This window comes from Pinus tabuliformis, chromosome 6, assembly GCF_031772625.1.
Source record: "Pinus tabuliformis cultivar Carrire ecotype Pingquan chromosome 6, CPIR1, whole genome shotgun sequence".
In the NCBI taxonomy this organism is placed as follows: domain Eukaryota; kingdom Viridiplantae; phylum Streptophyta; class Pinopsida; order Pinales; family Pinaceae; genus Pinus; species Pinus tabuliformis.
The window spans coordinates 328,142,691-328,286,869 of record NC_142292.1 but is presented as its reverse complement, the minus strand read 5'-3'; positions in this window follow the sequence as shown (position 1 = coordinate 328,286,869).

The following is a 144,179-nucleotide window of genomic DNA, read 5'->3' as shown; positions in this document are numbered from 1 at the left end:
CAAATGAATGCCGTTTTTGGTTGGTCGGCAGGTAGAATATTGATTTGATTATAGCCCGAGAAACCATCCATGAAGGAAAACATTTCACTTCCGGCACAATCATCAATAATTTGATCGATATAAGGCGTAGGATAGTTGTCTTTTGGACAAGCTCGATTTATATCCCTATAGTCGATACAGATTCTTATTGTTCCTTGTTTCTTATTGACCGGAACAATATTCGATACCCAATCCGTTAACGGGATCGGATAAATGAAACCTGCTTTCAACAGCTTTTCGACTTCTGCTTTAATCGCAGCCGCTTTTCGAGGGTGAATTTGACGCAACCGTTGCCGGACGGGTTTAGCATCCGGGTAGGTCTTTATTTCATGAACAACAATGGCAGGATCAATTCCCGGCATTTCCTCGTAAGACCAGGCAAACACGTCGCGGAATTCTTGGAATAGGGCCTTGTAAGTTTGGATTTCTTCTTCAGTACATGCGGCACCTATATGAATGTTTTCCTCGATTCCGGGCTTCACTGAAATATCAATGGGAATAGTACGAGAAATATTCCCTAAATTCAACTCTGAATCAGAATGTTTCGTTGGATCCTGAGCGTCTTTGACATATTCAGCGGTAAAGATAGATGAAAAATCATTTTCAAATGCATCATCCTTAGGTAAAAACGAAGATCTGTGATGGAGATCTTCCCATGGTAGATCGTCTACACTTAGGATTTCGCGAAGTTGTTCGTCAGATGACACGACTTCGGGAAACGTTATCCGTTCTAAGGGTGAGGTGAAAAGTGACTCTTCACTGACCACATTCATTTGGTCGACTTCGGTTGAATGAAAGTCGGTAAAAGACATGAGAGCTTCATAAGCAATTTCATATGGACTCAAAGGCATAGCATCACCGAGTGAGTCTATCTCAGAGTCAGATGGGACGAACCAAGGATCATCATAAATAATGTTTTCTGATGTAATCATATGAATTGTTGCAAACGAAGGATCTGCGCTGAGTGGAGGGAGAGGAAAAGTTCCCAGTAAACCGGAATCCTTAACTAAACCTACACCAACGTCCCTATAAGGGATTGTCGTCTTACCGACATGCTGGATACTCTCTGAAGAGGCTGGGTCGGATGAAAAGTATGTCAGCTGATCAATAGTCACGATCTTACCGTTATGTGGAAACTTAATTACTCTGAAGACCGATGAAACGACCGCTGTCATAGCATATGACCAACTTCGACCCAAAAGAAGGTTGTAGTCTAGAGGGGCATCAACCACTTCCACATCCAGACTAACGGTTTTACCTTCAACCCCTATAGGCAATTCTTGTAGAATACCAAACGGACGGAACCCACGGCCATCAAAGGCCTTAAGGATGGTGGGGGATTGGTTCAACGAAGGAGAACCAAGCGATCTCCAACATTGAATCGACATAATACACGTAGAAGCTCCCTCATCAATCACAGTCCGATGAATAGGCCTGTTTTTTACTATCACTGGAATTTGGAAAGCCATTTGATGGGGGAGACGTGGTGTACTATTTTCTAGATCAAAGATCATTAGGTTCGGGTCCTGAACATCGACAGCTCCGATAGCCGACAAAAGCAATTTCCGTTGTGCTGGGCATGATTGCAGCACTTCGAGTGCCGACATTGCTGAAGGTGAAACAGCTAAGTCCTCAACAATGTTGTAATTCTGGGCTGCTCTCGCATGTGGATTGAAAGCAGACCTTCGAAGTACACCCTTGGCGGGCGGCTTAATCACTAAGTCTGGGTTAGGTTTTTCGATCTGTAGTGGATCGGAACCAGGAGCTGAGGTTGATGGGTTAGAGTGAGAAGATTCTGCTTCCTTACCATCAACAGGAGCCTTACTACCATAATCTTGCGATCGAGTCGCAATCCTCACATGAGACATCATCAAAATGGGTTCTTCACTGGCATTCGAAGAAGAACCTATCATCTTATTCTCCTGCTCTGGAAATGGATTCTTTAACACAGCAGGAGTGGGAGAACCTTTGACTATTTTCACAACCTCGGCCCGATGAGGGCAATCTCTCGTAAAATGATCCTCTTCACAAATAAGACAAGGATATCGAGGTTTGCGTTTTTCGTCATTGGTTTCCGACTTTTCAGTTTTCTCCTTTGGAGCCTTGTCTGCTTTAGCCTTCTTCTTTCCTTTCTTCTTTCCACCGTTTTTTGATTTGGCCGTAGATGACTCTACAGCGTGAATGTCGGCGGTGAGTTCAGGAGAAGACTCTCCTGTCGGAGAATCAGGCAAAGTGATAATTGGAGTAGTTGAAGCCTTGGAAGACTTCTTCTTGCTCTTCGTAGTCACGATACCAATCATACCATCAGCGGCATGAGATCCCGAAGGAGCAGCAGCGATTTGATTCGACTTTGGAAGATCCGGAATCTTCTCGTGTAACGTACCCGACTGAGTGTAAACTAAGTCAAGGTATTGTGCCTGAGCAATGACTTGCTCCTCAGTAACTACTCCGGCCTTAGCTACATCTTCAGTAATCTTCGGTAATAATGATTTGACAAACCATTCAGCTAAGATTTGGTCCGGGATAAAAACTTTCACTAATCTCCTTCGACGTCTCCACTCATGGATGTGATCAGAAATGTACGTGGACGTCGATTGTTTTAGTGAAGTTAATAACTCCGTGCCGTTATCGTATCTGACCGGCAACTGAAAGTGAGTTAAGAACGAGGTAGCTAACTGGCTAAAGTTGTAAAAAGAGGCCCGTGGTAACTCAATGTACCACTTGGCCGCGAGACCAATGAGTGTACGCTGGAAAAGACGTAAGCGGATGGAATCATCTGAGATAGAATTCGAAGCACACCAGAGGTGGTAAGTCATCACATGATTGGACGGATCCTCTCCAGACTTACCTTCGAACTTGGGTATATCGCTGGGCAACTTATTTGGCATTGGCGGCCAGAACTGAAGATATTGAATTGGATCGTTCGTTAGGCGCGTCAAGTCGGGTAAATCCAAAGTTGCAATAAACGGTAACTGCCGGTTAGGATCTCTAAAACTCTGGGTCACAATACCAGCCCCAGGAGGAGGATATCCAGGATAACTAGGAACAGGAGTCGCATTTGGGATATTATATCCTCCTGGAAAACCAGGATTAACCGGACCGTACTGGGGTTGTTGAGGTTGTTGATAAGTGTACCCAGGATACGGTTGATACTGGTAAACCGGTTGTTGGACAGCTTGCCCATGTTGGTACTGTCCCTGGTACGGAGGTTGAACAAATTGAGGTTGAGTAGTCACAACCGTACTTATACCAGGCTGACCTACAGGCATCTGGACCGTGGTTTGAATCGTAGATCCAGACAACGGTAAAGATGTCTGAGGTGTGGTAACAGGGACAGTAGAAACTGGAGCCGTCGATACTCCAGAAGTAAGTATGGTAGATGTAGCGGTAGTTGCAGCAGCCGTTTGAGATGGAGTACTAGGTGCAATTGACGGCTGAGTAACTACCGAAGCTACAGAAGTTTGAACATTTGGCTGGACAGGTTGCGGTTGCTGGGTTGGACCAGAAACTACGGGTTGTCCAGCTTGAGGAACCATCTGTACACTTGGCTGCAACACCTGTTGACCCTGTGATGGATCCCACACTAACATTCCAGGGTATTGACCCGTAACAGGTTGAGGATACTGAGATCCATAACCAGATTGAGGGTAGGATTGATAATTGTAAGGTGCAGTTCCCATACTTGGAACATATGACTGACCTTGAGGCGGTTGATAACCTTGACTTGAGTATTGACCTTGAGGTTGATAACCTTGAGGTAAATACTGATACTGGGGTTGACCTTGACCTTGAGGTTGGTACCCTTGAGGTTGATAACCTTGGGGTTGATACCCTTGAGGTTGCCATCCTTGGGGTTGCCATCCTTGAGGTTGATATTGATACTGAGGTTGACCTTGGGGTACATATTGAGGCTGAGGTTGACCTTGAGGCAAGTATTGCACCATAGGTACATACTGACTTTGAGGTTGCCCCCCAGACACGATTTGTGTACCTTGAGGTTGCCCCCCAGGCGTTAACTGCGGTTGCCCCCCAGGCGGTAATTGGCCACCTTGAGGTTGGGAAACGGGAACTGAACCTGACATCATGTAAATGTCTCCTACACCCAATGGTATATTACCACTGTTTCCAGCAAATAACCCATGATCAACGGGTTGAGGAGATGCCCCCGCAAAGGTACCAGAAAGTGACTGATACCCAGTGGGAACAGAAGGACCGCCGTGTAAAAAAGATTCAGGACTTTGTGTAAACACGGACGACTGACCAGACATATTTACAGGAGTATGAATACCTCCAGGTGGAAAAGGAGTACGAGGTGTAGAAAAACCTACTGAGTTGTCTAAAAAATTGGTTAACGCAAGGTACCAAGAAGTACTTCTAGGAGGACTGTAAAAGATGGATTCACGCTCCCTTAGATCAATAGTAAGTTGACCTTCAAGGTGAGAGACACCTATATCTTCTTCTGGAGCAAGTTCTTCTATAGCAATCAAACCAGAAGGTAGATTTTCGGTGATAATTCTTTCTATTCTCGGTGAATCAGGGACACTAGAAGTTGGAGTAACAGGTTCGGAAATTTCAGGTTCTTCGCCTGTTTCACTGGCAGATGAAAAACTACCAGCAAGCTCGGAAACTGTAACAGTTTCGGGATTGTAACCTGTTTCTAAACTTTGGTAATCTGGATGGACTACCAAGGAAGATTCTCCTTCTTCAGGTGAACCTACTCTACTGTCACTAGGAGGAGTTACAAGGACCTTTAACCCTTCGTACTGACCCGGAATGTCTTCAGGAGATTCACCCCGCGATTTACGGAGTTTTCTTAACAAATCTATTCCGGTAACAATCTCAGGAGACTTGCCCCGAAGTCTACGGGACTGTCTCGGTAATTCCGCCACAATTAAAGATTTTTAACTACAACACACGAAAACAAAGTAAAAATTTCAAATCAAACCACCTAAAGTCTTCTAAAGAAGCAAACAAATTTGAAGCACACGCCTAAATAATCTAGAGCGTCAAACCAAACACAAACAGTAGTCTTCCGGACCAAAAGCGCTAGTTGGTGATTAGGCCCAACCTCGCAGGATTCAGTACAGAAATGGCGGGTGGAACAGTTACCCCGGCAACCTGCTTAATGAATAGACCGGCACAAGTTCCTCCACTTTAACCGTCTCGAAGTGAAGTGAACCCCCCGGAAAATCCAAGTGAGTATAACCGACGTCTGCTCCAGGTACAGTGGGACCTTCCCTCCACCGTCACCTCGGTAGAACCCTAAAGATTATGGTCACTAAAGTTACCAATCACAACAATTACACCTGGGGGAACAGTCTAAACTCCGACAGCACGCAAGGGCAGAGTAACAAGCTCAATCCCCTTACCGGCTCCTTGACAATAATCCAAGGTTTACCGATAAGTGACCCCTGGCTCCTCGACAATGGTTAATCCGAGGTTTACCGTTTGTAATACGTACTGTCTGGCGTCGTTCCCAACGAGGGGGGAATGATCCCCTCACTGGTTCGGACACGAGCTTGTGCTTCTCCTTTAAGAGGAGCTTTCCCAGAGTGCAACTGAAACAATTGGATTTAATCTACTCAATAAACTATCTGTTTGGTTTTGTAGTCTTGGAGAGTTAAGTACTCACCTACTCCAAGACCCTAGCCTAAGCTATGTTGGTGTTTCAGAGCCCTAGAAAAATAAAAATTACTAGATTGATTTTAATTTAAGCGTTACTTTTAAGGTTGTTTCTTAAGTCAAAAGGTGATGGAAGTGAAACCAGTGGTGTGTTGACTCGACTCGAAACCACTACAAAATGCACCTAGGATGATTTACCCACTACTTTACTTTTTCGATGAATTGCTTAACTAAAAAGTTGAGAGAATGCAATCTTTATAAAAGCAACTTCTTAATTGAAGACAATCAAAGAAACAATTCGTTTGTCTTTTCCAAGCATAAAAAACATGACCGCTCTTTACATGCACGAAAAAACTCTTTTTCTCTTTCAAAAACAAAAAGCTACTTGAAACAAGACTTTTAAAGAAGATGTTTTTGTATTTTTCTTTTAATAAAGCAAATAAATCTAATATAACAAAAATCAATCTTAACAACTATTAAAATCTATGAAAATTCACTCATAAGCAAACTAAAAGGTAAATTTACTCTAAGCAATCTTAACGAGGCCAAAACCAACAATGATTATTCTAAGGTGTTTTACTTGATCACAATCAAATCAAGGACTAGCTTATTGCAGAACCAAAAACTAGCCAAAACAAAACTCTAATCTTTTTGTTCTTTTGTAAAATGGAAATCAACACTTTATAAACAAGTAATTCGAAATTTGACCCAAAACAACTTAAATGGCAAGCTGCTCACACAAGGAGACTTTACGACAGGCCCGACTTCTAAGAAGGCTGACAAACCAGAGAGATCTAAGGCTGGACAACTTTCTACCGTCAAAGTCACTACAGGACCTATCCAAAAATCAAACCCTAGGCCTAAACTTCGTTGAAATCCACTAAAACACTCAAAGCTCACAAAACAAGTTCAGGTGAAAATTTTTGACAGGGTACTAAAGGATCTGGGCAGAAAACACTAAGAAAAATCAAAATCTAAAAGCAATTAAAGCAAAAAATGGAATTTTCCTAAATTTTACAGGAAGACGCAGGCAACCCGTTATAACAGGCGCGGGCCCGCTCTGTGCAAACGGCAACAGCGCGTCCAAAGACGCACTGTGCAGTACTCAGAGGGTGCGTCCTTCTGGAAAAGTTAAGAAAAACCAAATCTAACTAAATCTAAAGCTAAGCCACCCAAATACTAATTCTCACAGTCAAAAACCAGAAAATAAAAATGATTTTCTCAGAGCAAAGTTCACACAAAGGAAAAGACTTTCTCATTAATGGATTCCCCAGCGGAGTCGCCAATTTGTCGTGGCGGAAAAAGTCGTTTGTGCGGACACAACTGACCTCCCTAGGAGTCTAAACTCTCTAGCGACAAACAAGACAAAATGGAGTGATCTTTCTCTAAATATACCTTTTAAAACATGAAAACTACAAGTGTTTAGGCTTACCTTATTCCAAAACGTTGTTGTTGTAGTCCGTCCTTGCCGATCCGGATGAGCTCCTCCTTCACATCAATTCCTGCAACCACAAACAATCAAACAATTACCAAGCACTTGCATTTCATATAATAAAACATATATTCAACATGCAGACCAAGGAACACATGAAATAACTCATTAACACAAGCTATTGAGAAAAATAAACCAGTTTGTATTAATAACGAAACAAAGAAACTCTTACAACCTGGCCTTGGTGTTGTGCAAGTTCCTCCCAGGGTCCATCAAGGGTTTTCCTCTACTTTGACAAAGCTCACCCACTTCCAAGTAGAATCAAGCAAAGACAATCTCTCCTCACAAGGTTCTAAATGGGAGTCCTAATTCCTGCAGCATTTACCCAAAGAAAATGTATAGCTTCAACCTCTCCTCCCTCTGGCTCAATGCCTTTATTTATAGTGCTGTAAAGAGGTTATTCAGGTCCACCATCAATGGGATAATCCCCCTCTTTGGGTGGGATAGCTCCCTTATTGATGGGATAAGTTCCTCCTTAATAGGGATACATGAACCAACTGGAGGCGCATCCATTTCATCAAACCGACCTCTAGAAAGTTCTAGAAGTAACCACAAGTAACTTTTTTAAGATGAAACTTGCGCATTTTGCCTTTTACAGAAGGACGCACCTGTCCCTTAACATACAGAGCGTCCAAGGACGCAGCTTTTGTGAACATTGTGAGCGTCCCCGCAGGTAAGGCTAGAGAGAACCTGCGACCCCAGAGATAAACACATTTTTTACAAGACTTTCTCTCTTCTTTGAGTTTGAGATGGATAGCAGAGGCATAAGACTTGCCTAAGAGGGTAGCATGACTGTTGATTTGAGCCATACTAACTGTAAGTAGTCATGGTGACATTTTTTAGTGTAACAGGTGGTCTGTGTGGATGACCGTTTCTTTCCCCAAAATGTAATGCTTCCATTGTCGGCAGGCCTGTACAATGGAATACATCTCTTTATCATAAGTGGGGTACTTCCGGACTGTGTCTGAAAGTGTTTCACTGTGATATGCCACTGGATGTCCATGTTGAGTAAGGACTGCCCCAATAGCATAGTCAGAAGCATCTATCTCGACCTGAAATGGTTGTTGTAAATCTGGTAACGAGAGCACTGGTGCCGTGCAGAGGCGATCCTTCAACTCCATGAATGCCTTCTGTTGAGATTCAGACCAAAAGAATTTTTCTTTCGCCCCTCCCTTGGTGACCTGACTCAAGGGCCAAGAAATATGAAAAAACCCCAACACAAACCTGCGGTAGAAGTTGGCAAGACCTAGAAAGCTGCGGAGCTCTGTTAGAGTGGTTGGAGAGGGCCAATCCCAAATGACTTGGATCTTGGCTGGATCGACATGCACCCCCTGTTCATCAATAATGTATCCTAGATACTGAACCTGGGTCATGCCAAAAGTACATTTCTCCAAATTGGCACATAGCTTGTGTTGCTGCAGTGTTTGGAGAACCTGTCGGATGTGGTGGAGGTGCTCTTCCCAACTCTGGTTGAAGATCAGAATGTCATCCAAGTATACTACTACAAAGGAGTTGGTGAATGGCTGCAAGATGTCATCCATTAGCCTCATAAAGGTTGCAGGAGCATTCGTCAATCCAAAAGGCATGACCAACCATTCGAAGAGGCCCTCCTTGGATTTGAAGGCAGTCTTCCACACATCAGAGGGTTCGATTGGTACCTGGTGATATCCTAACTTCAGATCGATCTTGCTGAAATATTTTGCCCCTTCAATTGGTCTAGGAGGTCATCAATCCGCGGGATCAGGTACCTATTACGGACAGTGATCTTGTTTAGCGCCCGATAGTCAATATAGAGTCTCCACGTCCCATCCTTCTTCTATACCAACATGATCGGGCTCCCATAGGGCGATGAACTCGGACGGATGTGACCTTTCTACAGGAGCTCCTGAATCTGCCTCTTGATTTCATTGTTCTCCAGAACGGAGCACCGATAAATTGGTCCATTGGGTAGCGGCGCACCTGGGGTCAGATCGATGGGGTGCTTGACTTGACAGTGCAGAGGAACCCCTGCCGGGGAGGTGAAGATGTCCTCGTACTCCTCCACAATCTTGTCCATCTGTAGTTGTCGTGCAGAGGGACCCCGTCTGGAGGCCGCGGCCACTGTCTTCTTCTTTCCTTGAGGGCGTATCATCAGGAAAACAAATTTCCTGGTTTTGGAAATGATCTTACTGCATTGTTTTGCAGTAATCAAAGAGATGGCGGCAGGTGGTGCTACCTCTGGTATCCTGAACAACTTATTTCCCAATGTAATAATAACAGCACGGGGCCTTGATTCATACACAGCATGTCGCTTCCACAAGTATGGTTGTCCTAGTAATACATCACAAACTTCAAGGGGAGCAATGTCACACAATACCTCATTCGTGAAGGGCTTGATGTTGTATGGAAGGCGACACTGCTGGCTCACGCGAAGATCTCGTCCTTGGTGAAGCCACCTAATGGTGTATGGTTGTGGATGTGCTATGGTCGGTAAGCCCAACCGCTTCACGACCTCTGCCGAAATGAGGTTCTTTTGACTCCCGCTATCAACAATGAACTGTATCGGGGAGCCCTTTACCCAGATCTGAGAGTGGAAGAGACGCTCCTCCTCCTCTGGATCTTCGGGTTCATTTTTCTGGATCTTTGCGGTAGCAACAGTGGCGCAGGGATCCGCATCAATGATCTGCTTCCCTTTTTCATACCCCTTATCGGGTTCTGACTCAGAGTCGGAACATGCATCTGATTCTGAAACCTTTAGCTCAGCCACCAGTGACTACTTGGCCCAACACTCACTTGTGTTGTGAGTGGAGCTCTTATGGAACTCGCACCATTTTCCAGTGTCCTTTCTCGGCTTCGCGGTGCTGTTCTTTGCTTGCAGCTTCGGCTGGTTGTCTTGGGTTGTCCTGCCTTGGCTTTGTCCTTTGTTATGTGGTTTCGGGGCACCTTTCCCCTGCTTTGGATTCGCAGATCCAAAGTCTCGCTTCTTTTGTTTAAACTTCTGCTCGACCTTGACGGCATATCAGTATGTTGCGTCGAGCGAGGGGATGTTTAGGAATTGTATTTCTTCCTGGATGTACTTGTGCAGGCAGCCACGGTATTTGAGTATCAAATGTTGCTCCGAATCCTTGATACCCAACTTTGTGCGAAGGGTATGGAAAAGATTGGTGAACTCCGGCACGTCTTGGTCCCTTCCCTGCCGCAGCGTGGTCCACTTTATGTATTCATACTCATAGCTTCCAACAGGGTAGTACTGCTCCTTGACGGCATCCCGGAACGAATCCCAAGTGGGTGCGGCTGAAAATAGTGAACCAGTACTTTCATCCTTCTGCTCACAGTAGGTTTCCCACCAGTCCTTGACGTGGGGGGCTGCTTTGAGGAGAGCAAAAACAATCTTTTCCCGACTTGAAAATTCATGAACAGAAAAGTAACCCTCTAGCAGATTTAACCATTTATCTACGGCATTCGCGTCTATCTAACCCTCGAATATGGGGATTTCAAAATTAACTTGTACCTTAAAGGGTGTGGCGTTTCCAGAGTAGCTGCTAGAAGCCGATGCGTTGCTTCTGGGTAGCCGCTGAAGGATCTGGGCAAAGCTGTCCATCATCGCGTTCCATTGTCGCTCGAGGGCTTCTTCGAGCAAGATTTTGATGGGATCTCCTGCCCCCTCGTCTTTCTTCTCTTCCGCCATGGGAGGCCGTCGGGATTTGCGAGGCTGGTCTTGCAAAGGTTCAACCAGTTCAAGCCCTAACTCCTTATATCCCGACCTTGTTGGGGACATGCAAAGAAAAACAGAGAAAAAGCAGACCGCTCTGATACCACTGATCCGGATTTAAACAGGAACACAACAAATTACAGAGATAACCATATACACAAAGATGCAGTGGAAATAATACTTCATTTCATTAATGGAAAATACTGAAATATGCTTACAACCAGAAATGGAAATAAACTAGCTAGGGCGATGGTAGCTTATCTCTGAGAAGAGATGTGATGGCTACATGCCTCTGAACTGTGTTACAATGAGGCTCGAAGGCCTATTTATTGTTGAGAAACAATGAAAAACCCTTAACATTCCAAAACCTAACCCTAGGAGATGAAACGCCAAACTGTGGGCCCCGTTTGGGGTAAATTGGTACATCAACTTCCCGGGGTCGTAACTTGGCTTTGTATCTGATAAACAGACACAATGGGTCAAATGGTTGCCTCTGGCTTAATGGTGGTATAACACTTCCTTCCATACAGCAACAAAAATGACCCCATTTATGGCACTTTATGGATATCAACCACCATCCATCACATCATATTTAAGAGAAAATTCTAAGGTTCAAGCAGTGGAACATCACATCGAACATCAACAACAAGTCCTCCAACTCTTAAAGGATAACCTCGTGTTGGCACAGAATAGAATGAAACAATAGGCAGATCAACATCGCAGCGAAAGAAGTTTTGATGTAGGTGATTGGGTATTCCTACGGCTACAACCATATAAGCAAATGTCCCTCAAGCAAGCTAAGAAGGATAATAAATTATCACCAAAGTATTATGGTCCATACAAGGTGTTGCAAAAGATTGGTACTATGGCATACAAATTGGAGCTTCATGCAGCTTCTCGATTGCACCCAGTTTTCCATGTTTCATGTTTAAAGAAGGTTATAGGCAACAAGCTCCCAGTTCAAACAATAAGGCCAAAACTTGACGAGGAAGGAGAAATTATATTGGAACCGGAAGCAGTCACAGAAACAAGAACTCAACAGCGACGAAATCGATCAATTTCAGAGTATCTTATCAAGTGGAAGAACTTATCCTCTGAAGATTCCACATGGGAGGATGAGAATTTTATATAGAAGCATCCAGAACTACTCAAGTGTTAAGGACAACACTTTTTTTGAAGGAGAGGGGCATGTTGGGTCCCTATAATACTAGTAATTACCCCATTACTATTGTATTTTCATCCCTTATTAATATTGTTGTGCCCCTATTATCCCCATATTGTTATTACTGTGCCCCATAGAATCCCTCTATTGTTATTTTTGTGGCTTTAGATTATTATTGTTAGGTCGGTTGGGTTATATTGTGACTCCTTAGACTCCTCTATATAGAAAGGAGGTTTTGTCATTTGAATCATCCAAGAATTGTTCATTTATGTAATGTAAAGGAGGTTTCCCCCTCGAAGAGGCTAAATTCTAAGGCGTTGATCTATCTTTTCTATCTTTTCTTGAGATGGTTTCTTAACACATATGCTCAAAGCATGAAGATTCTCTCATGAATTGGTTGACCTATTTTTCCAAAATCTACAATAGACTAAAGGTCACCCAAGTGCTCATTTTGTAACTTGATAATGGGACAAGCTCAACAATAGATTCGTAGAGCTACTTTACTTTAACAACACAACTTTAACAAGAGCACAAAATTGAAATTGATTTATAGGAATAAGAGTAGATATGGTTCCTAGAAGGAAGAAAAGCATAGTTGGAGGACACCACAATGTTAAAACACATATGTGATGTTCATAAACTATTTCAATACATTTTGGAGAAGTATAATCTTGATCTATCCTTGGTGTGAGATGCCTCCATATCTAAGAAGCTAGACTACTTGGTTGACATGGAAAAGCATTGGAAGATTGATGAGATTTTGAAGGTTGACTAAAGTATATAGCTCCTAATATTTACAAAACTTGCTTAGAAGTTACCAAAGACCCCCATCACAATTAAGACTACTAATATCACCTCAATGATCATGGTTCAAGTTTTTCATCCTTAACACATTGACAAGTCAGATAGGCATGATGGTAGAATCAACCTAGACAACTAATATTTAGATGGAAAATGCATACATATACTTATTGTAATTTTGTGTAATTTTTAAGCTCTTTCTTTGGGATGAAGAATGATTTGAGGTTAAGGGAGATATTGGAGGGGCCTAGTTGATTAGTTGACTAAGCCAAATAATATACCATTGTAAATAGATAGTTAACTGTGAAACTCAACCGACTAGATAGTTTGGTTGGTCGAGCAACCAAAGTAGTTATGATGGTCGTAATTACCTTCTATTGATAGTAATGTATATATAGGCATGGATATTTGATGTAAAGAGGATGTTGTTATTGATCATATAATAAAATACTAGTTGCTAGGTCCACCACTAATTGTTCTTCTTGTCCTCCTATATATGCATGCTTTTATAAAATATGTTGTATATTATGGCTATGTGACTACAGTACCAGTAACTCTTCATTGCGTAATTCCTTAGTGTACAACACTATCCTTTTCAAAAAATCATAAATCAACCATAAAACCAAGCTCATAATGTGGAGCCCCCATAATATTTACATCCCAAATATGTTACACTCATAATGGTGAAGACGCATGAGCATATGCTCATATAATGAGAATAATAAATGAAGTTCTTCAATGTTCTCGTGAAGAAAATTCATGATATAAAATGAGCTCTAGGTAATAAATTGACTAGTCATTAGTGTTCTAATGGGTCAAGTTGATTGTTATTTTGATAAATAGGGGAAAGTCAGGAAAGTGTTACCAACAACCACTATTTTAAACTTTTACCTAAACAATAGAATCCTTAACATGATTTTTCCTTCTAAAATTGTCCCTTTACTTGTATCTCTTAGCTATCTTTGATTTGATCCTGTGTTTATTGCTTAAGATAACTTACAATTCTTCAAACATATTAGCATCACACATGGTGTTTAATGGTATATTGATGATAATATTGTTGAAATTTCTATTAGTTGGTCATCTTTGACTCTCATTTTTATATAAATTTTGGTGGTAAAATCATGGTGATGCTTTTAATATGTAGACATAAGGATAAGGATAAGGATATCCAAAAGGCTTAACTTAATTGGTTCGTGCCACTATTTCTATAAAACTAATAGGGATAATCACACTAGGACTACATTTCCCACTTTACATTAATGATCTGATAATCACCCTATGAGTGTTACCAGTTAAAGATTTATTAAACAAAGGTATTACAAACTCATGTGTTGGTGTGTGTACTGTGTTATTGAAGCAATGGATCGATCAGATTGCCAATACACAGACAATTTAAATGGAAAGACAGCAGAGAAATATAGTAAGTAAACACAAAGACACAATAAATTAATAAGGAGTTCACCCTATTCTCCAGGGCTACATCTCTGGTCCAGCTTTCAGTGGTGGCCTTGTTTTATTGTGTCTTTAAGCAGAGAATTACAATGCAGGGACTCAATGTGAGTTCTCCTGAAGTAGGTTTGCTTGGCAGGGTGGTTCTTGGATTCCCCAAGCCACTGGAGTGCACAGACTCTTCTTCTTCCTACCAGCTCTGTGACCTTCTGGTCTACAGTGGAAAGAGCCAAATGTGGTGCTTAGTCTGGACAGATTCCTCTATGGGATGGCTTGAATCTCTCAAGCTCTTTGGTGCTCGATGCTACCTCTGGTCAGCTCGGCCCTCTGTCTCTTTCTACTTTGCTTTACTGCCTTCTTTGTATAGTTTCTGTCTCTCAGTGTTCAGTCCTCCTCTCAGGGTTCGCTCTGACTGACTCTAACCGTGTATTCTATCTCTATTCATGGCTTTTAGCCATCCATTCCAAGATCGTTCGGTTCTTCTTCCGCCTCTGTCGATTCACCTTCTGCAGCCACGCTTGGTATTCCCCGTTCAGTGTCATCATTAGCGCTCAAGGATTGGGCACATGTCCTCCTCTAAACGACGCCAGCATGCTTCGTCAGTTCATTTCTTCAATTACGTCGTGGATGCGTTCTTCCTCCACCGTGGTGGTCAAATGGATTCCAAATCCTTCTAAAATGTAGCGTATTCTTTCGTCAATTCCGCTTCCTCCATTGGGCGCGATCTCAGTTGTCTGATCTGGGCCCCCCAAATCCAACGCCATATGCATGTTTTGCACGGTTGACTTGCTCAACCAATAGCGCACGATCAACGGCGGTTTTCTCTCACCTCCGCTTGCCATGCGTCGATTGATGAATGGAATCGCTCTGCTCTCATCTAAAACCTCTTACCATTTGTGGGCACCTCGATCAATACTATCGGTTTCCAGAGCGCAGGTCCTGCCTTCATGCTTTCAGCGCTTTTTCCTTTCCGCCCGTAGTTCTCCGGCTTCCCAGGCATCCGTGTGCTCAGGCTTCCTCCTTCACGACCCGGTTCGCCCAGCGATGCACATCAAAAATCACCTTATTTTCCTTATCCGGGACTCCCAGGGGCTACTTTGACCCCCTGTGCAGTCTCCATGGGACTCGGTCAATGCGCTTTGACCGAGGTCCTCGTCATTCCACGCTGGCTACCATTGCCACTGGTTCAGGGTGTTTTTTATCGTTGTTTTGGATTCTTTAGAGATTTATTCTGACCTGATACAATCATGGTTCTTTGACAGTCTTCTATGGATCTAATTTGGATCACAGCCTCCCCACTGAAAAAGCTTTTAGACCACCAAAAGTTGGTTTTTAAGCATCGACTAAGTGAGGGTACTGCTTTCTCACTTGTCTAATCTCAATCCACTTTGCACTGCTCGACTTTGAACCTTTGAGCCCAATTTTGAGGTACTCAACATCTCCCCTACATGTCATCCTCACATTCCTGTCTAGCACTGTTTCTTCCTACAACTCATTAAGATATTCAGGTAGCAGGTCATCAATAGAAGGCAATTGACTTTTCTCTTCAGGGTCTTCAATAATTGAAGGTTCAAACAATATCAAGCAATCTGTGTTTACGATTGAGTAGATGTGCATGTAAGCTGGTAAATCAAGGTGAAAAGCATTCTCACCAATCTTCTCAAGTATCCTAAAAGGTCCATACCTGATAGGCTTTAGCTTTTTACCTTCACCTTGCATCCTATCCTTGCTGATATACAGCCAGACTTGGTCTCCAACTTGAAAACTATGCTCCATTCGATGCTTATCATGCCTAGCCTTGTACTTGTCTTGGCTCTTTTCCAGTTGTTTCTGTACTGCCTAGTGGATCTTCTAGATCTGTTCAATGAACCTAGTTGCCCTGTCCACATCACTGTGTCCATCAACCATGGTATCTTTACCAAAGACAAAATCCAAAGGAGACCTTGGTGTAAAACCAAAACAGGTCTCAAAAGGAGATCTTTGTGTAGAAGAGTGTTTGGCTCTGTTGTAAGCATGGTACACATAACACAAGTGCTCATCCCAAAGCTCAGGATGTTTGCTACAATATCCTCTCAGTAACTGGATCACTATCATGTTTACTTTTTTTGTCTAGCCATCTGTTTGTGGATGAAAAGTTGTGCTTTTCTTCAATTTGTTGTCCATCAGTTCCCACAGACTCAACCAAAACTTCCCCACAAATCGGGTGTCTCGATCAGATACAATGGAAGTGGGTAATCCAAAATAAACCCATACATGTTCAAAGAACAATTTTTCAGTGTGTTCAGCTGTAATCTATTTACTACAAGGTATTAAAATACACATTTTGCTGAACCTATCCACGACAACATATAGATAATCATGACCTTTCCTAGATTTGTGCAATCCTCCAACAAAATCCATGGAAACACTTTCCAAAGGGTGAGAAGGAACTGGAAATGGAGTGTACAAGCCTAGTTTTCTATTACTGGGCTTGCTTTTAGCACACATAGCACACCCCCTTACATATCTAGAAACTATCTCATTCATTTTCGGCCAATAGCAGAATCTTTGTAGTTGTGCAACTGTTTTACTTACCCCAAAGTGACCTGATATCAGAGCAGTGTGCGCTTCCCTAATTATCTTTACTCTCTCAGTTTGTGGAATGCAGAGTTTCCCACAATGGTATAAGAGTCGGTCCTTCACATGATAGTCCAATTCTCCTACTCTTTTGCCTTGACTCAAAGTTGCATATACATCCTTAAAGTCCATATCATGAGCACATTTTTCTATGTAGCTTTCATGTAGCATAGAATTATGCTTAAGTAAGGTAGATGCATTTATAATGGGTCTAGATAACATGTCTGCAACCTTGTTATGTATGCCCTTTTTATATCTGATGACTAAATGAAATTGTTGTAGAAAACCCATCCATCTGTAATGTCTTGATTGCTGCAACTTAGTTTGGGAGTGTAGATATTGAAGTGGTTGATGATCAGTATGTATTAATATCTCTTTGCCCATTAAGTAATGTTTCCAATTTTTCACACTCTGAACTAAGGCATACAATTCTTTATCATATGTAGGAAAGTTAACTTCTGCAGGATTAAAAGTCTCAGAATGATAACATATGGGTTTACCATGCTGTGTCAACACTGCTCCCATGGCATAGTCACTGGCATCAATTTGCATCTCAAATGGTCTTTGTAGATCTGGCAGTGCTAGTACAGGTGTTGTACTAATCTTTTCTTTCAAGGTGTCGAAGGCTTTCTGATGTTTGCCTCCCCACTGAAACACCTTATTCAATCCTGTTAAAGCATGTAAGGGAGCTACAATAAAGGAGAAGCTAGAAATGAACTTCCTCCAATATTGTGTTGCTCCTAAGAAGCTTCTCACTTCTGTAGCAGACCTGGGTTTAGGCTAGTTCACAATGACTACCACTTTAGAAGGACCTATTTTCAATTCACCTCCCCCTACAATATGACCCAAGTAGTTTAGAGATTTTTTGCCAAATTCACATTTTGAGAGTTTAACATAAAGTTTTTCTCTTTTCAAAACATCCAATGTCTGCTTAACATGCTTTAAATGTTCTTCCCACATTTTACTAAAAATCAGAATGTCATCCAGATACACAATAACAAAATCATCAAGAAAAGGTCTGAGTACATCATTCATTAATCTCATGAAAGTAGCAGGAGCATTAGTTAAGCCAAAAGGCATAACCAACCATTCATACAATCCCTGCTTTGTTTTGAAAGCAGTCTTCCATGCATCTTGCTCTGCAACTCTGACCTGATGGTATCCACTGTGCAAATCTAGCTTGGTGAAATAAACAGCTTCTTTCAATTGATCTAAAAGATCATCTATGCGAGGAAGGGGATAACGATTTTTTATTGTTATCTTATTCAGTGCTTGATAATCAATGCACATTCTCCATGAGCCATCTTTCTTTCTCACCAAAACAATTAGAGACCCGCATGGTGATGTGCTAGGCCTGATGAACCCTTTCTCGAGCAACTCCTACACCTGCTTCTTGATTTCAGCATTCTCTAAAGCAGACAACCTGTACATCCCAATGTTAGGCAATGGAACATCTTGTTGCAAAATAATATCATGTACTATTCCCTTTTTGGGTGGTAGACCTTTAGGTTCTTGAAACAAGACATCATACTTTGAAACAACCTTTTCTATATCAGCTTGTTGTTCAGCATTATAGCCCTCAAATACATTGGTTTTATCAGGTTTCTTTTCCTTTACAACCATCAGTAAGAATTGTTTGCATGAATTTATCATTATTTTCATCTGTCCTGAGTTTATGAGAGTGTAATTATTCTTGAGCTTATGAGCTCTTACAAAGTATTCGATTCCATCTTTAACAAGTAGATACTTGTTCTCAGCTCTATAGAAAATAACCTTTCTATCATACAAGTAAGGACTTCCTAAAACAATTCCACATATATCCAAAGGAATTATGTCTAACTCAACCTCATCTACAAATGCTAACCCAAAAGAAAACTTGAGTTTGCACTGTCTAGTCACTTGTAGTTGTGCTTTATCATTCAACCATCCTAATGGGTATGGTTTCTTGTGAGGTGTAGTTGCTAATCCCAATTTCTTTACAGTTGCTTCAGAAATTAGATTTACTTGTGAGCCACTATTGAGTAGAATTACTAGTAGATGCTTCAGAATTCTTACCTTTTATATCGGTGGCTGCTATGGTCATTTCATCTCCTGAGTCTGACCCCAAATCTTTCTGAATAGCTGCAGCAGTCTTCTTCTTCTTGCCCTCAGACTTCTTAGGTCTTAGCTCTGGATGCAGAATCCAACAATGCTCATCATCATGCCCCTCCTTTTTACAGTGAGTGCATGAAGCTTTGGCTTTCTATGTAGTGTTAACCTTCCTTGCTTTCCACTTTTGTTTTCTTTTCTCCTTGCTCTGGCTTATAGTGGGTTGGGATGGTCCTCCAACTTCTGGATTTCCATTCTTTCCTCTAGCTTCTAGATGAGTAGCTTGTACAGATACCTCATCTATACTAGTGGGATTAAACATGAGGATGGTATGCCTCATGTAGTTGTGTAGACCACCAATGTACTTCAAAAGAGTCTCTGGTGAGTCTAATGAGATACCCAACATCAATGCTCTCTTTCTAAATTCTTGAGTATACCCTTGCACACTTTTCCCTTTCAATTGTCGAAGAGTTTTCCAACTCATCATGGCTTGTTGCATGTAGGCCAATGGATAGAACTTCTTTTTGATTGCAGCAACAAATTCACTCCAGACAGAGATGGTCTTACCATGTCTTTTCATATCAGCTTGGGTTCTGCCTTCCCACCAAACCAAGGCAGTGCCTCCTAGGCGTAGGCTTGCCAGCTGAATCTTACTCTTGTCTGAGTCTATGTTCTGTACCCTGCAATACACATCAATTTTTCTAATCCAATTGTCTAACTTTTCAACATTTAACTCTCCATCATATATAGGCAAATCAAATTTAACATCTAACTTAATCAAAGATGCTTTCTTATTATGCAAAGGGCTATTAGGAGGTGTGAGAAATATTTCTTCTTTCCCCTTTCCTTTGGAGTGTTCATGGAAGCTGTTAGCACCTAAATCTGCCTTAGGCTAAAAGAAGGCAAAAATTAGGGTAACCACAAACCACGCTCAGTCTAGTAGCTAGCCCTACCAGAGTAGGAGAGGGCTCTCTCCGAGTCACGCTCAGTGGATGGATAAGCAAAATGGTCTGAGATGACTTATAATGCAATATTTACCTTAGGCTAGTAAGTGAAATGGGATTTTGAAAACAATTTTATGAATGATTGAGCTTCTGGGATGTATATGGGACTGGCGCTCAGCAAAGAACAGAGAATCGAATATGAAGGCACAGATTATTCCGTGAGGCAAGGTAGGCGGAAAGCGCAGCAATTTCGGCTTAAGGTGACGCAGAATGGAAAGATTGCTGAAGAGAGTGAAAAGGGCATGGTCGCATGAACCCTTTTCAACAGAAGAGTAACATTGCACATGAAATTTTCCCATAGGCAGAGCAATATAAATTGAATTCTACCTAATCTCACTTGGAAAATTTCACTGAAATGAAACATGAAATGAATTATGAAACATAACAAGATACATATGGAACATAAGAACACATTTGCTACACTCACAACCACAAGAATCTCATGAAACAGAGCCGCTGCCTTTCATTAATTCTTTGTCAAAAAATACACAGTGCAGAAATAGAGTTTCTTTCCCACAGTCTCCCAGAAGTTACAAGCCAGCCAACCCTTTGCAAATAACTTGCATACAATATATAGAATGTGTGGAGAAGAGATGGAACGCCCAGAGGTTGGGAAGCTACTCAAATCATTTCGAAATGGGGATGGAGAGCCAACCATCAGCTACAGGTGCAATGCTCTCAAGCATGACATTTGGCTGGGGTGACCCTTTGCATTATTTTTCCACTTGGATAGATGCCCATTTGGAGAGAAAACTCTTTAAATTCCACCTTTGGTGCCAAAAAACCAAAATGTAGATGACCAGGCCCACTTGGAGAAGTCGCGACCCAAAATTTCGCGAAACGAGAGCAAATTGGCAGTTTTTTCCCCTATGCGTCGCGCCAAATTCTCTGTGCATCGCGCCACTTTGGAGCCTGTTTTGGGGCACTTTCAGGTGTCCAAAATGTGCCCAAGTGGGCTTGTTGGAAAGCATGTCCTATCTACTTTCTAACCCCACTAGAATTTCTCAATTTGGTGCTCATTTTCCCCTCCAAATCTTCATTCTCCCAAGACTGCTTTTTGTGTGTCAAAAAAGTGGCAGAGAGGCCATTTTTGGGTGTTTTTTGACCTTTAGGAGACCCAGATCTTGTCAAAATTTCTTGCTCGAACACCAGTAGTAGTATTTTTCGATGCTAAATCCAAATATGTAAGTCGTTCCTCGATTAGAGTCCTAGATTTTTAGCGTCGCGCCAGTGGCACGGCGCATAGGGAGGAATTTCCTGTTTTGTGTCCAAAAATTTACCTGTGACCAAAATTTGCCCAAATTTTTTGAAATTTGGGCTGGAGGTTCCCTATGAAGTGCTATGTTGTGCCAAGGAAGCCTCAGCCAAGATTCGAAGCCGATCTTGCTCCTTTGCCTCCTTTGCCTCTTTTTTCGCTTTGCTCAATTTTTCTTTTAGGCTCCTGATTCTTGCTTTGGAGCTCATGTTTCGGGCCTGGTAGTGATGAGTCATGCGCCTCAGCATGTCTTTCTCCCTGTTAGCTTTATCCAACCGCTGCTCCAAGTGAACGTTCACTTTTTCTAACACATACTCTTGGTCCTCGTCTCTTTGATCCATAGGTCTGCCTTATGCTGCAAGGATGTGTCGTCGGTTTTCCTTGATCATTTGGAACTCTATCTCAGCTAGCCGATCCTCAAGTTGCTTGTTCCTCTGCTCCAGATACTGCACGTTCCACTTGGCCCTCTCCAAGTCCAGGGATAGGTTCTCAATCACTGACTGCTGCTCCTGAATGATCTCTCCCAGCTCAGCATTTGTAGGTTCTGCATCTGTCTCATCATCCTGGAGGAGAACAAACTTGGTCTCTTGCTCACCTGATGGCCCTTCCTCCTGCACTGGCTCCTTGCCCTTACCCTGCTCCTGTGGTGCTGATGTCGAAATCGAGGCCCCTTCCACCCCGGGTGGAGATAACACTCGCTTTGCTGCTTCAAACAATGGTCTATTTCCCTTCTAGTATGTGATGTATATTGGCATGGTGGCAGTCTCATGGCGCTCAAACTGATGTGAAGGACCCCCCACCTCATGCTCTGCCTCTGATACTGCTGGTGGAGCGCTGAAGAAATCATGGGAGATGAAGTCCTCCCAAGCAATACCCTTCAATCCCAACTGATGGTCCACCAAAATCCTAATGAGAGCAAAATGATAGACACTGTTTAGCTGTTGTCGAGGGGTCTTGCATTTCATGAAGTTTTTCATCTTCTCAATGTTATTGCAAATGAAAAATGGAAGGCTCATCATCCGCACCCAGGTGAAGTGCATGAGCAACCTGATGTGATATGCATAAAGGCATGAAAACCTCCCCTCGCAACTGAAATACTGCATGATCAATCTCATGAGTGGGGCATACTCATCTCTCAAAAATTTGAATGGAAAAACTCTAGTGAGCTGGCTCAAATAGTTGTTCTTGATGTAGGGCTCATAGTGATGCCTCTCCACCTTCTTTTTCTTATGCCACTGTTCCCCAATGTTCGGTATTCCTGTTGCCACTGATATGGTTTCTGGTGTCAATGTGAAAGTGACCCCAGCCAGGACAGATTAACCTCCCTGTAGATGAAGTGCAAAAAGGCGGGCCAACTCATGATGGACTTTGACATTCGCCACCCTTTGACAAAATTCATAACATGCCAAGTGCTGGAAACAAGACATAGCAAGTGGGCATGCCTGCAGCTCAGTGAGGGTGCTTGGCTCATCTCTAAGATGTTTGCCACTCCGGTGATGTCTCCTATGAGTCCTCTCTCCTGAAGATGTGTTGATGTGGGTCCCCTCCTCATACTTTGACGAATTTTCTGATGCCATTACTGTTGTTTGTACCCTGAGTTTTATGCTGCCCTCTGAATCCAATGAAATTGATAGATGCTCTGAAAATCTGTCACCAAGGGGACAATAAAACAGGGAGTGTTAGGAGGGGGATGATGAAAAAGGGAATAGGGGCTTAAAAGGAGAAATTTATCAGGTATTTGGGAGAGTTTTGGATATGGTGTTGATGGGGTAGGGTAGGAGCATATTTTAGCAATAAAGTCACTGTAGCAAAACCCTAGCTTTCTTGACCTTCTTTATATCATCTTTGTTTTACTTTTAAAAAATTTTGCATTTGATTTCATGGTCGTCATAATAACATTCCCCTTCAAGTTTTAATGCCAATGGTGAAGGTAGTTGGGCTACCTCTCCAACCTTGAGGGTCATTCACAAAAATTTTGGGCAATTTAGTGCATTTTTGGGCTTATAAGTCTGTGCACCGCGCGCTCTGCCCAGTGCGTCGTGCGCCGGGTATGCGTCGCGCCAGTGGCAATTTTGCACTGTGGCCGGGCTCCCAGTGCGTCGCGCGCCCTGAGTGCACCGCGCCACCTCGTGTGTGCACCGCGCACTGTAAACTCACCCAATATTTGCTTGAAAAATAGGGGAGGGGGTTTTAGTGGTGGTTTTAGGGTGGTTTCCTTAGGAAACGTGACGGAATGGAGGCGGGAATGATGAGGAGTGAGGGGACAAGGGGAGGGGAGCAGAACCTTGGTGCTTAACATCACATTTTGCAACCCCATTTCTCGTTTTTCTTGATGCTTTTTTCATGGTCGATCTTGTGCTTTTGGGGTACCATTTAAATATCTAATGCACACCAAATCATTGACAAATTTGAGAGAGGAGAGGTGTCAACAGGGCCTACCTCTTTATTTGCTATCCTTCACCGAGATTTGGGATGATTTGCACTTGTTTTTATGCCCTGGTTGTGTGCGTCGTGCGCCAAGCCCAGTGCGCCGCGCGCTGGGTGTGCATCGCGCCCTTGAGAAAATTGAATGGTGGGCAGGCTGCATGTGCGCCGCACCCTCTGTGTGCACCGCGCTCCCTGGTGTATGCGCCGCGCTCCTTGAAAACCAGCTCTCCTTCACTCAAACTCTTAACTATTTCGCTCTCTCACCTTTGGAACTTCTCTCCAAGCTTGCAAGAGCACAAATGGTTTTTCTTTGGGCCACAACATGTATATATAGGTTTGGGAGAGATGGGTTTGATTTTTTCTTCTTTGAAAACCCACTTTCTAATGTTTATGTTTTGCACTTTTTTCATTGACTATAAAACACTCTGATTTTCATTTGTCTTTGAAATTTTGGCTCTCATGATGAAATTGTCGGCATTTCTTTGCAGGGACTGTGTGACTGGGCATCTGGCCATGAAAACCATGACTGCATCTGAAAAAGTCAACTGGCGATTTTTTGGAAAATTTTGTCATAGTTGACCTTTTTTTACTTTTCTTCAAAACAGAGTTTTGAAGAAGAGTCGATGTCTCTTCAGGTGATGATGAAGCTTTCGAAACTATAGCTGTATAAGGTCTCCCTCTGGCCTGCATGGCTTGTTCCGGACATGTTTTTCAAAGACCATATTGATGATTTCCTAGACCCAACAATAAAAATGACTTTGTCCTGTAATATGACCAGACCTTGACTATCATGAATTTCAGTGATTATGGACCAAGACCTGAACCAGCGGGGGCCAGACATGAGGGAAAATGACTAGCATGAATTTCTCCATCAGATCGTGGCATGTCCCTAGCGAAATGCAGCTGAGTGAATGGAGCGGGACACCTAGAATTGAAATGCACAAAGAGTTTTGATCTCTGACGGAGGGCTGACCAGACCGACTCTAACAGAAGTGAGACTCATATTCTTCTTTATCTTGTTTAGAACCTGATGAATCCTCCACCTTATGCTTTCTAAAGTATCTGTACATTTCTTCAACCATAGACTTTATAGCTAGGAAACTCTCTATGAATTGAGGGTCTGGCCCCTTAGAACCTTCCTCTGACATTGTCCTCCGAGGATAGACTCTCCCAATTTCAGGATTAGTTTCCACCAACTCTCCTTCTCCTAATTTGAGCTTTGATCTAGTGAGCATTCATAGCTAAACCAACACAATCTTGTCTAACCTTATAGCCTAGAGCTCTGATACCACTTGATCTGATAATCACCCTATGAGTGTTACTAGTTAAAGATTTATTAAACAAAGTTATTACAAACTCATGTGTTGGTGTGTGTATTGTGTTATTGAAGCAACGGATTGATCAAATTGCCAATACACAATGGAAAGACAGCGGAGAAATATAGTAAGTAAACACAAAGAAACAACAAATTAATAAGGAGTTCACCCTATTCTCCAGGGCTACATCTCCAGTCCAGCTTCCAGTGGTGGCCTTGTTTTATTGTGTCTTTAAGCAGAGAATTACAATGCAGGGACTCAATGTCAGTTCTCCTAAAGCATGTTTGCTTGGCAGGGTGGTTCTTGGATTCCCCAAGCCACTGGAGTGCACAGACTCTTCTTCTTCCTACTAGCTCTATGACCTTCTGGTCTACAGTGGAAAGAGCCAAATGTGGTGCTCAGTCCGGAAATATTCTTCTATGTGATGGCTTGAATCTATTAAGCTCTCTGGTGCTCGATGTTGCCTCTAGTCAACTCGGCCCTGTGTCTCTTTCTGCTTTTCTTTACTGCATTCTTTCTCTGGTTTCTGTCTCTCGGTGTTCAGTCCTCCTCTCGGGGTTCACTCTGACTGACTTTAACCGTGTATTCTCTCTCTGTTCATGGCTTTTAGCCATCCATTCCAAGACCATTCAGTTCTTCTTCCACCTCTGTCGATTCACCTTCTGCAGCCGCGCTTGGAGTTCCTCGTTCGGCGTCATCATCAGTGCTCAGGGAGTGGCCACATGTCCTCCTCTAAATGGCGCCAGCATGCTTTGTTGTTTCGTTTCTTCAGTTACATCATGGATGCATTCTTCCTCCACCGTGGCGGTCAAACGGATTCCAAATCCTTCTAAAACACAGCATATTCCTTCGTCGATTTTGCTTCCTCCATCAAGCGCGATCTCAGCCGTCTGATCTGGTCCCCCTAGATCTGTTACACTAAAAAATGTCACCATGACTATTTGCAGTTAGTATGGCTCCATCCACTGTCATACTATCCTCCTTGGCAAGTCTCATGCCTCTGCTCTTCATGTCAAACTTCAAGAAAGAGAGAAAAGTCATTTAAAGTCAATTATCTCTGGTACACAGTTTCTCTTAGCCTTACCTGCGTGTACGCAACCCAAGTTCACAATACCTGCGTACTTGTACGCTCTGTATGTAAAGGGGTGGGTGCGTACCCCTATAAAGGTCAAAAGGCGCGAGTTTCATCTTAAAAAAGTTACTTGTGGTCATTTCTAGAGTCTTCTAGAAGCTTGTTTGACGTGTATGAAGCGCCTCCAGATGGTTCATGTATCCCTACCAAAGAGGAACTTATCCCATCAAGAGGGGAGCTATCCCATCCAAAGAGGGGCTTATCCCATTGATGGTGGACCTGAATAACATCCTCTAGAGCACTATAAATACAGGCATTGGGCCAAAGGGAGGAGAGGTTGAAAGCTGAACATTCCGAAGGGTAGATGCTGCTGGAATTAGGACTTCCTTGTAGAAGCTTGTGAGGAGAGATTGCCATCTTTGCTTGTTCTATTTGGAAGTGGGTGAGCTGATCAGAGTAAAGGAGAACTCTTGTGGACCCTGGGAGGGACTTGCACAACACCAAGGCTCAGGTTGTAATGGTTCCTTTTGTTACCTTTTAATACAAATTAGTCCATTCTTCTCAACAATTTGTTATTTATGAGTTGTTTCATATACTCCTTGGTCTATATGTTAAATATGTTTTATTTTATGTGATATTCAGGTGCTATTTAATCGTTTGATTGTTAGTGAATGCAGGTTTCGAAGGGAAGGATGAGCTCATCCAGATCAACGAAGCTGGACTACTACAACAGCGTTGGGTTACAGGTAGGATCTAAACACTTGATTTCTCATATTGTAAAGGCATATTTAGTGAAGGATTGCTCTTATTTGTCTTGTTTGTCACTAGAAAGTCTTAGACTTCTAGGGAGGTCGGTTGTGTCCGCACTAACGACTCTTTCCGTGTGACAAAATGGCGACTCCACTGGGGACTCCATGAATGTGTTTGAGTTCTTTTTGATTTGATATTTTGGTCTGAGAAAAATCTCTTGTTTTCTGATTTTTGGCTGTCTAACTATGTATTTGGGTGGGTTAGCTTAGAGTCAATTTAGATTTTTATTTTTCTTAGCTTTGCCAGCAGTACACATTCTATGAGTTAGGCACAGTGCGTACTTGTACGCACTGCGTCTTTGTGCACAGGGCGTCCCCGCACCTGTGTCAACAGATCACCTGCGTACCCCTGTCAAATTTGAGAAAATTTCATTTTTCTTCTTTTTGCTCTTTAGATTTTGTTTTTAAATTGTTTTTACTGCCCAGATCCATTAGTTTACTGTCAGAGATCTTCACCTGAACTTGTCCCGTTAGTGTCGAGGGTTTTGGTGGAATTCATAGGGATTTTGCCTTAGGGTTTGATTTTTTAACTGGTCCTGTAGTGACTTTGGCGTTAGAGGTTGTCAAACTTTGGATCTCCTTGGTTTTGGTCAGTCCTCTTAGGAGTCGGGCCTGTCATAGAAGTCACCCTTGTGAGAGACCTACCTTTGTGTCTTCTCTTTGCGAATCTCGAAAAGTTTGTTTGTTAAAACCTTGAATTTCATTCTTGAGAAAAAAGAACAAAAAGATTTCGATTTTGTTTTTTGATTAGTTTATGGTTCTGCATGAACTGATCCTTAGTTGCATTTTGACTGAGTAAAACATCCGGGAATTATCCTTGTAGGCTTTTGTCCTCATTATTTTTTGCTTTTAGGTAAATCTCCTTTTAATTTGCTTTTGAGTGAATTTGATTTGATTGTTTTACATTAGTTAAATTTCATTTGATAAGTAGTTTTTATATGCTTTATTAATATAGAAAAAACACAAAAAATTCTTTTGGAAAAAGTTTGCTTTGGTAGCATTTGTAGTCTTTTGGGAGAGAAAAGAAAATCTCGTGAGGTAATTAGTTGTCATGAGTTGTGTGTTTTGAAAAGGTAAAGAGATTGTTTCTTTGATTGTCTTTACTAAGAAAGTTGTTTTCTATAAAATTTGCATTTTCCAACTCTCTTAGTTAGGAGATTCATTGAAAAAAGAAAAGTAGTGTAAATCATTTTAGGTGCATCTTTGTAGTGGTTGCGAGTCGAGTCTACACACCACCAGTTTCATCTCCACTACCCTTTTGTCTTTAAGAAAAACCATAAAATTAACGCTTAAAGTAAAATAAACTTAGTAACTTTTATTTACTAGGGCTCTGAAACACCAATTTAGATCAGGCTAGTGTCTTGGAGTAGGAGAGTAATTAACTCTCCAAGACAACAAAACCAAACAAGTAGCTTATCTTGTGATAGAATAAATCCAATTGTTTCATTTGTACTCTGGGAAAGCTCCTCTTAAAGGAGAAGCACGAGCTCGTGTCCGAACCAGTGAGGGGATCAATCCTCCCTCGTTGGGAACGACGCCAGACACGCACATATTACAAACGGTAAACCTCGGATTAACCATTGTCGAGGAGCCAGGGGTCACTTGTCGGTAAACCTTGGATTATTGTCAAGGAACCGGCAAGGGGATTGAGCTTGATACTCTGCCCTTGCGTGTTGTCGGAGTGTAGATTGTTCCCCCAGGTGCATTTGTTGCTGTTGGTAACCTTAGTGACCATTATCTTTAGGATTCTACCGAGGTGACGGTGGAGGGAAGATCCCACTGTACCTAGAACAGACGTCGGCTAGACTCACTTGGATTTTCCGGGGGGTTCACTTCACTCGAGATGGTTAAAGTGGAGGAACTTGTGCCGGTCTATTCATTAAGCAGGTTGCCGGGGTAACTGTTCCACCCGCCACTTCTGTACTGAATCCGGCGATGTTGGGTTTCATCTCCAACTAGCGTTTTTGGTCCGGAAGGCTACTGTTTGTGCTTGGTTTGATGCCCTAGATTCTTTAGGCGTGTGATTCAAATTTGTTTGGTTCTTTAGAGACTTTAGGTGGTTTGCTTTGAGATTTTACTTTGTTTGTGTGTGCAGTAGTTAAAAGTTTTTAACTGTGGCGGAATTACCGAGACAGTCCCGTCGACTTCGGGGCAAGTCTCCTGAGGTTGTTTCTGTGGCCGAATTGTTGAGGAAATCCAGTAGACTTCGGGGTGAGCCTCCTCAAGACATCCCAAGTCATTACGAAGGTTTAAAGGTCCTTGTAACTCCTAGTGGCAGTAAAGTAGGTTCACCTGAAGAAGGAGAATCGTTATTGGTAGTCCATCCAGATTACCAAGGTCTAGAAACAGGTTATAATCCTGAAGTTGTTGCAGTTTCTGAGCTTGCTGGTAGTTTTTCATCTACTAGTGATATAGGCGAAGAACCTGAAGTATCTGAACCTGTTACTCCAACTTCTAGTGCACCAGATTCACCTAGGGTAGAAAGAGTCATCACCGAAAATCTTCCTACTGGTTTGATAGCTATTGAAGAACTTGCTCCAGAGGAAGAATTAGGCGTATCTATCCTTGAAGATCAACCTACTATTGATCTAAGGGAGCGTGAATCTATCTTTTACAGTCCTCCTAGAAGTACTACTTGGTACCTTTCGTTAACCAATTATTTAGACAACTCAGGGATAGGTTTTTATCCATCTCGTACTCCTTTTCCACCTGGAGGTATTTATACTCTTGTAAATATGTCTGGTCAGTGGTCCGTGTTCACTCAATCTCCTGAATCTTTCTTGCACGGCGGTCCTTCTATTCCCGCCGGGTATCAGTCACTTTCTGGTACCTTTGCGGGGGCATCTCCTCAACCCATTGATCATGGGTTATTAGCTGGAAACAATGGTAATAAACCGTTGGGTGTAGGGGACATTTACATGATGTCAGGTTTAGTTCTCGTTTCTCAACCTCAAGGTGGCCAATTACCGCCTGGGGGGCAACCTCAAGGACAATATGTACCCATAGTACAATACATGCCTCAAGGTCAACCCCAGCCTCAATATGTACCCCAAGGTCAACCTCAGTATCAATATTTAACTCAAGGGTATCAACCTCAAGGGTATCAACCTCAAGGGTATCAACCTCAAGGTCAAGGTCAACCCCAGTATCAGTATTTACCCCAAGGTTATCAACCTCAAGGTCAATACTCGAGTCAAGGTTATCAACCACCTCAAGGTCAGTCATATGTTCAAGGTATGGGAACTGTGCCTTTCAGTTATCAATCCTATCCTCAATCCGGTTACGGATCTCAGTATCCTCAAACTGTTACGGGTCAATACCCCGGAATGATAGTGTGGGATCCATCACAAGGTCAACAGGTGTTGCAGCCAAGTATACAATTGTTACCTCAAACTGGACAACCCGTAGTTTCTGGTTCACCCCAGCAACCGCAACCTGTCCAATCAAATATTCAAACTTCTGTAACTTCGGTAGTTACTCAGCCGCCAATTGCACCTAGTACTCCATCTCAAACGACTGCTGCAACTACCGCAACATCTACCGCACTTACTTCTGGAGTATCGACAACTCTGGTTTCTACTGTCTCTGCAACCACTCCTCAGACATCTTTACCATTGTCCGGATCTACGATTCAAACCACGGCCCAGATGCCTGTAGGGCAGCCTGGTTTAAGTACTGTTGTAACAAGTCAACCTCAATTTACCTATCAACAGTACCAGGGACAGTACCAATTCGGTCCTGCTGTCCAAAAACCGGTTTACCAGTATCAACCGTATCCTGGGTACACTTATCAACAACCTCAACAACCCCAGTACGGTCCGGTTAATCCTGGTTTTCCAGGAGGATATAATATCCCAAATGCAATTCCTGTTCCAAGTTATCCTGGATATCCTCCTCCTGGGATTGGTCTTGTGACACAAAGTTTTAGGGATCCTAATCGGCAATTATTGTTTATCGCAACTTTGGATTTACCCGACTTGACGCGCCTAACGAACGATCCAATACAATATCTTCCGTTCTGGCCGCCAATGCCAAATAAGTTGCCCAGTGATATACCCAAGTTCGAAGGTAAGTCTGGAGAGGATCCGTCCAATCACGTGATGACTTACCACCTCTGGTGTGCTTCAAATTCCATCTCGGATGATTCGATCCGCTCACGTCTTTTCCAGCGTACGCTCATTGGTCTCGCGGCCAAGTGGTAGATTGAGTTACCACGGGCCTCTTTTTACAATTTCAGCCAGTTAGCTACCTCGTTCCTAACTCATTTTCAGTTGCCGGTCAGATACGATAACGGCACGGAGCTATTAACTTCATTAAAACAATCGACCTCCACTTATATTTCCGATCATATTCATGAGTGGAGACGTCGACGGCGATTAGTGAAAGTTTTTATCCCGGACCAAATCTTAGCTGAATGGTTTGTAAAATCATTATTACTGAAGATTACTGAAGATGTAGCTAAGGCCGGAGTAGTTACTGAGGAGCAAGTTATTGCTCAAGCCCAGTAACTTGACTTAGTTTACACTCAGTCGGGTACGTTGCACGAGAAGATCCCGGATCTTCCTAAGTCGAATCAAATCGCTGCTGCTCCTTCGGGGTCTCATGCTACTGATGGCATGATTGGTACGGTGAATACTAAAAGTAAGAAGAAATCCTCAAAGAATTCTTCTTCAATAATAACCTTACCAGACTCCCCGACAGGAGAGTCTTCTCCTGAAATTACCGCCGACATTCACGTTGTAGAGTCATCTACGGCTAAATCAAAAAACGGTGGTAAGAAGAAAGGCAAGAAGAAGGATAAAGCATACAAGGCTCCAAAGGAGAAAAAAGAGAAGTCGGAATCTAACGATGAAAAGCGCAAACCTCACTATCCTTGTTTAATTTGTGAAGAAGATCATTTCACAAGAGATTGCCCTCATCGGGCGGAGGTTGTGAAAATCGTTAAAGGTTCCCCTACTCCTGCCGTTTTGAAAGATCCATTTCCAAAACAGGAGAGTAAGATGATAGGTTCTTCCTCGAATGCCAGTGAAGAACCCATATTGATGATGTCTCATGTACGGATTGCGACTCGATCACAAGATTATGGTAGTAAAAGTCCTGTTGATGGATCGAAAGAAGCAGAATCTTCTCGTTCAAATCCATCAACCTCAGCTCCCGGCTCCGATCCACTACAGATCGAGAAACCTAACCAGGACTTAGTAATAAAACCGCCCGCCAAGGGTGTACTTCGAAGATCTGCTTTCAATCCACATGCGAGAGCGGACCAGAATTACAACATTGTTGAGGATTTAGTTGTTTCACCCTCAGCAATGTCGGCTTTAGAAGTGCTGCAATCATGCCCAGCACAGAGAAAATTACTTTTGTCGGCTATAGGATCTGTTGATGTTCAGGACCCGAACCTGATAATCTTTGATCTAGAAAATAGTACACCGCGTCTCCCTCATCAGATGGCTTTCCAGATTCCAGTGATAGTCAAAAATAGGCCAATTCATCGGACTGTAATTGATGAAGGAGCTTCTACGTGTATTATGTCGATTCAATGTTGGAGATCGCTTGGCTCTCCTTCACTGAACCAATCCCTGACGATTCTTAAGGCCTTTGATGGCCGTGGGTTCCATCCGTTTGGCATTCTACAGGATTTGCCTATAGGGGTTGAAGGAAAAACCGTTAGTCTGGATGTGGAGGTGGTTGATGCCCCTCTAGACTACAACCTTCTTTTGGGTCGCAGTTGGTCTTACGCTATGACAGCAGTCGTGTCATCGGTCTTCAGAGTTATAAAGTTTCCACACAATGGTAAGATCGTGACGATAGATCAGCTGGCTTACTTTTCATCCGACCCAGCCTCTTCAGAGAGTATCCAGCATGTCGGTAAAACGACTATCCCTTACAAGGATGTTGGTGTAGGATTAATTAAAGATTCTGGTTTACTGGGAACTTTTCCTTTCACTCCAATCAACGCAGACCCTTCATTCGCAACCATTCATATGATTACTTCAGACACTATTATCTATGATGATCCTTGGATTGTCCCATCTGAATCTGAGGTAGACTCATTCGGTAATGCAATGCCTTTGAGTCCATATGAAATTGCTTATGAGGCCGTGCAGTCTTTTTTCGACTCAAGTTCAACCCAATCCGACCAAATGAATGTGGTCCGTGAGGAATCACTTTTCACATCAACCTCAGTACGGATAACGTTTCTTGAAGTTGTGTCATCTGACGAACAACTTCGCGAAATCCTAAGTGTAGATGATCTACCATGGGAAGATCTTCATCATCGATCTTCGTTTTTACCTGAGGGTGATGACATTGAAAATGATTTTTCATCAATTTTTACAGCTGAGTACGTCAAGGACGCTCAGAATCCCATGAAACATCCTAATTCAGAGTTGAATTTGGGAAACATTTCCCAAACTATTGCCATTGACATTTCAGTGAAAACCGGAATTATTGAGAACATTCATATAGGTGCCTCGTGTACAGATGACGAAATTCAAACATACAAGGTCCTATTTCAAGAATTCCGCAACGTGTTTGCCTGGTCCTATGAGGAAATGCCAGGAATTGATCCCTCCATTGTTGTTCATGAAATCAAGACCTACCCGGACGCTAAACCCGTTCGGCAACGTCTGCGTCAGATACACCCTAGGAAAGCGGCTGCGATTAAAGCAGAAGTCGAAAAGCTGTTGAAAGCAGGTTTCATTTATCCGATCCCGTTAACGGATTGGGTATCGAATATTGTTCCGGTTAACAAAAAACAAGGAACAATAAGAATATGCATCGACTATAGGGATATAAATCATGCTTGTCCAAAAGACAACTATCCCACGCCCTATATCGATCAAATAATTGATGATTGTGCCGGCAGTGAAATATTTTCCTTTATGGACGGTTTTTCCGGTTACAACCAAATCAATATTCTACCTGCCGATCAACCAAAAACGGCTTTCATTTGTCCTTGGGGGACATTTGCTTACTGCAAATTACCTTTTGGACTTAAGAATGCTGGAGCCACTTTCCAACGGGCAATGTCTTACGCGTTTCATGACATCAAACACATTGTGCAACCGTATCTCGATGATTTGCCTGCTCATTCTTTACATCGAGCTGATCACCTTGTTCACTTACACGCTATTTTTATGAGGTGTCGGCATTATCGAATTCGTTTGAAACCACACAAATGTGTCTTCTGCATAGAAGTGGGACGATTGCTAGGATTTGTCGTTTCAAAAGCCAGTATCCGCGTCGATCCCTCGAAGGTCGAAGCTATCATCAAATTGCCTCCTCCTTCGAGTTTGCGCCAACTCCAAAGTTTGCAGGGGAAAGCAAACTTTTTACGTCGATTCATTCCTAACTACACCGAGGTTACAAAGGGTTTCACCCGGTTGTTGAAACAAAATGCTCAATTCTCTTGGGATGAGATAGCTCAGAAATCTTTTGATGCGCTTAAGCACGCGTTGACCCATGCACCGTTGCTGCATCCTCCCAACTACAACCAGGACTACTTTTTGTATCTCGCCGCCTCCCACTCCACCATTGGAATGGTCTTAGTTCAGGAAGACGAATTCGGAATGGAACATGTGATATATTATCTTAGTAGGACGTTAAATCCCACTGAGCTAAAATATTCGCATGTGCAGAAATTAGCCCTGGCAGCTGTTCAGGCTGTCCAACGTTTTCATCATTACATTCTTCTCCGTAAAACTACAGTGATTTCCGATTGCAACCCTATGATTTATATTCTGACTAAACAATTGCTAGGGGGCAAGTACTCCAAATGGATTGTTATCCTGCAGGAGTTCGACTTGGAGTTTGAAAAATCGAAGTCTAAGAAATCCTTATTTTTTGTGGAATTGATGTGTGACTTCCCGCGTGCTGACACGGAAACTGTGGCAAAGGAACCCATTGCGGAGGAATCTCTGTTTCTTATTAGCACTTTAGATCCGTGGTATGGGGATATAATCGTCTATCTCCAAACCCAATCCTTTCCGCCCGAAGCTTCAAAGTCGGAACGTCGAAAAATTCGATTCCAGTCCCAACAGTACAAAATTATTGGAGATACTCTTTATCGTCATGGGGCGGACTTGGTTTTTCGTCGTTGCTTAACTCATGAAGAGGCAGAAAGGGTTCTGAATGACTGTCATTCTGGAGCATGTGGCGGTCATATTTCTGGGTATGCCACAGCTCAGAAGGTGTTGCGTGCTGGCTATTTCTGGCCGTCCATGTTTAAAGATTGTATCACTGCGGTCCGGAAATGCCACAACTGTCAAGTGTTTGATCGCAAGATGCGCGCACCACCTTCTCCTCTCCACCCTATAATTTTCGTTGGTCCTTTTGCTAAATGGGGTATTGATTTTATTACATGTAACCCTCACTCGGCTGGGGGGCATGCGTATATCATCCTTGCGGTTGATTATTTTACTAAGTGGGCCGAGGCGATGCCTACATTCGAGGCAGATGGCAAGACAATAGCAATTTTTGATATTCAATCATATTATTGCTAGGTTTGGTGTCCCACAAGCGATAATCACTAACCATGGGCGCCATTTTCGAAACATTATAATGACAGAACTTACAAGCCAGCTTGGTTTGCGCCATGATAGTTCTACTCCTTATTATCCTCAAGCAAACGGTTTGGTTGAATCCATCAACAAAGTTCTAGTTATCATGATCCGACGAATCATTCGTATTCATCGGTCGAATTGGCATAACATTTTATTTTCAGTGCTTTGGGCGTACCGAACCTCAGTGAAAACATCAACAGGGTTCACTCCTTTCCAACTAGTTTATGGTTTGGAAGCAGTGTTTCCCATTGAATGCGAAATCCCATCACTTCAAATGGCTATCGAATTACTCCTAGCTACTTCTGAAGAGGAGAAGTGTCTGTTATACTTAGCTAAATTAGATGAGACTCGACGTGACGCTGCTTTGGCAATCGAGACTCATGCGAAAAGGATGAAAGCTCAGTATGATCGTAATGTGACCCCTCGTAATTTTTCGGAAGGAGACCTAGTGCTATTATATGATCAAGCTAACGATAAATTAGGTGCTGGAAAATTCGTTCCCATGTGGCATGGGCCCTACATTGTCAAGCGAAAGCTAGCAAAAGGGGCCTATGAGCTGGTAGATTTTGATGGGGACTCTTTGGGTAAGCCCAGAAATGGACTTTACCTAAAGAGGTATTATGCTTAATGGTGGGTATGGAGATTCAGTTAGTTTAAGTTAGGTTAATTTTTCTTTCTAGCTGGTATGTTTGCTTAGTTTAGACAGTGTGTTTAGCTTAGAGAGTGTATTTTTCGTCGTTATTCTGGCTTATCTTGGTTTTACTCTTGATATTGCAGATGTCGACACCTCTCCAAACGTACATTGGATTTGCTGATGGTGCTTGTCGTAGTACACGGAATATCTCTTCCGCAGCTTGGGTTATCTATTCACCCTCTGACGAGTTAGTTTCTATGCATGGGGTGAGCCTCGGTCAAACAACAAACAACATTGCAGAATACAGTGCAGTGATTGAACTATTATCTGAATCTATTTCATTTGGGATTCGGAGTTTGATAGTGAGGTTAGATTCTGAACTCGTTGTATTACAGCTTAATAGAGTCTATGCCATTAGAAATCCAGTGTTATTAAGATTGTTTTTGAGGGTGCGTCTCTTGGAACGTGAATTTGATTACATTGAATATCAACATATTCCAAGGTCTTTAAATACATTAGCAGATGCAATGGCGTCTCGAATGTTAAATAGACATTTGTAACAATCATAAATGTAAATTTATAAACATTTCATCACATATGTTTAACAAAATAAGCCAGTAATAATGATATATATAGATAGGAGTGTGTCAAAAAATATACATCGTCTTCGATCATAGGTTGAAAAATACCTTATGATCGGCAAAAATGATAAGTACAAAAAACCAAAAATGTCACATGTGTCTACAAAAGTGACTAGCCAATCACTGGTGGTGCTCTCTATATGAGACCACTGCCCGCGCTACCCTACACAGGAACCTCCTGAAAGGTCCTGGGACTGCCACCACATAGCGCTGAAGTCGGATAGGAATATCGTCTATAGTCGTCTCTGGTATGCCCGCTGTGAGACGCTCTAGGTCCTGTTCCAGCTCGGCTAAGGTCTCTGCGGCCGCATCCTGTGGGGCTGGTGCTGGTGCAACTGGTACTCTTCTCTCAAAAGCCTGGAGATTGGCCGGACGCCATGGGCCTACATCTGCATTTTGAAAATTTTTTGCTGTCAGTTTTGAGACGATATATAAAACACAAAAAAAAAATATAGATAATTTAAAAAACTTGTGAAAAATGAAGTACCTCTGTCGTCCCATTATTCTCCCTGTGGAAGAACCATGTCCGGATCATTGCGAAAATCTACTCCGGCATAAGGAAAATCCTGAATCGCAAAGACCTGGCTCTCCAACTAGTGAAAGTAACCCGCAGGAAATCGAACAACCCCCGCTCCCTCATCAGGATGTCGGGCCATTACCGAAACCCATCGCGTCAACTTAGGTTCCCGAGGAGGCCCAACTGGAACAGTAAGATGCTGGGGGATCAGCATTGGAACTCTCTCTAGGGCAAAGCTCACAACTAAAGGCCCATATCCAAAGGCCTTCAGTTGTCCGTTCTTTGCCCTAGTCAGTTGGCCTTTCATATTGGCCAGCACAGCATCGCACCAGTTGAAAATGGTGCCTCGGAAGCAATCTATAGCCATCCGCATTTGGGAACCAGTGGCTATGTGCAAAGCGACAGCACCGCAAAGTCTGGTAACTGTAAAGGCAATTACCATAAGTTCAGGTCGGGATATGTATTTGATTTCTATCCCCTTCTCCTGGTTTTGATTGTTGCACCACTCTAGTCGGAGACTAGCAAGGGATTGGCCACCCGGCCTAGTCCCGAATAGAGACAGTTGCTCGCCCCTGTTAGGCAAGCCAATGAGAAAATATATGTCGGAGGACTCTATCTCGAGCTGGTGTTCTCCGATGTAAAAACATTGATCCTGAATGTTCCACCTTTCAACCAGCCACTCTAAGAATGGCACCTGGGCCCTCATGCCAGGTATGGCCCAGTACTTGTAGAGACCGCATGCCTTTAAAGCATCAATGGAAGGTTGCTGACCTATTGCGGCCAAATCGACATCTTCGTGTTCTCTTTCACGCCAATCTAGCATGGTGGGCAATCTACACACCAGAAAACATTGATTAGAATTCATTAAATCAAATTTTGATGGTTAGGTTTTGAGTTTGGGTTTTGAAAATCCGCTTTGCACGGAGTACGCACCCCGCGTTCAGAAAACAGAGTGTGGGTATGCAGCTGTTCTGAAGGTGGGCTGCGTACTCCGACCATTTTCCCATATACAAAAATGTCGGGGTACGCAGGTCACCCATGGGGCACCTGCGTCCCCTGAAAAGCGGACCCTAAAACCCCAAACCCTCCAAAAAATCAAACTAGAACTTAAAATGGAATTCTAAACGGATGAAATTGAAGAGGAGGATGTTGTGAAATACCTGAAAGAGATGGCGCTCGATTCTGACGGTCGGATTCTCTGCAAAGTCCACGGGAAGTTTCTTGTCAAAAGCCCTTTTCTCACCCTCAACAGTAAAATGGTAAAAATGACATGGTAAAAAGTATTTTTATAGGTTTTTTGGATAAATGAATGCTAAGTTTGTTTATTTTTCACCATGAAAGGATGTTTTTCAATGTATTTTTGCCCATCTTAAACAGGTATGAGTAATGTGTTGTTTTTGTGCAGGACAAAAGGACTTTAGGGTAAAATCATCATTTTTCACGAACCAAGACATCAGAGTCATCTTTTAAGCCCTTTTCTGACTCCTAAAACATGAAAAGATTGCCGAGCATTTCTTTTACACTCGTTAAAATGGAATTAAAAGACGGTCCTCTTACAGCCCTTTTCTGACTGTAAAAACACGAAAAGATTGCCGGATTTTTGTCGTTTCAAATTCGATACTGGAAATAAAACGACATGCCTCTGATCGCTTTTTACTTTTCAGGTCAAAGGCATTAATCATGAAAGTACTCCTTGGTCGCAAGGCTAAGCGGTTCTCTCAGGTATTATTTTATACTTTTTCGGGCTTGGGAGACACAAATTTACGAAAAAGTTCACCTTGGAGTCTTCTTTAGTTTTTTCAGACTCTCTAAAATTGAAAAACGCCAAGTTTCTCCTATACTGGACTCGTTAAAATTTCACAGTAAAGGACCTGTTCGATTACAAACAGGAACGGACCACTCCTTCTTAGGGTCCGAATCTAAACTAAGTTGGACTCATCCGAAGGATGAGCTTATAATCAATCATATGTTATCCTCCTCAAGCTTGTAAAAAATAAAGAGGTACTTGCCAGAAATGGTGGGGGAAAAGAGAGAAGAATGAACCTATTTGTTATCCTTTGTTACAAAAGAAACTTATCACCGCTCTTGAACACGACACGTTTCATTCACCTGGGTTGGGAAATCCTTTGCCTTAAAGCTGATAAAACCACTATGAAAGTCTTCAACCGTTTCTAGGTATTAACTTTGGGTCAATTGTCACCAAGCCATCTGTCGTGTCATTATGTGTTCAAGAGGTCTCTGCAAATAAACCATTCATATGCAAAATACTTGTCATCCATTTGACCATCCCTGAGTCAGTCCTTACAACAACATTTCTTCAACTTGAACAATGATTTCGTGTTGTGGGCTTGCCTGCGACGGGTCGCTTTCTATCGACATCAGCACATTATCTAGAAAGATGACTTAGAAATCGTCAGTACCTTGAATTCTGCATGCATCAATGGCAGGTTTCTCGCCTTTGATGACAGTTTACATCATTGACTTTCGATCGAAGGATTCCGTGACGTGTTCGACATCAACCCATTCATTCACATTTCATGGATTGTACTGGGTACTTTGAGAACCATTGACATTACTGGTGGTCTCTCTCACACTTGTTAATAGTTTACATCATCGACTGGTAATCAAGTGGTTTCTACCATGTTCGACATCAACTCATTTATTCGCATGGATAGAATCGTACTAATTCAGGAAGTAGAGATGAAGACCCTGGATCTAGTTTCCACCATCCAGGCTGCGAGGAGTTTTGTATTCATTATATAGTAGACTAACCATAAACAGATGGCTGCGTCCATACTGTGTCTACAAAAGTCTACGATTGTGATGTACTACAAAATCATTCTTGTATTAGAACAGTAGTTAGATTGTTAGTTAAAGTTTTCAATCTGAGTATGGGAATGCCTACCTCAGCGATGATATCATCTTATATATGTATTTTGTGTTGAATATTTGCAGGTTCTGACCGGGCTCTCCACGAGATACTCCTTGAAATGATAAAGTACTTCACCCTTCCTAGATCATAAAAAACCCTAATCTACTACAGGCTTCGCACTTTAGGGGGAAATCTGTTACACTAAAAAATGTCACCATGACTATTTGCAGTTAGTATGGCTTCATCCACTGTCATACTATCCTCCTTGGCAAGTCTCATGCCTCTGCTCTTCATGTCAAACTTCAAGAAAGAGAGAAAAGTCATTTAAAGTCAATTATCTCTGGTACGCAGTTTCTCTTAGCCTTACCTGCGTGTACGCAACCCAAGTTCACAATACCTGCGTACTTGTACGCTCTGTATGTAAAGGGGTGGGTGCGTACCCCTATAAAGGTCAAAAGGCGCGAGTTTCATCTTAAAAAAGTTACTTGTGGTCATTTCTAGAGTCTTCTAGAAGCTTGTTTGACGTGTATGAAGCGCCTCCAGATGGTTCATGTATCCCTACCAAAGAGGAACTTATCCCATCAAGAGGGGAGCTATCCCATCCAAAGAGGGGCTTATCCCATTGATGGTGGACCTGAATAACTTCCTCTAGAGCACTATAAATACAGGCATTGGGCCAAAGGGAGGAGAGGTTGAAAGTTGAACATTCCTAAGGGTAGATGCTGCTGGAATTAGGACTTCCTTGTAGAAGCTTGTGAGGAGAGATTACCATCTTTGCTTGTTCTATTTGGTAGTGGGTGAGTTGATCAGAGTAAAGGAGAACTCTTGTGGACCCTGGGAGGGACTTGCACAACACCAAGGCTCAGGTTGTAATGGTTCCTTTTGTTACCTTTTAATACAAATTAGTCCATTCTTCTCAACAATTCGTTATTTATGAGTTGTTTCATATACTCCTTGGTCTATATGTTAAATATGTTTTATTTTATGTGATATTCAGGTGCTATTTAATCGTTTGATTGTTAGTGAATGCAGGTTTCGAAGGGAAGGATGAGCTCATCCGGATCAACGAAGTTGGACTACTACAACAGCGTTGGGTTACAGGTAGGATCTAAACACTTGATTTCTCATATTGTAAAGGCATATTTAGTGAAGGATTGCTCTTATTTGTCTTGTTTGTCACTAGAAAGTCTTAGAATTCTAGGGAGGTCGGTTGTGTTCGCACTAACAACTCTTTCCATCTGACAAGATCCAACACCATACACACATTCTGCGCGGTTGACTTGCTCGACCGATAGCACACGATCAATGACGGTTTTCTCTCACCTCTGCTTGCCACACATCTATCGATGAATGGAATCGCTCTGCTCTTGTCCAAAACCTCTTACTGTTTGTGGGCACCCTGATCAATACCGCCAGTTTCCAAAGCGTGGGTCCCGTCTTCATACTTTCAGTGCTTTTTCTTTTCCGCCCACGGTTCTCCGGCTTCCCATGCATTGGTGTGCTTCAAGCTTCCTCCTTCACAACCCTGTTCGCCCAGCGCGTTAATCATGCATCAAAAATCACCTTATTTTCCCGATCTGGGACTCCTAGGGGCTACTTTGACCTCCTGCGCAGTCTCCATGGGCCTTGGCCAGCGTTCTTTGACCGAGACCCTCATCGTTCCACGTTGGCTGCCATTGCCACTGATTCAGGGTGTTTTTTATCACTGTTTTGGATTCTTTAGATATTTTTTCCGACCTGATACAGTCATGGTTCTTTGACAGTCTTCTATGGATCCATTTCAGATCAATTAGGTACCATCCTTAGATTAAGAGGAGGTGCTTGGGAGCTCTTAGGGAGCTATTTCTAAGGAAAGAGAAGGTAGACATACATATCCTCATCTGTTGGTGGTCAAATACATGGGATGGACTTGATTGACCTCTATACTTGACTTAGTGTTGATAGGAGGGAATATCCCTCCATAAAATATGAGAGCTACCCCATGGAAAGTCCCAAATAGACCTACTGTCATTTGGGATGGTAGCTTCTTACCAATGTGTGGGCTCGATTAAATACAAATCCTCCAAATAGAAGAAATTATAATGTAATCTATTGTTTAATGATACTAAAACTAATTAAATATAAGCTATATTAATTATCTATCATGCCCAACATCATAAGATTATTTGGTAAGTAGATATAAGATAAAATATGAGTAATCGAGGTTGTCGAAAAAGTTTATAAACTCAATAACTTGTTAAGAACATAAACATTATTGGTTAACCAATAAATATTTGTTTAGATCATAGACATGTAATCTCATATCTAACTCATGCACTATTGATGAATCACAATAGAATTATGAAGTTATTTTTTCTCATTAAACTAAATAAATGAAATAATCATATAACTTACAAAAATGTTGTCACATAAGAAATCATCCACACAGGTACTGATTCACCAAAAAGAGCTCACTTTTTTAAAATAATAATCAAACTAATAACGACACATATTCCTAAATACAAAACTTCCAATCCCAAAAGCTAATGAAAAGGTTTTTGGAATAAGGAATTATTGAAAGTGGGGGTGAGTTAGTAATAATGAGGTTCTTAAAACTTTTAAGAATAAGTCTTTAATTCTTTCCTCTACTATCAATTACTTGTGAGAGCTTTCATACACAATACAAATGACCAGCAATATAAGGCATTCACATGTACATACAATCCATCACATGAGCAACATACACATATTGACACATGTATTTTTACGTGGAAACTGAAAAGGAGAAAACCACCAATTTTTTTAGTTTTATGCTGTAAATTAAGCACCTACTTAATTACATCAATTTGTTTGTGAGCACCCACTCACGAGAGGAACCAACCCCCTTAATATAGTAAGCCCCTACTTTCCAAGAGGTACCAACCTCTTATGAATGTAGGCCACCACTTTCTCTAGCCATTATTTTACCTTTCATACAAATTTCAAACTGAAAATAGGGGAAAATACATATACAAATAAATACAAATTTGACTTACTGTAGTATCATACTTCTGCTCTTAGACCTCTACTATTCCACAAGATCTCTTGGCCTCAAACAACAACACTGGCCCACTCTACCCCTTTTCTCTGCAACATAGGCACACACAACCTCTTTCTACAACACAAACACACTTCACCTCTCCTCAACAACACATTCATACACACATCTCTCCACATTACTCACAGAAAACAATACAACTTCCCCACATTGCTTGATTGCAATCTTGGGTTTTGTTTCATTGAAACACAGTGAACGATGCAGTCTCTTTCATCCATCACTCTACCATTTCCACTATCAGAGTGTACCTCTAAATTTCTTCTCCATCTTGTTGTTGCGTCTCATTACTTGAATTCTTCCACTGCAACATTAAATCAAAGAATGGGATTTTTTCACTCACCAACTGTGGATGCAACATAATCAATTCAGATAATGGGTCATTGTATGATTCTCCATGCTAAGAATTAGATCTCAGTTTTTCTGTACTCCCGGGAGGTTCTTCCATGCTTATTAAATGCTTCACAGAGCTTGAAATTAACTTCAACCAGGCTTCTCTGAACTATGATTAGACCTCATGTCCCTGAGGCTCTATTCTTCATTTAATTCCTTGTAGCATGCAATAAATATGAGGATGAATTGTATCAACTCATTACAAACTCCATTATTTCATCTTATGCCATTGTGGTCCTATATGTTCTTCGAGCCAAGAATTTCTGTAGTTGACATTATTTTAGCAACCAACTCTTCTGTGCGCATTTACTCTTAGCTGTTGACTCATTCATCCTTCATACACCTGTGTGCTGCAATTTCAGAGCCCCACATTTCTTAACTTTATTAAGGCAGGATGTTACAAGATCACGAGATTCCAATATTAGCCTTTAGCCCTTTTTTCTTAGCCTCTTATTGTTTTTCACCATAGGACTAGGTGTTGTGACCATCAACATAACACTTAGGTGCTAAGCCCTTTAGGATCCTATTGAGGGTCTATCTCCTTGTGTTCTTGCTCTACACCCATGGTTTTTTGGGCTCCACGACCAACTGCCAACAACATCAGAAGCTCTATGTATCCGAACTTTCTCAAAATGTAATTACAGAGGAGTTACGAAATATCTGACCTCCGATATACCCACGTGGCTTCTCCATAGCACATAGGTTTTAAGCCCTTCATTATGCCCTTGGTTCTTTGGGCTCCAGGACAAAGTTCCAATAAACATTGAAAGCTCCCTATATCAAAACTTTCTCAAAATTCAATTATGGAGGAGTTACGAAATCTCTGACCTCTGATATACCCATGTGGCATCTCCATAACACTTAGGTGATAATCCCTTCACTACACCCTTGGTTATTTGGGCTCCACGACCAAGTTCCAATCAACATCGGAAGCTCCCTATATCGAAACTTTCTCAAAACAAAATTACGAAGGAGTTACAAAATCTCCAACCTCTGATATACTCCCAGGATGACATCATGCTCGTGTCATCATCCCTACGTGGTGTCTCCTTAGTGGTGACATGTGTCACTAGGCTTTGCCCCATTAGGCCACTCAATAATGATGAAAATGACTGCCACTTGTCCTCCATACATCCATGTCATGTTGATGTCATCTGCCACCATCAAATCTTGAGGGCCAATCAACTACTACCATGTGTCCTATCCGAGGAGAGAGAAAGGGTCCCTCGATCCTTTGGTTTTGCAAACGAATTCCTTTGTAAATACCTGCTCCCCACAACCCTCAATGATTTTTAAAATGGATTCAACAATAAGGAGTTATGAAATTTTTAAATTATGAAGTTTCAAAGTTCCGAATCTCTAAGGTTTTGAAGTTCTGAAACTCCGAGGTTTCGATATGCCGACCTTTCGACGTCCTAAGATAAGAATTTATGAGGTTTTGAGGTTTTGAAGTTCTGAGCCTACGAGGTTCCAATATGCTGACCTTATAATGTCCCGAGATAAGAAGTTACGAGGTTCCGAAGTTCCGAGGGTCCCGAAATACAACCTTCTTCCTTGGTTCTGAAATTTAGCGTGTTTCCCTAGTTTCGAGGTTCTGAAATTCGGCCTTCTCCTAAGTACTTCAATATCCTTACTTCGACTATCAATTACTTTTGATCCTTAGATCCATTTATGGACTTCCACATACCATTGGAAATATTTTTCAAAGCACTTTCCAATGGAGAAGGTCTGATGTAGCCCTTGAGCCCATTTTCTACTTGAAACATGGCTACAAAACTCTCTACTTGGAATATGTTGCTGCTAGTCATGTTGACATCAATGCGAACATACCAAGTGCCACCAATCAATTAGACAATGTAAATTGTCCAACAAAGGTTTCCTATATAATAATTACAAATTAAAATAAGGTTTATTTCTTTCTTTTCCTTAACTAACATTTAAGAATATAAAAATAACTAATACGTGTTGATTAGGAAGAAGTATATCCCTTTCATTCATTGGATTCTAGGTTGCCTTTTTCCTCCTTTTCTCATAGATGTGATTGCCATAAAGAGATATTGTTTAATAACCAAACTATAAGTGGAGGTCTCGAAAGTTCCATATTTAGTTCACATTTGTTTAGTCTCATAGTAATTATAACCATCAACCCTTTTCCATATTGGCCAAAAAATAGGTAATTAAACTTGGACATCCCTTGGGCTTAGAGATAAGTTCTCGTACTAAGCCACTATCCTATGTACTAAGATTATTGATTTTCTCCATTTGATTATATTTCTATTGCTTCACATCATTAATACAAGTTGGTAATGTGATTGTTTATCCCAAGTCTAAACATTTGGCATCTTAGATTCCTCAATAATATCTAATGCTTTATCCCACAATTCTATGCAATTCTTGTTTGTTTATATTATTATTTCTTGTGAATATTCATAGTTACCAAATGAAGTATCAAAAGGGACCTAATGGTGAATATAAACTTCATCTGATGACCACGAGATGACTTCAAGTGCATATTTATTTTTGACTGCCTAAGCCTTGAGTTTATCAAAAAAAAAATGATCTTCTTTTTGCTCAACTTATTGGGATTAAATTTGATTAGAGAATTTAGTTAATTTGTCATGTTGTTGCTCAATATCATTTAAATTTTGTAAAATTATTCCTATAAATAAAATAATTTGGAATTTGATTATTATAGCCTCAACTTTGAGGAACTCCAAAATACCATGTTTTGCCTTTAAATCTTCACTTGTGATACTAGAACATTTATTTGCTCCTCTTATTTATTAGAGAATTGTTTCAGTAGTGTATCTTGTTTTATTTGAAGAATAACTAATTATCTTGAGTGCTTCTCTTTATGGCAATCACATCAATGAGAAAAGGAGGAAAAAGGCAACATGGAATCCAATGAATGAAAGGAATATACTTCTTCCTAATCAACACGTATTAGTTATTTTTATATTCTTAAATGTTAGTTGAGGAAAAGCAAGAAATAAACCTTATTTTAATTTGTAATTATTATATAGGAAACCTTTGTTGGACAATTTACATTGTCTAATTGATTGGTGGCACTTGGTATGTTGGCATTGATGTCAACAGGACTAGCAGCAACAAATTCCAAGTAGAGAGTTTTGCACACTTCTCCACTTCATTGTTTTGAATTGATTTTGCATCGCCAATACTCATATTTTCTCCTTCCTCAACTAAGTAGTAAGTTTACATATTGACCACCTATTTTCATTAGCAAAGGATCCTAAGGCATCAACAATTTCTTCAATAAACTCCTCATCATTTATATGTGTAACATATCACTGAATATAGGGATGTTTCCTTAGGTTTTCCCACCTTTATTTTCTTACCTCTTTCCTTCAAAATGGTTTTATTTTGGGTGTTGAAAACATAGATGCTCAAAGGAATCATAGTATCCTCACTAGGTGCTAGACTATCTAAGTTCATTAGAGTACCTAGTGATTTACCGGGGATAAAATTGATTGGGGTAGTATAAATTATGGAGGATGTATTCAAAGCTATTGAATGTATCAGTCCTATACCTTGAATAGGATCCCCTGTAATACTTGTTTGAGTTGGTTTAGAATGAGTTTGTTGACTCGCATCCTTTGAACATTCGTAGATATGTGTTTTCTTTCTTTGACTTTTTCACCTTGGTTTACATCCTCTATTTCTTTATCTTGTACCTTCTCATCATGTACCTTCTCTTTCTATTTTTAATTTTCTTTATATTGTTTTTCCTTGTCTTCATTTGTGTTTTTGCTATATTTTTTACTATCTCCATTATTTGCTTTAGCATGCTCATCATTTATTTGTTGATCTATTTGTTTGATTTGAGAGGTAGTATATTTAATTAGCTCTATTTTTTCTTGGTGAGTAATAAAATCTAGCATATCTCCTTTTTCTACAACTTTTTCTCTCATAAAGGTGATTTAATTATTAAATTGAAAAACAAGAAATTCAAAGGCTTTTAATGGATCTTGGATTTATTCATACATTTTAATTATATCTTTATAGCTCCTTTCCCTTTGGAAAATCATATCAAAAGTAAAATTCTCAAGAAGATAAGTCTTGAATCTCGTTGTAGAACAATGTACTTTGATCATGCCTTTTGGATCATGTCCCTTCAGTGTTTCTTGTGCTAACCATATATCTTCCAATTATTTAGCTTTCTTTAATGCATGTTGAGTATTTAATAAGGAATATATTCACACTGTAAGGGGAATTGTGAGTTTAATCCTTTTTTGATTCTTTGCTAAGATGAAAAAAATACCAATGAACATAGTTTGACAAGCAATTTTCTTGCGAACCAAATTCTTTGGAACATGTTTAGGAAGAAGGTGAGGATCTTCCTCATAACCATATACTATGATATATGAAAATTATTCATCTATAAACAAATCCCCATTTTCCTTAATTTTGTCCATATATTTTTTAGTGAATCTAGGAGGTGCTTGGTTTATTAGAATGAAATGTAGAGGAAATATAAGTTTGTCATAGATGTCATAAAATAAATTCTTATATTTTACTTCCCACAATTTTTAACAATATAAATATTGAGTCCTAATATGGAGGCCAATGCCAATTCATTAGTGGAAAAGGATTCATGTAACACATTATATCTATAAGATAGGCTAACATGAAGAATCTAAGGCTTTGTGTTGGTGGTACCTCATCTGACATTTAACTTCTTGTAGTAGATTGGAAAAAAGGATATGATCTTAATTAAATTTGGTTCCTTTATTAATAACATGGTGAATGAGTGGGACCCATTCACATCTAAACTAATGAGCATTATCTTCTCCATACGATCTACAAATCATAGTAGCTAAAAACATTTGTGGTCTTTTTAAATTTTGAACAACATAGAGTTTGTCTTGTTTTATTTTAGAGCAATCAAGATCATACCACCATTGTCTTATTAATGAGTTGTTGAGACTTCTTCTTCAACTAATTCTTCACCTTAGAACTTGTCAAGAAATTGTTTATCCAAACTTTCCTCAAGGAAATCTTACTCATACATATTATAAACATCCTCAAGTTTGAATGAACCCATAATGTGTCTAGAGGAATTTACTATTGTTCAAGTTTTAACATTATAATGGGAGATGAACCACCATAACATATCATACTAGGGCACAATGGTTGGTCGGGTAGCAATCTTGTGCAAGCTTGACTGCTTAACATCTTCAAAATTGTTAGCATATTCCTTATACTCGACCTCAAAATCACCCTCAAAATATTTATAAATTTTTCTCCATTCCAAGCAATTATTGACCCTAATGTTATGCGAGGTGAGAAAAATGTTGACTTGGGGTTTTTATCCACATCTTCATGTTAGGACTCAGAATTGACCTATTTTGACCTTATATTTTTGCCATAATATTATCCTTTTCAGTCATAAGTTGTAATCTTTGATTACATAATGACTTAATCACCCCAAGGTACGAAGTAACTTTCCGCATATCTATATGTTTAATTGTTCATTGCATATTCGTGAGTATCTTTATATTTATCTTTGAAAAGCTGACTAAGTTGCCAAGTAATTGTCTTAAGCCTGCAGGAATTATAATTGTTGTAACACCAGAAATAGCAACCACGCAGTTGCTGCAACACCAGAAACAGCAACTACGCAGTTGCTGCAACACCAGAAGCAGCAACTACGCAGTTGCTACAGTCAGCAACAGCAACTATCTAAAGCAAGCTATTTTGCAACAGCTGGGAATAAAAATCGGCAACTATCTGAAGAACGCTGACGCGGCACGATCTGCAGCTATCTAAAGCGGGTAGAACACAGTTACCATTGCTTAAATCAGGAACAGCATGGGGAAACGGCTAAGGAATGCGAAGATCCCAAGAAGACGGTCGAAGACAGTTACCAGCTGTGTAACAGCCAGAACCTAAGAAAGAATATGTTGTTATATTGTTGTAACAGCGGTCTGTAATTCTTATTTTTGATAGAATGGGTTAACTGAATGAACTGTAATAATCTATTGTAATAGATGTCTCCTCTATAAAGAGGAGACATCTACATTAGAGGGGAGTTAATGTGTAATCTGTAAGGGAGATTTTGAGAGACATCAGCAAGTCTGAACTTTATTGTACTTGAATCTTTTGGCAGATGAATAGAAGATTGTTTTGAGCACTTAATCTAGCCTTTGTGTTCTGGGGAATCTTGTGAGAGGGACTGGGCCCACCTTCCTCACAAGATTCACCCATTTACTTTTCTGTCAAAGTGTGTAAGTGTGTGATAGTTTCTTTCTGCTGGTACTCTGTTTGGATTCTGTAGCATTACCTCTGGTATTTCCGCTTTGCTAGTACTCTGTTTCATTCATTGCTTGAAGTTGTGCAAGGATATTTCACCGGTGAATTAGAGTGCAGTGTGTGTTAGCAATCTGGTTACAGAGGCAGGTGCTGAACGTCCTCACCTAGAGGATAGGGTCCTGATCCTCTGCCAACAGAGCATCCATCATTTCGCTTTTCAGATTTGTAATCTTAATTAATTACTTTCATTTTATCAGTACAGTGATAACTTAGCGTAAGGATTACGTATACTGCAGCTTTTTAATGCTTTTAGGATTAAGTACATACAATACGCGGTAGCCTTTGGAATAAAAATACTTTCCCAGGTTGACAATTAATGTGGTACTTGATTGTTTAATCAATAAACAATTCAACTAGCCAACATTTTGGCGTCGTTGCCAGGGAAGGCAACTAGAGATTTCTAAAGGCATTAATGATTTCTTTTTGAGAATAACAGATGCATGAGAGGACGCAAGAAACCTAATTTCACAGGCGGCAAAGGAGGAAGAAAAACTTATATTGACGAAATCATCTCAAAGGCTGAAACATCACAGAGGACAAGTTCCCGGAGACCTCAGATCCAGTATTCCTCACAAACAGACCGACAGACGGAGGAAGTAATAGGACCTGAAAGGAAGCTGGAAGTACCAGAATACACCGAGGAACCGGTAGAAGAACCTGAAGAAACAGAAGACACAGAAGATAAAGCAAGTGATTCAGGAAAAAGACCAATGGAGGATAACAGAACAGAAGGAAGAGGGGAAAATTCGCTCTCTACCCTGGAATTCCCTATTGGGGAGCTCCCGAGAGGAACAACCCCCATGAAAAACATTCCACTCTCAGCATTACCCAACTTTCATGGGTTATCCTCTGAAGACCCGGATGAATTCCTCTTCGAATTCGACATACTATGTAGGAGTTATGATTATGTGAGCGCTAATCAGAAACTAAAACTATTTCCAGCAACACTGAAAGGGAATGCGCTAAGATGGTTTATGAGCCTAGGAGCTCAGGCAATCACTACCTGGGACCAGATGAAAGAAAGCTTTCTGGCTAAGTACCAAGACTACTGCCGGACGAGAGAAAGGAAGGAAGAATTGTTTAAAATGGTTCAGAAAGAGGACGAGAATTTGGAAGATTTTGTGGAAAGGTTACAATATAATCTGCAACGGTCTGATCATCCTAATATGAGTAAAGATATTCTAAAGACTATACTGCTGAAAGGAGTACGAGATGACTGCCTGGACATGTTAAACATGCTGGGAAAAGGGGAAATTTCCAAAGAACCCTTTGATGAAATTATCAATCTCTGCATGAGATGTTCGAGGGGAGCAGTAGGCAGATCAAAAAGCAGAGATAATGTATATTCAAGAGTTCAGAAGTCAGCAAGTGGAGGAGCAACAAGGGATGAAATAGGTAATTTATTAGAAGAATTTAAAACTGAGATGTTAAGCTCTTTTGCTTCACAAATTGATGCTCTGCAGGTTAAGAAGAAACAGGCGGAAGCATAAGCTGCTCTAGCTATTTTCTGTTCCAAATGCAGAGAAAAACATCCACTCAGGGAATGCCCACTTGATAAGATACCTATCTGCACAATCTGCGAGAAGGACCATGAAACCCAGCAATGCCCCTCTCTGCCTGGAATCAAAGCAGCATTGCAGTCAACTGAAGAAGAGGCTGAAACAGTGTACCTGATGACACAGAGGAGGCAATGGCCACAAAGACAAGGTATGAACTCTAACACAGCATTCAGTCGTTGGAATAATAACTCTCCTTTTCAAACAAACTACCCACCCATGAACCAAATGCAGTACCCACCCTTTAATACAATGAATTTTCCACTTATGCAGCAACCAAATCTTCCTTTTCCTGATCCTACTGTGTGGAATCCTTGGGCTCCCCAGCAACCATATTTTAATCAATGGAATCCAAACTGGGCAGCCCAACAGATACCATTTCCTCAACAACAACAGTCTCTTTCCTTACCATCCAATACTCCTCCAAATAATCAAGCAATGAGACCACAGCTGCCTGTGCAACCTAACCCCAATCCAAATAATAATAAAGCCCTGCAAGTTATTGACATTCAAAATCAGCCTGTCTCTCCCCTGCAATGTAATGATATTCATCTTCGCTCAGGGAGAATTGTTGAACCCATTATAGATGATATTACTGACTCTGACAAAGAAGAAGCTAGAAAAGAGAAACCAACTAACAATAATGCTGAAACAGCAGAATCAGCACCTAATAATAATGATCAAACAATAGATCCGTCGTTCCCTGAACGGCTGGCTCTCACTAAAACACCTGAGCAACCTACCTTTAACCTTTTAGGAGAGCTATAGAACTTGTATGTTAAAATCCCATTATTGCAAGCATTAAGGGATGTTCCTATTTATGCTAGAACTATTAGAGACATTTGTATAAAAAAGCCTGGAAGGAAGGCTAAGGATCCCCTCACAGCTCATGTGATGGGAGAATTAACTGCTTTAATGACCGAAAAAGATTATCCTGTGAAGTATGGTGACCCTGGTCACCCTACAGTAACAGTCCAGGTTGGAAAAACCTTTATCTCTAAAGTTCTAGTAGATTTAGGAGCTGCAATAAATATTATGACACTTGAAACAGCACAATTGCTCCAGTTAAAAAACTTTATCAGGGAAACTCCAACTATCTTGGAGTTGGCTGACCGTTCTACGATTAAACCTGAAGGGGTCATTGAAGATCTTATAATCTCTGTAGAATCCTGGAATTACTCGGTTGACTTTGTGGTGTTACAAACTAAAACAAAGTTGGGGGGTCATCCGTTGATTCTAGGGAGACCTTGGTTGGCTACAGCAGATGCTTTCATCAGCTGTAGATCTGGATCAATGACCATCTCTAATGGACAGGAAACCAAACAGCTTACCCTCTATCCTCATGCTACACCCATGATTAATAATGACAATTCTGTATGGGTAGACTATGAGGATGAAGAGACCCAACCTATATTAACTATTGGACAAGCCTTGACTTTTAAGGACTCCACCGAAGATGAATTAATCAGCAGCTTTATTTCTGAACCCTCTTCGGTCAGCCCTGAAACATATAATCACTTCACTGCAATCTTAGAATCTGAATCCCAGCAGAACATGAAAGATGAAAACTTATTTCAGACAGCAGTAGGCAGCCCTTCCAAAAGTACAACAATTGAAATTGAACCTGGCAAAACATTAAATATAAATCCTGATTTGACTGATAATGAAAAACAGAAATTAATAAAGTTACTCCAAGAAAATAAAGAGGCATTTGCATGGGACTACACAGACATGAAAGGGATCTCCCCCGAACTATGCACTCACCGTATTTATATTAAGGAGGGATCCCGGCCAGTCTGCCAACCCCAGCGAAGAATGAACCCGAACCTTAGAGAAATTGTGAAGGAGGAACTTCAAAAACTCTTGAATGCAGGATTTATATACCCTATATCTGATAGTGAGTGGGTTTCCCCACTTGTAATTGTACCCAAGAAAAATGGGAAATGGAGAGTATGTGTGGATTACAGAGCATTGAATAAAGCCACCCAAAAAGACCATTTCCCTTTACCATTTATTGATCAGGTATTGGATAATTTAGCATGTAAGAAATTCTTTTCATTCTTGGATGGGTTTAGTGGATATAATCAGATTAAGATTGCACCCCAGGACCAGGACAAGACCACATTTACTAGCCCATGGGGGACCTTTGCTTACAGAGTACTTCCATTTGGGCTATGTAACGCTCCAGTAACATTCCAAAGAGCGATGATAGGGATCTTTTCTGATATGTTAAATGATTCATTAGAAATATTTATGGATGACTTTACTCCCTATGGAGTGACCTTTGAGGATGCACTGCAAAATCTTGAAAAAGTACTTAAGTGGTGTATAGAAGCACACCTTGCTTTAAGCACTGAAAAGTGCCATATGATGATGAATCAAGGTATTGTATTGGGTCACTTTGTTTCATTTTTAGGAATTCAAGTCGATCCAGCTAAAATACAGGTAATTCAGAACCTTCCTATCCCCAAAACACAAACTGATGTAAGAAGCTTTTTAGGACATGCCGGATACTATAGAAGATTCATTAAGGATTTTTCCAAAATAGCTTCTCCTCTATTTGTGTTGTTAATGAAAAATGTTGAATTTAAGTGGACTGGTGATTGTGAAAATGCATTCAATAAACTTAAACATCAGTTGTCCGCAGCTCCCATTTTGAGAGGACCTGATTGGGCATTACCCTTTCATATCTCCTCTGATGCCTCAGACATGGCAATTGGAGCTATCCTGGGTCAGGAAGAAAACAGTCTCCCCTATGCCATCTATTTTATTAGCAAGAACATGACACCAGCTGAGCTAAATTACACAGTTACTGAGAAGGAATTTCTAGCAGTTATTTATGCTATCAACACATTTAGACATTATATTACTGGCTACACTACCTTTGTGCATACTGATCACTCGGCCATTAAGTATTTAATGAATAAATCAGTTACAAATGCTCGAGTCACCAGATGGTTATTACTGTTACAAGAATTTGATATCACAATTGTAGATAGGCCAGGAAAAGAAAATGTAGTTGCTGATTTCCTTTCCCGTTTAAAAACTGATGAAAATGCTCCAGTAGATGATTCTTTTCCTGATGAGTATTTATTTGCAGTATCTTCTCACTCATCTTGGTATGCATACATTGCCAATTATCTAGTTGCAGGAAAATTACCATCACACCTATCACACAGGGAAAGAAGAAAGATCATCCAGCAAAGTGCTAGGTACAGCTGGATAAGCGGGTGTCTGTTCCACACAGGAATAGATCAAGAAATTCGGAGATGCATTGGGGAAGACGAGATTTATGATATACTAAAAGCTTGTCACGATGGCCCTTGTGGAGGAAATTTTGCAGACAAAAGAACAGCACACAAGGTACTTAGAATGGGTTATTATTGACCATCACTTTTTAAAGATGCTAGAAAATATGTGAAGGCTTGTGACAGCTGTCAAAGAATGGGCCAGCCTAACCATAGGGATGAAATGCCACTTAATCCCCAGGTAACTCTTGAACCTTTTGAGAAATGGGCATTAGATTTTATAGGTCCCATTAATCCTCCATCTAATCAAAGAGTCTATATATTAGTATGCACAGATTACATGACTAAATGGGTAGAGGCCAAAGCACTCATTAAAGCTAATGAAGAAGCAGTACTAACATTCTTATTTGAAGAAATCTTTGTTAGATTTGGACTACCCAGAGAATTAGTCATTGATGGAGGACCTCCTTTTAATTCTCATGGCTTCAAAAATACTCTCCAAAAATATCATATCAAGCACAAAATGACTACACCGTACCACCCCCAAGCAAATGGGCAGGTGGAAAGTACCAACAAAGTCATAGAAGCCATCTTAACAAAAACGATAAAGGAGAATAGAAGGGACTGGTTTCAGAGGTTGCCCGAGGCTCTATGGGCCTATAGAACCACTTGGAGGAATACAACAGGCTTTTCACCCTATGAATTAGTTTTTGGAAAGAATGTTATTTTCCCTGTAGAGTTTGAGATTAAAACCTTAAGAACTGCCTTAGCTGTTAACCTTGATTTAACTGATGCACAGACAGCCAGGTTGCAGCAGCTTCAGGAATTGGATGAGAAAAGACTGGATGCCGTCCATCAAACAACTATGATACAGCAACAAAGAAGCAGATGGCATGACAGAACCATCAAGCAAAAGCAGTTCCAGAAAGGTAACTGGGCTCTACTTTATGATTCCCGTTTCGAGAATTTCCAAGGGAAGCTAAGAACAAGGTGGTTAGGGCCGTATGAAGTGGATGTTGTTTTTCCAAATGGAACAGTCAGACTTTTAACAATTGATGGAACCAGAACACCATTGTTAGTGAACGGCTACCGACTTCGGTTATATCAGCGGCTGGTTTCCAAAGAGGATTTTAAAGCCACTTGCATGGCAATAAAACAGTATTCTTTTCTAGGGGAACTTGCTGTCCCTCAAAGCACTTGAGTTTCTATTATTTATGTAATTTTTTTTTTTAGGTTAGATATTCTTTTTTTTAAGAAACTAATAAATCCTGCCAAGGATTGCGATATTACATTTCAGTATTTTGCAGATTTTAGCTTGGGAAGTAGCTGAGAACAAAAGTTTCAAAGGAATTACTTTGCGGACTCGGAACTCCTGTTGCTGCAACACCATTTCCCTGTTGCTACAACACCATTTCCTGTTGCTGCAACACCATTTCCCTGTTGTTGCAACACCATTACCTGTTGCTGCAACACCATTCCCCGTTGCTGCAACACCACTCCCGTTGCTGCAACACCATTCTCTGTTGCTGCAACACCATTCCTATTGCTCCAGCACAATTCCCGTTTTTACAAACGTCTCACATCATTCCCTGTTGCCACATCAGCAATTTTCCGTTGCTGCAACACCAATCCCAGTGCTACAACATCATTTCCCGATCACGGAATATCTTTCCCAGCAAATTCCTTCATGTACGAAAACGCCAGTCTTACCACTTCAACCCCAAGGAACAAATTTTGATAAAATATACCACTTCTTGTGATGATTACAGCACCCTACTATCACTTCCCGTCATTATCATTACAAATCACCGGTATTCCCATGCTTTTAGATCCGCGGTAATCATTATAATCCAGCACAAGACAAGACAAGACTTTTTGACGCAGCAATAAAAAAGGTAAAATACGAAGGTACGCATGATTATGTATGGACATTAAATAATAGATAATGCGGAGAAGTTGATAGGACTATCAAATAATTGCACTTCCAATCATATCGTTTACACGTAGGAGGGGGGGGATTACCAAAGCAACTCTCATAATGACATACTACACCAACTACCGCCACCCATAACTCTCCCGGTAATATGTAAAAGCCACCCTATCACGGCATGTTACCATTTGCGACGTTCTACTCTGAACTGAAATTGGAAGCTCGACTCTGAACTCTGAAATTTACTGAAACAACAGCTATGGGAGGAACCCTCATTACACATGAGCCTGGCACGATAGCAGTCCTTGAACTCTTTCCGGAGATTTATCAAATTTTCTTGCAAGCAGGATGGATAGAGTACTTCAGGAGACTTCCGGACTTTGACGAGCAGCAAGTCCTTGAATTCGCATGCAATTTAACAGAAGGATTCTCTGTCGTCCAGGGAATTCAAGTTCCAGTCACGGAAGAAATCATAGCCCAAGTTACTGGGCTACCAGCTAATGGCACACGGTGGTTCAGCAGAAACCACCTGATTCTTAATGCGCAGCAGGATTTTCTCCGACCAGGTGAGCAGGTAGAGCCCAAAGGCAGAGGCGTAGCACTTCGGTCGTTACCTCAACCGTGGCCGAAAGTCGCTGAATTTGTCAAGCAATATCTGACGTGCGAAGACCGCTACCAGGTAATTTACCAGCACGATTTCGTCCTGTTAAATCATTTGAGAAATGGTCAGTTAATAAACATGCCATATTATCTATTGGGTTGTCTCCAAAATATGTCACGTTATGCTATGAAAGCGAAGCATCCGCTTCTTTCCTTAAAACACCACCGCTTAGCCCAATTGCTGATTAATAGAGCCCTCGCTCTAAATAACCCTCCACCCCCCATTAATCCCCATCAGGAGGCAGAAATTCCATGGCCGGAACATGAAATTCCTCATCAAGAAGATGAAATTCTTCACCAAGCTGAGGAAACACCTCAGCAAGATGAAGAACCTCCTCAGCAAACAAAGGACATGCCTGAACAAATCCCTCCAGAAAACCCTCAGCAAGCAGAGCACATTCCTGAACAACTCCAGCAAACACCCCCGCAAGTTGCTGAGAATGAACAAGCAGCAACCACGAGAACAACCCCATCTCCCAAAGGAACCAATCCTTCCATTCCCATACTTGGTATTTCTACTGATGACTCCGATGACAATATCCCTATTACCCTGCTTAAACGAAAAAGGCAGCAGGAAAAGAAAACCCCATTGAAAAGAAGAAGAACTAGGGTTTCAGCTAGGGCACCTGCTACTCCGGCTACTGTCCCCATCCTAAAGAAAGCTAGCCTAAAAAGAAAAACGCCTGAATTCCCTGCTTCTCTACCAAAGAGAAGAACTCGGTCATCGGTAGCAGCTAAATCTCGTAATTCCCCCAGTTCACCGCCCATCACTATAAGGATCCGCACTCCCACCAGTCCTCAAAACTCCTCTCCCTCACCCTCGGAAGCTGAGATGCAGAGTGTTCATAGCTTCGTGACATCATACTTTAAGGCAGCTGACACACAAGAACCAGCTGCCGACACCCAAGGTAATAGTGACCAAGTGGCTGCAACACAAGAAACAGCCACTACCCCAGGTGACACACAAGAACCACCTGTGGGGAATACTGATCAGAATGATGCAACACAACCTCTGCCTCCATTGGAATCTACTGCTCCGCAGGACCAGCCTACCATACCTGCCCTACAGGAAGAAATTGAATTCCTGAAATCTCAGATTCAGGACTATTAGGAGGAAATAATAAAGGTTAAGGAAGCATATCAGAATGAATTCAGCCTGCATGTTTTAGCACGAGTAACGTCTGCAGCAGAGAAAAGTAAGGATAATGAATATGTGTGTACCAATTGTGGTGAAATATACACTCAGGCAGGATATAAGGTAGTGGCAGAACCAATGAAAGAAGCCTCCGATGCTGTAGATGAAACAAAAGAGCCTGTTGTTACACAGACAGAAATGCCACAATCCTCTACTGAAATAAAAGAACCTGTTGTCACACAAGAACCAATAGGTACTCCAGAAGAAGTGCAGACAGAAGAACCTGTTGTCACACAAGAACCAACAAGCTCTCCAGAGAAGATGCAGGACCAAACTGAAGAACTTACTGACACACAAGAACCAGTAAGTTCCCCAGAAACTGCACAAGACCAAACTGAAGAACTTATTGACACACAAGAACCAGTAAGTTCCCCAAAAACTGCACAGGTCCGAACAAAAGAGCTTACTGACACACAAGAACCAGTAAGTTCTCCAGAGATTGCGCAAGAACAAGCAGAAGGGCTTGCTGACACACAAGAACCAGCAAGTTCCCCAGAAATTATGCAGGAAGAAACAAGGAATGAGAAAGAGGAGAATACAGATTCACCCCGGCCTACCCAAATTGCTATGGAAGAAGTAGTTACACAAGAATCAGGAAATGCAGAAGAAAACACAGACTCATCTCGGCCCACTCAAAGTGTCATGGAACGAGAAGAAGAAGAAGAAGAAAATCAGGAAAAAGGTATAGACTCACCCCGGCCTACCCAAACTGTTATGGAGGAAAAAGAAATAGTTTCAGGAGGAAATGAAGAAAAATTGGACTCACCCAGCTCTATCCAAATTGCCAAGGAAGTAGAAGATGAAGAAGAAAATCAGGAAAAAGGTATAGACTCACCCCGGCCTACCCAAACTGTTATGGAGGAAAAAGAAGTAGTTTCAGGAGGAAATGAAGAAAAACTGGACTCACCCAGCTCTATTCAAATTGCCAACAAAGCAGAAGAAGAAGAAGGAAATGAGGAAAAAGGCACAGACTCACCCCAGCCCACCCAAATCACCATGGAACAAAATGAATCAGAACAACAGGAAGAAGAGACACTAGCCAGAAACGAAGAAAAAGATGTTGGATCATCCCAGCCTACTCCTACAGAGCAGGTTATCCTTGTGGATGCCTTTACACAAACAGAGCTCCCCTCCGTTAGTGATGTATGCACAGAAACAGATAGTTTTCAAGCATTAAAGGGACAGTGGTGGAGAGAATATGAGTAGTCACAAGGCAAGGCATTCCAACAGCAAAAAGGGATCTGGTTTAGTCATGCATACAAGAACTGGGAAGCACTTGAGCAGTGCAGAGCCCAGTACAAGGAGATCAAGGAGCTAAAAGCTAGATTGACCCAGATGTTTGAGTTGTTCCAAAGACTACTTGCTACAAGGAAACCCTCTTTTAATTATGCAACATTTTTTAGGGAAAGACTCACATTTTTGCAGATAAAGGCTATCAAAGAAGGTAGACCTCATCAGGTAGTTACATTAGAGCGGTTTATGCAAACCTTTGCAGAGGCACCTAAAAATGATCAAAATTTGTTATGCGAGCTTTATCTCCATAATGAAGCCATGTCTGAAGAAAGAAATATGAATATGATACATGTAGTTGGCGACATACAGCTGAGAGCCTTTATCTCCTTTTTAGCTAATCAACTTACATGGCAGAACGCCTTTGCTTCAGCTCAACATAATGAACATAATTGTCTTCTGTGGATTAGAGCTGAACCGCAGAACGCAACCACCTTTATTGCACAACACCTGAGAATGGTAAGTGATCCTGAAATGAAGGACCATGTTAAGCAACTGCAAGCAATGGTCCTGAAAGACTGTCAGCATTATGTAAAGACTAAGGCATCATTGGTTGTCAAGGCAAACAAACTGTTTTGGGAGAACTGCCCCAAAGAGAGGCAGGAATATCACCCTTATAATCCACCTAATTTGCAGGTGGAACTCTCAAGGGTACCTCATTATGTTAATTGCATGCAGCACTGTGCTGAAAATTAGATGGGTTACAGATTTAGATTTCCACTTTTATGGCTATCTGGTGAACAATACAAAGGACAGTTTGGATTATCCAACAGGGAAGAAGCAGCAGCATGGAGGCAAATACAGACTGCCTGTGGATTCAGAAAGAAGTTTGATGCCACTTCCTATAACTATTGTCTCAGTAATCTACATTGTTCATCCCAGTACTTCGACTCAGACTCAGAGTAGGCATTGTATAGGGACATGCAATCTCTTCAGTTGGGGGGGATGTTAGGACTCAGAATTGACCTATTTTGACCTTATATTTTTGCCATAATATTATCCTTTTCAGTCATAAGTTGTAAGCTTTGATTACATAATGACTTAATCACCCCAAGGTACGAAGTAACTTTCCGCATATCTATATGTTTAATTGTTCATTGCATATTCGTGAGTATCTTTATATTTATCTTTGAAAAGCTGACTAAGTTGCCAAGTAATTGTCTTAAGCTTGCAGGAATTATAATTGCTGTAACACCAGAAATAGCAACCACGCAGTTGCTGCAACACCAGAAACAGAAACTACGCAGTTGCTGCAACACCAGAAGCAGCAACTACGCAGTTGCTACAGTCAGCAACAGCAACTATCTAAAGCAAGCTATTTTGCAACAGCTGGGAATAAAAATCGGCAACTATCTGAAGAACGCTGACGCGGCACGATCTGCAGCTATCTAAAGCGGGTAGAACACAGTTACCATTGCTTAAATCAGGAATAGCATGGGGAAACGGCTAAGGAATGCGAAGATCCCAAGAAGACGGTCGAAGACAGTTACCAGCTGTGTAACAGCCAGAACCTAAGAAAGAATATGTTGTTATACTGTTGTAACAGCGGTCTGTAATTCTTATTTTTGATAGAATGGGTTAACTGAATGAACTGTAATAATCTATTGTAATAGATGTCTCCTCTATAAAGAGGAGACATCTACATTAGAGGGGAGTTAATGTGTAATCTGTAAGGGAGATTTTGAGAGACATCAGCAAGTCTGAACTTTATTGTACTTGAATCTTTTGGCAGATGAATAGAAGATTGTTTTGAGCACTTAATCTAGCCTTTGTGTTCTGGGGAATCTTGTGAGAGGGACTGGGCCCGCCTTCCTCACAAGATTCACCCATTTACTTTTCTGTCAAAGTGTGCAAGTGTGTGATAGTTTCTTTCCGCTGGTACTTTGTTTGGATTCTGTAGCATTACCTCTGGTATTTCCGCTTTGCTAGTACTCTGTTTCATTCATTGCTTGAAGTTGTGCAAGGATATTTCACCGGTGAATTAGAGTGCAGTGTGTGTTAGCAATCTGGTTACAGAGGTAGGTGCTGAACGTCCTCACCTGGAGGATAGGGTCCTGATCTTCTGCCAACAGAGCATCCATCATTTCGCTTTTCATATTTGTAATCTTAATTAATTACTTTCATTTTATCAGTACAGTGATAACTTAGCGTAAGGATTACGTATACTACAGCGTTTTAATGCTTTTGGGATTAAGTACATACAGTACGCGGTAGCCTTTGGTATAAAAAGATTTTCCGAGATTGACAATTAATGTGGTACTTGATTATTTAATCAATAAACAATTCAACTAGCCAACACTTCATTTTTAAGCCAAACCTATTTACCCTTTCCTTTATTCATCATATTATATGCTAAGAACCAATGTTTTGGGAAAAATAAATAACAACTAAATTACAATGATGAAATAAACATATTCATATGAAATTAAATTAAGCATATTCATATGAAATTAAATTATTCAAATAAGAAGTTGACTAACCAGAATTACACCTCATGAACTTGTTTTATTATCCATCGGCAACCAGAAATGGTAAATTTACAAACTCAAACTTAGAATGGAATACAACGAGTAAAGTAATGCTTCGAATGGAATCCAAGGAGTAAAATAATACCCAAATTTGTTAAATGAGGTTTTCATGATCAAATTAGATTGTCGTAAGGATCGTTCAAATTCACTACTTGCAAAGTAAATGTGAAAATTCCATAGAATTTAATATAGAGTTTAATGTAAATATGAGGATTTTTGGGAATATAGAGTTTAAAGGCTTGATTTTTATTGTTCCCTAGAAATCATAACACTAACAAATATGAAATTAAACTATAACCAATAACATGCTTTAAACAATAAAAATTCAGAAATAAAGATATTTATTAATAACCCATACAAGAAATTCGTAAAAAAGGGAAATTTATTAGAAAAATTCAAGCCCCCATTATTTTATTAAGTATTTGCAATAATGGGGTTGTTGTATAAGCCAAACAGTTAGGTAATTGGAAAAATATCATAAATACAATAATAGGAAAATTAGCATACATAAATCAATAGAGAACCTAAAATGATAGGTTGAATCCTTCTCTTACCAATTTTGTTTTTTAGGAGAGATGTATCCACTAAGATGTTAGGATGTTAGGAGAGATGAATCCTTCTTGAGATAATTTGGATTGAAGTGTCTTTTTATTCAATACACCTCATATATTACTAATTTGTTTCTTGAAGTTGGAAAGGGAATCCAAGACAAAGAAGTTACAATCAAGGAAAATTTTAACGATGGAAAATTTTCTTAAAGTTTAAAACATTGACGAATCTCAGTAATCCCTAATATGAAAATTATAAAATGTTTATTGATATATTTGTAAAATTATTCAAATTTATAATGATTTTATATATAGTCTCTATATAATGTTGGCGATTTTTAAGGTAAAATAATTTTATATTCTAAAATTTGGGCGAATCATCTTTAATAAAAATTGGAAATTGGCGAATCTGTTTTGTGGAAAAATCATGGAAAATTAGCCCACTGGGCGAACATTAGCCCCTAAAATTTTCCATGGAACTTACAATGGTCTCATCCACATTATAGTACTATTGGTTGAAATAATAAACTGATAGAATGAGTATAGAATCCTATATGTAGTAAAGGGAATCCAAGACAAAGAAGTTACAATGGTCTCATGCACATTATAGTACTATTGGTTGAAATAATAAACTGATAGAATGAGTATAGAATCCTATATGTACTAAATGTTCACGGTAGAATATATTTTTTAATTTGTAATTTTCATACATTGAAAGTGGTATAGTTTTATTTAAATGATCCTTTTATGCCAAAGTAGTATATGATTAAAATTTAAAGTCTTAATTACCTTTCAAGGTTTTTTGTAAAAGAAATTTAAAATAAAAAATTGTTTGTTGATGATCAAATGAGGATCATTCTATATCATTGCAAATGAAGGGAAATTATTATCTAAAATTATCATTTTAATTCTTAAGAATAAACATATGAAATTCCACATGAAATATCTTTATGAATTTCGAAGTGGTAAAAATTCTAATGCAAAAATTGGTAGTTAGTAAGTGGTTGGTTGTGTTAACTCTCTTTACAACTTTCTTTTCTTCTCTTTCCACATATATAAATTGGTATAATTGTCGCTATTGATCCCAATGTCAATTCTCATATTTATAGCCATAGGAAATACATGAATGGTAAAACTTTCTCAAGAGGTTTTTGTAAGTAGTTGGTTTTGAGTAGCGTCAAAAGAACTCTTAAGAAATTGTTTCTCTAAAACTATGGTTTCAAGTGAACATTTTTGTTAATGATTTTTTAGTAGTAATCTCTTGTTCTATTTTACAAGTATAGTTGTAAGTGGTTCTTGAAATAAATTTAAGGAGAAGCGAGAAGTTTATTCTACATCTATGTAATTGGAACCCAATTTCCATGAAAATTTTATTTAATGGTAAATAAGAAATCACTGCAAGAAGAAAGTGATGTCTCATTCAAAATAACACTTCATGTCTACAAATGTCACCAATGTCAAAATATGGTATCAAAACCTCATTAATCCTTCCTTTGAACATTATGGCCACTCCTAATTAGCTCGAATTAGAATACCTTCAACGCATCTCGTAAAAGACAATGAATGTTTAGTCAAGGTTCCCATTGCGAAATATTTTGAGAAAAACATGATAGTTGTCATTACTAGATGTTTTGACATGCAAAGTTGTTTATAAAATTGTTCATGATATATTTAAAGAACCACATGATGGTTGATATTGATGGATGTGCAGAATGTACGGTCATTTCTAAAATTGTTCACATAAAATCATTGAAGTTCTAGATAAAAAAGTTTTCTACCTCACTTATTGATGTTTGGGTTTCTTCTTGATTAGGTTAAACTAGAGATGGTTTAATTCATACATAAAATATATCTTTCAAGAATTAGGTATATGTGTTAAAAATTCAAGAAAACAATACCCAATATGTTTTGAAATTTCTCAAGTAGTTGTTTGCATAGAATAACATCATTATCTTGTATTCTTTCCTAAAACCAAAGAAATGTAGGCCTGCCTTCAGTCAAAATATTAAACATATATTCAAATTGTTTTATAATTATATTTCAAATTAAGTAGTGTACATATGTTTCAACCTCTATTGATTCCGTTAATTAAATAAAATCAAGTTTTTACATATATGTTTTGGGGAAATTGATCTCCATTTTTTGCCTTTAAAATGAAAAGCAATGTTTATTTTAGCCTGTCAACATAGAAGGGTTTTAACAATATTAGTTCTTTAAAATGAAATATGACCCTATCTTTCAAATATCATTGTTGGATTCAAAGCACATGTGGGGTTGTGTTCGTGGCCAAAAATGACTTCATCAATATTTGCGATACCACCTAGTCAAAGTCCTAAGTTAGACCCTTTTCTGTTTAAAATGGTGTTTTTGATTGGTTTAGATTGGGTCCAGATACCCATATAGAAAGTCTTAAGTGGAGATGGTAAATAGATGGGTGGAAGTGGATTGATTGATATGACATAAAGGAACGAAGATTAACTAGTATAATATATAACTTATATTTAGTTTACTCACGTTTTATAAATGCATATGTGATACAAAGATAACACTATAGGAATGAAAATAAAGATTTTCAAGATATAACATTAATAATCACAATAAAAAAATATTAATTTGATTAAATAGTTAATCAAATTAATGTTTTAGCACATACACATAAGAAAAAGTGCTGAATTGTTTAATGCATTGGAAATGAATAGCTCTAAACACATCAATAGTATTATGTTTCAATCAATGAAATCAAAGCACAATGAACACTATAACAACCTAAATATATTGATTCCTTTAAAAATAAACAAAAAACAGAGTAGATAAAATACCAATTATGCTCTCAGTCTTTCCATGTTGGAATAAAAAATGGTTCAAATATATTAATAAAATAACTTGAGTACAATAGTGCAACAAAATCTATTTTAGCAAAAAAAATTCAAAATCATTTGCATGAGTTCGAGAGCCTTATTTATAGTCCTTTTACAATAAAAGGGAGAAACCGAGTCTCCGATATTTTATTAACTAAACCAAAACAAACTAAGCATACAATAGTAAAATATTTACAATTTGAAAATAAAAATCCAATCAGAAGACTTTAAGTTGATGTTGAGCAAGTAGCTTATTTCCATTGTTGATAGATATCTAGAAGGGGTGCCGGATCTTGAGGGGAACAAGGCTTAATATTTAGTTGGAACTTGAAAACAAAATCTCTAAGAAATGAAAACAAATGAGTTTTCAAATCTATCAGAGTCTTGAGGACTCACCAATGACCATGAAGCTTAATTAATCACTGCTAACTCAACTCAATATCTATCTTAGATAATTGTTTAGCTCTTTTACCAAATTCTGCGATGTCATCTGTCTAACTCTTATGTAGTACTTCAAAATCTGGAAATGCATCCTCTTCATAATTTGAAAGAAAATTTTCCTCTAAAAGAGGTTGGGTGCTAGACTGAGAATTAGAGCATTAAATCTCTCAAGCATCATTAACCAATTTTATGGCTAAACAAAATTTGTCCTTCCAAGTCCCCAAAACAATATATTTATGCATTTCATCTATCTTGGGAAGGTTCAAGTGTTTTATTTTCTTATCTTTCTTCCATTCAAGGAGATCATTTAGGTTTCATTTAGCATCACCGTACTGAATTTCCATGTTGACCAACTCATCTATTGATGTGGAGCTCACCTTGTGATGCATCTGAATCAAGCCTATTTTTTCACAGAAAATTTGTTGCTATTTGAAAAGTTGCATATTGAATTCAATAGCCTCATGTTTGAACTCAATGAGTTTGAAATTTTTAGACTTTTCTTGTTCTAAGCTTTGCTACAATTCTTTTAACTGATCATCTTGCTACTTAAGTTCCTCAAAATGCTAACTCTTGATTAACTTGATCTGTGTTTGTAACTTTGACTAAGATTGGGCCACTTATTGTTCCAACTGTTGTATCTTGTCATCCTTCTCTTGCACAAACTATTTTACATGAGTTGCTTCATCAATAATAGTTGATGCATATGCCCCTACATACTGATCCAACTCCTGGAACTCTTCATGTGGAATTGTAGAAGAGCCTCTTCGAACCACTTCCAAGGAAGCAGAGTTGAGAGGAGATGATTCAATTTTTTCCTTCCTTTTCTTCCCGCTTTTCTTTTCTATTTCCTTATATTGAGGATTATAAAATATTTCAACGGGAGGAATTTCCTCAACATTTAGTTTAATATATGTAGTAGGATGAGTAGGGATAATTTCCACATTGACCTGAGTATTAAGTAAATTTTTGGCAAGGGGAACAAAGGTTGTGAGAGCAGTCTTTGAAGATTTAGGAGTGACAGGAACTGTATGTTGAGTTCCCACGTTGGAAGAATCATCTCCAAGAGATTATTTCTCCTTGCATGTTTCTTTTTGAGCTGCTAGATTATCTGAATATTCCTGCCATTCTTTGGTCATATCAGTGAGTATATGATTCACTGAAGAATATTTCTTTATTGAAGAGACCTACATTGGCGTGGAAATTTGAGGTGTTCTATGTGATATAGAATTGATGGTTTTATCAACAAACCATCTCCCTTTGGAAGATTAAGAAAATGCATTTGTAATGGGGCCCTTCTGGAATCCCTGTAAACAATGAAGTGCTGAAAATTGTTTGGTGACAATTTCTTTACTTTATAACAGACTAATTCATAAGTTAGGGTCTGGTAAAACAAATCATCATATTGATTTTGTTCATGAACATAATTTCTTATATGTGCCTCACTGGCTATATCCACAATAGAAGGGTCAAAAGCTCTGAAAGGGATAGTAGCAAGTTTCAACTCATTCAAGGCTAAAATATCCTTCTTTGCATGTTGATAATTAGCAAGAGTGAAAAGGCCAACTTGCAATGGGAATTTAGGCCAAAATTTCTTGGAAGCCCTTTTAAGCTCGAGGGTTATTCTCATTCTAACAATCTGATAAGCAATTTCTCTTGATAAGAGTTTATCAGAAACATAAAGAGGAAGAACATGAGGACTTCCATTGCTTCCCTAGATTCTGAAATAGGTGGATAATTCCTCGAAAAAATAGGCTCCAATTCACAACAAATCATCAATATAAACAACAACATTCTTATCATCAAAATAATTCTCCTCCCAAAAAATGCTATGATATATGTGGATGGGAAGAGGATCAACAAGTGTCCACTTCTAGCCCTTGCATGGAAAACCAAGGGAGAAACAAATGGCATCCATAACATATCCCGGCATGCAAAAAGGTGTCACAGTGTCAATAGTATTTTTCGACCGAAAATAAAGAATATTCTTAGCCATATTATTGGACAAAATTTGCACCCAGTAAAAAACATAACCATCTGAGACATTCTCAATAAGAGGGACCCAATATTTTGATAATTGTGAGTTATTTGTCTTAGCATTTAAGCGACAGAGAAAGGAAGCAATGTAGAAAAAAGGGGATGCGAGGGAATAAATTGCGTACCTGCCTGAAAATTCTTCTTTAAACTTATTAGAGCTACGCACCCATCCTCTAATCATTTGGGGTAAGTTATCCTTGTTTCCCTCACATTCTTTCTTAACAAATTGCTCCAAAAATTGTGCATTATATTTAACTCGAGGTTTTGGTAAATGATACATACCATGAATTCTTTCAACGCTGAAGGAGCCAATTGTGATGCCTCTACAAGTAAAAAAAATCTGCTCAAATGTTGAATTATTATAATACCCCACATATCATATCCCTGTATGGTAATAACCTTGGGCGTGTTGCAACCTTATGAAGGTTAGACCTCGCGACATCACTAATTGTGGTTGTAGAAGACTTTAAACCACCTTGGTCAGTTGTTGCAACTGTTGTTGCATCCTCTGGCTCCTATGGTAATTCTTCTTCAAAAATCTCATAGACAGTATTTTATGATTTTTAACCAAAATTTATGGTATAGACTATATCAAAGAAGATAAATGTATTAGGAAATTTCTCATTGACTTCCTCTCTGAAGGAACTAGCTAACAGTTGAACAAAATCCTTCTTTTTTCCTATCACCATAGTATCTCGTTGATGGATTATACTATTGAAATTTACTTGTAACAAAAATGCTAAGGGCAAGGAGAATTACCATGAATAAGGTATAAACATGTGTAAAATGTAGTTTTTTACTTCTAGATTCAATAGCTTATGTGATATGCTAAATCATAAGATAAGAATATACTCTACTCATCAGCAGAAACCAAAATTGATCAATGAAAACACTAAGCGTAAAAGGAAGAATTCCAATCACACATAACACAATATTTTTCTGGGGAAAGAAACTACTCAAAGCTCCGACTATATATATATATATATATATATATATATATATAGAGAGAGAGAGAGAGAGAGAGAGAGAGAGAGAGAGAGAGATATATATATATATTGATATTGCATTAACTAGAATATGTGAGAATAAAATACAATGCTTGTTCAACCCGAATAATTCCTGCAGAAGTACAATCTATCTATTTGCTTCACAAACCAGCTCAAGCCATCACTTTGCCAATTCTGTTGCCTGCTAAGCCCCTACTTCCTTGAAAATTCCCTAAGGGAATTAGCCCATATTTAATTGGGAAAATACCTCACCGCAACTGTGTAATCCATCATAGGCCTTCTACTGATTTCATGCACCATTTGTACAACTCGAAAAATTATACACCTGATAATACACTGTCCCTGAACTCTAATCTCAATAGGTTCTTCCTCTAAAATGACATGCATGATTTATTTATGAGTGAATCTCCAATTAACTGGTGGAGCAGTGAAGCTGCACTAAAGTTGATCCCCACTACTAGAGACCTCCTACTAGTTCCTTTAACTGTTTGAAATAGTTTAACTTACTATAACTCAGTTAGACTGAGTCAATTAATTACAACTCAAAAGAACTCAACGTGAACCCCTACAATTCAGGAATCACTCTACATGACTCTAGATAGACTTCTAACTCAAATTTATTGAGCCAACTAAGTCAAATTAATTTAGTTAACTATCACAAGTTACTATGAGAATAGAATTTTGATTTAATTCCTAATTTAATTCAAGGACAAATTAAATTAGGATTTCTTGTTTCTATTTTTAACACTCCCTCTCAAAAAGAAAGGGAGTATCTGCTACCCCTATCCTGCCTCTGTGAAATTTGAATTTTCATCTGCACAAGGCCTTTGTCAAAATATTTTCATCCTGCTCCTCCGTGGGAATGTACTCCAGCAACATGATTATCCTCTACACACAATCTTGAAGATGATGATATCAGATATCAATATGCTTGGACCGATCATGAAAAAATGGATTCTCATAGAGTTTAATACAACTCTGATTGTCACAGTAAATCATCGTTGGATCCATTTGATGACCAAACAAACCAACAAGAATCTTCCTCATCTAGATAGCCTCACAAGTTGCTTGACTAGCAACCATGTACCCCACTTTTGCTGAAATGAGTGGAAATGATGTCTGTTTCCTATTGTACCAAGAAACAACTATTGACCTAGTACTGAAGATCCCACCTGATGTGTTCTTCCTATCAAATAGAATCCCTACCTAATATGCATTGGTGAAGCCTTGAAGATTCACTCCCTCTGTTCGTCTATACTAAAGACCAAACTAAGCATTGCCTCTGAGGTATGTCAACACATGTTTGGTTTCCTTCTAATATAGTTCGGTTGGCTTAACCATAGCTTGACTAAGCTGGTTAAATTCATAACACATGTTCAGTTGTGTGCTCACCAAATACATGATTGAACGCACAAGTTGCCTATAAATAGTAGCCTCCATTACTTCACAAGAAGTAGCATCCTCCTTCCTCCAGTTACCAGATAGAGGAGTCTCCATGGATTTACTTCTCTCCATGTGGAACTTCTTTAGTATCTCGTTGGCATACTTTCCCTAAGATAAAAACAGTTCCTGATCACCTTTCCATACCTCCATCCCCAGAAAGTAGTGCATGAGCCCTGAGTCCTTCATTTCAAACTCTCTTGCAAGATCCTCTTTGCAAGACTTGATTAGATCATCATCACCTGTCAAAATAAAATTGTCAAAATATAAAACAATAATCAACAATTTACCTTTAACCACAATATGGTACAGGTTCACATCTGCTTCACTTTTGGTGAAGCCCAACCTGGTGAAATAACTATCGATCCTAATGCACCAAGCACGGGGTGCTTGTTTCAGTCCTTACAGGGCTCACTTGAGTTCGCACACATGTGACTCTCTATTGAAGGTCTCAAATCCTTCAATATGCTCAATATACACCTCTTCCTCAATCATGTCGTTGAGGAATCTTGTCTTTACATCCATCTGATGTATCTTCCATCCCATTTGTGTTAACAGTGCTAGAATGGATTTGATTGATGAGTGCCTTGCTACATGAGAAAAATTATCATCGTAATCAATCCCCTCCACCTACGAGAACCCTCTGGCCACAAACTTGGCCTTGTGTTTCTCCACACTACCATCAACTGCTTACTTTACCTTGTAAATCCATCTGGAACTCACCACTGACTTGTCTTCTAGTCTTGGGACCACTTCCCAAACACTATTCCTGATAATGGAGTCATACTCCTCAACCATGGAATCAACCCAAACTGGTTGCTACACTACTTCCTCAAAAGAGGATGGCTCAATCTCTACACTCCCGCTCATCAGATCCATGTAGCTAGTGTACCTCTCTAGTGACCTCCTCTTCCTGCGTTGTGATGTGGGTGCTCCCACATTCTCTCTAGCATCATGCAACACCCTGTCAACCTCTATGGTGTGCTTTATCCCATCTCTTGAAGGCTCTGCATGAGTGGGTGTTTCCACTCCATGCTCCTCTGCATGTGGTTGCTCCACATCATCCTGAGGTTCCTCCTTTGGAGCTAAAATATCCTCAACCGCATGTAGTTGAAGCTCCCTCTATTTCGTTCTCTGGATTGGGAGATCGAAGCCTTCCAAGTTGGACTGCAGCTGGGAGCTATTAGTTTTTGCAAGTTGAACATCTCATGGCCTTCTCTTCATCTAATTTTACAACTCTATGAACCATTATCATCTTGTTGGTTGGAAGGTACACTCGATAATTTTGAGGTGTATCAGTGTACCCAAAAAATATGCCCAACTTAGTCGTTGGCTCCAACTTTTTCCATGCATCTTTGGTAACATGGTAGTAGAATGATCAACCAAATATCCTGAAGTGTGCCACATCTGGTTTCTTCCCTAAAAACTCCTCTTCCGGTGTACTCATCCTGAGAATTCAATGAGGGCTTTTGCTCTGCAAATAGACAGTTTTGTTGCATGCTTCAACCCACAAGTGTAATGGTAGGCCCTGATCATGCAACATCGCCCATGTTTCTCCCAAAATATTCTTGTTATTCCTTTCAACCACCCCATTATGTTGTGGGTTATGAGGTGTTATCAACTCTTGCTGAATGCCTTCTGATGCACATAAATTTTTGAATTCATTCGACACATACTCTCCACCATTATTGCTTCTGAGAGATTTAATTTTCCTGCCAGTATATTTCTTGATAAGTGCTTTAAATTTACAAATCTTTGCGAACATCTGATATTTCTTTTGCATGAAGAAAATCCAACACTTACAAGAAAAATCATCAACAAAATAACATAATACATGTTCTTGGCCATGGATGCTATCGAGAATGGTCCACACACATCTGAGTGAACTTGATCAAGGATCGCTTGTGCTCGACTGAATTTGTCTTAAAAGGAAGCTTTGGTGTACTTTCCCATTGTGCACCCTTTGCACGTGTCTCTCTGCTCTAGTGCACCCTTGGGAAGCCTAGTAGAAATTTGTCGCAAGATCTTCAAAGCACCATGATGCAAGTGACCCAATCTCTTGTGCCACAACTCACCGATTTCTCAGATCTGCACCGTCTCTTCTTTAGTGCTCAAAGCAGCGCAGTCTTCTACCTCCAATTTCTAGAGGTTCTTCACTCCAACCCCTATTTGCTTCACATGTCCTGTGGCTATGTGACAAAGGAATGCCTTTCCCTTAATTTTAGTCTAAAGATACACTTATTCCTAACGAAGACACACTTGTTTGTAGTGAAGAACACACCCAAAGATACTTACCTTTTCTGTGGAAAAGAGGGGTGAGAGATAGTTTTTGCAATTCATCCCTAAGAGACCTCTTTAATCAGCAAATTTGTGCAACCCTAAAACTCACCTTAAATTTACCTTGTCATACCATAATCTAGTGAAAGTTATAAAGTATATAATGATATAGATATCAAATAAATATACCTTATTCAGTGGCTGAGAAGAGGCCCTAACTAGGCTTGATATTACCTTCAAAATTTAATGGATTATTCATCAATCAGCAACATAAAACACTAAATAACCATACCTTAACCTGCTGCAATTACACTTATATTGGAACTACAAATACAATTCTATTAAGGGTTGCATACAAACCACTAGAAACCCTTTATCTATGGTTGAAACATAATCCAAGGATGAAAATTAAGTTGGGTGTAAAAACTTTGACCAAAGCAGGTTGAATATCAATTAATATAGTTGTAACACAACTCTATCATTTCCATAGGTTGGCATATTAATTTTATCAATCGATGGAGAAAATGTATATAACTAATAGTTTGACAATTTTGCCCTTCATTCCAATTGAAATTTGTCAGACCAGGAAGTAACTCCTCAAATCAAATCATGTTATTCATTCAAGTTGTTCATTATTATATACAAGAGGGAGTGACTGTTCAGTTCATCTCCCAATGACTCTCCATCTTTTCTATTATGTATTCACATTAATTACAGTTGTTCACCCATTCCCTATGATTAGGTATCAACATTACCCCCCTTAATCTGAAGGGATGTTGGTGAGTCCAAGCATCATTCTGAATCTTTCAAGCTTTTCTCTTCCAAGCACTTTGGTGAAGATGTCTGCAATTTGCTCATTAGTGGAACAATGGCGGAGATGGATTGTTTTGGCCTCAACATGATGTTGAATCAGATGATATTTAGTATTGATGTGATTCGTTCGATCATGGAACTTTGGGTTCTTGGCCAACTTTATTGCCGAGGTATTGTCAATCATGAGTGGAGTCGATTGTACTTGTTTTACCTGCAAATCTTCAAGAATTTTCCTGAGCCACACAATTTCTTTTGTTGCCTCAGCTACTGCCACATATTTTGCCTCTGTTGTGGAATCTGCTAGAATTGATTGTTTGTGTGATCTCCAGGAGACAGCTCCTGATCCAAGACTCATAGCATAACCTGAAGTAGATACCCCAGTTTCTTTGTCTCCATCGAAGTCTGAATCAGAGTATCCAATCAAGCTGAAGTTTTCCACCTGTGTATATTTGATTCCAAAGTCTTGAGTTCCCTTCAAGTACTTTAGAACTCTTTTTGTAGCAGACCAATGTCCCTCACAAGGCTTTTGCATAAACCTGGAGAGGATTCCAACAGCAAACGAAATGTCTGGTCTAGTAGTAGTTAGGTAGTTGAGACTTCCTACAAGCTGTCTATACTTTGTTGCATCCTCAAATTCTTTTCCTTCAATGGATGTGAGCTTTAAGTTTTGTTCCATTGGAGTAGCCAGAGGATTGCATTCAGTCATTCCAAATCTGTTCAATAGATCTCCAATGTACTTCTTTTGAGAAAGGAATATGGACTTCGGATGTTGAGTTACTTCAATACCAAGATAGTAATGAACATAGCCCAAATCAATCATTTCAAAACCTTTCCTCAATTCCTTCTTTATGGATGCAATGTAGCTTTCATTGTTCCCTGTCATCAAAAGATCATCTACATATACCACAAGATATACAACTGTTTTGCCAACCTTCTTGACAAACAAAGTTGCATCATTAAGATCATAAGGTTTGAAATTGAGTTTCAGAAGATGCTCAGTTAGTTTTTCATACCAGGCTTGTGGTGCTTGTTTGAGGTCATAAAAGGATTTCACAAGTTTGCATACTTTATGTTCATGTCCTTTCACAGCAAATCCTTCAGACTGGGACATAAAAACATTCTATTTTAGATCTCCATTTAAGAAAGCAATTTTTACATCCATTTGATGGAATTTCCAATCGTTCTAAGCTACTAGGGCAAAGAGTGTCCGGATGGTAGCCCATTTTGCTATGGGGGAAAAAGTCTCCTCATAATCGACCCCTTCCTTCTGTGCAAAACCTTTTGCCACAAGACTGGATTTGTGCTTGTCAAGTGAGTCATCAACTTTATAATTGTTCTTGTAGACCCACTTGCAGCCAATTGCTTTGGTTCCCAATGGAGGATCAACCAGCTTCGAAGTGCCATTCTTTATCAGGGCATCATACTCCTTTTGCATCACTTCTTTCCATTCATCATGAGAAGCAGATTCTTTGAAGGAAGTTGATTCAAAATCTGTAGACAAATTCAATTCACAATCATAAGAAACATACATATTAATAGGTGAATCAGAGTCATCTACATCACCTCCACTTTGTCGGTTTGAATTTCTAGTTCCTGTCTTTCCAACCTCATTAGGATGAACACTTTCAAGTGTCTTTGTCAGCCACTTTGGGGGACCTTTCTTAGATAGTCCAGGCTGCTCCGTTGATTGAGTTGGGACTGAATCAAGATTGAGTCTCCCAATTCTATCAATCACATCACTCAAAGTATCATCCATTGTTGGAGTTTCATGCGAGGGAGAGAGTGCTTCAGAAGAAGATTCCACAAGTTGATCTAGTATAGGAATCCCCCGTTCAAGATGTGGAATCTGATTATAAAATTCTTGAAATGATTTTGCATTTGCAAATCTATCCAAGCGATCAAGTTGATATCATACATTATAGATTTTACTTATGATGCAAGAGCAAGAGGATCATTATTTTGTAATTCAAGGGTGAAGAGTTTAATCATGAGTTGAACAACTTCAAGTGCAGAGTGTGAGTCATAGAGTTCCTTCAGTTTTTGTAAGCCTTCGAAAGTATTTGAAAATGGTGAAATATGTCGACTCACCTCTTCACTTTCTGATGTTGCAATCAATGCATAGGCCTTGCTGTTCTTATTTTCCCAAATGGCGAACTCCTTGTCTGAGGTAGGTTGTTCTGGCTCTTTGTCTCCGTCTCCAACACACACTCCTTTCCACAAGTCATTGAAAATGAGGGTGTGTTTTATCTTCCGGGACCACTCAGGATAGTTCCCCTTGCCAATGAGAACTACTCCCACAATAGATATGATTAAATGCATTGTAAAATTTGTGTACTGTGGGAGAAAAAAAATCGCTCTTCTACTAGTAAAACAATTTTCACTTGTTGTGTAAAAGAAAAAAAATTACGTTGTAGTAAAATATAGTTATGATATGTATATATCAGAGGTATATTTGGTTATATTCAACAACACATAAATTTAAATAGATTTACCAGATAGCAATGGGGAGTAATGGGCCAACAGAATGGGAGAGTGGTATCGTAATGGTGATAACGTATGGAGGAGGGAAATATATGATAATGGCAGAGTTATATATTCGTGCAGGAGAGGAGGCTCTCACGATCGTTCTCCAAGTGACGCAGAGGTGTCTAGAGTGCCTCTTGTGTGGCCCCAAATTTCATGGAACACAAGATTCGATGGGTTCTTTGGAAACCCTCAAAACGACTCTTTATTAGACTATCGCATTCGCCCAGATGCAGGACAACAATAGCATTGGAGGAGGGTCGTGGAGTCGTATGGGATCGTTCAATGTAATGTGCATGGATAGGTGATGGCGTTGTGTTTAACGTTCCTCTGCCTGTGGAAAGAGCCACACCAAGGTCGCCCAAATCTCGACCTTCCTTCCTCCTACGCACTGTGGCAGCGTTCGGACACAGTTCTCAACATTCGTGGTTCAACCTTGGCAGCGAAGGACTGTAGTGGGTTAGCACAATGAGTAAGGAAAACCAGTGTATGCCTGTGGGAGCATTACACAGCGTTTGGACAGAGGCCAACATTTGGAGTCTGTGAATGTACACCAAATTATCACGCAGAGGGAAGAAATCAGACAATGATAATAGGCAGAGAAATTGACAGAAATGAAAGAGTCTGGAGTTGCTAGAAAAAATGGCGTAAAGGAGTTACTGGAGCAGAAAACTAAAAATAGAGGTTGGCTCTAATACCATGTCAGACCAGGAGGTAACTCCTCAAATCAAATCATGTTATTCATTCAGGTTGTTCATTATTATATACAGGAAGGAGTGATTGTTCAATTCATCTCCCAGTGATTATCCATCTTTTCTATTATTTATTTACATTAATTACAGTTGTTCACCCAATCCCTAAGATTAGGTGTCAACAAAATTGTATGATAGGTGTGTGTTCACAAGTTGAACATCAAATTGTAAAGTTTGATTACAATTGGCTCACTCTATTCTCACTCGAATTAAATGATAAAGTCTATGCTATTAGTTGGAGAGGCCATGACGCTTGGAATTACATATATGGTATGCATATAATTCTTGGTGGTTGCGTTGTGACATTTATATAAACTTTGGGTATAAAGTGTCATGAATACTCTCCTGTCATAGTAGTGCACAGGTCTGAAATATTGCATAGAATTTTGACCGATGTCCAAGTCACGAGTATTGTGCTTGCATCCTGTTGATGCCCTGAAAATCGTTGCATCAACATCGGGGGATAACCACCCGGTCCGGACCTTAATACAACTCCTTTTCCATTTGGGATGGTGGCTCCAACTGGATATAATGGGACCAGTTTCCCAGTAATGAATAAAAAGGGGATGGATTAGTGATTAGTTTTCTAATAAATGATAATGAGTGAATGACTTAATCTAAAAGCGAAAATACAAATGACTATTCTATCCCGGGAAGCTTCTATTCTTTTAAGTGCAATGCTTGATGATCTCTGTTCATCGATAGGCATATAGATGACTCTACTCAATAAACATAGACATTCATTCACATAATAACTGCTTTTTTCAAATAGTTGAACAAAGTAATTAATAAAACATTGTTACACTTATCCTTTTATATTACCGATACATGTATGATTAAAAGAAAAGCATGTTGTAAACATCCAGTAGTGGAAAGTATAAAGAATGTTGTTAAAAACACATGCATATATCCGATAATAGCAAGAGTGATCAAATAACAATTCACATAAAAAGAATGAACTCAGACATAGATAGTAGTACCATATGAGCTGCAAATCATTCCCAACATCAATCGTTATTTGAATTCCTTCTTCCGACTCAGAAATACTTTTAAATAAAGGCAGTAGTGCACATCCACATAAAAGCTTCGTTATCAAAATTGGAATAATTGACCTAGTCTTTATAAAAAATATACCTGAAGTACAGTAGTGCAACTTCAGGTTTAAGTCATATACAAAAACTTACGACCCTTTCCAATGCATTGAAAGGGTCTATAAATACTTGATTAAAACTAACTAACTATAAAATTAAAATGCTACTTAATTGGTACAACTTGATCTGGAATATCTTCCTCATAGCAATCTCGTAGTCGGCAGCATGATTCATCACTCTGGTTGTTTGCCTTTCGACCTGAGCTGGCATATTGCTAGCATTGGTTCCACTTCTTGAGGGTGGTTGAGACGAGAATTGAGTTGAGCAGCATAGGTGGCATCTTGTATATCGGGAATGATACACCTGATTGCATCTATTAGGCATTTGAGGGCAGCTCTCTGGCTGTATGGTTTTACTAGGAACAACCAATAGGTGTCCCAAGTTAAACTGTTAATACCTGCAATCAACCTCCCATTCTTTTCCAGCTCTTGATAACATGACTGCTCCAATGTTTTAGCCGATAGTAATTTACCTGGTGTACATTGAGAGATCATATCAGATAAATAGAGAGTATCATTAATTAATTCAACCAAATTACTTGTGGTTAATTTGCATTTAGAAATTTCTCTCTCTGCCTTCATTAACTGGGACTATCATTCCATAAATAGGATTTCTTTATGAGATTCTAAGATGTTTGGCAAATTAGCTGCCTGTCCCTCATCAGTGTCTTGCCAATCAAGAAAATTTGTCAAGGTCTCATCGGCCTGCTCTAAGTCTATTCTAGCATCGACTGATTTATCAATTATTGATGTTGTTATGTCACATAGGGGTTCCGCTTGAGCAATTTTCTGACATAATAGTCTTATTTGTGTTACCAATGCCTTGTTAATCTGTAGTGCTTCTGCTCTGAACTCGGCAGGCTGCGGAAGATTCTTGGACTTCTCTATTTGACCTGATAATTGAGAAATTTTCTCATCTTTCGTCTTCACCATCTGTTCATTCACTGCTTTCAATTTTGCCAATGCTTCCGACAGCTCTTTCTGCTTTTGAATTGCACTTGAATCAATCCTTTGTTTCTCTTCCTGCAACTGCTTATTCAATTGATTATTTATTTGTTGCTGTGTGGACAATTGTTGTTCGATTGTTTTGTTTTCTGTTGTGCCTCCGATAGCTGTGCTTGTAGCGAAGTGATTGCCTGGTCCTTTTCTCTTAACGGATTGCTCACTTCTGATGCCTTGTCCATGGTGGCCGCCGAATAGGCTCCCGCATACTGGGACAATTTTGTTAGGTCATCAGAAGGATCAAACTCCTCTTTCCAAACCACGTTGGCTGTCACTGTTTGTTCAAGGAATAGGGAAGGTTGATCAATCCTTCTCTTTTTCCGTTGTCGCTTTACTACAACCCTATGCTTTGGGCTGTAAAACACATCCAATGGAGGTATATCCTCCACTTGCAAAATGATCTGATCTGAAGGATCTTTGGGAATTATTTCTATGTCTGTAGTAGGGGGTAGGCCACTGGTTCCACTTGGAACCTCTTTTGATGTTGTATCCTGTGTATCAGCCACTTTGGATGTATCGGCTTCCTTTGAGCTTTCTAGATTGCTTATGATTGAATCGAATTGCTGCCATTCCTGGAGAAACTTTGGGTCAATCTGGGCATCTACATTCACGTCCGTGCTGCTCTACTCCTGCTCTTTCCTCTGCACTTCCTCCTGTTCTTTCCTCTGGAGTTCCTCCTGCTCTCTTGTTTGGATTTCTCCAGCAATTTCTAATGTAGCAGGAGGTTCATTGGTAAGTCGTTGTTCAGGCTCGCTTGACTGTGTCATCGGGGCCGTTGCTAACAAATCTAGAGGCAGAGTTTGCAACCTCTGCTCTCTAAGTCTGTTAAATTCAACTAACCCGTCGTTGTGATATCTCATTCTGGCTAGCGTTTGAACCTGAAATAATGACTCGGCCAAGGAGAACAGATCATCAAACTCATCATCTTTATGTTCAAATTTAGTGAGTTTTGCCTAATCAAGTGCGTTATAGGCGACTTTGTTTGGGTCAAATCGCCTGTTAGGAAGAGTGGTGAGATTCAATGTATTAATCTTTTCTGCTTCTTTCTCTGCATGTTTGTAGTCATGCAGAGCGTAAACGCCACACCTTAGAGGAAAAGGAGGCCAAACCTGCTTCTTTTTATTCCTTAGAGTCTGTGTAACTCCCTCGGATGTAAGCTGATATGCTATCTCTCGAGCCAACAGTTTGTCGGGTGTATACAAGGGGAGGACATGAGGCCTGGCATGACTGCCGAAAACTCTTACATATGTGAATTTTTCTTCTCCAAACCATCTCCCTATGGCTGTCAAGTCAATCTCTGCTTGCGAGGAAATCTTAGGAGCCGGTTTGTCAAAAATGGCATAGTGAATGGGTAACATAAATCCATTGCAAACTTGATATAGGTGGTGTTTATAGTGGGCTTTCCACAACTTCTGGTGGTAGATATGAATGGGCATGGGGTTCTGTGGAGTCCATCTCCACCCGAGCACAGGAAATTCGGAATTAAAACAGAGAGTATCTAAGATGTAGGCACTATAGTAAAATGGAGGAATGAACCTTTCAGTAACGCGGGATTTGTTTCTGAATTCAAGAACAGTTGTTGCTAACTTATCAGACAGTATATTCCCCCAACCCATTATCTCGCTATTGCATGCTGCTTCCATCAAAGGTACCATCTCTGTAGTGAAGTTTGAGGAATCATGCAACCCCCAAATCCTACACATCATTACTCCGACATAAAAATAAGGAGAACACAAGGAATCGACAGAGTACTTACCCGAAGACTCATGCTTGTGTTTCGCTGGGTTTTGTCTCCAATCCCGTATAGGTTCTGATTCAATGTCATTTTCATTTCTTAACTTCTCCAGAAATGCCTTGTTGTACTTCTTCTCCGGTGCGAGCAAATGGTACATTTGCCTCAAATCATCGGGTTGAAATGAGTCGAACACTCTCCCGTCGATGATGCAAAATGTTCTATTTATAATTGGGATTTCCTCAATTTCCCATCTTACCACATCTATATATGGAAGAATTTGCTCTCGGGCTGCTATCCGATGTAGGTAAGAGTCGGCCAAATCCTTTAGAGTTGCATCAGACTTACAAGTCAGGTCTGTTGTGGCTTGCACTATTGTTACTTGAGGCTCTTCGGCCTCAATCAGATTATAGATGCTCAGCCAAGTAGTTTTACCGAGACCTAGACATGTGGTGTCCGAGATTAATCCCTTTTTGCTTGGTCTCGGATCAGCAATGTGTTGTCCTGTTACTATGGAAGCTGAAGCTGTTCCAGATTTCTTAGACTTCTTTCCCATTTGGCCTGAATTTGCTGCTTCGGAGGAGCTCTGCACAGGAGATAAAATGAACGTAATGCAGAGAATAGGTGGCGCAAACAAAATATGAATGAGGTATATTAATCAATGAATAATGGAGGATTAACTTAAGGTGGCTGCGGATACAATCTCTGAAGAGATTTTGGCCTTACTGTTCCATTAAATGGCCGTTTAAACCTGTCAATCCTTTAAATGCTCATCATATCGTTTATTGGCCGAATAATTCATTTAAACGCAGCTTTGATGTTTTGGCGGTTGGGCGTAAGTGAATCACTATCGGGAAGAGAAAGGCCTTTAATACTAATTAACCATAATATATCCCGGCCTTATCAATCCTTTTTGAAAACTGCGCCTAGCTTTATCGCAATCGGCGATCGGGGGAATGCTTAAGTTGTTATATTGGTGTCCTTTCGGAATCCCCGATCGCCGATAGCGATATCACCAATTCGCATCGGGAGTTTTTAAACAAGGGCTTTTAAATGCATGCATGCTACATTCCCCGATCGCCAATAGCGATATCGCATCGGAGCAAAGAGAGGGGCCCTTTGTTATGATCGCTTGCCTTCCCGATATCCGATAGTTATTCGTGCATTGTCGCATCGGGGAAAACCAATGGGTCTTTTGTCATGCATCCTTTGTTATTGCGATATGCGATCTTGCGATCGCTTTATCATAATAATAAAGGATTATTCATTTTTTATTATAAGACCGATTATGTGCTTTATCAAAAAGGTTTATAATGTTTTATTTCTTTTCGAACCTTTTGAGGAATGATAAGTTGATACCAATTTAATCTAAAAGGGACCCATTTCATATTATAGTTTTGAAAATAAAAATTTTATGAAATGGGGGGGTTGTTGTACAGCACAACAATTGGCGATTCGCTGGGAGAAACAGTTATCTCTAAGAAATATTGAAATACTTAGACTTTCTTTGAATAGGAATCTTATCAAAGAGGAAAATTCTAATATAACTAGGTATACATACATTCTGATTAAAATAAAAGCTATTTTGCTAATTTCTTCTCTCATTAAAATTAAATACATTCTAAGTTTTAAATTGGCCTCTATTGGTTGATAATAATAAAACAGAAAACCTTTCCAACTCAGCCTTTTTTAATTGACTCCTTTGTCATAGGTAGAGCCTCTGCTGCCAACAAACGTTCATAGTTTCGACAGGGTGGTGAGCTCCAGTATTGTAGCAATAATGCTACAACTCCTGGGGCTTCCTGTCTCTTAATTTTATCAACCCGGTAGTTCGTACAAACTTGGAAGCGACGGTGCTGTATGCACAAGTACTAGCTCTTGTCGCAGCTGTCACTTGGTCAGCTGGCACAAGTCCGCTAGGGCTCAAGCCAACTTCTATAGGCTCTCAGAAGAAGCTTGTTAAATGATGGACGAAAGCTAGCTCAAAGAAGACTAATCTACTTGGCAAAAATGAACTGAAAGCAAATCAAAACATGGAAACCCTAGGAAACCCTAATTTAACTAGTCTAACCTCTATGATGCAAAGAATGTGAAGGAAACTTCTACCAATGATGCCATTACTTCTAATAAGTGAAAATGCATGAATCTAATCTACTTGCATCTTAAAAGACATGTTTTTATATTTTTTCTTTAAGTGGATGGAGTGATTGTGATTTTGTGCTTATTAGGGTTTGGTTGTGCAGATGTGATGCGGAAGGAAGGAAAGCTTGGGAAAGATTGGGGAGGCTAGGAGAGGTCCCCAGAGATCCTTAGCATCAGTCCACAGAGGTTCCTCACATTCAGAAGCTCAGCAACCGAGTGAGTGGCCTCCTACAGGATGTCTGCAGGGGATTCTACAGGAAACGCGGGGGTTTCTACAGGAAGTCTACAAATTGCTACAGGATGACCTACCGTGGGTGTTTGAAGTGATGGTGGAGTGATGGAATGGTAGGGGGAGATATGCAAGGTAGGAATAAAGCTGGTGATGGCTCAGGAGTGGAGAAGTAGGATGGAGAACGAGTGTATGAAGTGGGTTGATGGATGGAAGGTTATAACAACGAAATGTCTAAAGAATGAAGTTACGTGAGGAGTGGAGGCGTTTGGAAGATAACAGAGCAGAGCAGAGGTCAAGGATGTGGTTGTATGCGTGATCAAGATGAAGAAGAAGGTAATAGAACGATGAAGAGCAGTGTAAATAAAACAAATGGCTTATGACTGTCACCAAGATGAAAATTTATAAACCTATGCTACCTGTTCTATGAACTCAATGAACAGCAATATAAAGCGTGTAGAGGAATGTGCATGAAGCGGTGATGAAGGTGTATGGTGCAAGAGTGAAGTGCATGGAAATATCTATCATAAACGAGACTATGTTGCAGCATGTATAAAGTGAAGAACTGCGTATTTTTGTGGTTGGTATAGGCTGCACTCCAATCTCCAAACAGAGATGGCAATGGAGACTTCCTCAACCTTTTTCCTTGGAGCTCCAAGAGATTATATCTATCCTCCTATCAAACTTAAGCAACTGAAAGCAAATCACCATAAACTAGTCCTATCTATGCTCATGAAAACGACTAAATTACCAAACTGTGAATTCGAATTGCATGTGAAAATAAACAAACTCAAAGTGCTGGAACGAAATGCAAACACATTACAACACTGAGGAGATCTATTGCTCTCAGGTTGGGCCCTAACCTGAGAGCTATAGCTCCTTGAGAAAACTCAGAACTAGATCAAAATCTGCCTTCTTTATTCATAATCTGATGTCATGCCAAATTGGCTTACAAAAAGGAACAAAGAATGAGCTCTAGCTCGTACTTTCCAATTACAAGAGTAATGCCAAGGTTCAAAAAGCTTCTCTGCAAGGCTACGGCCTCAGTATTTATGCAAAAATGATCATCCAACAGATGTCCTTGATTTTAGGAGCTCGGCTGTCCAACTAAAGTTTAACTGCTGATCCTGTAGGACAGTCATAACTACTGTTCCTGTAGAACAGTTATAACTGTTGTTCCTGTAGAACAACTGGCTGCTTCTAAGCTCGGTGGGGAGATGGATTGGAGCTCAGAGTTCTTGGTGGGAATCACGAGGAAGGTCCCCAAGACCGTGGACATCCTCTCCTAAAAACCAGCAGTGCCACCTCATTGTCTCCTTGTCTCCTTTTTCGTTGTCTTTTTCTCCCTTTTAATGCCAAAAACCTGAAAGCATCATGCATTAGTCACGTAGATAAAATGTCTACCCTTCTTCCTACAAACAACATGAATAAACTAAGAAATGCATGCATAAGCAGTAAAAAGTGAATGGTTTGAGCAAAGCACGTAGGCCAAATGAGCCCAAATTATACCAAAAATTGGGGCTCATCATCACCCCCCAGCTAAACTATTTGCTCATCCTTGAGCAACTTAGTCCAAGTCCTCATCTTTCATTGCTTTCACTGCTTCTCTTGCATCCCAAGGCTCTGTGGTAGGGTCCTCTCTGTAGATGTGAAACCCTGCTTTTCTGTTTACCTCTTCCCATTGTTGACTGTCATCTTCCTTTATATTTCCTTCAGTCAATCCTAGCAATAGTGGTGGGCTGAGTTTAAGGCCAATCCAGCTGGCCTGGAGGCTTTGCATGGACTTCTTGTAAAGGTCAACCCTTGCCAAAGCTTCTCTCATCCGGATGGGGGTATGGTACTCTCGGATTTTCAAGCTGTGTGCCATGGTATTCCATCTGCGTGCACAAGCCTGGGCAGCACTTTCTCCCAACAACCTTTCCATGTCTTCAAAGTGAGCTATGGCCTGGGCTTGTTGGTCCATAAACCTCAAGGAAGCTGTGGGATCCGTAGCCAACTGTTGGTGGGTTGAGATGAGTGCCACCGGGTCCTCTAGTTCCGGCCACTGCTTCGTGTTCCTCACTGCTAGAGGAACCCGTTTCTTCGATCAACATTTTAATATCCCCATCTTTGGTCAAATTGTGGAAGGATTCCCATGAGAGGGGGACCTTATATGAGTGCAATGCATCTTCCACAAGCAGCTTTATTAACCCATGGTGGGCTATCTGATCAGGTATGCCCTCTCTTAGCTTTATAGCACACTCCATTAGGGACTGCAAGAGATAATAAGGGATGCTCAGTTTTTGCTCTACAGGAAGGTCAATTCGGTGCCTCAACTCAGTGAGTAGCCGAAAGTGATATGCATACACGATGCTGAACCGGCCTTCACAAGTAATATATTTCATGATTTGCAAACTGACTTCATTCCAAGGTGGTGATAGACTCGTTCTTCTCACCTCGTTTTTATCCTCCGAGAATTCTTCCTCAGGTGGAAAGAATTCCTTCTTTGCCTGCTGACTCAGATTTCTCTCCTCTTTATCCCACGGCAGACCCATAGGAAGTTCTGTGATTCGACTGATATGTTCTGGGGTGAGTTTGAGGCTTAGACCTCTGAAGTTTACTGTGGCCAGTGTCTGGGATTTAGGCTTCAAAGCCTGCAAGAATTCCTCGGCTACTTCATCATCGTAGCCCTGCAGCTTATCACAAAAAGGCATCCATTGTGCTCTGGTGAAGAGCTCTACCACTGCCGGGTTTCTCCTTAAGTTAGTTGAATCAGTGGGCTCTCGTCTTATAAACCCACCCGGCATGATGAACACGGTCGTTTCAACTAAAGGTGGCAAATGCAAAAGAGATTTAGTCTATGAAGACAGAGCATGCACATACAAAATTTCAACACAGACTACTTATACCAACATCCTGTAGAATGGTAGCAACGGCACAGCAAACAACAATTCCACCAATATCTTTATAACCCGACCGTGGACGATGGTCTTGCCACTTCTAATAACCAGTTACATTAAGAGTTCAGGGTTACCTCCTTAATTGGCCACCTTTTTTCGCGAGGCACCCGCTTTCCTGTAGATGACTGCGTTCCTGTAGACTGCGTTCCTGTAGAACTGTGTTCCTGTAGAAGCCGCGCGCAATTCTCGGGGAGGACTGTAGTTGGCCGCACTCGCGGTGTGCTTAACCAGCGTTCTGGTAGCCAACAACTCAGCGTATCAAAGTGCAGAGGGGATCAGAATAGCTATCCGAGTTGAAGTGTTGGATGATAAATGCATGCGCATGATTTAGCCGATTGGATTTTGAATCGGCGCAATCCGTGGCGCGGGGGATGAGCTGTCCCCGTCGGACCGTTGGGCGACGTCATCCATCCTCCGCCTGCGTATTCACTTGCTGCTGCATTTATTCCCACAGATTTGCCGCCGCCTTTCCTGTTAAACTTATGCTTCTGACGAGAGTGTTCCCACGTGCATGCCGTTCATTCTCTTTGTCGTGGCCGCCACCCAAACATCCCATTACACTTTAACTAGCCGACGTGGCCAGTCGACTGGCCATACGGCCGCTCAACCATTCAATTTTACGCTTTGCAAACAATTTCAAAGTTAGATTCATGCGATTTGATGGAAGGAAGGGTGGAGACACTTACCTGCGCGGCTGCACACGATTTTTCCAGTTCTCGGACGATGGTGAGCGGATCTACCTGCTGCGTGCGACTTACACAGACCCGGAAGCTCGTGGTTACAGGCTGCCAACGCTGGAGTGGGTGGTTTTTCTTGCATGCGCCCGCGTTTCATTTCGGATGGCGGTGCTCTGAATGGTATCCACTCGAGCAGGTTGAACTGTTACAGGATCCTCGCGAGGGGTCTCGTAACAGTCCTTTCTCCTTGGGTGCATGCTGCACGATGGCGGTTCTGGCTTCTCGATCACAATCCCGGAGCTCTTGATGCATGTGGTATGAGATTCCATCATTTGTTAATCTTTGGAAATGGATCTCCCACGAGAACTCATCGATTTTCTTTGTTTGTGCAGGGACTTGGCCGCATGTCGACACGGGTGGTGGAGCATGGTGACAGCAACGTGCAAGGATGCCAACAGAGGCTTGCATGCATCCAAACCAATCCATGGTCGTGAAATCTCTTTTTAAGATGAATTTTGGCCGTCCAAAACTCCTACAGGAAGTTTCCTGTAGACACAGAGCTTCCTGTAGAAAGTTCGGCCTTCCTGTAGAAAGTCTGCACTTTCCTGTAGAAAATCCGCGCCTTCCTGTAGAAAGACAGCAGCTTCCTGTAGAAGATTCAAACCATGATAAAATTGCACATACCTTGAAAAACATGGGTGCTCTTGGAGGAGGTACTGATGAGGTTCCTTGACAGCATGATAAGGACCCTTGGCTGTGAGTTGAAGGGCTTCCTCTTCTCCATAGAGCATCTGCAACCTGCAATTTTTACCATATTTTGCTTATTGTGTTTTCTTTTTTCTTTTCTTTTTTCTTTTTTCTTTTTTTTTTTTTTTGAAAGATAACAGGGGCGCCTCAAGGAGGTTTTCACCTGTGCCATCTGCCCTGAGCGCCTCAAAGAGGTTTTCACTCAAGGATCTTTTTCAACCTTTTCTCTTTTTTTTTTTAAACAAAAGCAATAGGAGCGCCTCAATGAGGTTTTCACCCCTACTACCTGCCTTGGGCGCCTCAGAGAGGTTTTCACCCAAGGATCTTTATTTCTTTTTTCTTTTTTCCTCTTTTTTTCTTTTTTTCTTTTTTTTTTTTTTCAGATATTTTTTCAGGGTGTGCCAGAGGCAGAGGCAGAACCCTTCTCTATGACCAATACAGATTTCTCCATAGTTTTGATAAACTCTTGTCTTGAGAGAGGTCTCCTGTAGATCTTCAATCGATGCCCATTGACAAGCATGGGAATGGCTTCCTCATCAATGTTTCGAATGAGGACAGATCCATTGTCATGGCATTTCTCCACTGTATATGGTCCTAGCCATCTGGTTCTCAACTTCCCCTTGAAATGTTTGTATCTGGAATCATACAACAAAGCCCAATCTCCCGGCTGAAATTGCTTATCATGGAGATGTTGGTCATGCCACACCTTCCTCTGAAGTTGAACCACTTCTGAGTGAAGGAGGGCCTGCATGCGGTGCTCGTCCAGGCCATTCAGCTGCAGCAGCCTTTCTTGTTGAGCATGGCTGAGATCTAGGTCCAGCTGAGCTGCCATCCTCAAGGTGTTGTATTCAAACTCAATGGACAGCAAAGCTTTCTTCCCATAGACCAGCTCGTATGGTGTGAAACCGGTGGTGGTCTTCCAAGTGGTGTTGTAGGCCCATGTGGCTTCTACCAGGCGATCTGCCCAGTCCTTTCTGCTGCTGCTCACCACTTTAGTCAAGATCCCTTCTAATGCTCTATTGGTGACTTCCACCTGCCCATTTGCTTGAGGGTGATAAGGGGTGGAAGTCCTGTGCTTGATCTTGTGATGAGCTAGGAGATCTTCAACCAGGTTGGAAGTGAACTGGCTCCCTTGATCGGTGACCAGCTCTCTTAGATAGCCAAACTTATAGAAGATGTTCTCTCTTAGGAACTCGGCCACCTTTTCTTCTGTTGTTGCTTTGATTGCTTTGGTCTCTGCCCACTTTGTCAAATAGTCAGTACACACAATGATGTAAGTCCTTTGCCTCGAAGAGGGGTTGATTGGGCCCACAAAGTCCATGCCCCACTTCTCAAATGGCTCAAGAGTCACTTGAGGTTGGAGAGGCATCTCATCCCTTTGGGTCGGTTTCCCCATTCTTTGGCATTGGTCACACTGACTGAAATATCTTCTGACATCTTGATGAAGTGTGGGCCAATAGTAGCCTGCCTACAGGATCTTGAAGGCAGTTCTCTTTGCTGCAAAATGCCCTCCACAAGGCCCATCATGACAAGTGAGGAGGATATCAAAGACTTCCTCCTCCCTTACACAACGCCTTAAGATCTGATCGGGGCCAAGCTTGAACAGATTGCCCCCGATCCAAGTGAATGAGGCACTTTTTCTGATGATTCTGCTCTTCTCTCTGGAAGATAGGTGTGGAGGGAACTGTGCTGAAACAAGATAGTTTGCTATATCAGCAAACCATGGAGAGAGTACTGAAATAGCAAACAGATGTTCATCAGGCATCTGATCGTCCACTGTTCCATCCTCATCTGCAGACAAATCCAATCTAGATAAAAAGTCAGCAACAACATTTTCTCTACCTGGTTTATCAACAATGGTTAGATCAAACTGCTGCAATAAAAGTAACCATCTAATAATACGAGCATTCACATCTGGTTTATTCATCAAATATCTAATAGCAGCATGGTCAGTATGTACAAAGGTCTGGTAACCAGTAATATAATGTCGGAACTTGTTCAATGCATGGACCACAGCCAAGAATTCTTTCTCGGTTACAGTGTAATTCAGCTCAGCTTTGGACAAGTTTTTGCTAACAAAGTAAATGGCATATGGAAGTTTCTGCTCAACTTGTCCTAAAGCTGCACCTATGGCTTTGTTCAAGGCATCAGTGTGGATGTGGAAAGGTAGGGCCCAGTTTGGACCTCTCAGGATTGGGGCTGACACCAACTTGTCCTTCAATTCATTTAAAGCCCTCTGACAATCGTCAGCCCATTTAAACTCCACATCTTTTGCCAACAGACCAAACAATGGCGAGGCTAGCTTGCTGAAATCTTTAATGAATCTCTGGTAGTATCCTGCTAATCCCAAGAAACTCCGGACATCCCTTACCTTTTGAGGAGGTGGAACCCTCTTGATGAGAGCAATTTTGTTAGGATCCACCTGCAATCCTTGGGAAGAAATGGTATGGCCTAGCACGGTCCCCTCAGTCATTAGGAATTCACATTTTTCAGGACTAAGGGACAAGTTCATCTCGGTGAATTTGGTTAGGACTTTCCCCAGGTTGGACAATGCTTCCTGGAAGTTGGCCCCATAAGGAGTAAAGTCATCCATGTATATTTCCACTGCATCATGGACCAGCTCCGAGAAGATGCTCAAGACAGCTCTCTGAAAGGTAGCAGGAGCATTGCATAGCCCAAAGGGAAGGACTCGATAGGCAAAGGTACCCCAAGGACAAGTGAAGGTGGTCTTATCTTGGTCTTCCGGGCTGATTTGGATTTGATTGTACCCGCTAAACCCATCCAGGAAAGAGAAGAACTTCTTTCCTACCAGTCCATCCAACACTTGATCTATGAAAGGTAGAGGGAAATGGTCCTTCTTGGTAGCTTTGTTCAGTTCTCGGTAGTCCACACAAATTCTCCATTTCCCATTTTTCTTGGGAACCAACACTAGAGGGGACACCCATTCACTATCTGAGATGGGGTAGATGAATCCGGCATCCAACAGTTTCTGCAATTCTTCCTTGACAATGTCTTTAAGGGCTGGATTCATTCTCCTCTGAGGTTGCCTAACCGGTTTACAATCCTCTTTGATGTATATATGATGGGTACAGACCGAAGGATGGACTCCTTTCATTTCCTTATAGCTCCAAGCAAAAGCATCTAGGTGGTTGGCCAACAGACTACACAGCTCCTTTTCCTGGGAAGGAGATAGGGAGGAGCTGATCTTCAATGCTTTCTCAGGGCCGAACTCCACATTCTTGACTCTGGGAGTAATAGGGTTGGTTGTACAGAGATCCACTAAGGTGCTAGCTTGGGCATCCTCCACCAATTCCTCTAAGGGTAGTGCACTGGAAGGTGGATTCTGGATCAAGGTCTCGATCAAGTCATCCTCGGTTGGGGGGTCTTTTCTAGTGGTATCTAAGGTGCACAGAGGTGCTGAGTACACCTCGTCTTCTTCTCCTTCTTCCAACCAGAGTGGTAAATCATGCTCTAAAGAAGGTTGGGCAGGAGGGTATAGGACTAGCTGCTTGGACATCGGACCATTTTTGATGGTCATGTTTCCTGCCCGACAACTTATGTAAGCATCTGCAGTAGCTAACCAAGGCCTTCCCAAAATGAGAGGATATCCAGTAAGCTTGGCCTTTGGTTGCAGAACCAGGAAGTCTGCAGGGTATTCCCAAGAATCAATGGAGACCATGACATCCTCCACAATCCCTTCGGGAGTCACGGTGGAGCGATCTGCTAATTGCAGTACTGTCGAGATCTTCCTCAAGGAACCCTGAAGATTGAGTTTAAGCATGGTATCCCTGGTCATCACATTGATGGCCGCCCCTAGATCAATCAAGGTGTGGGGGATAATGGTGCCATTGATGTGAACATCTACTACAGGACTTCCAGGATCTAGGTACTTTGGGCAGATGACTTGTCCTAGCATAAGGTCAGACAGTTGTCCTATGACATTGATAGTTGAGGCATCTTTCTTCCGTCTGCCAGGGTGTTTGAAACACTTCTCCTTAACCAGCTTGTTATATATTGGCACATCCTTGATGGCTTGGAGAAGTGGGATTTTTACACACAACTGCTTGAGCTCACCCAAAAGCTCATCTTCTTCTGGGTTAGGTTGTGTGGTGGCTGTTAGTCTCTCAGGAAAGGGTGGAATAGCCTTTGGTTCACTTTCCTCTTTACCTTCCTCATCCTCTGGGGGAGGAGGTTGGCGATCTGGTAGAGTCTTTCCAGATCGAAGGTTGATCTCCTGGATCTCCACAGCATAGGTAGGGCATGAGGTTTCCCCAATGTATACCTGCTGGGCCTGTCTATTGTTGGGGTTCGGGTTCGGTTGAGCAGGCATTTGAGGTTGCCTTGAAGGAGCAGGAGGTAATGGTTGAGGTTGCACTGGTGGTGGAGGCAAAATGGCAGGAGGAGTGTTGTATTGGGGCCTCCACCCCGACTGAGGTGCATTCCATTGAGGCTATGGCTGGGTATGTGAGTGATATGGATGAGAAGTAGGTTGAGTGGGGTACTGAGGTGGATAAGACCATGGAGGAGGCATGGACCATGAAGGATGAGCAGGGGGACCCCAGGAAGGCATAGGAGTTGACTGGTTGGGGTTGTAATAAGCTTGAGATGCCCCTTGCATCCCCTGCTGATAAGGTCTAGATCCTTGTGGCCTCCTTTGGTTGAGGTAATAGAGAGGCTCTGTGGGAGCTTCGGTCCCTTGGTACATGGCTTTAAACCCAGGTAAGGTTGGACACTGATTTGTGGGATGGTCCTCCTCACAAACGAAACACACTTCAACCGAATGCAATGGACATTCGTTCTTAGGGTGCCTCCTTGTGCACCTAGGACAGAAGACAGCCAAGGCTCTCTCAGCCTCTTCTTTCTTTTGCTGAATCATGAATGTATCAAGCTGCATGGCAATGGTTTGTCTCACCTCACTCTTAAGATCTTCTAATTGGTTTGCAAGCTCATGTTTGGAGAAAGGGACACTAGTTGAGAGGTGGTTTCCTCTACCTCGTTTCCGAGCTGCCCTGGAGTGGTTTCTAAACACAGTCTTGATGTCCTCATAAGGCAGTTGGTAAATGTCCCCCCCATCTAACATGTGAAGGGTATCTAAGAGGTCTTCAGGGACTCCTCGGAGTAGGACCAACTTGAGGGATTCAGGGTCAAGTGTGCACCTGGCCCGCTTATAGCTTAGTTGGAACCTCTCCTCATAATCCTCTAAGGACTCATCATTTCCCATGGACATCCGAAAGATTTCCCCCTTTGTTTCCTTGGACCTACAGTAATCCCGGTACTTGGTGTTGAAATCTTGTTGCATCTGAGCCGAAGTAGTGATACTATTCCCAGGTAAACCCATGAACCAGCGTAGTGCTGCATCCTTGAGAGTGGAAGGGAAAAGTTTCAACTTTTGCTCATCTTCAGTATAGTCATAGGTTCTAAAAAGGACAGCAAACTCAAACAGGAAGGTATCTGGATCTTCAGTGGTCAACCCATGGAAGTGAGGTAAGGCGGAGGGGCTAATGTTTTTCATTTTCATCTCTCCATTGGTCTCTCAGATGGGGAAGGCACCTTCTATTCTCTCATCTTCTCTTCTATTATCAGCCATAGCTTCAAATGGAGTAGTCTCTAACTCTTCTTCTACTATAGGATCTTTGGATATCTCAGGATGTTCACCTATAGGTTCTTCTGGGTCACTTTCACCAAAGAGGAGAGAAGGGTGACTCAGTGATGTGGTGGGGGTGTTTGGTAGGAATTTGCCTGATCTATCTTGGTTCCTACGAGGCATGAAATGGAAAAGACTTTCTTTTTTTCTCTTTGATTGCTTTTGCTTTGCTTTTCTTTTGGTACCTGCAAAAATGAGACAGATTGATCTACAACTATCTATGAAAGATGCAAAATTAACTGGAAGCAGGAAAGGACTAATCTACTTTTCTCAAATGAAATTGCAGGAAGGAAATGCTAGTCTACGCTTGCAGAAAGGAAATGCTAATCTATGAAAGCAGGAAATGCTAATCTATGAAAGCAGGAAATGCTATGCTACTTTTGCAGAATGGAAATGAAGTAAACTACTTAGCAGAAGGTAAGAGTAAGATAGTAGAAGAAAAGCAACAATTGCTAATACTCTGACGCTTCCCCGGCAACGGCGCCAAAAAGATGGTGAGCTCCAGTATTGTAGCAATAATGCTACAACTCCTGGGGCTTCCTGTCTCTTAATTTTATCAACCCGGTAGTTCGTACAAACTTGGAAGCGACGGTGTTGTATGCACAAGTACTAGCTCTTGTCGCAGCTGTCACTTGGTCAGCTGGCACAAGTCCGCTAGGGCTTCCCCGGCAACGGCGCCAAAAAGATGGTGAGCTCCAGTATTGTAGCAATAATGCTACAACTCCTGGGGCTTCCTGTCTCTTAATTTTATCAACCTGGTAGTTCGTACAAACTTGGAAGCGACGGTGCTGTATGCACAAGTACTAGCTCTTGTCGCAGCTGTCACTTGGTCAGCTGGCACAAGTCCGCTAGGGCTCAAGCCAACTTCTATAGGCTATCAGAAGAAGCTTGTTAAATGATGGACGAAAGCTAGCTCAAAGAAGACTAATCTACTTGGCAAAAATGAACTGAAAGCAAATCAAAACATGGAAACCCTAGGAAACCCTAATTTAACTAGTCTAACCTCTATGATGCAAAGAATGTGAAGGAAACTTCTACCAATGATGCCATTACTTCTAATAAGTGAAAATGCATGAATCTAATCTACTTGCATCTTAAAAGACATGTTTTTATATTTTTTCTTTAAGTGGATGGAGTGATTGTGATTTTGTGCTTATTAGGGTTTGGTTGTGCAGATGTGATGCGGAAGGAGGAAAGCTTGGGAAAGGTTGGGGAGGCTAGGAGAGGTCCCCAGAGATCCTTAGCATCAGTCCACAGAGGTTCCTCACGTTCAGAAGCTCAGCAACCGAGTGAGTGGCCTCCTACAGGATGTCTGCAGGGGATTCTACAGGAAATGCAGGGGTTTCTACAGGAAGTCTACAAATTGCTACAGGATGACCTACCGTGGGTGTTTGAAGTGATGGTGGAGTGATGGAATGGTAGGGGGAGATATGCAAGGTAGGAATAAAGCTGGTGATGGCTCAGGAGTGGAGAAGTAGGATGGAGAACGAGTGTATGAAGTGGGTTGATGGATGGAAGGTTATAACAACGAAATGTCTAAAGAATGAAGTTACGTGAGGAGTGGAGGAGTTTGGGAGATAACAGAGTGGAGCAGAGGTCAAGGATGTGGTTGTATGCGTGATCAAGACGAAGAAGAAGGTAATAGAACGATGAAGAGCAGTGTAAATAAAATAAATGGCTTATGACTGTCACCAAGATGAAAATTCATTAACCTATGCTACCTGTGCTATGAACTCAATGAACAGCAATATAAAGCGTGTAGAGGAATGTGCATGAAGCGGTGATGAAGGTGTATGGTGCAAGAGTGAAGTGCATGGAAAGATCTATCATAAACGAGACTATGTTGCAGCATGTATAAAGTGAAGAACTGCGTATTTTTGTGGTTGGTATAGGCTGCACTCCAATCTCCAAACAGAGATGGCAGTGGAGACTTCCTCAACCTTTTTCCTTGGAGCTCCAAGAGATTATATCTATCCTCCTATCAAACTTAAGCAACTGAAAGCAAATCACCATAAACTAGTCCTATCTATGCTCATGAAAACGACTAAATTACCAAACTGTGAATTCGAATTGCATGTGAAAATAAACAAACTCAAAGTGCTGGAACGAAATGCAAACACATTACAACACTGAGGAGATCTATTGCTCTCAGGTTGGGCCCTAACCTGAGAGCTATAGCTCCTTGAGAAAACTCAGAACTAGATCAAAATCTGCCTTCTTTATTCATAATCTGATGTCATGCCAAATTGGCTTACAAAAAGGAACAAAGACTGAGCTCTAGCTCGTACTTTCCAATTACAAGAGTAATGCCAAGGTTCAAAAAGCTTCTCTGCAAGGCTACGGCCTCAGTATTTATGCAAAAACGATCATCCAACAGATGTCCTTGATTTTAGGAGCTCGGCTGTCCAACTAAAGTTTAACTGCTGATCCTGTAGGACAGTCATAACTACTGTTCTTGTAGAACAGTTATAACTGTTGTTCCTGTAGAACAGCTGGCTGCTTCTAAGCTCGGTGGGGAGATGGATTGGAGCTCGGAGTTCTTGGTGGGAATCACGAGGAAGGTCCCCAAGACCGTGGACATCCTCTCCTAAAAACCAGCAGTGCCACCTCATTGTCTCCTTGTCTCCTTTTTCGTTGTCTTTTTCTCCCTTTTAATGCCAAAAACCTGAAAGCATCATGCATTAGTCACGTAGATAAAATGTCTACCCTTCTTCCTACAAACAACACGAATAAACTAAGAAATGCATGCATAAGCAGTAAAAAGTGAATGGTTTGAGCAAAGCACGTAGGCCAAATGAGCCCAAATTATACCAAAAATTGGGGCTCATCACAGGGATACCTTTTAACCATTTGAGTGTCCATTATCCCATCCATTTCAGAGTATGATTAAAAGAATGAATTCAAAACTGCTTTCACATTTTGTATTTCTTTTTGCTTTTCTATTATTTTGTAAGATAAAAAGCCATTGTCCTGGTTTGGTGGCCAGCTGTTTGACAATGCCATTCACTGGTAGTAATCTAACCGAACAAGCTGGCTCGTGATGAGACCCCTTGTCTTTTGATTATAAACCATTACCCTGTTTTTGTATGCAGTGTTGGTAATGTCGGTTAAACTATTTCCCAATGATCATGGTAAGCAGGCTTGTAATAAGACCCCTTATCTTTTATATCAAATTTTTTAGAATTACACTATGAGTAATCATAAACTTTGATGAATGGGATGGACAATTTTCTCCTTAAGAGCGAATGGATGACAGGGTAAGAGTTGAAGATGTTGAAGTTGAATTAGTTTTTGTTTTGATATTGATAACCTTTTTGTGGCCAATTAGAAAACCATAAAATGATTTACAATACTTCTAAATCTTGAGAAGATTTCACAAAAATTGAAATGGGGTTTCAGAATGTGAATATACCTAATTTCCTAGAAATTGTCCCTTTTGTTTAAGGCTTCTATTTTTTTTTAAAAGTAAATATCAAAACTACTTCTTTGAGAAACTTTTCAATACAGCAAAGGCCAATGGAAGATACCTTACAACTTTATTTCCTAATGGTCCTACAAACTACAAATTCTACTGAACTAAAAAGGGAGAAGGGGTTACCTCCTCAATTGAAGAATTTCTTTAAGATGAGGCCATTAACAGGAAGAGAATCTCTCTTACCTGATAAATCTTGTAATATGAATGTCGAATGGCCTATATTCTCGCAGATCTGAAATGGTCCAAGCCACATTTTCTGGAACTTGGTGTGTTTTCCTTTATCCTCATGGGCTTTGTCCCATTTCAGGACTAGATCACCAACTTGCAACTATTTTGAACTGGATGAAGTTGAATCAAAAGATGAGTTGATAATTTGCTGATGTTTTGCATGAGTAATTTTGGCCTTTTCTCTTTCTTCCTCTAATTTTAATATTTGATCATGTCTAAATTGAATAGAAGAAGAGGGGCTTTCTTCAATAAACTAAACTAGGGCTAGAGAAGGAAGGACAAGATTCGTTGGTAGCACCGCTTCTTTCCCATATACAAGATTGAATGGAGAAGAACCTATGGAAGCCTTTTGCGTTATTCTATCAGCCCATAGTGCGAATATTAAAAATTTTTGCTAGTTTTTATGATGTTGTTCAATAGTTCGCTTAATAATTTTAACTAGATTTTTATTGGTAGACTCTGCTAAACCATTACCCTGGGGATAGTAATTTGCAAAATATTTCAATTTAAACCCTCTTTTAATAGCGAACTCAAACATAGCATTTCCAGAGAAATAAGATGCATTATCGAAAACAAGAGAATTTGGGACACCAATCCTGGTAATGATGAATTGATCTATGAATTCCATAATTGCCTCAGAATTTGTTGTCTTTAAAGGAATCGCTTCAACCTAATTAGTAAAGTAATCAGTGGCAGTAAGGATATACCTATGCTATTTGGATGAATGTGGATTGATTTCTCCAATGATGTCCAATCCCCATTACTCAAATGGTTGTTCAATGTTGACTGGTTGCAAAGGGAAGGCTGGCTTTCTTTTTCTTCCACTGGAAGTTTGACAATTTCGGCATTTCCTTACATATTCATGAGCATCTCTGAACAAGGTGGGCCAATAGTATCCAGCATGAATGATTTTGTGGGCTGTTGTGTCAGCTCCAAAATGTCCTCCTACTGGTCCATCATGTAGTTCCGGCAAAACCTTTTGTGCTTCAGGTTTTTCTAGGCATCTTAATAAAATTGAATCATAATTTTCCCTAAAAAGTACATCATTAATGATTGTGAAGTTTTTTGCTTTTAATCTAATGGCCCTTTTGTTTTTATAAGATAGGTTAGGAGGTGCATATCCATTTTTCAAATAAAAGATCAAGTCTGCATATTGCAATTCAGAATCAGTAATACTTACCTGGTTGATTTCTTCAATATGTTCTGTATCACCTGGTTCTTGAATGTTGGATTCTCCTGCTAATAACCTGCAAAAACCTTGGCCTCTAACAATCTTTGTTGGCTTGATTTCCAAGTCATATTCTTGAAGTGTTGTAACCCAGTTTGCCCTTTTTTCACCTAATTCCCTTTGGATTAGTAATTGCCTTACTGCAGGAAAAGGAACTATAACTTTTGTATGGGGTTTTTAAAAGGAAGGGTCTGTAATGCTTGACAGCTTTATACACAACAAAGGCTTGTTTTTCAACTTCAGAATAATTCAGTTCAGCACCATGCAGGTTTGAACTATAAAATGAAATCGGTGCTTCCAAGTTGTGATCATTAATCTGAGTGAGTATCACTGCATAAGATGAATCAGATGCGATAGTGTACAATGCGAAATGATTAGAAAAATTAGGAGTGTTTAAAGCGGGGGCATTGATTATTGATTGTTTGATTGAATCAAATGCTTCCTTTTCTGCAGATCCCCATCTAAACACTGAATTTTTCTTAATCATAGTTTGTAATGGTAAAATGATGTGAGAAAAGTCAGGAACAAATCTCTTGACAAAATTAATTTGGCCTAAAAATGACTGCATGGATTTTTTATTATGAGGAAAAGGAATTTCAGAGATTTCTTTAATCCTATCCGGATCAATATAAATACCATCTTTGGAAACAATAAAGCCCAAGAGCTTTCCTTGATTAAGAGCGAAGAAGGATTTTTTGGGATTGAGTGAAATACCATACCTTCTGCAGCGTTCAAAGATTTGATTTAAATCATGCAAATGATTGGATCTCTTCTTAGAAAATACAGTAATATCATCTAAGTAGACAACTATTGTTTTGTTGATCAATCCTTTGAAAGCTATATCCATCGCTCTTTGGAACGTGGCTCCTACATTAATAAGTCCAGAAGGCATTTTCTGATAAGCATAAGTTCCCCATTTCGTTCTGAAGGTAGTTTTGAGTTTGTCATCAGGACGGACCAAAATTTGGTTATATCCTGAAAAACCATCTAAAAATGACATTAATTCAGAACCTGCTACTAAATGGAATATCTGCTCCATGGTAGGTAATGGGAAATTATCTTTTTGGCTTGCCTTATTCAGATTTCTGAAATCTATACAAATCCTGATGTCACCATTTTTCTTCCTAACAGGTACCATATTGGAGACCCAGTTTGAGTGCGGAACGGGAAAAATAATCTTAGCTTTCAAGAGTTTATCGAGTTCTGATTTTATTTGACTCTCTAAGTTCAGATGTATTTTCCTCAACTTTTGTTGAACTGGTTTTTGTTCGGAAAGCATTGGAATGGTATGCTGGATGATAGATGCATCGTATGTTTTTAAATCGTCATATTTCCAAGTGAAGACATGTTTATTTTTTCTTAATAATCTAATGAATGCTATCTTTTCTTCCACAGAAAGTCCTAATCCCAAATTAATGTTTTGAGGATTCTGCTCAGTGCCAAGATTTATCAATTCAAATCTTAAGGTGGAACTTTGGAGCTTTGTATTGGTCACTGGTTTAAACCTGTCTTTAATATCGTAAAGATCCTCAAGTTTAACCACAGGCTTTGGTATTGAGTTTTCCTCGTGCTTTTCTTTCATCTGAAGGTCATGCTCGCTTTCCTCAATGATCTGATCATCGTAGGACTTGTCGGAAGTCAAAAAATGTAAGATGTCTTCATCGTGATTGAACACTCGCCAATTAGTGACATTGTCAGGAATCGATGGTCTAAAAAGTAACTCTACTGAAAATCTATCTGGGCTATAATCTTCGGAAGGTAGGAGTTTGGAAGCAACATTGGCTAGCAAGTCAGCTGCTGAATTTTGAGACCTAGGGATGGAAGAAATATTGAATGCTAAAAATTGAGAGGTGAGTTCTTGTACCAGCAACTGATAATGTTTGAGATGGCTAGAAAGACAATGAATCGTATTTCTCACCTGTTTAATAATAATTTCTGAATCACCAAACACTTTCAAATATTGAACCTTGAGGCCAATCGCTTTGTATAGTCCTTGAACTAAGGCTTCGTACTCAGCTGTATTATTCGTGCATTCAAACTCCAACCTACAGGACAGCATCGTTTTTTCTCCCTGAGGGCTAACCAAAATACATCCTGCTCCCGAGCCTTCGCTAGACTTAGACCCATCAAAATATAGTGACCAAAATAAAGAATTATCAACAATTTTATTTACAGTTTCCTCAGTATTGTTAAAACATCTTGATCTATCTGTTTGTGAATAATTTTCGATCTGAGATGTAAAATTGTTTACTGAGAAAGGAGATGGTTGGGCTGTGAAGTTGCCAAAGAATGATTCAGATGAATAATTCCCCAAGATATTGTTATTAAATGCTATTGGTTGATTTTCCTGTTCAAATTCTGTAACAGTATGGGTCATGTGTTTCTCCCGATTGATTTTTATTTGATTTGGCTTTCCCTTGTAGGGTAGCCACATATGGGACCAATCGGTAGAAATATACCCATGGAGCTTCTCAGACCAATCTCTACTCAAGATTAAACCATAAAATTCAAGTATATCAGCAATTAATATATCAATTCTTTGAACTACTCGTGGATCAGCCGATAATTTGATAGTTACAGAGTTAATTTCCCCTAAAACCTGGACTTTGGTTCTATATAACTGCAAAATATGAATTGCGGACTTTTGGGGCTCAATGTTCAGTTTGGAACAAACTGAAGCTAGCATTATATTAGAGGATGCCCCTAAGTCAATCAAACAATTGTGTAGATTTCGATTATAAATCTCGTAGGTTAAGAGGAAAGGAGGAGTATGGGAATTTGATCTGTCTCCAATCAGAATCGTATCAGCAGCTTCAACCCTGCCAGAAGGTGGTTGACCTGAATCATTTGCAGCTTTAGCACTGGGAAGAGGTGAAGAAGGGACAACATTCAATTCCTTGAGAAGCAATTTTCGTTGATGTTTTAGTTTGCTAAGTTCAAAAATGGTAATGTTTGCCTTAGTCTTCTTCATATCATCAACAATATTGCAATCCATTGAATCCGATACTACCAATTTTTTAGATGTCGAAGGTATATTTGAGGATGAAGGTTGGTTTTGCGGTACTGTTGCAGCTGGCTTCTTTGTGGATACCTTTTCCTTTGTAGTAGTAGCACCTGCACTTCTTTTCTTTGAATTTTCCTGGACAGGTTCAGGGGCACCTTTACTCCTAGTAGTCACAGGAAAAGCCTCTTGTTCATTTTCTGTATCGGAGCTAGGTAGTATGAAGTCCCACATTCCATGGCACTCAACAACTTCCTCTTCTTCTTCAGTTGGTGAAATTGTTTCCTCTTCTTCTTCTTCTTCAAGATCTGAATCTGCATTAGATATAACATTTGGTGGTTTTGATTCGGTTTTCTTGAAATTTCTAAAGGGCCTTTTTGTTGAGGTTTCCGCTACTTGTTTTTTTATTTCAACCATTTCATTTGAAAAAGTCTTGAGGACCTTTTGCAAACCCTCCATATCATATGGGTCTTTAATGGTTTTCTTCTTTGAATCATCTTTAAAAGAAACTTTTTTGGATTTTCTATCTTCAAGAGCAGCTTTCTTTTCTAGAGCATTAATATGTTTCTCCACAGCAAGTGCTTCTTTCATGTTTTCAGCTAAAGTTGGTTTTCCAGCCCTGTCTACGAAGATAGCTATATTGGCAGGTAGGGCAGTTATATACCATTCGCTTCTGATTTGCTCACTTGGTTTGGAGGCCGTTGGGATTTTATTCAAGAATTTATTGAATCGCGCATTGAATTCTTTAATCGGTTCCCTATGCTCTATCCTAAGATTGTAGATATCATTAATTAATGTGGCTAAAGATCTATCATCACCATACTTAGTGAGAAATTGCTCTTGGCAAGTGTTCCAACTGGTAATGGATCCAGAGGGCAGGGAAAAATACCAGGATCCCGCTGATCCTTGCAAAGTATAAGGGAAAATCCTAACGACAACATCTTCCTCTATTACTCCTTTCAAATTAACTGATAACATGAAGTTATTAATATGTTCCTCAGCTTGTATTCCATCATCTGGTTTAAACTTGGGTAGCCATTTTTCAGGAGCATCAGGCAATGCATGTAATGGTGCAGGCATATTGACTGCACCAAGTCTATTCCATGGATTTTCCATTGAAACACCAGTAGTGGATGAGATTGCTAATGAAATTCCAGATGTTTGGGAAGGAATTGATATTGAGGATTGAGCCGGTTGGGATGTTGAAGCTCCTAATCCCTAATGAGGGAGTGGATGGTTGACTTCGCACTGGGGAAGATGAGATGGAGGATGTGGATGAAAATGCTTCACTGTCAGATCCTTCAGTGTTCTTCTTTTCCCTTTTCCTTTTAGGTAAGGGTAGCTCAGTAGGTCCAATACCGAGCTTTCCGCTTTGAAGTCTAGTGAGAGGATGAGGTAGATTGAATTGCGAAGTCTCACTGCTTTGAGATACCTCAGATTTTTGTGGTGATATCGAGAAGCCTTGAAGTTTATGGATGAGTAACTGAACTTCAGGGGACTCAGGACTTAATCGTTCTGGAGTATTGTGGGTTTGAGCAGTGGTAGTTGATTCCTCTTCTTCTCGCTTGGATACTGGAGAACCAGCATGCAATTGGGAAGTACGAGGTGATGTGGAGGGAGATTTACTCTCAGAATGGTCTGTAGATTTGGATTTGCTCACCATTCATAGTTCAGGCCCTCCTTCTAGTGCCAAAAATGTTGATGCCCCGAAAATCGTTGCATCAACATCGGGGGATAACCACCCGGTCCGGACCTTAATACAGCTCCTTTTCCGTTTGGGATGGTGGCTCCGACTGGATATAATGGGACCAGTTTCCCAGTAATGAATAAAAAGGGGATGGATGAGTGATTGGTTTTCTAATAAATGATAATGAGTGGATGACTTAATCTAAAAGCGAAAATACAAATGACTATTCTATCCCGGGAAGCTTCTATTCTTTTAAGTGCAACGCTTGATGATCTTTGTTCATCGATAGGCATATAGATGACTCTACTCAATAAACATAGACATTCATTCACATAATAATTGCTTTGTTCAAATAGTTGAACAAAGTAATTAATAAAACATTGTTACACTTATCCTTTTATATTACCGATACATGTATGATTAAAAGAAAAGCATGTTGTAAACATCCAGTAGTGGAAAGTATAAAGAATGCTGTTAAAAACACATGCATATATCCGATAATAGCAAGAGTGATCAAATAACAATTCACATAAAAAGAATGAACTCAGACATAGATAGTAGTACCATATGAGCTGCAAATCATTCCCAACATCAATCGCTATTTGAATTCCTTCTTCCGACTCAGAAATACTTTTAAATAAAGGCAGTAGTGCACATCCACATAAAAGCTTCGTTATCAAAATTGGAATAATTGGCCCAGTCTTTATAAAAAATATACCTGAAGTACAGTAGTGCAACTTCAGGTTTAAGTCATATACAAAAACTTACGACCCTTTCCAATGCATTGAAAGGGTCTATAAATACTTGATTAAAACTAACTAACTATAAAATTAAAATGCTACTAATTGGTACAACTTGATCTAGAATATCTTCCTCATAGCAATCTGGTAGTCGGTAGCATGATTCATCACTTTGGCTGTTAGCCTTTCGACCTGAGCTAGCATATTGCTAGCATTGGTTCCACTTCTTGAGGGCGGCTAGGACGAGAATTGAGTTGAGCAGCATAGGTGGCATCTTGTATATCGGGAATGATACACCTGATTGCATCTGTTAGGCATTTGAGGGTGGCTCTCTGGCTGTATGGTTTTACTAGGAACAACCAATAGGTGTCCCAAGTTAAACTGTTAATACCTGCGATCAACCTCCCATTCTTTTCCAGCTCTTGATAACATGACTGCTCCAATGTTTTAGCCGATAGTAATTTACCTAGTGTACATTGAGAGATCATATTAGATAAATAGAGAGTATCATTAATTAATTCAACCAAATTACTTGTGGTTAATTTGCATCTAGAAACTGCTATCTCTGCCTTCATTAACTCGGACTGCCATTCCATAAATAGGATTTCTTTATGAGATTCTAAGATTTTTGGAAAATTAGCTGCCTGTCCCTCATCAGTGTCCTGCCAATCAAGAAAATTTGTCAAGGTCTCATCGGCCTGCTCTAAGTCTATTCTAGCATCGACTGATTTATCGATTATTGATGCTGTTATGTCACATAGGGGTTCCACTTGAGCAATTTTCTGACATAATAGTCTTATTTGTGTTACCAATGCCTTGTTAATCTGTAGTGCTTCTGCTCTGAACTCGGCAGGCTGCGGAAGATTCTTGGACTTCTCTATTTGACCTGATAATTGAGCAATTTGCTCATCTTTCATCTTCACCATCTGTTCATTCACTGCTTTCAATTTTTCCAATGCTTCCGACAGCTCTTTCTGCTTTTGAATTGCACTTGAATCAATCCTTTTTTTCTCTTCCTGCAACTGCTTATTCAATTGATTATTTATTTGTTGCTGCGTGGACAATTGTTGTTCGAGTTGTTCTGCTTTTTGATGTTCCTCCGATAGATGTGCTTGTAGCGAAGCGATTGCCCGGTCCTTTTCTCTTAACAGATTGCTCACTTCTGATGCCTTGTCCATGGTGGCCGCCGAATAGGCTCCCGCATATTGGGACAATTTTGTTAGGTCATCAGAAGGATCAAACTTCTCCTTCCAAACCACGTTGGCTGTCACTGTTTGTTCAGGGAATAGGGAAGGTTGATCAATCCTTATCTTTTTCCACTGTCTCTTTATTATAGCCCTGTGCTTTGGGTTGTAAAAGACATCCAATGGAGGTATATCCTCCACTTGCAAAATGATCTGATCCGAAGGATCTTTGGGAATTATTTCTATGTCTGTAGTAGGGGATAGGCCGTTGGTTCCACTTGGAACCTCTTTTGATGTTGTATCCTGTGTATCAGCCGCTTTGGATGTATCAGCATCCTTTGAGCTTTCTAGATTGCTTATGATTGAATCGAATTGCTGCCATTCCTGGAGCAACTTTGGGTCAATCTGGGCATCTACATTCACGTTCGTGCTGCTCTGCTCCTACTCTTTCCTCTGCACTTCCTCCTGTTCTTTCCTCTGGAGTTCCTCCTGCTCTCTTGTTTGGATTTCTCCAGAAATTTCTAATGTAGCAGGAGGTTCATTGGTAAGTCGTTGTTCAGGCTCGCTTAACTGTGTCATCAGGGCCATTGCTAACAAATCTAGAGGTAGAGTTTGCAACCTCTACTCTCTAAGTCTGTTAAATTCAACTAACCCATCATCATGATATCTCATTTTGGCTAGCATTTGAACCTGAAATAATGACTCGGCCGAGGAGAACAGGTCATCAAACTCATCATCTTTATGTTCAAATTTAGTGAGTTTTGCCTGTTCAAGTGCGTTATAGGCGACTTTGTTTGGGTCAAATCGCCTGTTAGGAAGAGTGGCCATATTCAGTGTATTAATCTTTTCTACTTCTTTCTTTGCATGTTTGTAGTCATGCAGAGCGTAAACGCCACACCTTAGAGGAAAAGGAGGCCAAACCTGCTTCTTTTTATTCCTTAGAGTCTGTGTAACTCCCTCGGATGTAAGCTGATATGCTATCTCTCGAGCCAACAGTTTGTCGGGTGTATACAAGGGGAGGACATGAGGCCTAGCATGATTGCTGAAAACTCTTACATATGTGAATTTTTCTTCTCTGAACCATCTCCCTATGGTTGTCAAGTCAATCTCTGCTTGCGAGGAAATCTTAGGAGCCGGTTTGTCAAAAATGGCATAGTGAATGGGTAACATACATCCATTGCAAACTTGATATAGGTGGTGTTTATAGTGGGCTTTCCACAACTTCTGGTGGTAGATATGAATGGGCATGGGGTCCTATGGAGTCCATCTCCACCCTAGCGCAGGAAATTCGGAATTAAAACAGAGAGTATCTAAGATGTAGGCACTATAGTAAAATGGAGGAATGAACCTTTCAGTAACGCAGGATTTGTTTCTGAATTCAAGAACAGCTGTTGCTAACTTATCAGACAGTATATTCCCCCAATCCATTATCTCGCTATAGCATGCTGCTTCCATCAAAGGTACCATCTCTATAGTGAAGTTTGAGGAATCATGCAACCCCTAAATCCTACACATCATTACTCCGGCATAACAATAAGGAGAACACAAGGAATTGACAGAGTACTTACCCGAAGACTCATGCTTGTGTTTCACTGGGTTTTGTCTCCAATCCCGTATAGGTTCTGATTCAATGTCATTTTCATTTTTGAACTTCTCTAGAAATGCTTTGTTGTACTTCTTCTCCGGTGCGGGCAAATGGTACATTTGCCTCAAATCATCGGGTTGAAACGAGCCGAACACTCTCCCGTCGATGGTGCAAAATGTTCTGTTTGTAATTGGGATTTCCTCAATTGCCCATCTTACCACATCTGTATATGGAAGAATTTGCTCTCGGGCTGCTATCCGATGCAGGTAAGAGTCGGCCAAATCCTTTAGAGTTGCATCAGACTTCCGGGTCGGGTCTGTTGTGGCTTGCACTGTTGTTACCTGAGGCTCTTCGACCTCAATCAGATTATAGATGCTCAGCCAAGTAGTTTTACTGAGACCTAGACATGTGGTGTCCGAGATTAATCCCTTTTTTCTTGGTCCCGGATCAGCAATGTGTTGTCCTGTTACTGCGGAAGCTGAAGTTGTTCCAGATTTCTTAGACTTCTTTCCCATTTGGCCTGAATTTGCTACTTCAGAGGAGCTCTGTACAGGAGATAAATTGAACGTAATGCGGAGAATAGGTGGCGCAAAAAAAATATGAATGAGGTATATTAATCAATGAATAATGGAGGATTAACTTAAGGTGGCTGTGGATACAATCTCTAAAGAGATTTTGGCCTTACTGTTCCATTAAATGGCCGTTTAAACCTGTCAATCCTTTAAATGCTCATCATATCGTTTATTGGCCGAATAATTCATTTAAGCACGGCTTTGATGTTTTGGCGGTTGGGCGTAAGTGAATCACTATCGGGAAGAGAAAGGCCTTTAATAATAATTAACCATAATATATCCCGGCCTTATCAATCCTTTTTGAAAACTATGCCTAGCTTTATCGCAATCGGCGATCGGGGGAATGCTTAAGTTGTTATATTGGTGTCCTTTCAGAATCCCCGATCGCCGATAGCGATATCGCCAATTCGCATCGGGAGTTTTTAAACGAGGGCTTTTAAATTCATGCATGCTACATTCCCCGATCGCCGATAGCGATATTGCATCGGAGCAAAGAGAGGGACCCTTTGTTATGATCGCTTGCCTTCCCGATATCCGATAGTTATTCGTGCATTGTCGCATCGGGGAAAACCAATGGGTCTTTTGTCATGCATCCTCTGTTATTGTGATATGTGATCTTGCGATCGCTTTATCTCAATAATAAAGGATTACTCATTTTTTATTATAAGACCGATTATGTGCTTTATCAAAAAGGTTTATAATGTTTTATTTCTTTTCGGACCTTTTGAGGAATGATAAGTTGATACCAATTTAATCTAAAAGGGACCCATTTCATATTATAGTTTTGAAAATAAAAAATTTATGAAATGGGGGGGTTGTTGTATAGCACAACACGTCCTCACATAGATAAATATTCAATTTGCAATATATACTTGATGTGTGCTCCTATGTACTTTGTGCCCTTGTATCTAGATTTGAACCAATGATGTAAATAATGGATAAAACTACATTCCCTCTATTATGATGTCCTTAGAAAATTCCTCAAAAATGCTTCAGAAAGCCCAAAAAAACCTAGATAAAAAGGTAAAATTTTAATTCCCAAACTGTCTACAAAAATTCAGCGTACTCCTTTAGTTAGACATGACAAAACTAGGCCTCAGAAAGCGTATAATATGTTCTTTACTACTCCAAGCCGCAGATGTATTTCAAAGAGATTTCACATTTGATTCCATCAGATTTTTGTGTATTGGAAGGAAAAATGAATCGATTAAATAATATCTAGGTGGCAACCATCTTACACATTTGGAGGGAGATGTTAAATTTCAAATTGAATTCTGAATTTGACTTGGAGCCAAAAACCCTTAAGAACAATAGAACCAAATTAATTTTTGATAATATGCTCTAGAAAAGTCTACATTCTTACAACCAAATTTGACCTCAAAAATATTTAATTAAATCCTTAAATAAAAGTTGTTCTTGGTCTCATGATTGAATAATTTTCTAGCTAATCATGAGTTGCCACATCATCTCATTTTGGGGACTTTGACTAAAATAAGGGGTCTTCAATATTTGATCGAGCATATCTTCCAAAATGGGATGAAGCACGAGGCGTTTCATACATAATTTGAATCGAAACAATGAGGAGAGTAAAATGAAAATGATATTACAATCAAAATCATTGTCATGTACACCCATTTACCTCAAAAAGTGTGGGGCATCTAGTGCTTCCCATGGCTTCTTGTCATTTGGAGCTTCCAATCAATGCAAACTAGGAAACTATTAATAGCGTTCAAGGACTTACATTGGCATAAATGAAAACAACATTCAAAAATATCCCCCTTTTTCATTGATGGAAACACACATACTCCCTTTTGATCACTTCTCCCCCTGACTTCATGCTTATAATATTCTCCTTATTTCTCTCCCCCTTCAAAATTAATAGCAAAGTGTTACTCCCCTTGATAAAATATCTTCCTCTAACTTCTTGCAATAAATATTTATTCCTTTGACTACTTTTCTCCCCCTAACATTCTATGCCTTTCACAACTTTCGAGAGTCGATTCCTCCTTCCATCTGTCAACTTGTTGAAGGATAGATCTTCAAATCTACAACCACTATACTTATACCCCCTTATTCAACATTCACATGACAAGGAGTCAACAAGTTGGAATCTTCGAAATAATGTATGAACCAACTATACAACCAGATCATCTTGAATCTTGACATCTTCCAATGTACTTGTTGATTCATCATAGTCTTGTGACTTTACAAATCTTGAGAGCATGACTGCTTAGACTTTTTCATTCACCTGATATTATTTGTTTTGTTTTCTTCTCCAGACCTACTTGTGCCTTATATTAGAGATCTCCTTCATGGAGGATTCCATCTACTATCTACAGTAATGAGATATATGTCCTTAGTTATGGCATTTGAAGCACTCTATATGGTACTTCACTGACGAAGCAACTGACATATACTTGTTGTTGTAAAAGTCCTTTTGATATCTATCCTATGATCTTGCAAATTTGTTTCTATGGTTTTGATAATGTTTTCAATCGATAACCATATGCCCAAAGTTAGAAAATGAGAAACAATAACCATTAAACATACTAAGGTACCTAGATGAGATGTCTTGTCTTGACTTTCTTTTGAGCAATACCTTTCTAAAACCAGTTTTCAATACTTTTATTCTTTCTTATGTCTCCTCTAATTATAGTTTTGGAAGGGTGACCTTTTCTGTTGCTTTGTTAAAATCTTGCGTTTGTTCCTTCAGCCTTTCACTTTCCTTTCTAAGTCTGTTTATTTCTATTAGAGATGCATCAAGTTCCTTTTTCTTTTGACCACATTTTGCTACGTACTTCTAAACAAATTCCTCTAATTGGATTGTCAATTTTTTTCACTTATTTTAAGCTTCATGTACTTGAAGTCTTAGAAGGAAAAATTGTTCCTTGAGTATCTAATTTCACTTCCTTTCTTTGTTAAGATCACGTAAGGCAATGATCAATTCTCCCGCCATGTTTACTACTGCTTCTTATTCTCCATCTACTTCATCTGAATCACAATAATCATCATCATCTTCATCTTGACATGCATTCTTCTTTGAGTAACGATAATGGAGCTTCTTCCATTGATCTACCTTGGCTTTTACAAGGTTTGGAAGAGCTCTTAGAATGGAATTCATTGCTTTTGTATTGTACCTTCTAGATTCATCGGTAGATGTGTCTCCAGAAATAATAGAGCACCAAACATCATTTCCATAAGCTTTCAAATAGGTTTCCATTATGGATTCCCATATTTTATATTTGGCTTCATTGAAATTAGGAGTTTCTTAACCAACTTGACTCTATTCATTAGATGTAATAGATTTGGAGATCGTTGCAATACCATATAATTCGTTTGATCATTTGGATGTGTGCATATTTGAATTTCCCATTTTTGCACTTTTGAGATCTACCTTCTAGATGTTAAGGTGTAACTGAAGGAACCCACTCTAATATAAATTGTTGGAAATACTCAGAGGGGGGTGAATCAATATTTCACTTCAATTTGTTAATTTTTAATCTTCAGAGCAATAATTAACATTAACATCATACCAAAAAATACATCAACATAACCATTCAACAATGAAAAATATCAAAGTAAGTGGACAAGAGTTTTTCAGGTGGAAACCCTTTTAGGAGAAAAACCATTGAACACTTCTTAATATAGGTCTTCAAAATTTACATCAATTAGGAGGATCCAACTTCCAAGATTATCAACATCAACTAAAGGATTCTCCAACCCCCTAATTTAATAGCTCCAACTGAAAGGAGACTCAAATGCCTTAGTTTATAGGCTCCAACTCTCTAGTTTACTAGCTCCAACTAGAAGGATGTTCCAAACCCCTACTTTTATCAGCTTCAACTGAAAGGATGCTCCAACACCTTGCACAGGCTCTGACCTACCTTAGAACCACCCTACCACCCTAAAGTATTCTTAGGTTCTGACCTGGAGGAGAATCCAATCTCCTATCTTGCACCACCCTACCACCCTTAAGTTTTCTTAGGATCTGACCTGAAGGACACTCCAATCTCCTACCTTGCACCACCCAACCACCATGAAGGTAAGATAATAAAATAAGATGGATAACTCTACTATTATTCTCAATCAGTGCACTACTCAACAACTGCTCCGATTATTGTCCAATCAATGCCACTATTGTGATTGCTTTCACTATCAATGTAGTTGCCACTATTGTCCTCAACATTATCACTTCTATGGAAATACTCACATATGGATATACATGAAGATGCACATCAATCTGTTGTTTGAACAAGTATTCCATGCTGCTCTTAGCCCCACATTCATGCACAATATGTCAATAGATATATCGTTAAACGTGTTGCTTTGATTGATCTAAAGGATGTTGAAACTATAGTCCAATGATGACACAATCCTATATGCCACAGATTAGACATGTGACCTTCTTCCAACTATCTCTGTTGCCACCTTGATGATAGTTTCAACATATGATTTCCAAATTTATACCATGAATAGATACAATGAAGATCTTCCCTTTTTAATCTATAATAAAAATAGTATTCTATTTTATAGCAAAGGTATTTAAGTTCTAATCACAAAAAGGACATTGTACTTATCTTCTTCCTTGATCGTAGATCTTCTCACTCACTATCAAGAGTATGAATGTTTCCTTTAAAGTACCCTTATCATTAAGAAATCATATCAGGGTTTTAGGGTTTTGGATCAGGGTTATGAAGAGACCCTTTATGTGCTTCTAAGTTGCAGAGAAAAATGCCTTAAGTTTAGCCTAAAGAGACATTCCCAGTGAAGACACCGTAACAACCCTAGTCAAAATTCCATGTAATAAAGTCAATAAAGAAAAAATAATAACCAAGTTCATGGGACATCTATTCCAAACTTAATGTTGGGAAAAACATCATAGTGTGGGTGTTCATTTGGTTTATTATGGCTAAAGGAAATTGGCAAAGGCAATGGAAAAGGATTTGGAAAGGCATGAGGCATTAATTGGCATTTTATTTATGAAAATAAAGGAAATTAGGAGAAAAAGAAGGTGAAAGGTCATAGGTTGCATTTGAGGAGGAAAATGATGGAAAATAATGGAAAATTGAAGAAAATAGAGGCCTCATTAATAAAAAGGCTTCTGAGGATCAATTGATACCATTTTGTCAATTTAGTTTTGGAGCTATCTCTCTATTCTCTCTCTCTCTCACTATTGGACACTTAGAGTTTTCTTGGAGCACTCTAACATTAGATCAAGAAATAAAAGGAAGTACCAAGAAGGCAAAGATGAAGCAAGGAAGATCATCATCTAGAAACTACAATGGGACTATTTGCAAGTATCAATTTGCATGTGTGATTTCCTTGCTAGTTTTGGCATGCATGTTTGTATTTGGTTCTCTTACTATCATTGGCATGGGTTTTTCCAGGTGTAACAATGTTCTTCAACCTCGTATTTCCATTTCTAGATAGTCATGGTGTGATGGGTTCTCTTTTATTTGGTTAAGTTGGATTTCCAAATGGTTTCGAAACTGAGTGAGGTGGTCTTTGAAAGAAAGAAAACAAGGCCTAGGAATCCATTGATCGGACTGAGATTGTGATAAAGTCAGATTTTGTGTGCCTCGATGGGCCTAGGAATCCTCGACCATTGCATGATGGAATATATAGTAAATCCTAGAGGTGTGTGCCCTCGATCAGGCCTAGGAATCCTTGACCTGTGAATGGCGGGATATATGGTAAAGCCTGCTGGGTGGAGTCTTGGTTAGGCCTACGAATCCTTGATCATTGTATGGCGAGAAATATGGTAAATCTTGGAGACAAGGAGACAAGAAAGTTCTTCACGGTGTAGGTGGAGAAATTCGATGGCATTCATTCTTGTTTATGGTCTAGTGATCCGATGGGGATTGCGGTAAATTCTAAGGAAACCTGGTTTGGTTTGCTTTTGAGTCCCACATTCATATGTGGAATATTACACAAGGGTGATTGGATGAAAGAACTATTTGGTTTAGCCAATCTATGGTCAGGTGGTTTGTGGAAGTCCTATACCTGGTTGGCTTTTGCATTCATTAATAAGAGCTCTTTCTCCTTAGTATTTCATGTGTAAATGTACTCATTTATATGTGGATTTTATGGTTGTTATATCCTTGTTATTTCTATTGGTTATATGTTGATTATGCATATGTTTTATTATAGAGTTGATGTCTTTCTCTCATCATGTTTTGAATTACAAATGAATTTATAATGAATATATGACTTAATAAAAGATAATGTAGCTATTGTGAGAAGGCAAAAATACTTCTTTACGAATCTCATATAAGTATGAGACCCCTATGCTTGAATTCGTTGTGATGACATGTAGATTACATATTTGTGACATGTTTGATGAAATTCATGTCATGGCTAGTAGGGGTCCAGTCAAGTCATCAATTAATTGTTTGCATTAGTACCTTTGTTTCAATGTCATTTATCATTTCGGGAAGTTTCATGAAGTTTAGGGCAGTGGTTTGAGTCTTGGCCTTGAAAAAGTGGCACAAAATTTAGGGTCGTTGGCTCAAAATTAGTTGAAAAGGTCTCAAGTCGCTAGCATGCCCTTGTTATGGGAGCGACTCGAAGGACTCAGTCACATGCATGGATTTTCATGGGAGCATTTGAAGGTATAGATCAGTAAAATGTCAAGTTGTCTTAGGGGTTCGTCACCTGGAAGGGTTGGTTGGATCTTGAAGGTTATGTAGCATGTGTGGAAGGTCAAATTGGTTTGGTTTTGTTGGTTCCACTTCCTTAAATGTACATGGGGAGTTGAATCACATTGTAGTAGCATATTGTCACATGTTTACCCCAACAGGCCGATTAACTTAAGTAAATGTGGGAGGAGGGTGTTACAGACACATAGGTATGTAGTGAAGAACACACCCAAAGATACTTACCTTCTTAGAGATAAAGAAGGGTGAGAGAAAAATTTTCAATTCAGCCCTAAGAGACCTCTTTACTAAGAAAAACTTTTCAACCCCAAAACTCACCTTAACTTTGCTTTGTCATACCATAATGTAGTGAAAGTTCTAAAGATATAATAATAGAGATATCAAAGAAATCTAACCTATTTAATGGCTAGGAAGAGGCCCTAACTGACCCTGATATTACCTTCAAAATTCAGTGGATTCTTCATTAATAAAAAACATAAAACACTAAACAACCATACATTATACTGCCCACATTTACATTTCTATTGGAGCTACATATACACTTCTATTCAGGGCCACAAACAAACCACTGGAAACCCTTTAATTTATGGTTGAAATAAAATCCAAGGATGAAAATTAACCCAGACACAACAACTTTGACCAACGCACTTTGAATATAAATTAACATAGCTACAACAATATAAATCCATCATTCCCATAGGCTAGCACATTAATTGAAGCAATCCATGGAACAAACGTATATAAATAATAGTTTTCCAGTTCCATCTTTCATTCCAATTGAAATTGTATGACAGGTGCACATGCACAAGCTGAAAATCAAATTATAAAGTTTGATTACAATTGATTCACCTTATTCCCATTCAAATTAAATGACAAATACACTATTGGATGGAGAGGCTATGACGCTTCACATTTCGTATGTGATATGAATATAACTTTTGGTGGTTGCACTGTAATTTTTATATAAAATTTGTGTATAAATTACCATGAATAAGCTCCCATTATAGTATCTCATGTTTGTAATATTGCATAGAATTTTGACCGGTGTCCAAGTCACAAGTATTGTGCTTACGTTCTCACACAGATAAATATTCAATTTGAAATATATACATGATGTGTGTTCCTATGTGCTTTGTGCCCTTGTATCTAGAGTTGAACCAATGATGTAAATAATGGATAAAATTGTGTTCCCTCTACAATGATGTCCTCAGAAAATTCCTCATATATGTTTCCGAGAGCCAATGAAAACCCATATAAAATGATAAAAAATTTATGCCCAAATTTTCTTCAAAAATTTGGCTTGCTCCTTTAGCTAGACATGACAAAACTAGGCCTTAAAAACCGCAAAAGATGTGCTTTACTACTCTAGGCTATAGATGTATTTCAGAGAGATTTCACATTTGAATGCCTCATATTGTTGTGTAATGGAAGGGAAAATAACTTTTTTAAATAGTATTCATTGAGGTATCTAGGTGGGAATCGACTTACACATTTGGAGGGAGGTATTAAATTTCAAATTTTATTTGGAGCCAAAAACCCGTACGAACAATATAACTAGATTAATTTTTTATAATATGCCCTAGAAAAGTCTCCTTTCTTGCAACCAAATTTAACCTCACAAATATTTAATTAAATCCTTCAATAAACTTCTTTCTTGGCCTCATGATTGAGCAATTTTCTAGCTAATGATGAACTTCCATATCATCTCATTTTGGAGACTTTGACCATAGGAAGGGGGCTTCAATAATTGATCGAGCGTATCTCCCCAACCGAGATGAACCATGAGGCATGCCATATACCACTTGAATCAACATGATTAGGAGAATCAAATGATGATTGTATTATGATCAAAATCATTTTCATGTACATCCATTTATCTCAACAAATGTGGGGCATGTAGTGCTTCATAGGGCTTCTTGTCATTTCGAGCCTCAAATCAATGCAAACTTGGTGAATATTAAGAGCATTCAAGGACTGACGTTGGCATCAAATACAACACCATTCAACGATCTCCCCCTTTGTCATTGATGGAACACACATACTCCCCTGACTTCAATGGAAAAGAGTTACTCCCCTTGAGAAAATATCTTACTTTTACTTCCTACAATAAATATTTCGTCCTTTGACTTCTTTTCTCCCCCTAACATGTTATGCCTTTCATGACTTTCCACAGTTGATTCCTCCTACCATCTATCAACTTATTGAATGATATATCTTCAAATTTGCAACCACTTCTACTTAGACTCCCCCTCTTCAACATTCACAGGATAGGGATTCAATAAGATGGAATCTTCAGAATAATGTATGAACCAACGATATAGCCAGATCATCCTACACCTTGGAATCTTCCAATGTACATGTTGATTAATCAGAGTCTTACAAATTTACTAATCTTGAGAGAATGATTGTTGAGACTTTTTCATTCATCTGATCTTCTTTCGTTTGTTTTCTTCTCCAAACCTACTTTAACATGATATTAGAGTTCTCCTTCATGGAGGATTCCATCTTGTATCTACAATCATGAGCTATATGTTCATAGTTATGGCATTTGAAGCACTATATATGGTACTTGAATGATGAAGAAACTGACATATGCTTTCTACTGAAAAGGTCCTTTTGAAATCTGTCCTGTGATCCTACAAAATTTCTTCTATGGTTTTGATAATGTCTAAAATCCATAGCCATATGCTCATAGTTAGAACATGAGAAACAATAACCATTAAATATACTACGATACTTAAATGGGATGTCTTGTCTTGATGATCTTCTGTAAATATTCTTTCTTAAAGGAGGTACAACCCTTTGTTGATCCTTATCCTTAATTACTTCAGTATTACTTCTTGGAGCAACATTACCTTTAATATTATTTTGAGCTTTATTTGGCTTTTAAAGGATCTTGATGTCAGGCTTCTCGTCAATCTTGCTTTGTGGGGACTTGGAGCTTGTACCATCATTGCATGGGGTTACATAAGATTCTTTCATCTTCATCTTCAATTGAGTAATGAAATTATTATTCCTTTCATCATCCAACAATTCCTCCTTCTTCCATTCCTTGGGCATGTCTATTTGAGTTAGGGCAGCTTTAATTTCTCTTTGCTTCTGAGAAAAATATTCTTGAAACCAGCTTTTCAATACTTTTCTTCTTTCTTTTTCCTCTTCTACTTGCAGCTTTAGAAGGGTGATATTTTTTGTAGCTTTATTAAAATATTGCATTTGTTTCTTCTTCCTTTTTCTTTCCTTTCTAAGTCTATTTATTTATGCTAGTGATGCATCCAGTTCTTTTTTCTTTTGACCAAATTTTTCTACATACTTCTGAACATATTCCTCTAATTGGCTTTTCAAGTTTTTCTCTTTCTTTTAAGAATCCTGCAGTTGAAGTCTTATAAGGAAAACTTCTTCTTCGAGTATCTAATTTCTCTTCCTTTCTTTCTTAAGATAGCATAAGGAATTAATCAATTATCCTTCCATGTTGACTACTACTTCTTCTTCCTCCATCTACTTCATTTGAAACACAATCATCATCATCATCTTCATCTTGACCTGAATGCTTCTTTGAGTAGAGATCATGGAACCTCTTTAAAAGACTTTTGGCTAATGATCATTGATCTACCTTGGATTTTACAGGGTCTGATAGAGCTATTAAAATGACATTCATTTATTTTGTATTGTACCTTCTAGATTAATCGATAGATGTGTCTCTAGAAATAACAGAGCGTGAAACATCACTTCCATGAGATTTCAAATAGGCTTCCATTCTGGATTCCCATATTTCATATTTGGCTTCATCGAAATCAGGAGCTGGATAACCAACTTGAATCTCGTCATTAGCCGTAATAGATTTGGAGACCGCTATAATATCGAAGAGTTCCTTTGATTGTTTGGATGCATACTAGGATTTGACTTTCCCATTTCTGCACTTCTGAGATCTTCCTTCCAGCTGTTAAACTGCAACTGAAGGAACCCAATCTTATATAAATTGTTGGAAATACAGAGAGGGGTTGAATCAATATTTCACTTCAATTAGTTACTTTTTAATCTTCAGATCATTAATTAACATTAACATCAGACCAAAACATAAATCAACAACTCCAGTCAACAATGCACAACATCAAAGACAATGGGAAATATTTTTTTAGGTGAAAATCCTTATGGGAGAAAAACCACTGAACTCTTATTGATATAGGTATTCAAAATTTACATCAATTAGGAAGCCCCAAATTCCAATATTCTCAACATCAACTGAAGGAGACTCCAACCCCCTAATTCATTAGCTCTAAATAAAAGGACACACCAATTCCCTATTTTAGCAGCTCCAACTGGAAGGATGCTCCAACCCCCTAGTTTACTAGCTCCAACTGGAAGGATGCTCCAACCCCCTGATTTTATCATCTTTGACTGAAAGGATGTTGCAACAACCTGCACATGCTCCTACCTTCCCTGGAACCAACCTACTGCCCTGATGTGTTCTCAAGCTCCGACCTGAAGGATTCTCCAATCTCCTGTGTTAGACCACCCTGCAACCCTGAAGTGTTCTCAAGCTCTGACTTGAAGGAGACTCCAATCTCCTACCTTGCACCACCCAACCGCCCCGAAGGTGAGATAATAAAATAATATGGATAACTTTTCCACTATTCTTAATCAATGCATTATTCAACAACTGCTTTGATCATTATCCAATCACTGCCACTCTTGCAATTGCTATCACTATCCATGTAGCTCTCACTATTATCCTCAACACTGTCACTTGTATGACAACATTCATAGATGGATATACATGAAGATGCATATGGATTTGTTGCTTGAACAAGTATTCCAAGTTGTTCTTGGCCCCACACTACTGCATGAGATGTCACAAGATATATCGTTCAATTTGCTTCTTCGACCAATCTAAAGGATGTTGACATTGTAGTCCAATGATGACACATTCCTATATGCCACAGATCAAACCCATGACCTTCTTCCAACTATCTTTGTTGTTGTCTTGATGATAGTTTGACCATATGTTTTCCAAATGTATAACATGAACCAATATAATGAAGATCAACCCCTTTTAATCTATAATAAAAATAGTATTTTGTTTTATATTTAGAGGTATCTGATTTTTTATCTCAAAAAGTACATTGAACCTATATGCTTCCTTGATCACAGGTACGCTTTCTCACTTGATGTCTATGAATGTTTCCTTTAAAGAACCCTTATCATATCAAAAAGGATATCAAGGGTTTAGGGTTTTGGATCGGGCCTAAAAGAGACCCTTTACATACTTCTAAGTTGCAGAGAAAAAGGCCTTAAGTTCGGCCTAAAAAGACACTTATTCCTAAAAAAGACACACATGTATGTAATGAAGAACACACCCCAAGGGACTTACTTTTTCTACTACAAAGAAGGGTAAGAGACAATTCTACAATTCAACCCTAAGAGACCTCTTTACTCTATAAAATTTTGCAACTCCAAAACTCATCTTAACTTTGCCTAATCATACCGTTATCTAATAAAAGTTCTAAAATATAAAATAATGAAGATATCAAAGAAACCTAACCTATTCCGTGGTTGAGAAGCCCTATTGGGCTTGATATTACCTTCAAAATTCAGTTGATTCTTCATCAATCAACAATTTAAAACACTAAACAACCATACCTTATCATGGCGACGGTTACTGATACACTTATGTTTAGGGCCACATACAAACCACTAGCCACCCTTGAACAAGTATTCCAAGTTGATCTCGGCCCCACACTGCTGCACAAGATGTCACAAGATATATCATTCAATGTGCTTCTTCGACCAATCTAAAGGATGTTGACATTGTAGTCCAATGATGACACAATCCTATATGCCACAAATCAAACCCATGACCTTCTTCCAATTGTCTCTATTGTTGTCTTGATGATAGTTTTAACATATGTTTTCCAAATGTATAACATGAACCAATACAATGAAGATCAACCCCCTTTAATCTATAATAAATAATATTTTGTTTATATTAGAGGTATTTGATTTTTTATCTCAAAAATTACATTGAACTTATATGTTTCCTTGATCACGGGTATGCTTACTCACTTGATGTCTATGAATGTTTCCTTTAAAGCACCCTTATCATATAAAAAAGGATATCAAGGGTTTAGGGTTTTGGATCGAGCTTAAAAGAGACCCTTTACATACTTCTAAGTTACAGAGAAAAAGGCCTTAAGTTCGCCCTAATAAAACACTTATTCTTAAAAAAGACACACATGTATGTAATAAAGAACATACCCCAAGATACTTACCTTTTCTACTAAAAAAAAGGTAAGAGACAATTCTACAATTCAACCCTAAGAGACCTCTTCACTCAATAAAATTTTGCAACTCCAAAACTCATCTTAACTTTGCCTAATCATACCGTAATCTAATGAAAGTTCTAAAATATAAAATAATGGAGATATCAAAGAAACCTAACCTATTCCGTGATTGAGAAGCCCTAATTGGGCTTGATATTACCTTCAAAATTCAGTTGATTTTTCATGAATCAACAATTTAAAACACTAAACAACCATACCTTATCATGGCGACGGTCACTGATACACTTATGTTTAGGGCCACATACAAACCACTAGCCACCCTTTACTTTATTGTTGAAATATAATCTATGGATGAAAATTAGCCTGGGTGCAACAATTTTGACCAAGGCACTTTGAATATCAATTAATATAGCCGCAATAATTCAACTCCATCATTTCCATAGGCTGGCCCATAAATTTAATTAATCCATGGAACAGTTATATAACCAATAGTATTTAATTAATCCATCGAACAGTTATTGGTTGGCTGGCCCATAAATTTAATTAATCCATGGAACAGTTATATAACCAATAGTATTTAATTAATCCATGGAACAGTTATATAACCAATAGTTTGATAGGTATATAACCAATAGTTTGATAGGTATATAACCAATAGTTATATAATTGTATGACAGGTGCACTTTCACAAGCTAAACATCAAATCATTGATTGCAATCGATTCACCTTATTCCCATTCGAATTAAATGACAAAGGCTACATTATTTGATGTTGAGGCTATGATGCTTGGCATTGCATATATGGTGTGCATATAATTCTTGGTGGTTGCACTTTAACGTTTATATAAACTTTGTATATAAATTACCATGAATACACACTCCCATCATAGTAGCTCATGTTTATAATATTTCATAGAATTTCGACCGGTGTCCAAATTATGAGTATTGGGCTTGTTTATGTGGGCTCCTATGTACTTTGTGCCCTTGTATCTAGAGTTGAACCAATTATGTCAATAGTGGATAAAAATACGTTCTCTCTATAATGATGTCATCAGAAAAATCCTCGGATCTGCTTAAGAAAGCCCATGAAAACCGAGATAAAAATATTAAATTTTAATGCACAAACTGTTTATTTCAACCAGTAGTGCTTCTCACGGCTTCTTGTCATTTAGAGTTTCCAATCAATTTAAATTAGGTGAATATCAAGAACGTTCAAAGACTGATATTAACATCAATGACAACATTATTCAAAATAAGTTATAATTGAAAATACATGATTTTGAAATATTAAATAATTCAAAATTTAGTTTTATTTGTCGATGACAACATTAGCAATGATCATGTTAAGTGTTTTTGCTTAGCTAAGAGCTTGTTTTCTTTGGATGTAAGGACATTGGATAATGAGCCAAAAATCATAAGCATGCGGCAAGAGTGAAAGCCTACCCCTTTATGGATTGTTGACAAGTTATTTCAAGTGGAAAAGCCTACCTTTTATGGACCAGTTGTCATGTCCCTTCTCAAACCCATTTGTAACACGGTGCTGCTACACAATTTTGGCAACAATTTTGGTTTAAGAGGAGAACCCCACACGCAGAAACTTAGGAACTATAGGCAGTTCGAATTATTTTTGGCAGCTAGTGGAATGTGGAGGCCACCCATGCATAATTCGAATTTGGCCAAGGAGGACGTTGGAGGGAATTCGAGTTAGTGGAAGGAGGGGCCCACAAGAGGCTAAGGGAGCCCAAGGTGATAAAAGGGGATGGAGCTCTCATTTTCGAGCATTCTGATTATTTTGACAAACAAACTCATTTTGTACGCTCTGTTGTTCAGCGAGTCTACCAGTTGTTTAGCCACGAGTCTTCCGCAGGGAAGATTCAACCTCTTCTTCAGGGGACCATCCATGCCCGCCCTAGGGAGGCTGTTACACAGGAGTTTCCAGGGAGTCTGGTACAGTCACACACTTCAGTCATCAACGCAGGGAGGAACTACGTATTCCTGGGCAGCCAGAGAACACGCAGGAAGGGTTAGAAATCAGCAAGGGGGATTCACAGCTTGCTGGGAGAGTTGGGAATAGACCAACAAAGGGATTCACAACTTGTTGGGAGAGCCGGGAGTTGAGGAGGCAGCGTAGAAAGGGCAACTCTACTGGAGTAGTGGCCAGCTAGACCAGCGCAGCAGTCAACGCAGAGGCCACTATAGCAGCAAACTCATGGTGCTGAGAGAGCAGTCATCCGAACCAAGGGTCATCTGGGAAGCAAGGAGTTATTTAGTACAGGTGGACCTAGCATTATAGGGGTATTTTCAGAGGGCTTGGCAAGCTATTTCTTGCAAGTCGAATTTGGTTGTAGCAACTGGGGAGAGGCTCCAAGGAGGCCGAAAATCCAAAGTCAAAACGAGAGAAATTCCCTTCTGGGTTTTTCTGGGTTTTTGACAACGATCCAAAATATAAAGTTTCATAATTTTCTGAGCACTGTAGGTGGGGTTTTAAGTCGTATCTTTGCAGCATGCAATGTAGAATTACTATGGATTGAATAGTGCCTTTGGGGGTCAATTTTGGGAAGTCCAAATTGGGCCAAACCATATCTGGGTTTTTGTGGGTTTTGGCCAAGAAGTCCAAAGTTAAAAGCATATAAATTTCTGGGTAGTTTCAGTGAACCTTCCATCCATTCGAACTTCAGTAAAGTAGTGGTTTCTGGGCAGCGCAGTGTAGATTGGTGCAACAATTGGGCAACCTTCAGCTCAGCCATTTTCCTACATGGGTTTGGTCCTGCTTGTCCTTTAGACAATCCCAGGTGCACCATTCCATCATTTATTGTATTTGACTTGCATAAATATAATAAAATGGCTTAGAAGTTCTCCATTTGCAGCTTTTATATGGGTGTTTTCTTAATATTTCATTTTTGTAATTTGTTGCATGTATTATTTGCTTGTTATCACTTCTATTCCTATTAAGGATCATTACAGTGATATCAGAGCATGATTTTGGCCCAACTGTGGGAAATTAGCCAGAAGATCATGGAAGCTTTGGTTATGAGTGCACAGTGACGGGTGAAACTAGAGACAAACTCATGACTCAAGGGAAATCTAGTATGCAGAAATTCTGGGGTAGAATTCATTGGGACGATGAGAGGTTGGCCCTATTGAGGAGGGTGACTGACCAAACCCGTCCTCACCCTTACAACAAAGATGTTAGAGGTGAGAAAGTCGTGGGGGTGCAGCCATCTACATCGTGTGGGGAAAGTCGACCAGATCAGGGCACCAGATCTCTTGAAAAGGAGCAGACATGACAAAGATGGTTAGAGGGTGAGACCAGGGGTCACTTTTGCTAGAGGAGACCTGGCTTTAGATATCAAGAGCCTGAGGAGGGGGTTGAGCATGATGCTGAGAGCCCATGGGATGGTGAGGAGTACATCGATATACCTGGTGTAGCACAGGAGTCACCTTTATTAAAGACATCTTTGATAGCCCCAGTTGACACCTTGGTGGAGAGGATAGAGCCTACTCGCATAGAGCCATTTGTTGAGGGGGTGCCATATCTGGACGAGATGCTAACAGTTGCTGAGGTATCTGAAGCCGTGACTGAGTTTATAGGTGATAGATGCCCACGACAGTTCCATCAGTTTCAGGCCGACCTTCTAGCATTTAAGAGGAAGGTCGCGTTATTGTGAGAGGCAATTTTGTAGCAAAATGAGGAGCTGGAGGGCATGAGAGTGGTTTGTACCGAGTTCACGTCCAAATTGACTCACATTGGGGAGCAGTTGGATTCCATATTGGTGCAGCTAGAGTGCATGTTGGAGCGTGAGAGCAACCCTCTTCAAGCATACGTAGATGGGGTTGGCAGCACTGTTAGGTTACCTTGGCCCATTGGACAAAGGGAGACAGAGCTACCTAGTCAAATTGTATGTATTGACCAGGATAGCGAGATGAGACGACCTGAGTTGCATAGGGTGCAACATCCACACGTTGGGGTTTTTCTATGTGTGGGAGTTTGTGCATTCGATCCCTCTCTTGGGGTTGGGTGGCGAGAGATTTTGAGTTGGTACTCGGTGGAGTGGACTATGGAGATGGTAGTGGACCCAGGTGGAGCTCAGCAGGAGTTTCCAGGCACTGGGGATGCTGGAAGCCCCGACTGGAATTGGGATCCAGGAGGGACCACCTATCATTTCCCATGTATGTTGGTTGACTACAACCGAGATGGTGCAGTTGACCTAGCAGTTGAGCATGCACATTTGATAGGGGAGTCTCAGTCAGCACCAATGGCCGACCAGTTTATGGATAGACTCTTTTGGTTTTCTTGGTTTGGCATTTGTACATGGGATCACTGGGTGATCAACATACTCTGGCAATAGTTTGTCGAAGGAGGTGGCATTGGAAGGCCACCAGACAATGCCTTGCATGGAGTTGGGGGCTCTTCACTTTTAGCGGGGCACATAGCATGCAGAGGAGCGGAGCAATGGTGGCATCATTGTTGACACATAGGGAGAGTCACTTCTCGGATCTCTTAGGGGGGACTTGGAGGTAAGATCCATTCATCAGCGGGGATAACGATGCGATGGTGGAGGTGATGATACTGATCGGGTGTGGCCTGACATGTAGAGACATAGATCTAGGCCATCATATCCAGGGATGTGTGGGAGCATCTAGCATTGAGTAGTGGTCTACAAGTGGGCATGGAGATGCATGGTGATGTGTTGTAGTGTGTTTCACTGCGTTGTGGAGTGGGAGTGCCTCACATCGCAGTGAGTACATGCAAGGAGTGATAGGTGCAGTGACACAGGTAGGAAGCAGGATGGTACAAGATGGCATAGCTACAGCCGAGGGTATCTCGTAGTGTACAGGGGTAGGCCGTGATGTACAGTGGTATGTCTAGGAGTACTGGGATGATCGGTGGTATGTAGAGGCGTATGGTGCTGCACAACAAGGTCTTGGAGTGTTGCCTCCAGGGACACCCATGGACAGAGATACCAGGCATACCTTTGGGTGTAGTTCACCCAAGATCGATGGGGACACAAATGAGTGATACTTGATGGTATCCACGAGGACTCACACTCCTAACCCTCTTCTACGTCACTTACAGGAATGGGCGATCTGGTTGTTGTCCTTTGACACTTTGGGCATGAGCAGCAGGGGACGGGGAGCTCACCCAAGATATTTGGATGACACTTGGTGCGATAGAGGGGAGACTTCTCAGCGGGGGCATCGAGTCGTTGTGCGAGTTGACAGCCACAGGTCGAGGGATGAGGTGATCACCGACAGGGATGGCATATCATTCATCACTGATCCTATGCCTGGGGAGCTAGTCACGGGGGAGACATGTTTCACTCTTTCCACAGGGCATGTCTAGACCATGCATGAGCAAAGGATGCCGTGTGCAGCTGAGATAGTTTTCCATCATGTATTCGGGATCCAGACATTGTATCGACATATTCTCCAGGGGGCAGGTAGCTGAACTAGTGGTGATGGTTGGCAGGAGCAAGATGGATCCACATACACTTAGTCGATTACGCGTATCAGATACCCATCTATTGGTTGCATTCAAGGGATAGCTATTTGGCGCACGTGGTTTCTAGTGGTCATCAATACTACACAGTGGTAGGCACCAGACAAATAGCATGCCTCAGATTAGTTCATGATGTATGGAGCCTATATATGGGTGGCATGCATGGACTAGAGATGAGGGCCAAAGGGATTCCATCGGTTGTTAGGGCTATGCTGTAGCAGGTCTGCCTATGGTATGCAAGGATTTAGTTGATCGATAGATCACTCATGATGAGCAAAGTCGTGGCAAAGAGTGATATAGTTTGCTCTTGGGATGACACATGGGGGTTCATAGAGGGTTTCATCATATGGGGAGGCAGACATTCTCTATTACTACACAGGTTCAGAGTTAGATTTGGATGGGTAGGCCTTGGTGCCATGGAGATGCCCAAGAAGGATGTGTCTCGCATCTTTTAGTATTCCACCATCAAGTTCCAGGAGAGTAGGATACTGTCTGCGCATGATGGGGAGTATGACATAGTCAGAGTAGCACAACATCAGCATGGTGGCACCACTCTAGGACTAGTAGGGAACTGGGGCGTCACAACTCTTCACAACTCAATAACCTTTAGGGATGCGCCGGATACTGTAGGGGGAGATCATACAAATCTTCCATTTGGATTTAGCAAGTCACTTATGGAGCAAGGGACTTCTGGTACTTGCACCGGGCAGGATAGTGAGTGGAGCGAGGGGAGCTTCATGTTGGACAGGATGGCTTGGGATCCTGGTATTGAAGGATTCTTTCATATTAGGACAGTGCTGAGGTCAGGGACGATTTAGTGGCACATCTAGGACCCTGGCACATGTTACAGTGACAGTGGGGAGCAACAATTAGAGAGGATTCTCATTCAGGCATTGCTTGAGGACAAGCGATTTTTGGGGTGTTGGAAGAACTTGCCAGATGAGGATGCCACCTCGGAGGGTGAGCCCATATTGGAGCACCCAGCTTTGAGGTTGCTTGAGGGCAAGCAACATTTGGGAGGGGAGGATTGTCATGTCCCTTCTCAAACCCACTTGTAACAGCGTGCTGCTATACAATTTTGGCAACAATTTTGGTTTAAGAGGAGAACCCCACATGCAGAAACTTAGGAACTATAGGCAGTTTGAATTATTTTTGGTAGCTAGTGGAATGTGGAGGCCACCCATGAATAATTCGAATTTGGCCAAGGACAACATTGGAGGGAATTCGAGTTAGTGGAAGGAGGGGCCACGGGAGGGACCCACAAGAGGCTAAGGGAGCCCAAGGTGATAAAAGGGGATGGAGCTCTCATTTTCGAGCATTCTGATTATTTTGACAAACAAACTCATTTTGTAAGCTTTGTTGTTTAGTGAGTCTACCAGTTATTTAGCCATGAGTCTTCCGCAAGGAAGATTCAACCTCTTCTTCAGGGGACCATCTGTGCCTGCCCTAGGGAGGTTGTTACACAGGAGTTTCCAGGGAGTCTAGTACAGTCACACACTTCAGTCATCAACACAGGGAGGAACTGCGTATTCCTGGGCAGCCAGAGAACACGCAGGAAGGGTTAGAAATCAGAAAGAGGGATTCACAGCTTCTTGGGAGAGTCAGGAATAGACCAACAAAGGGATTCACAACTTTCTGGGAGAGACGGGAGTTGAGGAGGCAGCATAGAAAGGGCAACTTTGTTAGAGTAGCGGCCAGCTAGACCAACGTAGAGGCCACTGTAGCAGCAAACTCGTGGGGCTTGGAGAGTAGTCATTCTGGAAGCAAGGAGTTAGTTAGTACAGGTGGATCCAACGTTCTAGGGATATTTTCAGAGGGTTTGGCAAGTTATTTCCTGCAAGTAGAATCTGGTTGTGGCAGTTGGGGAGAGGCTCCAAGGAGGCCGAAAATCCAAAGTCAAAACCAGAGAAATTCCCTTCTGGGTTTTTCTGGGTTTTTGACAAGGATCCTAAATCTAAAATTTCATAAGTTTTTGAGCACCAAAGCTGGGGTTTTAAGTCGTATCTTTGAAGCATGCAATGTAGAATTGCTCGGGATTGAATAGTGTCTTTGGGGGTCGATTTTGGGAAGTCCAAATTGGGCCAAACCATTTCTGGGTTTTTGTGGGTTTTGGCCAAGGAGTCCGGGGTTAAAAGCATATAAATTTCTGGGCAGTTTCAGTGCACCTTCCATCCATTCGAACTTCAGCAAAGCAGTAGTTTCTAGGCAGCGCAGTGCAGATTGGTGTAGCAGCTAGGCAGCGTTCAGCTCAGCCATTTTCCTACATGGGTTTGGTCATGCTTGTCCTTTCGACAAGCCCAGGTGCACCATTCCATCATCTATTGTATTTGACTTGCATAAATATAATAAAATGCCTCGGAAGTTCTCCATTTGCAGCTTTTATATGGGTGTTTGCTGAATATTTCGTTTTTGTAATTTGCTGCATGTATTATTTGCTTATTTTCACTTGTATTCCTATTAAAGATCATTACACCAACAATAAATTATTCCATATGACAAAATCTATCCCCTTATAAACTACAATACATATTCTAAATAACATAATTTTATTAAATAATAATGATAAATCAACTCATATATAAATAAAAATTAATAAAAATTATTTTTACTCTTAAATTATTATAAATCTTTCCATTATATTAAAAAATTTAATTTAAATACCTTACGAGTTTCCAAACATAACATCAAAGTACAAAGTAATTTGACAGTTTATATGAGTTACTAAATAACATGTGAGAATCTTTATATTACCAAATTGTTGTGACTTATTTGTAACTTTATTCGATGTATAATTGTTATATAAAAAAATATGCCAAACACATTTATCCTTAAAATTGAAATTTAACCTCATCTAGAGTGTACTTTTTGTCATTTCGAAGCTTTTATTATAAAAGACAATTCAACCTTCAAATTTAAAAGTTTTTAAGAAAGCAACCTTGTGATTTTGGAAGTTTCTATGAAAACAACGGGAGTTGGTAATTTCTTGTCTTCACTGAATTTAGAATGTGACTTATAATCTTATGTCTAGTCAAGGTGATTTCTTGTCTTTACTCAATCTAGAATGTTGCTTATAATCTTTACCCAAGTAAAGTTGTAATTGTTGAAAAACAAAAACCTCACATGATGCTAATGGGTCTACTTGTCTTCTAGTGACCTACTTTTTCTTTTTCTTAAAAGGAGTTAAGGAGTTAAGTTTACTTTGTGATTTTAATAATTCATAAAATTAATTAATATTACTTTTTCTTTTTTAAGGAGTTCCTTTGTGATTTTTATAATCCATAAATTTACTCACTCGTACAATGACTTTTAGAATGGGTTAAAACTTTGTCAAATATATGGAATTATGAAAAACAATCATGTGGTTAGAAAAAAGTTTATGAATTTTTTTAATTAAATTTATATTTTTTTCCATTATTGTCATATTTTTTATGATTAATAATAAAGAGGATTAATATATATAAAAGTAAAAAATTATTATTAATTAAGATTAATTTAAGTAATTTTATGGAATGATTGCAACTTTTTTCATTTAGGTTTAAATCTCTACTAATGATATGATGAACTATAATGCTTTGTAATGAGTTCATATTTATAAATATAGTTGTGTTGGCTTTGAATTTTGAGAACTCTTGAGTATCTTTGTAAACCAACCTAGTACCAACATCAACAAACTTATTCTAACCCTCATATTGAGAGGAAAATTGATTTTTTTTCTTTTAAGAAAAAGAAAAAGAAAAAAACTAAATTACTTAAAACTTTTAAAAAATCATTTAATTGCTTCAACTCTTTTCTTTAAAGCATAATAGAAACTTTAAAAATGGAATTTTAAAACTCATTTTTATTGAATTTTGCATGAGAACTATTGATTATTTAAAATGGATGTTACTTTTGCTATAAAATTTACAAGGAACTCACAACATACATACTTCTTTAATGCTTAAAAATAAGAGAGCAGGAAAAAATGATTATATATATATATACTATTTTGACATTTTTAAATTAAATAGAATATATTGTTTTATAAAACTTAGTTACTTATTTGACTTATGACATGGGTATATATGTAGATATGATAGGTTTTAGATTTGTTATTTTTAAATGATATTTTTCCTTATTCCTAGACCTTGTTTACCCTTATTTTTAGTATACTTTTATCTATATTAGCATATACTTACAAAGGTATTCCTTTCCTTTATATTATGGCATTTTATTGAATTTCGTTGACATATTAGGAGGATTTGTATTATGTTGTATCTAACTTGGAAGGATCACTGAAATATGCTACATAATAGGGCATTGGACATATGCTATGATTCTTCCATTATGTGCTAAACCACTTGTTAGGAATCCACCACATTCCAGTCATTATATCCTTAATTAGTGTAGAATTGTAGTTCATCATTGCTGCATAGTTTCGATTGAAGCGGCTATCAAGGATGTGACTTTCAACTGTAGATGTCACCTTACTGTTGGTTTGGTTGATACACTCCACTATCACGAATTCCATTACTATAAAGCCATAAATCATAGTTATTTTGCATTCAATGTTAAAAAAATGTAGAGCAACTTATTATGCAACAAGTCATTACATAATCGACAATAAAAGCACTAGTTTAGGGAAAATTCCATCTAATAATTGGTAGTAATCAAACAAATGTTCGAAATAAGAATTTAATTGAAGATGCTAGAATCTATCTGGCTAGTTATGAGGTGCTCTCTTTTTTTTTCTAGTTCTATTATTTAATAGACTTTGGTTGTAACTACTTGAGAATCTCTTATTCTCAAGCATGTTATCTTCTAATTGTGTTTAATAGATAGTTAGGATTTCTATAATGGTCGGGTTTTGTTGGGTCTTTCATTTTAGTGATCAATTTTGGCGGAAAGTAGTTGTGAAAACATGAAGCGCAAGCTATAAAAGCAAATGGTTAAGCTGGTTGAAAAGTAGCAGTGGAAAAGAAGAAATCAACCAGCAAGAAAAATCAAGCAGTTACATTGGAATTTGTCAAATTCATGGAAGAAGCATTGAGTTGCTAAAGTTGAAGGGATCAAGCAAATGTGGCCCAAGCAGATGGAGATCTCGTCAACATGTTTAAGGTGTACCATATCAAGTGAGCGCAAATAATTTCAAAGTGTCGAAGATTATATGTAGAGACACAGAGAAAGCAGCGAAGAGAGATATCATAATAAGGCCATTATGCTACTAGAATGAGAACCTGCTTTTTGCAAATATATTTTGTTGTAGTGTTGTTATGATCTTGAGTCTGTAATGGGGATTTTAGAAGAAGTTCTTAACAGATCCCCCTAAGTCTTTATGCATTTATAAATGTAATATTGAGCTGGCCTAGATATATATAAAAGGAGATTATTGTGGGAATTTACATCTATGTTTATTAATGAATATGATTGTTAATGTATGCCTGCTTTGATTTTTTTTAAGATCTTGTGTTAATCTTTGTGTGATGCATATGTTTATTCCTTACGCAAGTATTATGTAGTAGATCTGTGAATGTTATTGGGCTTGATGTATATTTTATTTCAAGCAATGAACTTTATCACAGTCCAAAACCCCAAATATCATTTATAAGTCTCAACAAGCCTGAAATGAGACCTTCTTCCTTCATAGAAGACTAAAAAGGCTAATGTCATGCTAGACTATAACAAATCGGTTGTTGGCACTATGTAATCAAACCTTGGCTATGTACAACAATAAAACATTTTTGCCAACAAATGGTTCTATTGCCAAAACCCAGAGATTAATTGGGGTTCTTGGATAATTGATCCAAAATGGATATAGAATAGACTTCTAAGTCTAAAGTGTTCCTCCCAGAGAAAAATGAAAGTCAAGGGTTGCTCTTGGAAATAGTCCCATTGCATATATATTTTCATTCTAAATCTACTGCAACTTGAATGGGCCGAAATGGACTCCGGATGAAGGAGTTATCGCAAATAGAAGTTTGCCCATTATCCTTAGAAAAGGAGGCATTTCCTATAAAAATGGGCTTAAGGGCTCCTTAAGGAAATCGCATCAGAAGAGGTGTAAAGGGCGGACTTAGACCCAAGGCCGGACAGACCTTGGATCAGCGATCTCCGATATATCGGATCGGAGGTAGGCCTTAGCGCGATATCGGGACCCAGGCGGAGCCGATTGTGATATGCGATGATCGGCGATCGGCGCAGTCAAAGGGAAGACCCCCGAGGCCGTTGCAACAACGATATTACAATATGCCGATATAGCGATGGCGCCGATAGCAATATGCTAATATCGGCGATTGGCAAACCCCTGATACCAGGGCCAATACACATTGCGATATGCAACTTGCGATATGCCGATAGAAGGCGGACCCGATGGGAATTATGGACTCGATTTCATAATATTTGAAATCCAAAAATGTGGGATTTCTTTGTATTTCTTGTGTATTGGGTTTTTTTCCAATACGCCATGCGATTGCGATTTGCGATGGAATGACGGACCCCATAGGTTTATAGATGCGGTTGCATTCTATTTGAAGTCCGGATTTTGTGCCCGATAGTGTAATTCCAAGTATTCTCTATGTATTGGAATTATGTGATATTTTCAGGAATTTGCTCCAAAGAAAGGCCGCCTATGTATTGTCTTTGTAACGACTCCCATACTCCTTACCACGCTGTAAGTGGGCGTTTGTAACAATGATGCAGGAATGCGTTATACGCAAAGAGCCACAAAGCCACAGAGCCAGATGGCCAGATGCAGAGCCACAAAGCCAGAGCGCCAAAGGGCCAGACGCAGAGCCACCGAGCTGGTGAGCCAGAGGGCCAGTCGAAGAGTTGAAGAGCCGCAAGGGAATGATTCCTCATCATGAGAGACAGAGGAACGGCTGGGGGAACCGCAGAGTCGGAGAATTCCTTACAAAAGCCAGAGAGCGCGATTGACAAGGAACACACGCATAGGTTGAGAGACAACACACAGAAGCAAAGTTATGCTCAGGAGAAGCGAGGAGAAGCCCGAGAGGCTCAAAAGTGCTTGAATGTTGAGTGTAAGCCCAGGGGAGGCAATCTACGTAGTCAGGGTGAATCAAAAGCTTGGAATCACTTAGAGGTCAAGTGAAACCAGAAGCTCGTAAGAGCCAAGAGCCAGAGCGAGAGCCAGAGCCAGAGACAGAGTCGAGAGCTAGAGCCAGAGCTAGAGCTGATAGAATAGCAAAGAGATCAAATCATCCAGTTGTTGTTGGTGTCCACAGCATGCTGAAGATAGAAGAAGGAGTTCTAGAGACAGTGAAAGAACTCTGAGGGAGTTGGTGCAAGCTAGAGAAAGATAGCTCAGAGCGCTGATTGAAGGAGTCTAGTCCAGAGAAGCCTAGATCTGTCTGCAGAGTAAGGAAAACCAGCGGGATAAGATGGTATTCTAAACCCATAGGTTCAGTTGTAACCAATGGAGTTGAGCATGGAGCTTGTAAAGTAATCTAAGCCATAATCCCAAAGAGCCTAATTGAGTTGATTAGAGCTCAACGAGACGTAGCCCAAGAGGTTTGGGTGAACTCTGATGAGCCCCAAAAATGGGTAACTTATTGGGCTCATTTTGCCTACTGTTCTTCATCAATCCACCATTTTCATAGATTATGCATGTTTTTTGAGTATGTTTATGTTATTTGAATGAATAAGGGTGGTCACTTTACCAAGGAGGCTAATACGTGGTTATTTCAAGTTTTTTGGACAAATTTTGGAACAAGGCCAAGCAATTATGAGTCAGGTGACAGCCAAGCATGAAGGAGCAAGGGTGAGGATTTCTAGGAAGGTTGTCTCTTACATTAAATGGCCCTTCCTCAAAATCTCCACCCTCAACTCAGAGCTCAGCAGGCCACCAAAACAAATCCTAAAGGCAGCCGAGTAGCTTTGTGAAGACTAACTGTTTACTGGCAGTTTGAACAGTCGAGCCCCTTGAGTTAAGGAGGGCTGCTAGGACCCTCGTAGTGCATAAATAGGAAGGCTTCAGCCTTCATAGTTTACTTTTGGAACTGTTGGGTTTTGCACTATAGTGCTATCATTGTCTCAGCTCATTTTTGTAGCTACTGTTGTATAACTTTCTTGTGACATGATTATTTTTTAGTAATGAAGAGCAGCTTTACTTGGCATCAGTTCTGAGTTTTTCTTAGGAGCCTATAGCTCTTGGGGTTGGGCCCAACCCAAGTGCCAAGGCTTCCTTTATGTATTGTTATTTTCTTTTTATGTCTTTGCAAAATAATTTCTGTTAAGTAGATTAAAATCTTTCTGGTTATCTAGGTCATTGTTGATGATTAGAAAGGCTTTTATGTTCAGATTGAGTTGATAGGTTATTAACAGGGAAGATCTTCAGAAAAAGGCCATCAAGGACCTCTGATCTCACCTCTCCCTCAGTGGGATCATGAGCTGGGACAAAGGTGACCTTGCTGCCAACAAAAACATTGTCATTGCCTCACCATGCAATCATTAGTGTTAGATTCTCATTTGCAGAAGTTAATACCAATTGTGGTTAAGCATTCAGATTCATGATTGCTCAATTTGCATAACTATTTCACGTGATTTCATTGCAAATAAACTTCTGTCCATTTCCTATGCTGTTACGTAGGCCAGGTTAGAATAAAGTAGCTAGGTCATTGGTTTTCCAAGTCATTGTTTGTTCAGTTTGAGAAGTAACTTGCAGAGCACCTGTAACACCTCTCCATCTACTCGTACTCCATCAATCCCATCTACTCCATCCCCTAACTCTGATTCTTGCCTCACATTTGCTACACCTTGACCTAGTTTCCATATTTTTGTGCAACATTGCTCCACTCCTCCTTGAACAAATCCAGTCATCCTCATCTCTCCTCAACTCCATCCACTAAGACCTAGACCTCCTCACACCCTTTTCCTACCTCCATACTCACTTCCCCACCTTTTCTCTCCATCCACCCTCCAAAATCCCATTTCTGAACATCCTGTAGAAAATACAGAACATCCTGTAGAACCCCTGCAGACTTCCTGTAGAAGCTCACGGGAGTGGTTTCTTGATAGCCAAACTCGGTGAAACTCTCTGGAAGGGTGCTAGGGACCCCTTAGGCCCCCTTCTAACCTTCCCAACCTCTTGCAAGCATTTCCTCTCGCCAATCCACCTCTGCACAGCCAAACACCAGTTAAAAGCACATGCGTGATAATTCTGACACTTTACTCAAAAATACAAAAAGAATTTTTTTTTTTTTCAGATTTTACTATAGAAGTAGCTTAGGCACATGCATTTCGCCTTCTCAGAAGTCAATGGCATCTCCTTCAGTAGCTTTCATCCTCTTTTCAGCATCAGTAGGATTAGCTGGTAAAATTAGGGTTTGTTAGGGTTTGTGTTTCCTTTTAGATTTTCAATCTCTTCCTGCAAATAGATTAGTCTCCTTTGAGTTAGCTTCCATCCATCAGTTAGAAAGCTTCTTCTCAGAGCTCATAGAAGTTGGCTTAAGCTCCTAGCAGACTTGTGCCAGCTGACCAAGTGACAGCTGCGGCAAGAGCTAGTACTTGTGCATACAGCACCGTCGCTTCCAAGTTTGTTACGAACTACCAGGTTGATAAGAGTAAATAAGGGAGTCCCAGGAGTTGCAGCATTATTGCTGCAATACTGGAGCCCACCATCTTTTTGGCATCGTTGCCGGGGAAGCATCAGAGTATTTGTGATTGTTGTTTTTCTTCTATTTTTCTACTCCAACCTTCTGCTAAGTAGTTTATTTCAGTTTCATTCTGCAAAAGTAGATTAGACATTTCCTGCTTTCGTAGATTAGCCTTTCAATTCCGCAATTTCAATTCTACAAGCGTAGAATAGCATTTCAATTCTGCAAGCGTAGTCTAGCATTTCATTCCTGCAATTTGATTTCAGCAAAATAGATTAGTCCTTTCCTTCTTTCATTTCAATTCCGCATTTTCATTTCCGTAAGATAGATTTTAGTTAGTTGCAATTCCATCTGTTTCAGATTTGCAGGTACAAGCAGAAACAAGCAAAAGCAACCAAAAAGCTTTTCATGCCTCGTAGGAACAGAGATAATACCGGAAAATTCCTACCCAACACCCCCACCACTTCACTGAGTCACCCTTCTCTCTTCTTTCGTGGCAGTGACCCAGAAGAACCTATAGGTGAACCTCCTGAGATATATGAAGATCCTATAACAGAAGAAGAGTAAGAAAACATTCCTTTTGAGACCATGGCTGAAAACAGAAACGGTAGAGAATATTATGAGAGAATAGAAGGTACCTTCCCCATCCGAGAAACCAACGGGGACATGAAGATGAAAAACATAAGTCCCTCAGCCTTACCTCATTTCCATGGATTGACCACTGAAGACCCTGATACCTTCCTATTTGAGTTTGTTGTCCTCTTTCGAACTTATGACTATGCAGAAGACGAGAAAAAGTTGAAACTCTTTCCCTCTACCCTTAAGGATGCAACATTACGCTAGTTCATGGGGTTACCTGGAAACAGTATCACCACTTGGGTTCAGATGCAGCAAGCCTTTAACAACAAATATCGGGTGTTGGGTCCCTATAATACTAGTGATTACCCCATTACTATTGTAGTTATACCCCTTATTAATATTGTTGTGTCCATATTGCCCTCATATTTTTATTACTGTGCCCCATAGAATCCCTCTATTATTATTTTTGTGGCTTTATATTATTATTGTTAGGTCGGCTGGATTATATTGTGACTCCTTAGACTCCTATATATAGAAAGGAGGTTTTTTCATTTGAATCATCCAAGAATTATTCATTTATGTAATGTAAAGGTGGTTTCCCCCTCGAAGAGGCTGAATTCTAAGGCGTTGATCTATCTTTTCTATCTTTTCTTGAGCTGGTTTCATAACATTTGGTATCAGAGCTTTGGATTCTAGGGTTTCGCTCCTCCAAATAGGTCGTCGTGGAATTTTTGCTATAACTTTTTTCTGCGGCGTTTCAGAAGTTGCAAAAAAAAACCCATTTGAGAATAAATCGTGCTGAACCTCGGGTCCAAATTTCAGAGCTTTTCACGCTATATTTGTGGAGATATGATCTGAGGAAGTTGGTCTTTTTGCAGACTCGTGAATTACATTCCAAACAGGTGACCTGGGGAAAATCGTCATAACTTTCTCTCTGGGGATCGGATTGAAATTTCGTAAGAAGGTACAGAAAGAGGATGGACTGTAGTTTCTTGTATGCATTTTTCAGATCCAAAGGTCGAAACAGTGACTCGTGGCACGTCGTACAAGTTGACTCTACTGAACTAGTCTATAATCAAGTCACTGTGGGAGATTTCGCATAACTCTTCCTTGGCGAAACCAATTTGGGTCAGACTTGTGGCGTTGGAAAGAGGACACAAAGGGATACTGCAGGTCACAAATTCAAAAATAGATGATCAGAAAGTACAGAGATACATCAGAGGCAATATCGAGCTCCTACAAAGTGAAAAAAGGTGTGTAGATTTTCTTAAATTTTTGCTTAAGCTTGGTTTGAAAATTTGTTTTGAAGGAATTCAAAGGGCATAATAGAGCATTATTATCAGTAACTGATGCCCCGAGGAAAGAAAATGCAAACACCTAGTAAGGAACTTGGAAGCTCTAGCATGACTCATGAAGAAGAAGAAGAAATGTTATATGATATATCAAAATTACAAGAACAAGTGCAACAAGTGTCACTTGCACACAAAGCAATAGAATCTAAGATGGATGGTTTAAGGAAAGATGTAGAAGCTAAGATGGATGGTTTAAAGAAAGGCGTAGAAGCTAAAATTGATGGCATGGATGATAAGATGGAAGAATTGAAGATAAATATGAATAAGTTGCTACAAGAAATGGTCAATAAGGGTGAAAGGGTACTAAAGGAAACTCATGATGAGAACAAAAGAAATGTTAATCATGATTCCATAGACTCTAATGTTGGATCGAAGACTCACCATATTCCAAAAATCGATATGAGAAAGTTTGATGGCCAGGATCCCGCCACATGGATATTACAGATGGAGCAGTTCTTTGATCTCAATAATGTGCAAAACACACAAAAGGTACGTATGGCAACTTTATGTTTGGAACCAAATCAGTTTGTATAGTATCAATGGCTTTGCTCTCGTAAACGATTTATCACTTGGGCAATTTTTACGGAAGAATTGATAGCACATTATGAGGATACAAAAAGCAACACTTTTTTTAGCCAATTGATAAGTCTCAAACAAAAGGGTTCAATAATGGAGCACATTGAGGAGTTCCAAAAATTGAACATAAGGGTAAAAGATATTCCAAAGGAGCATAGGATTGATGTGTTCATAGGGTCTTTAAAGGATAATATCCAACATAATGTTCACCTTTGGGAACCTGATTCATTAGAGAAGGCATTCAGGTTAGCAAGAAAAATGGAAAGCAAAATTATGGCAACCAGGAAGCATACCACTCACAAATATAAAGACGGAAGTGTTGTTGGCCCTAGTCTTCCACAACCTATAAGGTTGACACCACAACAATTGGAAGAAAAAAGAGCAAAATGGCTTTGTTACAGTTGTGATAGCAAATACACTAAAGGTCATAAGTGTGCTGAGAAGAAATTATTCTACATAGATTGTGAAGAGGAAGAAGAAAAGGAGCAAGAAAGGTCAAAAGAAGAGGATATACTCCAGGAACAAAGCCTAGATGAAGAACAAATAAATCCAACCATATCTTGTAATGCATTGGCGGGAATTACCACTCCTCAAACCATCAAGATAGAAGGACAAATCAAGAAGAAAAAGGTAATAGTGTTGATTGATTCAGGAAGCACCCACAATTTTATTCATTGTAGGGTAGCAAAAGAATTGAATTGCTTCCTATATCCAGCACCAGAGTGTCAAGTGATGATTGCAAATGGAGGAACAATAAATTGCTCTGGAAAGTGCCATAATATCAAGCTATCCATGGGAGAATATGTATTGACTAGCCCAATGCTTTCCATTCCAATGGGAGGTGTTGATGTTGTACTAGGAGTCCAATGGCTACAATCCTTGGGTACAATAGCTTTTAATTTTCAAGAACTTTTCATCAAATTTTCTACGGAAGGAAAGGAAGTTGAATTAAGGGGTATTGCAGGGAAACCAGGAAAGATAATCAGCTCTAATGGTATGACAAAGCTTCTAAAAAAGGAGAAAAGAGGTGTAATTGCACAATTATGTTCACTAGATGTTTCCACATCGGAATCATCTATTTCTCCAGATCTCCAAAAAGTCCTGGACAATCATTCCAAGGTATTTGAGACTCCCAAAGGTCTCCCACCTATGCGTGATCATGATCATGCTATTCATCTGATTCCAGGAAGTGTTCCTCCAAACATCAGGCCGTACAGATATCCCTATGTCCAAAAAAGTGAAATTGAACGTATGGTTGCAGAAATGCTAGAGGCTGGTATAATTCAACCGAGTCAAAGTTCTTTCTTTGCTCCAGTAGTATTGGTGCACAAGAAGGATGGATCATGGTGCATGTGTTCGAATTATAGGGAGCTCAACAAGCTCACTATTAAAGATAAGTTCCCCATTCCTGTCATTGATGAATTACTGGATGAATTGCATGGATCAATTTACTTCACCAAGTTGGATCTTCATTCAGGATATCATCAAATCAGAATGAAGATTGAAGACATTCCGAAAACAGCATTTAGAACTCATGAGGGTCATTATGAATTTTTGGTCATGCCTTTTGGCCTTACCAATGCACCTTCAACATTTCAAGGTTTGATGAATTCAATTTTCAAACCATTCCTTAGAAAATTTGTGTTAGTATTTTTTGATGATATACTAATCTACAGCAAGTCTTGGAAGGATCATGTTGAACATGTTGACAGGGTGCTACAACTATTGGAGGAGAAACAATTATATGCAAAAAGATCCAAATGTTTCTTTGGAGTCCAGGAGGTGGAATATTTGGGTCATATTGTATCTCATGAAGGAGTTAAGGTAGACCCTAGCAAAATTAAAGCCATTAAGGAATGGAAAATCCCCACATCCATAAAGCATCTGCGAGGATTTCTTGGGTTGACAGGGTATTATCGCAAGTTTGTTAAGAATTATGGGAGAATAGCAGCACCTCTAACAACATTATTGAAGAAAGATGCATTTTCATGGACTCTGAAAGCAACAAAGGCCTTTGAACATCTTAAAGAGGCAATGTGCCAAGCACCGGTCTTAGCTACACCGGACTTCACAAAAACCTTTATTGTGGAATGTGATGCTTCAGGAAATGGAATTGGTGCTGTTATAATGCAAGATGAAAGACCCATTGCTTTTGAAAGTCGTCCAATCAAGGGAAAGTTTTTAAGAAAAGCTATTTATGAGAAGGAAATGTTGGCAATACTCCATGCACTTAAGAAATGGTGACCCTACCTAATGGGAAGACACTTCAAGGTAAAAACGGATCATGATAGCCTTAAATACTTTTTAGAACAAAGATTATCCTCTGAAGAGCAACAAAAGTGGGTCACAAAGATGTTGGGTTATGACTTTGAAATCATCTACAAAAAAGGGAAGCAAAATGTGGTGGCAGATGCACTCTCAAGAAAGGATGAGGATGTGGAAGCATTGTTGTGCACCATTCTATTATCCAACCAGATTGGATAAACGAAGCAAGGGAGGAATGGAAGAATGACGAAGAAGTGTGGGCACTTATTCGAAAGCTACAACAAGATTCCAGTATGTCTGATACATTTAGCTGGCAAAATGATTCGTTATGGTACAAAGATCGCTTATACCTCTGTAAGAATTCCCAGCTAAAACAAAAGATTCTTATGGAATTGCACACTTCTCCCTTAGGAGGGCACTCTGGATTTTTAAAAACTTACCACAGGGTTAAGAAGGAATTTTTTTGGGATGGCCTTAAATCAGATATTCAAAAGTTTGTGGCGGAATGTTTGGTTTGCCAACAAAATAAAGTTGAAACAATTAAGACACTGGGTCTATTACAACCTTTATCCATTCCAAGCCAACATTGGGAGGAGGTTTCAATGGATTTTATCACAGGTTTACCCAAGTCTGAGGGAAAGAGTGTCATCATGGTGGTAGTTGACAGACTTACCAAGTATGCACACTTTTGTGCATTATCACATCCATTTAAAGCCAGTACAGTTTCTACTGCATTTATGGAAACAATTCAAAAGCTACATGGAAACCCAAAGATTATTGTAAGTGACAGAGATCCCATTTTCACTGGAAATTTTTGGACAGAATTATTTTCTTGTCTTGGTACTCAGTTAGCTCATAGCTCATCTTATCATCCTCAATCTGATGGGCAAACTGAGATAGTAAACAAATGTTTGGAAGGATATCTTCGTTGCTTTGTATCTGATAAACAGACACAATGGGTCAAATGGTTGCCTCTGGCTGAATGGTGGTATAACACTTCCTTCCATACAACAACAAAAATGACCCCATTTATGGCACTTTATGGGTATCAACCACCATCCATCACATCATATTTAAGAGAAAATTCTAAGGTTCAGGCAGTGGAACATCACATCGAACATCAACAACAAGTCCTCCAACTCTTAAAGGATAACCTCGTGTTGGCACAGAATAGAATGAAACAACAGGCAGATCAACATCGCAGTGAAAGAAGTTTTAATGTAGGTGATTGGGTATTCCTATGGCTACAACCATATAAGCAAATGTCCCTCAAGCAAGCTAATAAGGATAATAAATTATCACCAAAGTATTATGGTCCGTACAAGGTGTTGCAAAAGATTGGTATTATGGCATACAAATTGGAGCTTCCTGCAGCTTCTCGATTGCACCCAGTTTTCCATGTTTCATGTTTAAAGAAGGTTATAGGCGACAAGCTCCCAGTTCAAACAATATTGCCAGAACTTGACGAGGAAGGAAAAATTATATTGGAACCGAAAGCAGTCATAGAAACAAGAACTTGATAGCTATGAAATCGATCAATTTCATAGTATCTTATCAAGTGGAAGAACTTATCCGCTGAAGATTCCACATGGGAGGATGAGAATTTTATGCAGAAGTATCCAGAACTACTCAAGCGTTGAGGACAACACTTTTTTGAAGGCGAGGGGCATGTTGGGTCCCTATAATACTAGTGATTACCCCATTACTATTGTAGTTATACCCCTTATTAATATTGTTTCGCCCCTATTGCCCCCATATTGTTATTACTATGCCCCATAGAATCCCTCTATTATTATTTTTGTGGCTTTATATTATTATTGTTAGATCGGCTGGATTATATTGTGACGCCTTAGACTCCTATATATAGAAAGGAGGTTTTGTCATTTGAATCATCCAAGAATTGTTCATTTATGTAATGTAAAGGAGGTTGCCCCCTCGAAGAGGCTGAATTCTAAGGCATTGATCTATCTTTTCTATCTTTTCTTGAGCTGGTTTCATAACACCGGGACTATTATAGGTCCAAGGAAACAAACGGAGAAATATTCCGGATGACCATGGGAAATGATAAGTCCTTAGAAGACTATGAGGAAAGGTTCCAACTTAGCTATAAACGGGCTAGGTGCACACTTGACCCTGAATCTCTAAAGTTGGTTCTGCTCCGAGGAGTCCCTGAAGACCTTCTAGATACCCTCCATTTGCTAGCTGGAGAAGACATCTACCAACTACCTTATGAAGACATAAAGGCTGTGTTTAGAAACCATTCTAGGGCAACCCAAAAAAGAGGTAGGGGGAATCTGCTTTTAGCTAGTACCGCCTTCTCCAAGCATGAGTTTGCTAATTAGATGGAAGACCTCAAAAGTGAGGTGAGACTGACCATTGCCATGCAACTTGATACTTTCCAAATCCAACAAAAGAAAGAGGAAGCTGAGAGGGCTTTGGCCATTTTCTGTCCCAGATGTACGAGGAAGCACCCTAAGAATGAGTGTCCATTGCACTCAGTAGAGGTATGTTTCGTTTGTGAGGAAGACCACCCCACAAACCAATGCCCAACCTTACTCAGATTTAAAGCCATGTACCAAGGGACTTAGGCAACCACTGAACCTCTCTACCTCCTCAACCAAAGGAGGCCGCATGGACCCAGACCTTACCAGCAGGGGATGCAAGGGACATCCCAAGCTTATTATAGCCCCAACCAATCTGCTCACATACCTTCTTGGGGTCCCCCTACTCATCCTTCCTGGTCCGCACCTCCTCCGTGGTCTTATCCATCTCAATACCATACTCAACCCACTGCTCATTCATTTCACTCACATGTCCAGCCACAACCTCAGTGGAATGCACCTCAACCGAGGTGGAGGCCCCAATACAACTCTCCTCCCGCCATTCTGCCTCCACCTCTGGCTCAGCCACAACCATTACCTCTTACTCCTCCAAGACCACCCCAGATGCTTGCTCAACCGAACCCGAACCCCAACAACCGACAGGCCTAGCAAGTATACACTTGGGAGACAACATGCCCTACCTATGCTGTGGAGATCCAGGAGATCAACCTGCGATCTGGGAAGGTCCTTCCAGATCTCCAACCTCCTCCCCCGGAGGATGAGGAAGAGAAACAGGAAAGTGAACCCAAAGCCATTCCACCCTTTCCTAAGCGACTAACAGTAACCACACAACCAAACCTAGAGGAGACTGAACTTCTGGGAGAACTTAAACAGTTGTTTGTGAAAATACCACTTCTCCAGGCCATAAAAGATGTACCAATATACAACAAATTGATTAAGGAGAAGTTTTTCAGGCACCCAGGCAAGCGAAAGAGAGATGCCTCGACTATCAATGTCATAGGACAACTATCCGATCTAATGTTGGGGCAAGTAATCTGTCCAAAGTATTTGGACCCTGGGAGTCTTGTAGTTGATGTCCACATCAATGGAACCATAATCCCCCATACCTTGATTGATCTATGGGCTGCCATTAATGTGATGACCAGGGACATCATGCTTAAACTCAACCTTCAGAGTTCCTTAAGGAAGACCTCGACAGTCCTGCAGTTAGCAGATCGCTCCACTGTGACTCCCGAAGGGATTGTGGAAGATGTCTTGGTCTCTGTTGACTCTTGGGAGTACCCTGCGGACTTCTTGGTCCTTCAGCCAAAGGCAAAGAGCGCTGGATACCCCCTGATTTTGGGAAGGCCTTGGTTAGCCACTGCGGATGCTTACATCAGTTGTCGAGCTGGAACCATGACCATCAAGAATGGGCTTATGTCCAAACAGCTAGTCCTATACCCTCCTGCCCAACCTCTGCTAGAACATGACTTACCACTCTGGTTGGAAGAGGGAGATGAGGATGAGGTCTACTCTACACCGTTGTGCACAGTAGAAACCACCAGGGGAGGCCCTCAAACCGAGGATGACTTGACTGAGAATTTGATTCAAAATCCACCCCCCAGTGCACTGTCCTTAGAGGAGTTGGTGGAAGACACCCAAGCCAGCGCTTTAGTGGACCTCTATGTGGCTGATCCGACCTCTCCCAGAGTTAAGAATGTGGAATTTGGCCCCGAAAGAACCTTAAAGATCAGCTCCTCCCTCTCTCCCTCCCAGGAGAAGGAGCTGTGTAACTTACTGAACGATCATCTGGATGCTTTAGCTTGGAGCTATAAGGAGATGAAAGGAGTCCATCCTTCGGTTTGTACCCATCACATTTTCATTAAAGAAGAATGTAAACCAGTCAGGCAACCTCAGAGGAGAATGAATCCAGCCCTTAAAGACATTGTCAAAGAAGAATTGCAAAAATTGTTGGATGCAGGATTCATCTACCCCATCTCCAACAGTGAGTGGGTCTCACCTCTAGTGCTTGTGCCCAAGAAGAACGGGAAGTGGAGAATCTGTGTAGATTACCGAGAACTTAACAAAGCCACCAAGAAAGACCATTTCCCTTTGCCTTTCATAGATCAAGTGT